Below are 125,565 nucleotides of genomic sequence, written 5' to 3'. Positions count from 1 at the left end.
TGTGGCTCCCTTTGGAGCCCGAATAGCATTTTAATTAAGTAGCATGGTATGTTTGCATTTCTTTTGTCCCTTCTACAATATGCCCTGCACATGTTCTGGGGCAAATGCACATTCCTTCCATAAAAAGAAAAGGAGGACTTGTGGCACCTTAGAGACTAACCAATTTATTAGAGCATAAGCTTTCGTGAGCTACAGCTCACTTCCTCAGATGCATATCGTGGAAACTGCAGCAGGCTTTATATATACACAGAGAATATGAAACAATACCTATTCCCACCCCACTGTCCTGCTGGTAATAGCTATAGGTATTGTTTCATATTCTCTGTGTATATATAAAGCCTGCTGCAGTTTCCACGATATGCATCTGAGGAAGTGAGCTGTAGCTCACGAAAGCTTATGCTCTAATAAATTGGTTAGTCTCTAAGGTGCCACAAGTCCTCCTTTTCTTTTTGCGAATACAGACTAACACGGCTGCTACTCTGAAACCATTCCTTCCATAGTTTAACTTCTATAACATTATCCAGATCCATTTTTACATAAGGTGTAACTATTTCTTGTGGTTTTTTTTTTTTTTTTTGCTTACAGAGTTTTCATGTACATTTATCAAAGTGACAGTCTGATTACTCAAAGCCATTTTAAGGCTCAGTGTTTCTAACATTGCTTCTTTTTGTTTTGTGCACCTCACCCCTGCTGTTGCTTCAGAGGAGCACTGTCTTTTTTAATTTTTTTTTTTACTGCAGCTCTCATCTGCTACTTTGTTACAAAAACAAACAAACAAACAAACAAAAACCAACCAACCAAACAAAAAGAATCCAGAATTTTTTTTTCTTCTATTCTCCTGATTTTGACTGTCCTGCTGCAGCCACAACTTGAAAACATTTTAAATTTTGTAAAGCATTGAGTTACCTTTTAAGGGTTAAATGCCAAATCCCAAAGCCAAACAATGCTAATTACCTGAGTCTAGCAAAAAGGTCTGTCAGTTTTGCAACTTTGAATTAAAGAGTCAAATGGATTTTTAGTGGCATTATTTAAAACAAAAACAAAACCAATTGGTCCTTAGAACTTTACATATTTACACACACACAGACAGATACATACACATTTTCTTTTCCTTAACATCCCATCCACACTGCTCTGTTTTTTACATCTTACATTCCCTTTATACATTTGAGGCAGTTAAGTTCCAGTAGAACCCCCTTATGTTCTTTTACCAAATTTGACTAAATTGTCCAGTCAAATGATTTTAATCAGATAGTTTATTTTTGCCTGGCTAATTTACAGACATTCCTTTGGAAAAGGGCCCATTTTCCCTTCAGAATGGCTGCAAAGAAATCAAGAATGCTCTTTCTCTAACAGGTTTCAGAGTAACAGCCCTGTTAGTCTGTATTCGCAATAAGAAAAGGAGGATTTGTGGCACCTTAGAGACTAACTAATTTATTTGAGCATAAGCTTTCGTGAGCATCTGATGAAGTGAGCTGTAGCTCACGAAAGCTCATGCTCAAATAAATTGGTTAGTCTCTAAGGTGCCACAAGTCCTCCTTTTCTTTCTCTAACACTTTTCCTTTTTAACATTTTCGCAAAGTTTAGCTGCTTAATTCCCTCCAGCCTCTGCAGAGTTAACCTTTTTTACTCTAAAAGAAAAGGAGGACTTGTGGCACCTTAGAGACTAACCAATTTATTTGAGCATGAGCTTTCGTGAGCTACAGCTCAGAAGTTGCGAAAGGGGAAATACTGGTAAAAAACCTCAGTTATTGTAAATATTGGTGTGCACACCGCCAGCTCTATTGAGCTAGGCATTTCTATTAGGTTAACCAGAACTGCTGGCCTCAAGGAAGGTAGCAGGAAAAAACAGGTTAACCAGACCTGCTGGCCTCCGGGAAGGTAGCAGGGAAAAGTGTATAAATCAAGCTAAGGTTACTAAAAAAAGAACAGGTTAACCAGACCTGCTGGCCTCCGAGAAGGTAGCAGGGAGAAACAGGTTAACCGGACCTGCTGGCCTCCGAGAAGGTAGCAGGGGACCTGCTGGCCTCTGGGAAGGTAGCAGGGGAAAAACGCATAGATTAAGCTACGATTACTAAACCTAAGTCGTATTGCTCACTGAGGTATCAGGGCAGCAAGAAGGCCTAGGGGCCAGGCTAAGCTACTCGCTGGAATAAGGAGTAGCAGGTTCAGAGAATCTAGGCTTGTCACTCGCTGACCTGTGCCAGGTGTGACGAGGAAATTTGATAAGCTATGATTTCAGAACCTAGGCTGTGTCATTTGCTAAGTAATACCAGGAGTGACAAAGAGATTGAAATTTCCATGTTAAGATGTTTAAAAGAAAACAGGGTAAGCCAGTACCAGAGGGAGGAATGGAGTCAGAAGGAACTCCAACCTCACCTTTTGTTAAAGAAATTACATCTTTTAAACATCCTTCAAAAATCTGGGCACAACCCTTGGACTAAACAAGCCCTAGCTGATGTCTGCACTATTTCGGACCTAGAGGATAGATGGGCTCGGTATATCCTCATAGACAAACCTTCTAGTGCTGCCAAAAGAGATGCAGCAGCAATTTGGTTGTTGTGGGAGGCATGTAAGGATTCTTACCTCTGCTTGTCTTCATGTAAAGAGGAAAAGGCACAAACGGAAAAGGGAGCAGACAATTGGAAGGTGCTGGCTACAAATACCCAAAGCCAGCTGAAAATAGTGAAAGAGGCACTCCAGGAATACAAAAAGAGTGAAAAAGTTAACTCTGCAGATGCTGGAGGGACGCAGGTAAAGGGGGAGAAGGTCCTATGTACGGCACCCCCAGGCATAATTACAAAGAGAAAAGAGAGTAAAAAAGGTTTCAGAGTAACAGCCGTGTTAATCTGTATTCACAAAAAGAAAAGGAGTACTTGTGGCACCTTAGAGACTAACCAATTTATTTGAGCATGAGCTTTTGTGAGCTCACTTCATCGGATGCATACCGTGGAAACTGTAGAAGACATTATATACACACAGAGACCATGAAACAATACCTCCTCCCACCCCACTGTCCTGCTGGTAATAGCTTATCTAAAGTGATCATCAAGTTGGGTCATTTCCAGCACAAATCCAGGTTTTCTCACCCTCCGACACACAAACTCACTCTCCTGCTGGTAATAGCCCATCCAAAGTGACCACTCTCTTCACAATGTGTATGATAATCAAGGTGGGCCATTTACTACACAAATCCAGGTTCTCTCACCCCCTCACCCCCCTCCAAAAACCACACACACAAACTCACTCTCCTGCTGGTAATAGCTTATCCAAAGTGACCACTCTCCCTACAATGTGCATGATAATCAAGGTTTCAGAGTAACAGCCGTGTTAGTCTGTATTCGCAAAAAGAAAAGGAGGACTTGTGGCACCTTAGAGACTAACCAATTTATTAGAGCATAAGCTTTCGTGAGCTACAGCTCACTTCATCAGATGCATATCGTGGAAACTGCAGCAGGCTTTATATATACACAGAGAATATGAAACAATACCTCCTCCCACCCCACTGTCCTGCTGGTAATAGTGAGTTTGTGTGTGTATGGGGGCGGGGGGGATGTGAGAAAACCTGGATTTATGCAGCAAATAGCCCAACTTGATTGTCATGCACATTGTGTAGAGAGTTGTCACTTTGGATGGGCTATCACCAGCAGGAGAGTGAATTTGTGTGGGGGGGTGGAGGGTGAGAAAACCTGGATTTGTGCTGGAAATGGCCCACCTGATGATCACTTTAGATAAGCTATTACCAGCAGGACAGTGGGGTGGGAGGAGGTATTGGTTCATATTCTCTGTGTATATATAAAGTCTGCTGCAGTTTCCACGATATGCATCTGAGGAAGTGAGCTGTAGCTCACGAAAGCTTATGCTCTAATAAATTGGTTAGTCTCTAAGGTGCCACAAGTCCTCCTTTTCTTTTTATGATAATCAAGGTGGGCCATTTGTGCTGGAATGCACAAATTTGTGCAGGCTGGAGGGTCCACGGCTGCCTATAGCTGCCGGCGCAGTTCTTACCATGGCCTGGCTGTGGCTCCAAGGCCCTGCTTTAGACACAAGATTCTGGCTGATGCATCTTTACCAATGGCCCACTAGACCCTTCCTTGCTGCTTTCAGAATTATAGGGGTAATTTCATACATTAATACATGTAATCCATGCTACATTATTAACATGCTTTTATTTTTTATTCTAAATTATACAAAATACAAACAAAATCCTGCTACTACACTGCAGCGGCACAGCCCTCAGCTGCCAGAACAGAATTTGACCAAGCTTCTGAGTGTTGTGTGTAGACCAGCCTCAGTCCTATTGACGCGGCTTGCGACATGGCAATTTCATACTGTGTCCTGCCGGGGCGGGGTGGTGGGGGGATTTCCCCTCCCCAGGGACTGCAACTCCTCAAAGCTCAGAAAATGAAGGAGCTTCAGAAAGGGAACCGCCCAGTTGCTGACCAAGGCTGAAGAGACTGTAAAGTGAAACTAACCTTTTCATTCCCCCCCCCCCCCCGCCCTGCAGTCGGTCATGGCAGCTCCTGATCCTGTGGAGTGTTTGCAAAAAGAAGTTTCTTGTTCCATCTGTCTGGATTATTTTACTGACCCGGTGTCTATCGATTGCGGGCACAACTTCTGCCGTGACTGTATCCGGCAGTGCTCGAAGAAATCGGAGGCCAAACTGTCCTGCCCTCAGTGCAGAGGCACGGCCCTGAAGAGAAAATTCAGGCCCAGCCGGGAGTTAGCAAATGTGGCTGAAATAGCCAAACGGCTGAGTTGCCAGGCTGCCCAAGGGGCAGGAAGGGAGAAGACATGTAACACCCACCAGGAGGTTCTGAAACTGTTCTGTGAGGAGGATCAAAGCCCCATCTGTCTGATCTGCAGAGAGTCCCGTGCTCACAGATTTCACACTGTGGCTCCCATAGAAGAAGCTATCCAGGATTACAAGGTAGGAAACCACTGTTGAGCGCCATTTTTGTACTAGCTTTTTTTTTTTCAATCCTTATTCTTTTCTCTATTTCAAACGACACAGAGCAGGAGTCAGATAATCTCTCACATACATGAATCTGTAGAGGGAAAGTGACCACACCTCCCTTAGATTAATAGAGGATATTGTGAAGGCCAAGACTATAACAGGATTCAAAAAAGAACTAGGTATGATCATGGAGGATAGGTCCATCAATGGCTATTAGTCAGGATGAGCAGGGATGGTGTCCCTAGCCTCTTTTTGCTAGAAGCTGGGAATGAGTGACAGGGGATGGATCACTTGACGATTACCTGTTCTGTTCATTCCCTCTGAAGTACCTGGCTGGCATTGGCCACTGTCGACCAAGACAGGATACTGGGCTCGATGGACCTTTGGTCTGACCCAGTATGGCGGTTCTTGTACAGCCAGAAGGGACCAGTATGATCTTTTTGTCTGCCTTCCCATATAAAACAGCCATAGAACTTTGCCCAGTTACCCCTGTATCGAGCCGAGCAACCTGCGATTAGCTAAAGCACAACTTCCAGAATGGCATGCAGTTTTGATCAGAAAACTTCAGGAGTTGGAGAAACTCTGCCATTTCCCTGGCTACTCACTCTCACTGTTAACATTTTGTGCCTTATTTCTCATTTGAAATGATCTGGCTTTAATTTCTAGCCATTTGTTCTTATTGCATTATCACCCAATCCACTAGATTAAAGAGTCCTTTAGTACCTGGCATTTTTTTCCCCCTTTGAAAGTATTTATGCACTAATCAAGTCACCTCTCAATAGTCATGATAAAATAATCAGATGGAAATCCTTAAATCGCTCACTGTAATGGCTGGTCTACACTGAACACTTACACTGACATAGCTACATCTCTCAGGGATGTGAAAAATCCACCTAGCCCTAGTGTAGACAGTGCTACCCCACTTCTTTGCTCAACCTAGTTACCGCCTCTTGGAGCAGTGATTAACTACAACGGCCAGAGAACCTCTCCCATGGCTGAAGTGATTGGCTATAATGAAGCACTACAGCTGCCAATGTAGTGGTTCAAGTGTAGACATAGCCCTAAGTTGTTATTTTCAGCCCTTCAGTCATTTTTGTGGCTCTTTACTGCACCCTCTCCAATTTTTCATCATTCTTTTAAAAATGTGGCCACCGGAACGGGAGGCAATATCCAGGATCAGCCTCACCATGAACATATACACAGGTCAAAAAATATACAAATTAGTCACGACTCCGTTTATATGTCCATGGATCATATCAGCCTCCGCATCGCAGTGAGAACGCATGTCGAACTCTTTGTCTACACTGACCTCTAAATACATTACAGCAGCAGTCCCCAAACTTTTGAGGGACATGCCCCCCTTACCCCTGTCTGTGCCCCCTTGCCTCCCTCCCGCAACCGGGACCAGGAGCAGGGCCATGGCTCCAGGCCGGGGAGGGAGGGTGGACAGAGGTAAGGGGACTGAGGCTGGGGCTGCAGCTGGGGGTGGGTCAGGGCCGGGCCAAGGCTGGGGCCAAGTGCGGGAGCAGACCCGCAGCCGAGCTGAGGTGGGGTCCAGCAGCCGGGCCTGCGGCCAGGTGTGGCTCCGCTCCCGGCCTTGCCCCCAGCCTCAGCAGAAGCGGAGCTGCACCGAGGCTGGGGATGGGACTAGGCGTGGGCGGGACCGAAGGGCGGGACTGGAGCAGAGCTGGAGGCAGGGAGGGGCTGGGTGGTGCTCCCTTCCTGCCCTCTGTGGGGGTTGGCCTGGGTCCCGTTGCACCCCCTCCCCGGACGTTCCTTCACAGCCCCCTAGGGGGGCATGCCCCACAGTTTGGGGACCTCTGCATTATAGGGTTACAGCTTTCCAGGATACAGTCTCCCCTTCTGTAGGTCTGGCCTGCAGTCCTCGTTCTTAGATGTATAACTTTGAATTTGATTGTAAAATACATTTAACTTATCGAATGACCCATGTATCAGTGGTACCCAAATTTTAACAATCTGTGAACCCATTTCACTAAAATGTCAAGTCTCGCGAACCCCCTCCTAAAAATGAGTATTTCCAGGGATTTTCTTCTTTACCTGAGTATAAATTATAAAAGCAGTGATCTTGGAAATATAAAATTTGTTTTTATGACATGCTTGTTACACACTATTTATTATTATTATTTATCATTACAGTATTTTTATTACATTATGAAAACGGCAACACTCTTCCAAGATCTCACTTTCGTAGCTTGTATCACTTTGATTAAGCCTGTTATAAGACAAGGCTCCTATGTTTCATCAAGGAGTATTAGATGTGAAGCAGCATGAAGGGATTTAAGAAGCCAACTCAAAGAGTTCCTCTTACACAAGCATTCAGGTCTTGAGCAGTCCAGGCAAACAACGCATGTTACAACAAAGCTTAAACTTGTTCTTCATAATAATTTTAAAAACAATACTAGTTGCCTATTTAATTTGAAAAACAGCAAAAAATAACCACCTCCCTTTCCATTTCTTATAAGGAGTCTCAAAGTTTAAACCTCCTCAGTGTGATAGATATGCTTGCTTTGATTTGCATAGCTCTTGGAAGTCCTGGGGCTCCGGGCTGCTGGCCCCGTACTCTCCAGGGTCCCTAGGGACAGCTCTGTCCACCATTAGGGAATTTTTTCCCACTAACCCCCAGGGGTTCACAGACCCCAGTTTGGGAACCACTGCTCTATATGACTGACCTATCTTCCTCATGATCTACCACTCCACCAATCTTCACATCATCCCCACATGTTGTCAGCATTGATTTTATATTCACTTCCTGATCATTGATAAAAATGTTGAATAGTTTTAGGTCTTGCACCGATCCCTGCAGAATGCCCCAATTCAGTGGTGGTTCCCTATTGAAAACTATTTTTTTGAGACAGGTCAGGCAGTCCTTAATCCCTGTAACATGGGCTTTGTTGACACTGTATAGTGCTAATTGCATTATTACCCAACATTCTGATTAAAAGTCAAATGCCTTCCAGAAGTGTAAGTACAGTACATCTGTACAGTCAACAATTAAACTTGTAATCTTATTTAAAAAAGAAATGGAATCAGGTTTGACAACCTGTTTTCTGTAAAACCATGTTGACTGGCATTAATTGTATTCACATTGAATCCCATATCAGTTTTTCCAGCATTGTGCCCAGAATTGATAGGCTAACCAGCCTAAAATTACCCAGATCATCTGATTGCCCTTTTTGATTACTCGCATAACATTAGAACACTTCCAGTCTTCTGGAATTTCCCTATTGTTCCAAGAGTTATTAAAAATTAACACCAGCCAGCTGGAGATCTCCTCAGCTAATTCCTTTGGAGTTAGTTATCTGGGAATGCTGATTTAAAAATGTTTATCCCTCCTAGACGTTTTCTAACATCCCCCTTGGTTGCGAATGGGCTGGGAAATACTCCATCATCCTCACATGTGGAATGGAGCATCCTGCTTCTTCCCAAGCTCAGACCAGAAATATTTATGGAACACGTCTGCCTTTTCTGCATTGTTCGTAGCAAGTTTATCACGATCATGATGTAGTGATGTGCCTATGCCATTGTTAGGGGGTTTGTTTGTTATTTCTGATATGCTTAAAAAACTCCTCCTTGTTGTCCTTAGCCTCGCCAGTTGTGATTTTTTCCCTCTGATGACTTTGGCCTCCCTTATCAATTTTTCACATTTCATTACTTTAAATTCATATTGATTACTGTCTACTTCCCCTTTCCCCCTTTTGTTATGTATTGTTCTAAGAAAATCAATAACAGAAGAAAATAGCCCCCCCCTCCCCCAACCCTCAGTGAAATCTCATTCAGAGCACTTTTCCCCGCCAAGGAACAAATCCAGATGCAATTGCAGACTCTGAAAGAAGAGAGAAGAAAGCTCCTGGGGTTTAAAGTAACTGGGGAGAAGAGACGCCAGGAATATCTGGTAGGTGCCCATTGTTATTACCCTGCAGGGACATGGGTGTGGGTCTCTCTCTCCCTGGGTCAGCCTCACTCTTTGACCAGTGAAAAATAAGAATCAAAAGATACTCACGTTGATAGATCAGCCCCTAAAGCAAAACACACAGGGTCACTGGGAAGAAGAAATCAAACAGCAAGAAGTTAGGCTGCTCCCGATCTTTTGCACGGAGCTATCACCCTGGCAGTTACTTCACCATAATGGCACTGTGCGAAAATAAAGCAGACTTGCTCCAAACGCAAAATCGGTGGCCACAAACTAGGGGTGGGAAGCGGGAGGTGCAAAGCACAGTCTAAAGCAGCATTTCTCAAACTGGGGCTCCCGACCCAAAAGGGGGTTGCAAGACTATTGTGGGGGAGTCGCGAGGCCGGCGGCGGCTGGCCAGGTGTCCAGCTCTGAAGGCAGCTCTGCCACCACCGGCCGCGCAGAAGTAAGGATGGCCTGGTGTGCGGGGGCTGAAATATTTTCAAAGGGGGTCCCAGCAAACAAAAGTTTGAGAACGCCTGGTCTAAACCCAGAGAGGATGGGCTGAGCAGGCAATGGGACAGAGAGAGACACTTTCTACTCCAGCAGACTAAATACAAGGAAGTGAGAGACAGATATTGCCTCAAAAGTATGAGCAACCAGAGAAGGCTTCTCAGCCAAACATGATGAGGATAAATTGTGTGTGACCCTGGGAGGAAGGGAAGAGACATCAGCGATAGCAACTGGCCACCGGGTCACGAGCTTCCTAACTCTGAAGAGCATTAAACGCTGGGAGAGGTTAACTGGGGTGGTTGTAGAATCCTTGACCTTGGAGGTTTTTAAGGACAATTAAAGTCACCCTCCTGTACATTCAGGGCCCAGGTATGTGTCCCCTCAATCACTATGTTCTTGACCTGCCTTTCCTTTCCCTTTGTTTTAATCTGTTCATTACAGGAACAGACGAAAACCCAGAGGTGCAAGATCCTGTCTGAATTTGATCAGCTGCGCCATCTACTGGAGGAACAAGAGCGGCTCCTGCTGGCCCGGCTGGGAGAGCTGGAGAAGGAGATTGTGAACCGGCAGAATGGAAGTGTTGCTAAACTCTCAGAGGAGATTTCCCATCTCAGTGAGCTGATCAGTGAGTTAGAGAAGAAGTATCAGCAGCCAGCGAGTGAATTCCTGCAGGTGAGAGCTCCATTCTAGGCAAGAACTGGAGCCTAAGAAACTCAGTGTCTGTAACTTTCGCTGTATATTATCTTTGTTTTCCAATCGTTTTTCATTGGGATTTATGGTACTTCATTCAAATATGTTGATTTTTTTACTTCACATTTTGTCATGGTGCTGAGATCCTGGGCGAACATGGGCGGCGGGGATAATAGGCCAGAGAAGGCTCTTTCTCCCCTGGCGCGGCCAGGGTTGTGGGGTTTGGCGGAAAGTTTTTGCTTTATTATGCCCCATGCAGGTTCCAGGGCAGCTAAGGAGGTGGTATGTGCTATTCAGCTTCCTGGGTTCCTCAGTAATCTCCCTGGACTCCAAAGGGTTTGTCACGCTGGCCTGGATTCACTCAGCGTTGCAACACTTGGCTTTTCAGCCCCTTGAAAATCACTGGCGTCCACAAAGCCCGGGTTAGCTGCGGTGGCTCCCTATGTAATGCACGCTCGGCGGGGAGCTGCCTTAGCAAGCCGATGGGAGATGCTGATGAGAGGGAAGTGTGCTAAGCCTGGAGTTAGAAGCCTAAACCTGGGATGTAGGGAGCCTCCTAGCTCTGCTTGGGAGCCACAAACGGGACCTGCTCTCCTCACTTAGGCATTTCTTGTGAGAAGGGCTTAGGCCAGGGGTTCTCAAACTTCATTGCACTGCAACCTCCTGCTGACAACAAAAATTACTGCATGACCCCAGGAGGCAGGACCAAAGCCCAAGCCCTGCTGTCCTGGGCGGGGGGCCTGTAACCTGAGCCCCACCGCCCAGGGCTGAAGCTGAAACCTGAGACCTACCACCCAGGGCTGAAGCCCTTGGGCTTTGGCCCTGAGCAGTGGGGCTCAGGCTTTGGCTTTGGCCCCGGGCCCCAGCAAGTCTAATGCCAGCCCTGGTGACCCCATTAAAATGGGGTTGCGACCCACAGTTTGAGAATTGCTGGCGTAGGCACCTGCTTAACGCCAGACAAAATGGCTGGGTGAGGGGATGAAGCAGGCTCTGCCCTCAGAAACCTGTAGCCTAGTGGTTAGCATACTTGCTTAGGCTGTGGGTTAGTTCATCTCCCGCCCTGATGAGCAGGGCACCTGCTACCTCTTAGGCAAGTGCCTGCCCTAGGGGATGGACTGTGGTGGGTCTTGCTGGTTGAAGCCATTGTGCTTTTATTTACATATTAATTAGGCCAGAGACAGAATGAGAATCACTCTCCAGTGCAGTGAGGCCTCTTCCCCTTCCTCCCACCCCATCTCCAAGCTCTTGTGCTTACCTGATCCGGCCATATGGGAAAGCTAGGAACGGGAGCTGCTCTGTTCCCCTGGTTCATTGATCTCACTGGGGCTTGGACGTGACGTAGGTGCCTGGACACCGGATGCTGTCTGCCAGAAGCTTGGGGGACTTTTACAGTAAAAATGTAGGTGCAGTCTGAGTTTAGAGGCTGGCATCCTCATTTCACACACGAGGCACGGCAAGATGAAGTAAAGCTTGCCAAGGCCACTGAGGAAGGAGCTGGGCCAGCAACTGAACCTGGATCTAAGTCCTGCCCCAGGCCGTGAAGCACAAGGGTAGTCAATCTGTGCTGGCCAATAAAGGTCTATCGGTTAGACAGCATGTACCAGCCGGGCACACCAGCGGCGCTGCTCCGTTCAGATCCTCATGTGGCCAGATCCCGACCCCTAGGGGCCTGCTCCAGTCTGGAATTGATTGATTATAATAACTGATTTGTTCTTAAAAGGGGCAGTGTCAAGAAGGTGCAAAATTAACAAAGCACTGGTGCTCACCAAATAGAGCAGAGGGTCATAGGGATAAAATGCATGGAGAGGTGCAAAGACCCTTCGTTGTTCATTCTGATTGTTATCGCTGTGGGACTGAGCTCTCTGTATCTCTCTCTCCCCTGTAGGACATCAGAAGCACCTTGAACAGGTACATGGCTCCTTCTCCCTCCCACTTGACTGTGTGGGAAGCTCGCCCCACAACTCAGCAGCAAAGCACATGGTCCAGGGCACAGTTCAGCTTCTCTTCTCTAGCTGGGGATGACTGACTGATTCTGATCCCCAAGGGAAGCACGATTCAATTTGACTGTATAAACTAAGGGTCCATACTGCAGTCTTGGGGTATAGTTTTCACTCCTAGCCGGCCTACAGCTCATGTACTGAGAGCAACCAACCTTCAGTGGCATGTGCTTTTGCACAGTCTGTATAAACCCGCCCAGAACCTTGGGTCGTTACTCACCTATGCTGAAGCATGTTCTGCCACGGCTTTACTGTCCAGTACCTGAGCTTGCTCAATGAAAGCTACCTCGGGTACGTTAACTGGCATTGCAATCACATCCCAGGATTGCAGTATAAGCCATTCCCTGAATAAATAAAGCCCCGTCTCCCTAGCTCAGCCTATGGGGCACAGTCACCTTTGGTATAGAAATCTCCCACTGCTGAACAAACCCCCAGGGTAGATTCCACTTCTACTAGACTATGGAATTAGCCATCCTAGGGAAGGGACTCGTCCGTCATCTGAATGTGTGTATTGAGTAACTTGGATACCTGAGGGACTGACACATCTGGCAGTGGGCTTTGGGTTTTTTCACCTCTCTGTCATGGATTAGGACCCTGGCCAGATCAGCCATGATCAAAAATCTTCCCCACCCGATTAGTCTTTGGGGAGTTGGGTTGGGATTTTCAGTCCAGTTCTTGCTGGACACATTTGGTGGCAATGATATCCAAAAGGCTGAGATGACTAAATGCCTTTCTATTTCCTTTGGGAGGATGGGAGCCACCGAGAAATTAGTTGTCCAGGCTTGTGACAGAGGTACCTTCCCAGCATGCCCCTCTGCCCCCGGTGCGGAGTGGTGATGCCTCAGTTTCTCCACATGATCTTCAGCTCACTTCCCCTGTAGAGGTGGCTTAGTCCTCCAGCCAAGACAGTTGTTCAGCTCCTTCCAGGGTAATAGAGTCCTCTGGTCAAAATCCAACAGAAATGCCAGACAAAAGAATCATCAGCCCAGCTGGGGTCTACTTCCCACCTCCTTCCTAGCAGGCAGGCTTCTATCTGCAAGGGCCTGTCTCAACACCCAGCACCATGTGCCTAGGCTTCTGTCAGACTAACAATCCAGTACAGGCCTGCCCTCCTGCTGTGGGCTCCGGCAGCTGCCATCCCCAGACAGCTCCTAGCCCGGTCAAGCTTCATGCTCCACACAGAAGCAGCCTGTCTGTTTTCCTTCCCCATCAGTCCCGCAACTGCTGGGCTTCCCGTTTTTTAAGTCCACCTTCCAGTCTTAAACCCAAGGTTAATGAAGCCCCTGGCTGGGCTTTAACCTCTTCCTGTATGATCTGGGGGTTGTACACCCCCATCACAGGAATCAAGCTCATCAAAAGTATTTAGGTACCTAATTATGCATTGATTTCAACTGGAGTTATGCACCTATCCCTAATCCTAACCCTGGCTGCTTAGTCCAGCAGCATTCACTGGCGTGAAAGTCATGTTACGAGCTGATAAAATAAAGAATGATCAATAAAAAGTCTGTCTCCCTCCAGGTGCAAGGTGGGGGACTTCCAGCAGCCACTGGAGATTTTTCCTGACGTGGAAAAGAGACTCAGCAATTTCTCTCAAAAAAATATTGTTCTGAAGGAGACACTGAGGAAATTCAAAGGTACCAAGGGGGTGGAAATCCAGATGTGTGTCTGTGACGGGGAGGATTTAGGCACTAGGCAATTGGCTGCCAAGGGAAAGCCCAGCTAAATAACTGTAAAGGAATATATCATCATCCCTGAATTAGGGGTAGGGTTTGGAGAGGTGTATATCATTGTGTTCTCATAGATGGATTTACTCATCTATCCTAATTACTGAGGAGTGCGATATACTGGGGATGACACCATTGGTACGGTAACACAAAGGGATCAAATCATATTCTTGATTCTCTTTTATTTCAAACTGCCTAGGAATCGCAGGAGGTGAAATTCACCCCTCTGCTGAGAGACAATGGCCCATCGTATTATGGAGATTCAAGAGGTGCATAGATGTTGGCCTGGCCCTCCTGTATGTAGGGGGATGAATTCATGCTTTGTCCATCTTAATTTCTCTCTGTCTGGATAGCTCTGTCCCATCCCCTCCATTTGTTTCCCATCTTTAAGGTCCTGTTAGACTGGTGAATTGCAGAAATCTTCTCCTAACGATAACACCATGACATGCCTCTCTTCTCTCTCTAGAGTCTCTGCCGTCTGAATTGGAGGTGGAATGGGGTGAGTGTCTGGAAAACAGCTGGAAAAGTGACTTGTATCAGGGATATTTCCCTATTGAGAAGAACATGAGAGTTGTGGCTTGGGCTTTGCTTGCAGAAGAAGTTTCTGAGGTCGGACAAAGTAGCCTCCTGGCAACGAAGGAGGAGCTTTACAGGAAAGGGGGAAGGCCTTTAGCACCCCAGTATTAGTAACCCTTTAACTGCTGTTATCCCATGGGAGTGAGAAGGAGCTGCCGGGCTATATGGAGACTGATCAGCTCCCATCACCACTGAAAAATGGCAAAACAGCTTTGCTAAAAATTGGAAAATTTGGAAGTTGTTTCGATTTCTCGTGTATCAAAATTCCACCCCGCCCGTGGTTTGGGAAGAGGAGTCTTGAGTTGGTGCCTTTTCCATTCCCCGTGGGCAGGAGTGACCACCTAAACTCTTTGATACAAACAAGAGGCCGCTGCTCTCATTCGGGGGCACTGATTCCAACCCTCCAGGATCATTCCATGTACACTGGGGTTTGCGTTCTCCCTTCGGCTGCCTTCCAGCTGGGTACAGGATGTCTCTGCAGCAGGCAGCATGATTCTCCTGTCTCTCTCTACTGCTGGGAGTGTCCCAGCCAGGATGGGGCTGCTGGGGAGTGTGTGAAATGGTCCCAGCCTCCCCAAGGGCTGAGCTCTGCCCCTAACATTCTGATTCTCTCTCTCCCCAGCGAATGTGACTCTGGATCCAGACACGGCGAATCCCCACCTCGTCCTGGCCGAGGATCGGAAAAGTGTGTGGTGGGAGGACACGCCTCAGGATCTGCCCGACAATCCCAAAAGATTTGATACGTACTGCTGCGTGCTGGGCCGGGAGGGATTCACCTCAGGGAGGAACGACTGGGAAGTGCACCTGGGGCAGCAGGGATTCTGGACTGTCGGGATCGCCCGAGAATCTGTGTGGAGAAAGGGATGGCTTAGTCTGGACCCCTCCCAGGGGATCTGGGCTGTGGGCCTCTGTGGGGGACAGTACCAGGCTTACACCTCCCCCGACACCCTGCTTCCTCTGAGTAGGAGGCCTGGGAGGATCCGAGTTTCTCTGGACTACGAAAGGGGGCAGGTGGCTTTTTTTGATGTTGATAACGAGGCCCCAATCTTCACTTTCCATCCTGCCTCTTTCAATGGGGAAAGAATCCTCCCTTTCTTCTGGGTCTGGGAATCCCAGCTCACGCTGTGTCCCTGAGCTATGGGCTAGTCTATCCCCATGAACCGGGCTCCTCTGGCCTCTGACAAGTCCAGCTTTATGATCCTGGAAGCTGACGTGTATTTCTGAGGTGTCAAAACAAGGAAGAAAGTGAAGCAGTCGGGCTAGAGAAGCAAACCTCATGAGCCAGCCTGTGTGTCTTCATCCTCTGTTCTTGGGGAGGATTGTAGGTGTCGGAAGGGTGAACGAATTAGAAATTCTGTAGCAAGTTGTCTGGATTCTATAGCCTCTGGGCGAAATTTCGTGGGAGCTCCAGCTAATTGTTTCCTATGGAGTATTTGACTTGAAGTGAAATGGGGTATTTATTTTGGCACTGAATTGGGTTTATTTTACTCTGTTCCCACACGGTCAGTTTCCAGGCTCCCATTCATGTGTTTATTGACATTGTTGGGAGAAGGAGAATTTGAAGGCTCTGACTGCTGGCTAGTGGGGCTTTAAGGATGTTTGGGACTGTGGATGTTTCTGCTAAAAGCGATGGGCAGTCAAAGGGTTAACAAGGTCGACGAATGAAATCGCCCTCTTTCGGTTTCAGAGTTAAAACCGATTGACTTCAGTGGTTCACTTCACATTTCTCAAGGCTGTGTGGTGAGGACGGGCAGGGGACAAGAAGATGGGTCCTGAAGGAGGTGGAGAAAATGTTATGGATTTTTACAGTGTTATTGTTTTAGCAAGTGGATTCTATGTCTTTATGATCCACCAGATGACTGTATTAAAGAGTCTTGATCGCTCCAATGGGCTCCCTTGTCTTTTCTGTTTAGTATACAATATAGTAGCACCTCAGAGGCACGAACACCAGAGTTACGAAGTGACCGGTCAACCACACACCTCATTTGGTGCTGGAAGTACGCAGCCAAGCAGCAGCAAAGCCAAAAAAAAAAAAAAAAAAAAGCAACTACAATACAGTGCTGTGTTAAACGTAAACTAGTAAAAAAAATAAAGAGAAAGCAGCATTTTTCTTCTGCTTAGTAAAGTTTCAAAGCTGTGTGAAGTCAATGTTCAGTTGTAAACTTTTGAAAGAACAACCGTATCGTTTTGTTTGGTGTTACGAACATTTCAGAGTGACGAACAACCTCCATTCCCGAGGGGTTCGGCACTGTGAGGTTCTACTGGAGAGAAATAAGCCAAGGAGCCCTCAGAACTGTCTGACGGGTGCGGTGGTTGCTCTTTACTGACATGCCCTTTGCCACGAGAGTGGGTCACTCCAGTGGAAGGCAATGTCAATGAAAAGAACTTTCTCACCTCTTTAGAAATGCCCACGCCTCTACTGGGCAGTATTCAGGTGTCTTCATGTGGTTCCTTCGGGATCTAAATGTCCGGTGATGGAGGCATGTCCGTCACTACATCTGGCTGGGGAGCTCAGCTCCGTGCACAGACACTTCTTGAAATGCCTCCTGGGCTTAAACAAGGTTCAGGGGCAGAGGTGCCGACTTTCTGAGTTCCCAGGGGGTGCTCAACCCCCACTCTTCCCCAGGCCCTGCCCCCATTCTACCCATTTCCCCAAGCCCCCACCTGCCCTGCCTCTTCCGGCCCCCACTCCTCCCTCTCCCCGCCCCCACGCCTCCTGCATGCCATTGAACAGCTGATCACTGGCGGAAAGGAGGTGCTCGGGGGAGGAGCTGATTGGCATTGCTACCAGTGGGTGCTGAGCACCCCTTTTTTTTCCCCATGAGTGCTCCAGCCCCGGAGCATGCATGGAGTCGGTGCCTATGTTCAGGGGCCTAGAGGGAAGCTCTCAGTCTGGCCTTCAGAGGTGGCGCTTCCTGTGGTGTTTATCTCGCGATGGCGTCTGTGACGACCCAGAGAGCCCTACCATGGCTGCCAGCCTGTGTCAGCCGTTCCACCGACCTGGGTTCTAGATCTGTCATAGAGTCATAGATACTAAGGCCAGAAGGGACCATTATGATCATCTAGTCCGACCTCCTGCCCAAGGCGGGCCACAGAATCTCACCCACCCACTCCTGCGAAAAACCTCTCACCTGTGTCTGAGCTACTGAAGTCCTCAAATCGCGGTTTAAAGACTTCATGGTTTAAAGTCCCTGCAGAACCCCAGAGTTAGCTTCTTTGCTTTAATTATCCATGAATGAAAAGCCCTTGGCTGACACAAGCCCTGGAGTCACACAAAGCATGCATATTATCTTATTCTGGGAGAAGGGGCGGGGTGGGGGTGGAGCCTTGGGGGTGGATGGGGTGGGGGCAGGGCCTCAGGGGGGTGGGGCAGCACAGGGGCCGGGGCCATGGTTTGGGCACTGGTTGCTTCCCCCCCCCTCACTTTTAGGGAGCTTAAGCCGCTCCTGTCCCCCACTGGAAAGGTCCATAGACAGATAGACAAAACAATCACAACAACCTGCTGACAAACAGACTAAATGTCAGGGCACCCACTTCCTGCTCTGCTTTGTCTCCTGTATCCCCTTCCCCCACCCATCGTCTGACTGGTCAACCTAAACCAAAGGGTCTTCAGGGCAGGGAAGGTTTTAAACCTCCGACCATCCCCGTCTCCTCCCACTGAGGGCAGGTCTACGCTTAAAACGGTGAAGTGGTGCCGCTGTAGCACGTCAGTGAAGACGCTACCGACGCTGGCGGGAAGACTTCTCCCGTTGTTGGCGTAGGTCCTCCACCTGCCCGAGAGATGGGAGCTATGGCGTTCTCCCGGCCACACAGTGCTCTCCACCCTGGGGGCTGGGTTGTGGTCTAGGCTGCACTAGGCTGTGTCACTCACGGGGGTGGATTTTTCACATCCCCTGAGCGATGTCGTTATACGGCCTGAATGCCCTAGTGCAGACCAGGTCTCAGTTTCTGAGTTTTGTTTTTTGTTGCTTGTTTGCCTTGCCTTTAATGGTCTGCCATGGCTGATGTACAGCCCTGTCTGCAGCATCCACTCCTTTCCCTGCTCCAGGAAATCGTGGGAATGTTAATGAATACGGAGGAAGGATTTTTCCTTTGATCCAGGTCCTGGAATGTATTTAGTCTCCTAACTTCCATTGGAGGCTAAATACCTGAGGATCTGGGCGTTTATTACAAGTCTGTCTGGCTTGCAGCACATTGAGCCTGACTGGGGCAGGTCTAGGAGCTACAGGAATATCAATAAACATAAACACAACTTGGGTGGCGCAAAGGTGGCAGATCAGCAGGGGATAAAGAAGGACAGGGACAGAGATACGCTTAGCTTGGAGCGCTTCCCTACTTGGTAATCATAGAATCATAGAACTGGAAGGGACCTTGAGAGGTCATCTAGGCCAGTCCCCTGCCCTCATGGCAGGACTAAGTATTATCTGATCATCCCTGACAGGTGTTTGTCTAACCTGCTCTTAAAAGTCTCCCGTGATGGATAATCTTTATCTGTTAGGTGAAATCTGACTCCTAACCGCCAATAACTTTTCTTACTGTGTCTGGATTTAAATAAATGATTACATTACATTCATTTATTGACATTTGGGGGCAGGATTTCACCTTTCTGCCCTTCAATAGCAGAGAGATGCATTCTCTTAATTGCGGTTTCAAAGAGTTTTTTTTTAACCTGGGAATTAAGTAGCACTGTTCCCTGCATGGGGAGGGTCACATTGCTCTCCAGTGCCTCAGGGGCTGAAACTAGATGGGGCTCATTCCAGCCCAGCAAATGAGCCGGCTCCAGAAGAAGAAATGCTGTCAGGCTGCACTCAAAGGGAAGTGATGTGAATTTAACCTGCTGTCACACTTGTCCTCATGGAGAGCCATGGCTACTGTGGAAAAACTCCAAGAGGAAGCTGCTTGTTCCATCTGCTTGGAGTATTTCCGAGACCCGGTGTCTATCCACTGCGGGCACAACTTCTGCCGGGCCTGCATCACTCAGTGCTGGGGGGAGTCGGAGCCCAACTTCTCCTGCCCCCAGTGCAGAGAAACCGCCCAGCAGAGAAACTTCAGGCCCAGCAGGGAGCTGGCGAACATGGCGGTGCTGGTGAAACAGTTGAAGTTACCAGCAGGGAAAGAGCCAGAGGGGGAGCGCGTGTGTGAGAAACACGGGGAGCCTCTGAAACTCTTCTGTGTGGAGGAACAGCAATTAATATGTTTGGTCTGCAGAGAGTCCTGGGCGCATGGAGCTCACGCTGCGGTTCCCATAGAGGAGGCTGCCCAGAAGTACAAGGTAGGAAATCTCTCTCTCCAGAGTCTCCATTGATGCCTCATTTATGTTTTTCATAGAATCATAGAATCATAGAATATCAGGGTTGGAAGGGACCCCAGAAGGTCATCTAGTCCAACCCCCTGCTCAAAGCAGGACCGATCCCCAATTAAATCATCCCAGCCAGGGCTTTGTCAAGCCTGACCTTAAAAACCTCTAAGGAAGGAGATTCCACCACCTCCCTAGGTAACGCATTCCAGTGTTTCACCACCCTCCTAGTGAAAAAGTTTTTCCTAATATCCAATCTAAACCTCCCCCACTGCAACTTGAGAAATGCTGGTTGGTTGGCTTTTCAAAATCAAAATGGCAGCAGTTCAGTAAATCCTAGTGTAATTTGGGCCCTTCGCTGGGCAATTTCTAGACTAAACGTTTGGGTTTCTTTCCAGTTTAACTTGAACTTCTCATTTCCTGCGTTATTGATGGTCTATTTATGCTCACAACAGAGTTCTTGCATGGAATTTTGGCCCAGAGCTTCAGAGGTATTTAGATTTCTGGATTCCATTGAAATCACTGGAAATTGAGAGCCTAGGTATCTTTGAGGAGCAAGGCCTTAGCCACTAATTTTTTTATCTTTGCTCCTGATAACTGTTTTTTTTTTCTAGTGGAACCTGAACACCTAACGTCTCATTCATCCATTTTGCTAACAAGCGTTCCTGCAAGGGGTTGTGTTCTTAAGTTACTGATCTGTGCACCTAACATTAAAGAAAATGTTACATAATCTGGGAATTAGACCTAAATGAGTGTGCCCTTTTGCATCGAAGGTCACAGTCTTCCAAACACTACTTAGGGCTTGTCCATCACATGGAGAAATTCCTGATCAACTCCGTGTGTGGACGCTCTTATTTTGGAGCAAGGGTGCTCTTGCTCCTGTAAAGTGGATTAAGCTGAATAGGAATACATCACTGTTGTCTTGGAGTAAAACTGTCCACACATGTACTGTGCTTTAAATTCACACCTGTAATGACTGGCAAGTCTAGATAAATACTTATGCACATGCTTAAATTTATATTACCATGTCAATGAGGCTACTTAGATTAGTAAATTAAGCATGTGTGTGCCCCAGGATCAGGGCTATTTCACCCTGAAATAACATTCCTCAGTCACTGAACCTGTTGTGAATAAAATTGACTGGAGTAATATATTACTCCTTGCTCTACGCCACTAATTTCACTCCCAAGAAGGTAATGCCTTTCTCCAATTCTTGTACACTGGGTATCCAGTTTAACACTGACTCCTAATTCCCTGGCTTTTTAATGGATGTATTTTGCTAACAACTGCATTGGTACAGCTGTGCTGCTGTGGCGATTCTAGCATAGACGAGCCCTTTAGATGTTGCAAGTTCCTTTCTGAAGCTGGTCTATTTGAAATAAAGTTGACTAAGGTCATTTTTGTCTTCTTTTGTGTCATTAATTTCATACCCAACAAAGCAATAACCCACTCCTTGCTCCCCAGACTGCCTGACTGCTAAGCAGAGCCCTTGGTTTGTTATACAGGCCAGCATTACTGACTGGGGGGGGAAACCCAGTGAATTATGCAAAAAGAAAAGGAGTACTTGTGGCACCTTAGAGACTAACCAATTTATTTGAGCATGAGCCCAGTGAATTATGGGAGGCAAACTTGGCCCCAGCCAGTCAGGGAATTTACATGCAAGTGGCATTAAGAAAGTTCTCCCCGTGAGTTAGAGTAGCTGGTAAAGAGTTTATTTAAGTGAAGTCTGAATTGGATCCACTCCTCCCCCACCCAAAAAGGAAATCCCACCAAAATCTTTTTCTCTTCTCAGGAGCGAGTCAAGGCTCGACTGCAGGCTCTGAGGGAAGAGAGAGAAAAACTCCTGGAATTTAAACTGACTGGCGAGAGGAGGAGCTGGGAGTATCTGGTAGGTGCCCAAAGCAGAGAGGGGATCTCTATCTGTGAGTGAGTATTGCTGGCTTTGTCTAGACTAGGATTTAGATATGGACTATTAGATCTTGGGGCTTGTCTACACTGAAAACACCACCACTGCACAGCTGTAGACACAAGTGTGGACACAACTTACGCTGACAGGAGGGGCTCTCCCATCAGCGTAGGTAATCCACCTCCCCGAGAGGTCGACGGAAGAATTCTTCCTAGCGCTGTGACCCCTGACTGCTGTGATTATGCTGATATAACTTTTAAGTTTCAGAGTAGCAGCCGTGTTAGTCTGTATTCGCAAAAAGAACAGGAGGACTTGTGGCACCTTAGAGACTAACCAATTTATCTGAGCATGAGCTTTCGTGAGTTATAGCTCACTTCATCGGATGCAGCTCATGAAAGCTTATGCTCAAATAAATTGGTTCGTCTCTAGGGTGCCACAAGTACTCCTTTTCTTTTTGCTATAACTTTTAAGTGGAGCTCAAGCTTAAGAGCCTGGGATGTGAATACTTGTGTCTCTCTGAGACAATAAATAAGTATGTGTCAATGTGTCTCTCACTCTATGACTTCCATGTGGGGATGGTATTTCTGTTCTTCTGTGACCACATGCTCCTGAGTGTGATGCGTGTATGATTGCATTTCCACATGCAGAGGCAACACATAGTGGGATCATCATGTGCCCCCCCAGATTTGCTGCATGGTTTGTACTGAGCATGCGCCCACGGACTGAGCATGCTCAGTTACACTGCTGAAGCCAGCTGTCCTCACTTTCCCCTCCCGCCCCCGCCACTAGTAGCAGGCGTGGGTCGTCTCTGTCCACGGGAGTGCCTATAGGAAATTTCTGGGTGTCTCTCTCTTGTGTGTTAATGAGCATTTGTCTCTGTGGTTTGTATTTGTTTTTTAAATGACTGATATGCTGATATCATGATTTTTCTCATTGGATTTTTTTGTTGGTGTCATGCTTTTAATTTCCCGCACCTCCCTTTGCCCAGAAGTCTCTGCCAGTGCAGGGGGTGTGTGTGTGCGTGAGATAGAGAGATGGGCCAGGTCTACACTAACATGTTAGTTTGACCTAGCTATGTCATTCAGGGATGTGAAAAATCCACCCTCCCCCCGAAAGACATAGTTACGCTGACCTATGCTGGTGTAGACAGTGCTGAGTCGATAGAAGAATTCTTCCATCAACCTAGCGACTGCTTCTTGGGGAGGTGGATTTAGCACAGCAATGGGAGAACCAGTGCCAAATTACCGCATGGGCCAACAGCCTGGAAAAATCTCCCCCCGCCACGGCTCCAGGGTGGGAGGAGCTCTCACCACAACCTCGGTGCACAGCTTCTCCAGTCTTGGTGCCACAGTGGGGGGAAGGAGCAAGCGGGGAAGGGGGTGCAATAGGGCTGTGGGGGAAGGAGTGGAATGGGGGCAGGACTGGATGGAACAGGGGCAGGACCATGGGGGAAGAGGCGGAACAAGAGTGGGGCCGTGGGTAGAACAAGGGGAGGGCCACGGGGGAGGGGCGGAACAAGGGTGGGCCATGTACGGGGTTGCAGGTGGAAGGGGCGGAACGGGGGTGGGGCTGCAGGCAGAAGGAGTGGGGTAGGGCCACCGTTTTGGCATCGGGGCCCCCTCACTTGCTGCGGCCCAGGACCCCAGGAGAACTTGATCTGCCTCTTGGGTGACCTCCTTCTGTTGCTGCAGTGAGTGTCTACACTGACGCCCTCAGTTGTAGCGGTTTCAGTGTAGACACAGCCAGAGAGAGAGAGAGAGAATGTTAACCTGAGACCTGCCTCCTGCTGCCCTTTCTGTTGCTAGATGAATCTGGAGTTCACTAGGCCAGTGATATGAGAACATCCTCATCATGCAGCACGGAAGCCAAAATGTGATCCTTGGATGCGTAACCATGGGACTTTCGAGTAGGGGTAGAGACGTTATTTTACCTCTGTATTTGGTCCTGGTGAAACTGCTGTTGGAATCCTGTGTCCAGTTCTGGTGTCCTCAATTCAGAAAGGATGCTGATAAACTGGAGAGGGTTCAGAGAAGAGCTACGAGACTGATCAATAGAATAGAAAACGTGCCTTCTAGTCATAGATGCAAGGAGCTCCATCTATTCAACTTAACATAAATAAGGCTTCAGAAGTGACTGGATCGCGGTGTGTAAATACCTACATGGGAAACAAATGTTTGATAATGAGCTCTTTGAAACTAGAGGACAAAAATATACCACAGTTGTCTGGCTGGAAGTTGAAGCTAGACAAATTCAGACTGTAAATAAGGTGTATATTTTTAACAGTGAGGATAATTAACCACTGGAATATTACCAAGGGTCATGGCAGATTCTCAATCACTGCCAATTTTTAAATCAAGATTGTTTTTTTTTTAAAAAAGATATGCTCTAATTAAAGAAAAAATGTTTTGGAAAATCCTATGGCCTGTGTTACACAGGTCAGACTTAGATGATCACAATGGTTTCTTCTGGCCTTGGAATCTATGAATCTATGCTAAAGATCACACACTATTAACATAAATTGGGACTGACTAAGGAAGCTTTAGGAAGATCTCTCTCTCATCCATAGGGAGTTTGTCTCAAAAAAAGTCTTGAAATGACTTTTTGGGGTAGTGAGAAATTTCCCTTTGGCAGACACATGGCTGTATGAAATACCCTGATCTCTCTGCAGGGTCTTTACCTGCCCATTCCCCATTTCTATCTGTTTGTTACAGGAAAAGATCAAAAAGGAGAGGCAGAGAATTGGGTTTGAATTTCAGCAGCTCCGCCAGTTTCTGGAGGAACAAGAGCGGCTCCTGCTGGCCCGGCTGGAAGAGTTGGACAGGATTACAAAGTGGCAAAAGGAAACGGTCACCAGATTTCCCATGGAGATTTCCCACCTTAATAGCCTGATCAGTGAGCTGGAGGGGAAGTGCCAGCAGCCAGCGAGTGATTTCCTGCAGGTGAATTTCCTTGCTGTGGGGATAGGCTCCAGCAGTGGGCAGGAGCCTTTCCCCATTGCCAGAGCCTTTCCCCACTTCTGTTAGAGACACCCAGTTGCCTCTGCACGGTATCCTGAACTATCTTCACAGGGGATGATGCACAAAATTGGGATGATGCACAGGGGATGATGCCAAAATTACCCCCAAAATTCTCTCTGATGTGGAATTGGAATTCATTTGCAAATTGGATACAATTAACTTAGGCTTGAATAGAGACTGGGAGTGGCTAAGTCATTATGCAAGGTAACCTATTTCCCCTTTGCATAATGACAGGTTTCAGAGTAACAGCCGTGTTAGTCTGTATTCACAAAAAGAAAAGGAGTACTTGTGGCACCTTAGAGACTAACCAATTTATTGATTTAACTGGGAATTGGTCCTGCTTTGAGCAGGGGGTTGGACTAGATGACCTTCTGGGGTCCCTTCCAACCCTGATATTCTATGATTCTATGATTTGGGCATAAGCTTTTGTGAGCTACAGCTCACTTCATTGGATGCATACTGTGGAAAGTGTAGAAGATCTTTTATACACACAAAGCATGAAAAAATACCTCCCCCCACCCCACTCTCCTGCTGGCAATAGCTTATCTAAAGTGATCACTCTCCTTACAATAAGAAAAGGAGTACTTGTGGCACCTTAGAGACTAACCAATTTATTTGAGCATGAGCTTTCGTGAGCTACAGCTCACTTGATGAAGTGAGCTGTAGCTCACGAAAGCTCATGCTCAAATAAATTGGTTAGTCTCTAAGGTGCCACAAGTACTCCTTTTCTTTTTGCAAATACAGACTAACACGGCTGTTACTCTGAAACCTCTCCTTACAATGTGTATGATAATCAAGTTGGGCCATTTCCAGCACAAATCCAGGTTTTCTCACCCTCCCCCACCCACCCACACACACACACAAACTCACTCTCTTGCTGGTAATAGCTTATCTAAAGTGATCACTCTCCTTACAATGTGTATGATAATCAAGGTGGGCCATTTCCAGCACAATTCCAGTGTTTAACAAGAACGTCTGAGGGGTGGGAGGGGTTAGGAAAAAACAAGGGGAAATAGGTTACCTTGCATAATGACTTAGCCACTCCCAGTCTCTATTCAAGCCTAAATTAATTGTATCCAATTTGCAAATGAATTCCAATTCAACAGTTTCTCGCTGGAGTCTGGATTTGAAGTTTTTTTGTTGAAGAATTGCAATTTTCATGTCTGTAATCACGTGACCAGAGAGATTGAAGTGTTCTCCGACTGGTTTATGAATGTTATAATTCTTGACATCTGATTTGTGTCCATTTATTCTTTTACGTAGAGACTGTCCAGTTTGACCAGTGTACATGGCAGAGGGGCATTGCTGGCACATGATGGCATATATCACATTGGTGGATGTGCAGGTGAACGAGCCTCTGATAGTGTGGCTGATGTGATTAGGCCCTGTGATGGTGTCCCCTGAATAGATATGTGGGCACAGTTGGCAACGGGCTTTGTTGCAAGGATAGGTTCCTGGGTTAGTGGTTCTGTTGTGTGGCATGTGGTTGCTGGTGAGTATTTGCTTCAGGTTGCGGGGCTGTCTGTAGGCAAGGACTGGCCTGTCTCCCAAGATTTGTGAGAGTGTTGGGCCATCCTTCAGGATAGGTTGTAGATCCTTAATAATGCGTTGGAGGGGTTTTAGTTGGGGGCTGCAGGTGACGGCTAGTGGCGTTCTGTTATTTTCTTTGTTAGGCCTGTCCTGTAGTAGGTGACTTCTGGGAACTCTTCTGGCTCTATCAATCTGTTTCTTCACTTCCGCAGGTGGGTATTGTAGTTGTAAGAATGCTTGATAGAGATCTTGTAGGTGTTTGTCTCTGTCTGAGGGGTTGGAGCAAATGCGGTTGTATCGCAGACCTTGGCTGTAGACGATGGATTGTGTGGTGTGGTCAGGGTGAAAGCTGGAGGCATGTAGGTAGGAATAGCGGTCAGTAGGTTTCCGCTATAGGGTGGTGTTTATGTGACCATTGTTTATTAGCACTGTAGTGTCCAGGAAGTGGATCTCTTGTGTGGACTGGACCAGGCTGAAGTTGATGGTGGGATGGAAATTGTTGAAATCATGGTGGAATTCCTCAAGGGCTTCTTTTCCATGGGTCCAGATGATGAAGATGTCATCAATATAGCGCAAGTAGAGTAGGGGCTTTAGGGGACGAGAGCTGAGGAAGCGTTGTTCTAAGTCAGCCATAAAAATGTTGGCATACTGCGGGGCCGTGCAGGTACCCATAGCAGTGCCGCTGATCTGAAGGTATACATTGTCCCCAAATGTAAAATAGTTATGGCTAAGGACAAAGTCACAAATCAGATGTCAAGAATTATAACATTCATAAAGACAGGTTTCAGAGTAACAGCCGTGTTAGTCTGTATTCGCAAAAAGAAAAGGAGTTCTTGTGGCACCTTAGAGACTAACCAATTTATTTGAGCATAAGCTTTTGTGAGCTTGTAGCTCACAAAAGCTTATGCTCAAATAAATTGGTTAGTCTCTAAGGTGCCACAAGTCCTCCTTTTCTTATTGTAAGGAGAGTGGTCACTTTAGATAAGCTATTACCAGCAGGAGAGTGGGTTTGTGTGTGTGTGTGGGTGGGAGGGATGAGAAAACCTGGATTTGTGCTGGAAATGGCCCAACTTGATTATCATACACATTGTAAGGAGAGTGATCACTTTAGATAAGCTATTGCCAGCAGGAGAGTGGGGTGTGGGGAGGTATTTTTTCATGCTTTGTGTGTATAAAAGATCTTCTACACTTTCCACAGTATGCATCCGATGAAGTGAGCTGTAGCTCACGAAAGCTTATGCTCAAATAAATTGGTTAGTCTCTAAGGTGCCACAAGGACTCCTTTTCTTTTTGCTATTTCCCCTTGTTTTTTCCTAACCTCCCCCCGCCCCCGCCGCTGCCCCATTTGTGCTGGAAATGGCCCACCTTGATTATCATACACATTGTAAGGAGAGTGATCACTTTACATAAGCTATTACCAGCAGGAGAGTGGTGTGGGGGGAGAGAAAACCTTTTGAAGTGAAAAACACCCATTTTTTCATGGTCTGTGTGTATAAAAACATCCTCACTGCATTTTCCACTTTTATGCATCCAATGAAGTGAGCTGTAGCTCACGAAAGCTTATGCTCAAATAAATTGTTTAGTCTCTAAGGTGCCACAAGTCCTCCTTTTCTTTTTGCGAATACAGACTAACACAGCTGCTACTCTGAAATCTGATGTGGAATATTCCTGGTATGTAGCCTGCTCTCCCAGTTCTTTGTGAGACGCTGCCTATGGCTGCCTTGTGCATGCAGAATGCTAGAGCCCTGTGGCAACTTTGCTTGCCAGAGTTCTGCACTCAGCTAGTGCCTTAGGGAAGATCAAATCCAAATAAGCCCATAAATATTTAACTTATTTGTTTGTATTGCAATAGCCTCCAGAGGCCCCAATGTGCCAGGCACAGAGAGACCCTGCAGCAGAGCCAGCAAATGAACCCCATAACCCAGCATCCAAAGTAGGAGTCTAAACATTTTGCTAAGGCAACATAACATGTGCCAAACCCAGGAATCTGCTGTGGAGATAGAGGTGGAGATTGGGGTGGGAAATGTTAATTTTCCTGATTAGCATTTGCCTTTTGAAAACACCCTGGATTGTTTCTCTGTGCCCAACAGAACGCGCTGTCTAACCCCAGGGGAAGATTTAGTAGCTGTTTTGGAAAATCCGACTCTGTGATCCAGATGCTTTAATAAATATGTAGAAGTACGTTGTGACTTTAACCTATGGAACTTGATGGGTGTTTGGTATTTCACATGTGCAATCAACTCCCTCTCTCTCTTTCTCTCCCTTCTAGGACATCAGGATCACCTTGAGCAGGTACATGGCTCCTTCTCACTCCCCCTCGCCTTTCATTCTCTTGTCATGTTAAAACCCCAGGGCACAGCAGCAAGGTGTTAAAACCCCAGGGCACAGCAGCAATAGGGGCACAGTCACAACTCTCCTGTGTTAAGTTTAATTAAGTGGTTTTAAATGTCTTCCACCCAGTGATTACTTTGTAATGAAAGAAGTGCCCAGGCTCAGGCAATTAGGAGCCATATTTTTTTACTTTCATAACTGATGCATCAAGCCCAGAGGTGCTGGGGCTGTGAACTGCCAGGCCCAGAGGTGTTGGCACTGAGCCCTGGCATGGCCTGGCACAAATTAAGCACTGCTTCCACCTCTAAGGGACTGGCTGTCTCAGGATGCTGGGGATGGATTAAGAGGCCTTTCATCTCTAGGGCCCTGGTTACAATCCAGCACTGCTGACTCTTTGGCTACGTCTACAGTACACACCACTGGTGGTGGCATATAGGGTGTGTGTAGCTACACGACCGCAATGAGAAACAGGCTCTGTCCACACTGTGCTGTGTAACTACATGCGGTGAAAGGCTCCGGCAGGGGGGAGGCAATAAGGAAAGGCCACTTTTCCCTGCGGCCTTCCCCTGCTGGAGACTTTCCCTTGCTGTGGGGACAGGTTCCTGTAGTGGGAAGCTGCAGGAGCCTTTCCCCGCTGTCTCTCCCATTGCCAGAGCCTTTCCCCACTTCTGGAGTCTTTTCTCCTGCAGCGGGGAGGGGCTCCAGCTGCAGGGAGTCAGCGGGACGCTACCCCACTGAAAACAGCACTGAGTAGATGGGGAGGCATGACTTGGGTGAGCAGAGAGCATGTGGGGTATGTTCTCGTCTACATACCCTCACCCTTCAGGAGTGTCTTTACTCACCTAAGCCATGCCTCATGGCCTGCACTGCTATTTACACCCATGCGAAGGGGGCCTCCCCGTGTACGCACTCTATACCGTGCTGAAAGAAGAGTGCAGATGTACCCTTTGTGTGGAGTGAGCTGTGTCTGGTGAGGGACTGGTCTGACTCCAGTTGCTGTTGGGCTCGAGGTCTACAATACAAAGACCGCTAGCAACGTGGGAACATCCTGGCCATCAGAGCATGAAGGACATGGACCAAAGTGGCCAGGATGCAGCTTCCTTCCTACCCATACACATAGGCCCGTATCTTCTAAGGCATTGCAACGATGAGATTTGACCATAGGTTTTCCACCTCTCAGGTGAGTGCCCTCTGGGACTGGCAAGGCATTCTCTGTCTGGCCCAAGTCATATTTAATTATGTATAAAAAGGTTGAACCACCTCAACAGGAGAGACTGAGAGACCCACTGCAGAACATCCCATACCCCAGGGGTTACCCATTTTGTGTGCCGTTAGGCATGTCTCAGCACATCTACAGGCAAGATAGGTGGAGGGACACCTCCCCGGTTTGAGAACTGCACTGCAGCATAGGCAGGAGACGCCTATGGGGAGGCAGCAGTGCCTGTGCCCAGAGGCAGAAACGTAGGTATCTAGGGCATTTTTAGAACTTAAGAGCGGCCACACGGGGTCAGACCAATGGTCCATCTAGCCCACTATCCTGTCTCCTGACAGTGTCCAATGCCAGGTGCCCCAGAGGGAATGAACAGAACAGGCAATCACCAAGTGATCCATCCCCTGTCGCCCATTCCCAGCTTCTGGCAAACAGAGGCTCAGGACACCATCCCTGCCAGCCTGGCTAATAGCCATTGATGGATCTGTCCTCCATGAATGTATCTAGTTCTTTTTCAAACCCTGTTCTAGTCTTGGCCTTCACAACATCCTCCGGCAAAGAGTTCCACAGGTTGACTGTGCGTTGTGGCTGAAAGGTAGGTGTTGAGTGTGCTTAGGCATTGTTAGGATGTAGATATTCAGGTCTGTCTGCAAAGGCCTATACTTTAAGAATTTAGGTGTATTCTTATCACTTAGCTAGTTATAGAGGTATAAAAGAAAGAATCAAAATCACTGTCTGTGGGTGTAAGGGCCTTCTCTTACTGTGACAGTCTGAGGCCCTGTTCTTAGGCTAAGGCCTCTGGCTAAGCAGCAGAGGCAGCCATAAGCTGGGAAGCGACTGGTCACCTCCTCACATTCCAACCTAGTCACATTGAAATAAGGTGCTATTGGGCTGTTAGGAATACAATCCTCTCCTGATAGTGCCTATCGCCTCCAGAAAAAGGGAAGTGCCTAGAAGATGTAAAAGAAAACTCAGTTTGATAGCATCCTGTCTGGCAAGAACCCACTTATCAATAGCTGGGATGTGAAATCCTCATTTCTTTGTTGTTCTATCACTGTAGACCCCATTTCCCTATTGTTTGTCTGTATAATCTCTGTCTGGTTCTGTGATTGTTTCTGTCTGCTGTATAATTAATTTTGCTGGGTGTAAACCAATTCAGGTGTTGGGATATAATTGGTTAGTTAATCATGTTACAATATGTTAGGATTAGTTAGTTAAATTTCAGTAAAATGATTGGTTTCAGAGTAACAGCCGTGTTAGTCTGTATTCGCAAAAAGAAAAGGAGTACTTGTGGCACCTTAGAGACTAACCAATTTATTTGAGCATGAGCTTTCGTGAGCTACAGCTCACTTCATCAGATGCATACCGTGGAAACTGCAGCAGACTTTATATACACACAGAGAATATGAAACAATACCTCCTCCCACCCCACTGTCCTGCTGGTAATAGCTTATCTAAAGTGATCATCAGGTTGGGCCATTTCCAGCACAAATCCAGGTTTTCTCACCCTCCACCCCCCCACACAAATTCACTCTCCTGCTGGTAATAGCCCATCCAAAGTGACAACTCTCTACACAATGTGCATGATAATCAAGTTGGGCCATTTCCTGCACAAATCCAGGTTCTCTCACCCCCTCACCCCCCTCCCAAAAACCACACACACAAACTCACTATCCTGCTGGTAATAGCTCATCCAAAGTGACCACTCTCCCTACAATGTGCATGATAATCAAGGTGGGCCATTTCCAGCACAAATCCAGGTTTTCTCACCCCCCCACCCCCATACACACACAAACTCACTCTCCTGCTGGTAATAGCTCATCCAAACTGACCACTCTCCAAGTTTAAATCCAAGTTAAACCAGAACATCTGGGGGGGGGGTAGGAAAAAACAAGGGGAAATAGGCTACCTTGCATAATGACTTAGCCACTCCCAGTCTCTATTTAAGCCTAAATTAAATAGTATCAAATAGTATCCAATTTGCAAATGAATTCCAATTCAGCAGTTTCTCGCTGGAGTCTGGATTTGAAGTTTTTTTGTTTTAAGATAGCGACCTTCATGTCTGTGATTGCGTGACCAGAGAGATTGAAGTGTTCTCCGACTGGTTTATGAATGTTATAATTCTTGACATCTGATTTGTGTCCATTTATTCTTTTACGTAGAGACTGTCCAGTTTGACCAATGTAAATGGCAGAGGGGCATTGCTGGCACATGATGGCATATATCATGTGTGAGCTGGGAAGGGGGACACTAAGGAAGGAAATTGGAATCATTGCTTGCTGGAAGTTCACCCCAATAAACATCGAATTGTTTGCACCTTTGGACTTTGGGTATTGTTGCTCTCTGTTCATGCGAGAAGGACCAGGGAAGTGAGCGGGTGAAGGAATAAGCCCCCTAACAGGCATCTACAGGATTAGGTGGCAGATGAAGGGGGTTTCAATGCCACCTAAATCTGGGACTTAGATGCCTAAATCCCTTTGTGGATCTGGGCCTAATAGTCTCTGTAGCCTAAGGATGGATCATGACTGTGGGGGAAGCATGCACAGCCAGTGCCTTGGTGTCACCTTCTGTGAGGGTAGGACACATGGAGGAATCCATTCTCTGTGGCCCCAGAGCAGGAGCATTGGCTGGCATGAGGTTCATATTAAAAGGCAATTAAGTAATGCATAATAAGGAGTAATTAATGTAATGAATACAATTTACTTCAGAGAGTTTTCTCTCTCCAGGTGCAAAATGTTCCAGCAGCCCATGGGGATTTCTCCTGAGCTGGAAAAGAGGCTTAGTGATTTCTCTCAACAAACTATTGCTTTAAAGGAGACCCTGAGGAAATTCAAAGGTACCAAGGCGGGAGGCAGGCGGAGGATCGAGTTGCGTCTCTGTGACTGTGAGAGGAGATGGGCGGGCCACTTAGCAGCCAATGTACAACCCAGCAAAAGAACAGTATAGGACCATTGGACGGGGCCGTGGGACTGGGAACTGTCCAGGCCAAAAGAAGTTTCGAATGAGGATTCAGAAATGAAATAACATGAATGTGGTTCAATGTTTTATTCACTTGTTTCTCCTACATCATGAGAAATTTGGGATCCAGGTGAAGGGAGCAGTGCCAGATCCAAAAGGGTCTGAATCCTGCTTATGAATAGGGCCCTACCAAATTCACAGCCATGAAAAATGCGTCACAGACTGTGAAATCTGATCTCCCGGCCAGCAGCCGCCGCTCTGCAGCTGCCCAGCTCTGAAGGCAGGCACTGCCCCCAGCAACACAGAAGTGAGGGTAGCAGTACCACAACCCCCCCCCCCCATAATAACCTTGCGACTCCCCCACAACTCCTTTTTGGGTCAGGACCCCTACAATTACAACACCATGAAATTTCAGATTTAAATAGCAAAAATCATGAAATGTATTATTTTTAAAATCCCATGACTGTGAAATTGACCAAACTGGGCCATGAATTTGGCAGGGCCCCTACTCATGAATGAACGGAGAAAGAGATCCAGTAAACAATGGTTTAATAATAGAGAAAAAGGAACAGATCCAGGAGATAGAGCTGGGGGCTGGGAGTCAGGAGACTTGGGTTTTGTTCTAGCTCTTCCACCGATTCGGTGAGTGACCCTGGAAAAATCAATTCAGTGCTATGTGCCTCAGTTTCCCCATCTTCAAAATCACGATGTTCTATTCCTCCAGCACAGCCAGCCCCTTGCACTTCATGCACAGGAAGTCCCTTCTGGCTTCCGGCAGAAAAGAAAACATGGCACATCCCTGGTAGATCACCGCTGCTGTTCTAGCACTGGCCATCTTGAAATCCGCACAGAGAAGGAAAGCCTCTTGTGTGCCCTCTCTCGGCTCCCTCCCAAGCTCTCCTGTTAGTTCTCCTAGCAAGTGACGATTTACACCAAGTCTCCCAGCTTAGCTCAGCCCAGCTCCTCACCACTAGGGAGCAACCAGTGGGGCTGATCAAAGCTCAATGGGTCAGGCCAACAGACGAGAAATGCAGTCTGCGCTGGGCTCTCTGATGTTCAATCTAGGAATGTATTGGTGTTCTGAGATCCTTCGAGAAAGCAAGTGATATAGTCACATAAAAATGCTCCTGGGATATTCTTGATTCCGTTTAAGTTACATCAGGCTTGACTAAACAAGTTTTTTCTCTCCATATCTCTGCCCCTTTCCCTATGTCTGTTTCCTTACCCTCATTAAGCGGACTTGTTTAATTCAGAGTGGAAAGCTGGGCATAAAGCTGACTCCATGACATCTCTCCTCTCTAGACACTCTGGCTCTGGGGCTAGAGACCAGTGCAGGGAGGTCTCTAGCGTGGGGCGTGGACACCACAGGAAGAAAGGGTGAGTTTTTACAGAGATATTTCCTGGTTTGCATTTGTAGCTCCAGCTTGAATGGCAGAAGACCCTCCGAGATCAAACAAAACAGCCTCCTGCCAACAGAGAGAGAGAGGGCGACAGGAAAAGGGATGGGGACTTAAACATCCTACGATATTGACCCCTTAACTGCTGTTCCCACATGACAAGCGCGGCATGGGAGTGAGATGGGGGGTGGCAGTGCAATCCACTGACTGACTGGGACTCAGTGCTGTTGGCTTGATCCTCCCCCAGTGTCCCCCCGGGGCACTTGCTTCTCTCCCTCAGTCACCTGGATCTCCCATTTTCTCTTCCCACTGGGCTGCGGGGTGTCCATTTATGATCCTCCCTTCACCCTGGCTCTTTAGGACCTCTCCACTATTGCCTGACCCTTTGGAAGGTTAATCATGTTTGGATTGGTGTGTGGTAAGGTTCTTCCCCCAGAATCAGACCTAACACGATGGTGGTTGAATTCTTGTGGGGAGGCTCAGGTTGGATGACAAGGACACATACCCTGAGGGCAAAGTAAAACCTTGGATACCTTTATGAAAATAATGAAGAAAGCTAGGAAAGACCCAAGCCACATAACAAGGTAGAGATCATACAGTACCAGGGTTATCCTAGAATTGCATACTCACAGCCTTGGTTGAGGACCTGGTGGTAAGAGACAACAGGACCAGCCCCGTCTCTGGCATCTATAGGTTAACACAGTGGTTCTCAAACTTTAGCAACCTGAGGACCCCCATTTTGATTTAAATTTTTTCACGGACCCCCCCAATCCCGCTGCTCAGCCCCAGGCCCCGCCCCACTCCACCCTTCCCCAATGCCCCACCCCTGCCCCATCTCTTCCCACCCCTGCTCCACCCCTGCCCCTCCTTTTCCCCGCCTTCTTCCCCGAGCACGCCATGTCCCTGCTCCTCCCCCTCCCTCCCAGGGCCTCCTGCACGCCGCTGAACAGCTGTTCCCCGGTGTGCAGGAGGCTCTGAGAGGGAGGGGGAGACGTTGAGGGAGGGAGGGGGAGGAGTTGATCAGTGGGGCCGGCAGACCCCCTGGAATACCCTCGCGGAACCCCCGTTTGAGAAATGCTGGGTTAACATGTAACAGCCATTTCAGCCTATGATCATACCATCGCCCCTTGCTCCAGCGGATTTGTGATTATTCCTTCTGATGTTCCTTGCAGTAGTACTCACTGGAACATTGTAATTCGTACCACTGAGCAAGCTCTCCTTATTTCCCAATATCAAAATGTAACCGTTAGGCCATTTATCTATTCAAGGGTTACCACCTGCTTAACCACACTTATGCTAATTTATACTTCAGCTAATCCTGCAGTGGTTCTCAAACTGGGGGTCGTGACCTCAAAGTGTATCGTCATGATCCCGTTTTAATGGGATCACCAGGGCTGGCGTCAGACTTGCTGGGGCCCAGAGCCAAAGCCGAAGCTCCAGCCCCACTGCCCGGGGCTGAAGCCAAAGCCTGAGGGCTTCAGCCCTGGGTGATGGGGCTCAGGGTTACAGGCCCCTCACCTGGGCTGAAGCCCTTAGGCTTTGGCCCCCCTGACTGGGGCAGGAGGGCTCAGGCTTCGGTCCCCCCCTCCTGGTGTCATATAGTAATTTTTGTTGTTGGAACAGGGTCGTGGTACAATGAAGTTTGAGAACCCCTGATTTACGGTACACATGTCTGTAGGTTTCTTGCATTACAGCTAAATATAATGAAGGCAAGACAGTGAATACAGGCAAGCTTGCCCTATGGCAGAGGTGAGCAAACTACGGCCTGCAGGCCACATCTGGCCTGCTGGACCCTCCTGCCTGGCCCCTGAACTCCTGCCCCGGGAGGCTCACCCCCAGCCCCTCCCCTGCTGTTCCCCCGCAGCCTCAGCTCACTGCACCGCGGGCGCAATGCTCGGGGCGGTGGGGCTGCGAGCCCCTGGGGCCTGTGCTGCGCGGTGTGTGGCTGGCTCCAGCCGGGCGGCACGGCTGTAGAGCTGCCAGCCACTGGTGCTCCAGGCAGCGCAGTAAGGGGGCAGGGGTGTTGGATAGAGGGCAGGGGAGTTCAAGGGGGTGGTGTGGAGGCGGTGGTGTGGATGGGGGTGGGGCGGTCAGAGGGCAGGGAACAGAGGGGGTTGAATGGGGGCAGGGGTCCCGGGGGGGCAGTCAGGAATGAGAGGAGGGGTTGGATGGGGCACTCAGAGGCCGGGGGGGGAACAGGGGGTGGTGGATGAGGTAGGAGACCCGGGGGGGCCATCAGGGCACAGGGAACAGGGGCGGTTGGATGGGGGGCAATCAGAGGGCAAGAAGCAGGGGGGCTCGGATAGGGGGCAGGCACAGCCTCCCCTAACCGGCCCTCCATACAATTTTGGAAACCCGATGTGGCCCTCAGGCCAAAAAGTTGCCCGCCCCTGCCCTGTGGGCTACACCACTGGGTGCCTCCTCTTCCCCTCTGCCCCGTGGGCTGAGAGACAGCTCTCCATTGTTTGGCATCCCCTATTTCTCTTCCATTCCACAGTGGGCTGGGTGCTCTTCCTCAGGGTTGTGCCCCCCCCCCCCCCGGCCACACAGGAGTCTGGGCTGTGGTCTGGGCTGCCTCCTCCTTCCTCCTTGCTAGCTGGGGCTGGGGTGTCTCTCCTTAACGGGCACAACTGGTGACTCCCAGGTTCTGCTGCCTCCCCTGCTCTGTCCCTGCTGCTGGCAGTGGGGCAGCCCCCAAAGGGAGACGCAGCAGGGGAGGAGGCAGAGAGAAGCAGTCACAGCAGCAGACATTGCAGCATCCGTAGAACCTGGGAGAGGACAGAGAGCCGGGACAGAGAGGCAGAAAATCAGGGAGTGACCCAGATGGGACCGGGCTGCTGGGGAGTGCGAGAAAAGGTCCCCTCCTTCGCCAGGGCTGAGCTCTGCCCCTAATGCTCTGATTCTCTCTCCCCAGCAAATGTGACTCTGGATCCAGATACGGCTCATCCCCAGCTCGTCCTGTCTGCGGACGGGAAAGGCGTGAGACGGGGACACGAGCAGCGGGATCTGCCCGACAATCCCGAGCGATTCGATTCCGTTCTCTCCGTGCTGGGCCGTGAGGGGTTCGCCTCGGGCAGATGCTACTGGGAGGTGGAGGTGGGCGTTGGAGGAATCTGGTCAGTGGGGGTGGCCAGGGAGTCTGTAAGGAGGAAGGGACGGATGAGCAATTACCCTGAGCAGGAGATCTGGGCTGTGGGTCACTGGGGCAGTCAGTACCGGGCTTACACCTCCTGTGAGACCATTCTACCCCTGCCTACAATCCCCAGGAGAATCCGGGTGGCTCTGGACTATGAAGGGGGGCGGGTGGCATTTTTTGATGTTGACAACAAGTTCCTGATCTTCATTTTCCCACCAGCCTCTTTCACTGGGGAGAGACTCTTCCCTTTCTTTTTGGCGGGATCCCCACTCCGGCTGTGTCCCTGAGATAGGGGCGAAGGGGAATGGTCCCATGGGATTGTAAGGTGCTAACTCCTGGGGTGTTCTAGGGATGGACCACCCCTGGGAAAAAAATAGTGGGAGCTCAGCACCCACCAGCCATAGCTGTTCAGCGGTGTGGCCAATCAGCTGTTTGGCAATGCCCCGATCAGCTAATTGGGGGGCACCGCTAAACAGCTGATGGTGGCATCAACAAACAGCTATTTGGTGGCTCAGGGCGGGGTTTGGAGGAGGGCAGAGAACAGTGAGTGGTGGGCAGGCAGGGGCTTCCGGGAGTGGGCGGAGTGGGGGTGGGAAGAGGCAGAGCAAGGGTGGGGCTTTGGGGGAAGGGGCAGAATGGGGGCAGGGCCTCGGGGTGGAGTGGGGGTGGAACACCCCCAGGGAAAAATAAAAGTCAGAGCCTATTCATGTGACCACCATAAAATAGGTTTCTCTAACATCTGACTCCACGACCCTGAGGCTAGAGCGTATTTCTGGCCAGTCAAAAGGGCATAGAGATGGACGTGAAGGCGAAGCAAATGGCATTTTTCTGTCAATTCTTTATGATTCCGGAGGCCCAGGGATTTTGCAAGGTCAGGGAATAAGAAATGCTGCCCGTAGCCACCTGTGATTCTGCAGCCTCTAGGGGAGATTTTGCAGCAACGTCAGAGACAATTTTAAAGGGCATTTTAAAATAGATTTAAATGGTGCAATTAGTGCAGCAAGATATTTGATTGCATTTATTTTGCACTATTCCCAGGTGATCAGTTTCCAATATCCCAACATCTTTGTGCTGAGCATGCGTAGCTGCGGGAGAGATTCTTTTAAAGGGGAGCTGGAGGTTTTAGTTCCTCGATGGGGGACATTTGGGGATTTTGGCACAGGACCTTAAAGGTATATACGAGAGTATTTCAATGGGAATTAGACACCGAAATACCTTTGAGGATCTGGGCTGTTGGCACCTGGGGTGGGATGAGAGGCTGTTTGGTATTGAGGGATTGGCATGTGTCTGGAGGTTTCGGTGAAAAAGATCAGCAGTGAAAGAATTGACAATGCCCAATGTAGTAGGAAGAGAGCCTAAGATATAAGCCCTTGTATCAGAGGCCTCGTATGAGGCTTGAGCTAAAGTAGTGGGCAAGCTTTGCTGACATAAAGCAAAGTTAGCAAACGCCAGGCCCCGCCTGCTTGCAAGCTCACACCATCTGGCAAGAACAGGGCTGATATTGCAGAAGCACAGATTCCTAAGAAGTGCGAGAGGTGCAGAGCACTCATCCAAACACGTTCCAAAAGGGTGGTACCAGAACACCCCAATATCAAGGATGGTACAAAAGCATTCCCCAGCGATAACAGGAACACATTGACCCCTCCTAAAAGACAAGGTCAGGATGACAGTGTAATAAATAAAGATGTTTTAATCAAACCAATATGTACAAGGAAATGGGTAATAACTAGCTAAGTCAGAGGGCAGTAACTAACTATGTCAGAGGGACAATACGTAATTTGTTTGTTATAAAGATGTATCTCTGAGAGACTGTCTTGGTCCTGCCGAGGGGGGAATGGAAAGTCCTGCCATTCACTGAACTGCGTCCATTGTCATGGGCATACATGTCTTCGTATCCTCGTAAAGTCTGCCAGGTGCTATAACTGTGCTGACGACAATAAACCTGACCTTGTGCCTTCGTACCTTAATGGATCTTGTGGTCATTCGCTCAAGGTCTGCTTGGCTGGCTATTTGCACAGAGCTGGGGCAGCATGCAGGGAGAACACACACATGCAGCTGAACATCTAACCACACCCATCTTTAAGTTTGAATTAAAAACCCATTGAACTCCATGGGGGAGTCCATATTTCTCAGAGCAATTGGAGGTGGGGGAAGGGAGGGGAGAAGACCAAAGCAGGGGGAACCTGAAGAGAAGGGAGAAAACAAATCATTTCCAAGTTTGAAGTTTTACAGTTTTTTTAAGGAAATAGGTTTGACCTTTTCAAGATTCACAAAATTCATTGTGTTAAAATATCTTGATAGCTCAAAAAGGCTCTTTTGGGGTTTGGGGGGGTTTATTGATTTGTTTGTCATTTTTCTCTTGGTTGAAAGAATTTATGGTGCCATCATTAGGTTTCAGAGTACCCCTTTGATATCAGTGGTACAAGCCACATTTCTCCGAGCTATGGGATTGTGGTTGGGGACCCCATGGAGAGGGAAAGGAGAGGAGATAGTGGGACTGGAGTGGCAACCTGAAGATGGTGGAGAAAATTATTAATCTCCCTATCTGAAGAGTATTTCACAAGGTTCTATATAGAGAGACAAGGTAGGGGAGGGGATATCTTTCACTGGACTAACTTCTGTCGGTGAGAGAGACAAGCTTTGGAGCTTGCACAGAGCTCTTCTTCAGGTCATTTTATTTCAGGATTTCATTTCTTTATTAAGGAAATGGATTTGACATATTTATGATCGACCCCGACCCCAGGAATGGCTTTGTGTGTGTGTGATGTACAGGAGCTCTCAAATCCCTTTTATAAATTGTGAATGCTTTTTTTGCCAGCGTGTTCATTGCCACTGAGATGAGTTACAATGAATGGGAAGTTTCAGAGTAGCAGCCATGTTAGTCCGTATCCGCAAAAAGAAAAGGAGGATTTGTGGCACCTTAGAGACGAACAAATTTATTTGAGCATAAGCTTTCGTGAGCTACAGGTGACTTCATCGGATGCATGCAGTGGAAAATACAGTGGGGAGATTTATATACACAGAACATGAAACAATGGGTGTTACCATACACACTGTAATGAGAGTGATCAGGTGAGCTATTACCTAGCAGGAGAGCGGGGGTGGGGTGGGGGGGCTATTGTAGTGATAATCAAGGTGGGCCATTTCCAGCAGTTGACAAGAATGTCTGAGGAACAGCGGGGGGGGGGGGGGGGGAGAGGGGATAGTTTTACTTTGTGTAAAGAAAAAATAAAAGGAGGACTTGTGGCACCTTAGAAACTAACCAATTTATTAGAGCATAAGCTTTCGTGAGCTACAGCTCACTTCATCAGATGCATATCGTGGAAACTGCAGCAGACTTTATATATACACAGAGAATATGAACCAATACCTCCTCCCACCCCACTGTCCTGCTGGTAATAGCTTATCTAAAGTGATCATCAGGTGGGTCATGGTGGGAGGAGGTATTGGTTCATATTCTCTGTGTATATATAAAGTCTGCTGCAGTTTCCACGATATGCATCTGATGAAGTGAGCTGTAGCTCACGAAAGCTTATGCTCAAATAAATTGGTTAGTCTCTAAGGTGCCACAAGTACTCCTTTTCTTTTTGCGAATACAGACTAACACGGCTGTTACTCTGAAACCTGTTACTTTGTGTAATGACCCATCCACTCCCAGTCTCTATTCAAGCCTAAATTAATTGTATCCAGTTTGCAAATTAATTCCAATTCAGCAGTCTCTCGCTGGAGTCTGTTTTTGAAGTTTTTTTGTTGAAGAATTGCAACTTTTAGGTCTGTAATTGAGTGACCAGAGAGATTGAAGTGTTCTCCAACTGGTTTATGAATGTTATTATTCTTGACATCTGATTTGTGTCCATTTATTCTTTTACGTAGAGACTGTCCAGTTTGACCAATGTACATGGCAGAGGGGCATTGCTGGCACATGATGGCACATATCACATTGGTAGATGCGCAGGTGAACGAGCCTCTGATAGTGTAGCTGATGTGATTGGGCCCTATGATGGTGTCCCCTGAATAGATATGTGGACAGAGTTGGCAACGGGCTTTGTTGCAAGTATAGGTTCCTGGGTTAGTGTTTTTGTTGTGTGGTATGTGGTTGCTGGTGAGTATTTGTTTCAGGTTGGGGGGCTGTTTGTAAGCAAGGACTGGCCTGTCTCCCAAGATCTGTGAGAGTGATGGGTCGTCCTTCAGGATAGATTGTAGATCCTTGATGATGCGTTGGAGAAGTTTTTGTTGGGGGCTGAAGGCGATGGCTAGTGGCCTTCTGTTATTTTCTTTGTTGGGCCTGTCCTGTAGTAGGTAACTTCTGGGAACTCTTCTGGTTCTGTCAATCTGTTTCTTCACTTCAGCAGGTGGGTATTGCAGTTGTAAGAACGCTTGATAGAGATCTTGTAGGTGTTTGTCTGAGGGGTTGGAGCAAATGCGGTTGTATCGCAGAGCTTGGCTGTAGACAATGGATCGTGTGGTGTAGTCTGGATGAAAGCTGGAGGCATATAGGTAGGAATAGCGGTCAGTAGGTTTCCGATATAGGGTGGTGTTTATGTGACCATCGCTTATTAGCACCGTAGTGTCCAGGAAGTGGATCTCTTGTGTGGACTGGTCCAGGCTGAGGTTGATGGTGGGTGGAAATTGTTGAAATCCTGGTGGAATTCCTCAAGGACCTCCTTCCCATGGGTCCAGATGATGAAGATGTCCTCAACGTAGCACAAGCGGAGTAGGAGCGTAATACAGCTACCACTCTGAAACCTTTAAAAATGCTGTTTCTTTCGAGGTGCAAGAATGGGGACGTTACAGGGGGACAAGTTTTCTCCTGAAGAGTCTCAAGTCTTCTCTCTGACATACATCTTTCTGAAAGAGACTCTGAGATCTGACAAGGGATCTAGGAGGGGAAAGTAAGCAGCAGGGAGGAGGGGAAGGTAAGCAGCAGAATACGGACCCTGGACTTCAGAAAAGCAGACTTTGACTCCCTCAGGGAACTGATGGGCAAGATCCCCTGGGAGAATAACATGAGGGGGAAAGGAGTCCAGGAGAGCTGGCTGTATTTTAAAGAATCCTTATTGAGGTTACAGGGACAAACCATCCCGATGTGTAGAAAGAATAGTAAATATGGCAGGTGACCAGCCTGGCTTAACAATGAAATCCTTGCTGATCTTAAACACAAAAAAGAGGCTTACAAGAAGTGGAAGATTGGACAAATGACCAGGGATGAGTATATAAATATTGCTCGGGCATGTAGGAATGGAATCAGGAAGGCTAAAACACATCTGGAGTTGCAGCTAGCGAGGGATGTTAAGAGTAACAAGAAGGGTTTCTTCAGGTATGTTAGCAATAAGAAGAAAGCCAAGGAAAGTGTGGGCCCCTTACTAAATGAGGGAGGCAACCTAGTGACAGAGGATGTGGAAAAAGCTAATGTACTCAATGCTTTTTTTGCCTCTGTCTTCACAAACAAGGTCAGCTCCCAGACTACTGCACTGGGCAGCACAGCATGGGGAGGAGGTGATCATCCCTCTGTGGAGAAAGAAGTGGTTCGGGACTATTTAGAAAAACTGGATGTGCACAAGTCCATGGGGCCGGATGCGTTGCATCCGAGATGGCTAAAGGAATTGGCAGATGTGATTGCAGAGCCATTGGCCATTATCTTTGAAAACTCATGGCGATCGGGGGAAGTCCCAGAAGATTGGAAAAAGGCTAATGTAGTGCCCATCTTTAAAAAAGGGAAGATGGATGATCCTGGGAACTACAGGCTGGTCAGCATCACCTCAGTCCCCGGAAAAATCATAGAGCATGTCCTCAAGGAATCAATTCTGAAGCACTTAGACGAAAGGAAAGTGATCAGGAACAGTCAGCATGGATTCACCAAGGGAAAGTCATGCCTGACTAATCTAATTGCCCTCTATGATGAGATAACTGGTTCTGTGGATGAAGGGAAAGCAGTGGACGTGTTATTCCTGATTTTAGCAAAGCTTTTGACACGGTCTCCCACAGTATTCTTGTCAGCAAGTTAAAGAAGTATGGGCTGGATGAATGCACTACAAGGTGGGTAGAAAGTTGGCTAGATTGTCGGGCTCAGCGGGTAGTGATCAATGGCTCCATGTCTAGTTGGCAGCCGGTATCTAGCGGAGTGCCCCAAGGATCGGTCCTGGGGCCGGTTTTGTTCAATATCTTCATTAATGATCTGGAGGATGGTGTGGATTGCACCCTCAGCAAGTTTGCAGTTGACACTAAACTGGGAGGAGTGGTAGATACGCTGGAGGGTAGGGATAGGATACAGAGGGACCTAGACAAATTGGAGGATTGGGCCAAAAGAAATCTGATGAGATTCAACAAGGACAAGTGCAGAGTCCTGCACTTAGGATGGAAAAATCCCATGCACCGCTACAGACTAGGGACCGAATGGCTAGGCAGCAGTTCTGCAGAGAAGGACCTAGGGGTGACAGTGGACGAGAAGCTGGATATGAGTCAACAGTGTGCCCTTGTTGCCAAGAAGGCCAATGGCATTTTGGGGTGTATAAGTAGGGGCATTGCCAGCAGATCGAGGGACGTGATCGTTCCCCTCTATTCGACATTGATGAGGCCTCATCTGGAGTACTGTGTCCAGTTTTGGGCCCCACACTACAAGAAGGATGTGGAGAAATTGGAGAGAGTTCAGCGAAGAGCAACAAAAATGATTAGGGGTCTGGAACACATGAGTTATGAGGAGAGGCTGAGGGAACTGGGATTGTTTAGTCTGCAGAAGAGAAGAATGAGGGGGGATTTGATAGCTGCTTTTAACTACCTGAAAGGTGGATCCAAAGAGGATGGATCTAGGCTATTCTCAGTGCTAGCAGATGACAGGACAAGGAGTAATGGTCTCAAGTTGCAGTGGGGGAGGTTTAGGTTGGATATTAGGAAAAACTTTTTCGCTAGGAGGGTGGTGAAACACTGGAATGCGTTACCTAGGGAGGTGGTGGAATCTCCTTCCTTCGAAGTTCTTAAGGTCAGGCTTGACAAAGCCCTGGCTGGGATGATTTAGTTGGGATTGGTCCTGCTCTGGGCAGGGGGTTGGACTAGATGGCCTCCAGAGGTCCCTTCCAACTCTGTTATTCTATGATTCTAAGTGAGTTGTGTTTCTGTGTGGGTCTGTTTTGACTGTAATCCTGGGTTGTGAACGCATTATGTGTAGACATATCTGAGCTAGCTTTAATTTAGCCAGCTTGGGTCCAGGAGCAGTCACGCCGTAGCAGCCCGAGGGGTACAAGCGCACTCCAAACCCTGGATAACTAGTTGCAGGAATAGCCCATGCTGAAGAGCGTGCTACTGCAGTGTCATAATGCTTTGAGATACCGGAGATAGCTAGCTAAGGGCACGTCTACACTTGCAAAGTTACAGCGCGCTCAGAGAGCGCAGAAGGAAAACCGCTGTTGTGTGTTCACACTGACAGCTGCCTGCGCAATAGCGTGTTCACACTTGCGGTGCTTGCAGCGCTATTCGGAGTGGTGCACTCTGGGCAGTTATCCCACAGAGCACCTCTTTCTCTTTTGCCGCTAAGACTTGTGGGAAGGCAGAGGGGGTCGCGGGGCATCCTGGGTCCAGGCCCAATGCCCCGTGATGCATTGCTTCGCATCCCAGCAATCCCTGTGCTTCCGTCCACATTTGGCACCATCTTTCAATGGTTTGTGTACTGCCCTGCCTCTTTCAAGCTGCAGGAATGGATCCCGAACTGCTGACCAGTATGCTGCTCGCTCTGACCAACACATCACGAGTGGCAGTGGAGTTATTCCTTAAACTACAAGGAGAAGAGGAGTGCAACACTGATCTCGCCACTCGTAATAGCTACGACTCGAGATTGCTTGTGGCATTCATGGAGGTGCTGACCATCGTGGAACACTGCTTTTGGCTCAGGAAACAAGCAGTGAGTGGTGAGATCACATTGTGATGCACGTCTGGGATGACGAGCAGTGGCTGCAGAACTTTTGCAAGAGGAAAGCTGTAGAACTGATCAATGAAATTGTTTTTAATTGTTCATTTTATTAATATAACTTCATAAGCAAAGTTTTATGAATGAAACAACATTCATTCATAAAACCAGCTACCCCAATAACTGGCTAATTGAGTTTCACTTTCAATCCAATTGCTGCTTAAATCACTGAAACTTACACTGTTTCAACATTGACAGGTTTCAGAGTAGCAGCCGTGTTAATCTGTATTCGCAAAAAGAAAAGGAGTACTTGTGGCACCTTAGAGACTAACCAATTTATTTGAGCATAAGCTTTCGTGAGCTACAGCTCACTTCATCAGGTGCATTCAGTGGAAAATACAGTGAGGAGATTTATATACACACAGAACATGAAAAAATGGGTGTTATCTTACACACTGTAAGGAGAGTGATCACTTAAGATGAGCTACTACCAGCAGGAGAGCGGGGTGGGGAGGAGGGGGAAAAGAAAACCTTTTGTAGTGATAATCAAGGTCGGCCATTTGCAGCAGTTAACAAGAACGTCTGAGGAACAGTGGGGGGGGGAATAGTTTTACTTTGTGTAATGACTCATTCATTCCCAGTCTCTATTCAAGCCTAAATTAATTGTATCCAGTTTGCAAATTAATTCCAATTCAGCAGTCTCTCGTTGGAGTCTGTTTTTGAAGTCTTTTTGTTGTAATATAGCGACTTTTAGGTCAGAGATTGAGTGACCAGAGAGATTGAAGTGTTTTCCGACTGGTTTATGAATGCTATAATTCTTGACATCTGGTTTGTGTCCATTTATTCTTTTATGTAGAGACTGTCCAGTTTGACCAGTGTACGTGGCAGAGGGGCATTGCTGGCACATGATGGCATATATCATATGAATCTTGCCCATATGCTCAGGGTTTAGCTGATCGCCATATTTGGGGTCGGGAAGGAATTTTCCTCCAGGGCAGATTGGAAGAGGCCCTGGAGGTTTTTCGCCTTCCTCTGTAGCATGGGGCACGGGTCACTTGCTGGAGGATTCTCTGCTCCTTTAAGTCTTTAAACTACGATTTGAGGACTTCAATAGCACAGATATAGGTGTGAGGGGTTTTTTTTGTAGGAGTGGTGGGAGAAATTCTGTGGCCTGCGTTGTGTAGGAGGAGGTCAGACTAGATGATCATAATGGTCCCTTCTGACCTAAATATCTATGAAGCTATGAATCACATTGGTAGATGTGCAGGTGAACGAGCCTCTGATAGTGTGGCTGATGTAAGCAATATAAAAAACTTTCCCTCCAAACTGCCACATGAGGCTGAGCCAAAACCTTTCTGCCCTCAGGAGCCTGAAAGTCAGCCAGAGGAGCAGCAGGGCGCAAGGAGAGCTGAGCTCCACCACACAGGCACCGCTGCTCCTGTGATCCTGCTGTGGTTATGTCTGGGTGGGGCTGCTTAGCACAGTGGGGGCAGGGGAGTGGCCCTCTCAGTGACAAGGCTGTGAGAATGCAATCTCTCATTATGTAGCCCATGCTGCATTAACCAGTTGGGACCCCTGACAGCTTCTCATGAACTCTTCCCTTACCCCTCACATGTGCCCTACTGGGAAGGCCAGATACAGATGAACAAGGAGAGTGTGGCTTTTTTGCGAAGCAAATGCCTCACATCCAGAGGCTGCGATTATTTTCTAACCTCCAGGGTTTACCCACTTGCCCAGGGACAGCAGGTCTGACCAGCGCTAATGGGTCTCTCAAAATTGCTGAGGATGTTTTTGGTGGAAGCTCTTCAGTTTTGAAGAGTCTGGCTGCTGTAGGTAGCCCCTGCTCGGTCAGGAGCAATCAGCAGCCCAGCCATTGGCTTGGGCATTGGAGCCCATGGGCACCAGCATCCCTTTCCTCAGACCCCATCTCAGGCTTTGCTCTCTATCCTCAAATTCCCAGTTATCTGCAGGGTTCCTCTGGCTCAGAGCCACACTCCAGGCCAGTGGAGTCCAGGGCTCCATGGCTCACCCTCAGTGACATTTCCTCTCAAGCAGCCCAGAACCACACCAGCATTGAAACAGACTCCAACGAGAGACTGCTGAATTGGAATTAATTTGCAAACTGGATACAATTAATTTAGGCTTGAATAGAGACTGGGAGTGGACGGGTCATTACACAAAGTAAAACTATTTCCCCATGTTTATCCCCCTCCCCCCCACTGTTCCTCAGACGTTCCTGTCAACTGCTGGAAGTGGCCCACCTTTATTATCACTACAAAAGGTTTTCTCCCCCCCCTCACCTCCTGCTGGTAATAGCTCATCTTAAGTGAGTGTGTATGATAACACCCATTTTTTCATGTTCTTTGTGTATATAAATCTCCTCACTGTATTTTCCACTGAATGCATCCGATGAAGTGAGCTGTAGCTCACGAAAGCTTATGCTCAAATAAATTGGTTAGTCTCTAAGGTGCCACAAGTCCTCCTTTTCTTGTTTCAACATTGTAACTTCTGCTCACTGTTTGTCATTCATTATACTTGTCTATATTGTAACTTCTGTTCACTGTTTGACATTCCTTACATTTGTCCATATTGTAACTCAAACTCCATTTTAACTTGTCCCAAACTCCATTTTAAAATGCTCACTCCATTTTGTAAAAGCTTGCTGCAACCTTCATTTTTGCAAAACCCTGCTGTAATCTTATTAGTTTAGTTTAGATGTATGAATGAGGTATGTATAGGTGATGGAATCAACTTCCAGCCCCAGCCTGCCCTGATGAAATAAAGTGAAAACACCAAGGGCCGAAGATGCAGACAACAGCCCCGACAAAGCAAGAAGAGTCCACCCTAAAAAGAAAAGAACAAAAGTACAATTGAAGAAACATCAAAGCCAGGTCCTAGGCTGAAAGTCTGCAATTGACGGATGATCAATCACACGGAACCCAGAGGCAGCGTGACACAGCAAGACCTATAGACTCTGGATTCAAACTAAAGCCTACAAAAAGGATGGATGAGATGGAAGACTTTGGAGGGTAACATTCTGCTGCCAACATGGAAGGGCATCAGTGCATCACCAACAGAGACCCAGCCCTTTCTTGTGCCCGGCTTTCTTGGCCAGTTAGCCTCCACAAGCTACGAACCCAAGCCACAAACTCAAGTTACATTCAGGACTGGTAACGATACATCAGCTGCAGAACATTTGTGTGTGTGTGTACATAGGTATCAGATATTAGTTATTGGTCATAAATCAAATTGTGTTATAATAAACGTCACATCTTGTCTTGTCCCCTGAAACGATCCTGTGTAGTTTTGTCTGCATAACAAAGCCACATTCATGGGACTGTGTGATGAGCTCGCCCCAGCCCTGTGGCCAGCGGCGTTTTAATGCCTAGGCCTAGAGTGGCAAATTTGCAGGGGCGGCAAATTTATAATAGCAGCAAGAGGCTGCTTCCCCCGCCGCCCACCCTGGTGCTGGTTCGCACCCTCCACCCCTGGCACCGCCCCAACTCCACCCCTTCCCGCACCATTCCCCGCCCTCATTGGTCCCCTTCCCCAAATCCCTACCCCGGCCCCACCTCCTCTCCTGAGCGCGCCGCTTTCCCCCCCTTTCCCCCTCCTTTGCGAAGCTGTTTCGTGCACAAGCACTGGCAGGGAGCAGGGAGAAGCAGGACCCGGCAGCACGCTCAGGGGAGAAGGCGGAGGCGGAGCGGAGGTGAGCTGGGGTGGGGAGCTGCTGGGGGGGGGGAATTATTTCTTGGCCTAGGGGCGGCAAAATCATTAATCCATCGCTGCGTCCGGCGCAAGGACATGAGAATGAGAGCTGCCCTGTCACTGGAGAAGCGCGTGGCAATTGCACTGTGGAAGCTGGCTACTCCAGACTGCTACTGATCAGTTGCTAACCAGTTCGGAGTGGGAAAGTCGACTGTTGGACTCGTGTTGATGGAAGTGTGCAGGGCCATTAATCGCATTCTGCTCCAAAAGACCTGGCTTTTGTCTCCTGTTCAGTGCTTCGAGTGTAAGCTCTTTGGGGAAAGGCACTGCCTTCTGTTTGTTCTGTATACTGATCCATGACATGGGTGCTTTGGTACAATGGTATTACAAATAATCAATCGTTATGATCTGACCTGTAAACAATCCAACATCTCACTGGCCTTAGAAACAGTGCCCACCCCGAACAGCACAAGGCTGCCCAAGACAGCGAGGGCAGGAGATGCTGATTTGTAATAGTGCATCCCAGTCTGTTTCCAACGTATTCACACTGAAGGGATGTACCATTCCATCCAGGTGCAGAGCAGCCAGTGCAACTGGCTGCATCTGCAGAAGCATCTCCAGCCAGCACTGCCTTCCCCCTGCAGCTGAATTCCCTTTCCTGGCCCCTGTTTAAACACCACACCCACTCTCCAGTCTGGCACCAAATCTCCCTCTCAAGGGGGGAGGGATAGCTCAGTGGTTTGAGCATTGGCCTGCTAAACCCAGGAACATGAGTTCAATCCTTGAGGGGGCCATTTAGCAATCTGGGGCAAAAATTGGGGATTGGTCCTGCTTTGAGCAGGGGGTTGGACTAGATGACCTCCTGAGGTCCCTTCCCACCCTGAGATTCTATGATTCCTGGAGTCTGCTCTGAGTACCCAGACTCAGAGACTCAAAGTTTCAATGTCTCTGCTGCGCAAAAGGAACAAAATTCTGGGGTACCTCTGAGTCTCCCGCAAATAGTTCCCCCACTCTCTGCAATAAGAAACCCAGTGTAGTCTCAGACACGGTCCACGGCAGGAAGCCCTGCACTGGATTGGACATTTGCTAGACGCGGCCCTTGGAATTAAGGTTCTAAATCAGCATCCTCAGACTGAAGCAAGCTGCCAAGCCGCTGCATTTAAAATAAACCCCGGCAGTAAACCCGTAAGGGAATCAGAGGCGTGTACTCTAGTCTGCACAATGCTCCGCTGCAGCCCATGGTCGATCCAGCTGCTGCCCGGTCTGTCTGGGCCTCCAACAGAAGGGCACAGCCCTGCCTGGGAGAGCAACCCAACACTGAGAAATCAGATCTGCTGCAGTGAACAAAGCCCTGTCCAACCAGGGGGTGTGTGGATTTGGGAGTCAAATAATAGAATTCAAGTCAACTCTTCACTTTTTCGAAAAGAGTGACATTCTCCCTAACCTGACCCTGTGCACTCTTCCCAGCAGAGAGAGGGTCACGTTTCTCATCAGAGCCCCCAGGGATGGGGAGAACTCACAGCCCCAGCTGATTCTAGCTCCACCAATGAGACAGAGCCAGGAAGGGAAACACCCAATTCCTGTCCCAGACGCTGGAAATTCAAACGAGCTTTGTGTTCCCCTTCCCGCCGGGAGCCATGGCTGGAGAGAGCAAGGCAGAAAGTCTCTGGGATGAACTTTCTTGTCCCATCTGCCTGGAGTATTTCCAAGAGCCTGTGTCTATCCACTGCGGGCACAACTTCTGCAGAGACTGCATCAGCCAGTGCTGGGGGGAGTCGGAGCCCAACTTCTCCTGCCCCCAGTGCAGAGAAACCGCCCAGCAGAGAAACTTCAGGCCCAGCAGGGAACTGGCGAGAGTTATCGAAATAGCCAGAGGGCTGAGTTTCCAGGCAGCCAAAGGCTCAAGAGGCGAGCGAGTGTGTGAGAGGCACCAGGAGGCCCTGAAACTGTTCTGCGAGGAGGATGAAACCCCCATCTGCCTGGTGTGTGATAAATCCAAGGCTCACAGATCTCACACGGTGGTTCCCATAGAGGAGGCTGCCCAGGAGTACAAGGTAGGAAATCTCCGCCCGGCGTCAGTGTTTGTACCTATGGGGTTTTTTCAGATATATTTCCAGGCCCAGAGTAGAGCTGCTCATGCAGAGGTCACGTAGCCTGCGGCCATAACTGGGGGTCCCCAGGCTTTCCAATGTTTGGGTTTCCTTCTAGTGTCACCTGAACTCTAGTGTCATTTCCTGCTGTCACAAAGGATGTTTTTTTGCTAACTACAGTGTTGTGATAAAGATTTTGAACCTTACACATGGATCTCTGCTCTGACTTGAGGACCAATTTCCAGGAGTGGGTGGGGAAAAATATTCATTATCTTGTGATGCCCTTTTCCTCGGTGAATATTTCTGTTCCAACACACGTTCCTGCTGAGCGGGACACACCGGAACCAGCACTGCCAGCCCCCACCGTTCTTAAATCCTGCGATCTTTGGAAAGATTCAGTCAGACTGCGGGAATTTATCCTCCCACGCTCTGCTTCATTCATTTCAAACCAACAGAGAAATAACTTGCTTCTTGGTCCCCAAAAGATGCTGGTGGAGGCGAGGTGAGGCAGGGGTGCAGTCAGAGCTCCTGACTGGAGGACAGATGAGGAATTTTTGGAGCAAACCTGGCACCATCTGTTTTACTAGGATCAGCAATCTGAGAACAGAGTTGTAGGAAAGAGATCTTCACTGAACACACCGAGAGGCCAGTGCTGCAGGGGCCGGCAAACTTTTTGGTCTGAGGGCCACATCAGGTTTCCAAAATTGTATGGTTGGCTGGTTAGGGGAGGCTGTGCTTCCCCAAAGAGCCAGGCATGGCCTGGCCCTTGCCCCCTGATGAACCCCCCCGAGACCTCTGCCCCATCTATCCCTCCCAGTCCCCTGACTGCCACCGGACTCCCCACCCCTGAGTGCCCCCCGCTGCCCCATCGAACCCTCCCTCTCTTTCCTGACTGCCTCCCACGGGGATCCCTGCCCCCATTCAACCCCCCCTATTCCCCGCCCTCTGACCGCCCTGACCCCTATCCACATCCCTGTCCCCTGACCACCACCTCGAACTCCCCTGCCCTCTAGCCCACCCCCCTTCCCCCTTACCGCGCTGCCTGGAGCCCCGGTGGCTGGCAACGCAACAGCCGCACCGCCGAGAGCACCAAGACAGGCAGCCGGGGCGCCCGGCTGGAGCCAGCCACGCCACCGCGCAACACAGAGCCCCGGGTCAGGCCGCGGCCCTGCAGCTGCGCTGCCCGGCAAGAGCGCGCAGCCCCACCGCCCAGAGCCTTGTGCTGGCTGCGCAGTGAGCTGAGGCTGCGGGGGAGGGGCCGGGGACTAGCCTCCTGGGCCAGGAGCTCAAGGGCCGGGCAGGAGGGTCCTGTGGGCCAGATGTGGCCTGCAGGCTGTAGTTGGCCCACCTCTGCACTAGAGTTTGTGCACTGGCTGCCTGGATCCAGTTTGTGCTCCTAGCCCCCAGGTGTCAGAGTGAACTAGTTCTCCTCTGCTGCTTGCTGCTTGCCCCCAGTTCCTGCAGCGTCCCTAGCCTGGCCTGTGCATTGCCCTGTGGGTGCCCTCCCGGTCTGCTGCTGGGTTAAGTAAACTGGAAAGCTACATCCATGCACTGGTGTTATTGCCGGGGGATACGGGGTGGGGGGAAGTGAAATTTCAAAAGAAAATTGCTCCTCAAGTTCCAAAAGAAAAAAAATGACTCCCTCCGCCCCCTGCATTTCTCTTTGCCCAGGAACAGTTCCAGACCCGACTGCAGGCTCTGAAGGAAGAGAGAGAAAAGCTCCTGGGATGGAAACTGACTGGAGAGAAGAGAAGCTCTGAGTACCTGGTAGGTGCCCAATGGTGTTACCCAGCAGGGCCCTGGGGATGAAGGGCAGTGTGGGACATTTGTGTGTCTCTCTGGGTCCCTGTGCTGCTGGTTTGGGATTCTGCATGTCTGTCTCTGGGTCCGTCTTCACTACCCTCTGGATTCGCTACTCCCTAGTCTAGACACGATAAATTGACCCCCGAGTGCTCTCCTGTATTCCAGCGCCAGGAGAGGCGCTGGCGGAGTCGATGGGGGAGCGGCAGCAGACGACTCACCGCGGTGAAGTCGATCTAAGTACGTCAACTTCAGCTACATTATTCAAGTAGCTGAAGTTGTGTAACTTAGATTGATACCCCCGCCCCCCTCAATGTAGACCAGGGCTCTGTTCCCCTCTGTGGGCTGGGGTGGGACTGGGACTGGGACTCCTTGCCTGGCTCTGAGGCAGATTCCCCAGGAGCAATGGGCAGCCCTGGGGCAGGGCAGACGCTGATCGAATCCAGCAGCAGGTGCAGCCTGTGCTCCCCTCTGCCCGGGATGGACGGGATGTGGGGTCATGGCCCGACCTCCTCCCTTCAGTTCTGGTAGTGCCAAGGCTGTGTTAATGGTCCATCCCCAGATGTCAGAGAGGCCTGCTGGGCTCGGCTTCAGGCTTGATCTTTGTCTGTGTCTGCAAAACACTGTCTTTTTCACCCTGGGCAGTGCAGTTGTAGCCATGTCGGTCCCGGGATATTGGAGAGACAAGAGGGGGAGGTTAGATCTTTGCACCAACTTCTGTTGGTGAAAGAGACAAGCTTGTACGCTACCCAAAGCTGTACGCTACCCAAAGCTTGAGGTCTGGGCTGGAGAGCTCTGGGTGGCTCGAAAGCTTCTCTCTCTCTCTCTCTCTGACGGAAGATGCTCCAATCAAAGAGATCACCTCAACCCCTCGTCTCTCTCTTATAGATGAGCACTAGAGAGTCAATAGCTGAGCGACAGCCAAGCTCTCATGCTAAGCGCTGATGTTTTCACAGTGCTCTAAAACCCACCTGCATCCTGACCTTGTCTTGGAAAATCACGGTGCCCCATCCAGGCCTGAGACAGAGTTATTGGACTGAATCAGGAGTCAAGTGGCCAAGGGGCTGCAGAGGTGAAGGGCTCAGACAAAAATAACCTGACATTCAATTTGTTTCCCATTCTCATAACTTTTCTGTGCCCACCTATGGCTCAGATCATAGCACCGATCAGCCCCAAACTGAGCTGGGTCTGAATGGATTTCACCTTGGCTGGCGACCGGCTCCAGGGCCACACCAGGGAAGCAGCATCTTAGAAGTTATAAGAGGTTCTTTCAGGCTCTGTAAATACTCATACATCTTGGATATACACATGGGAAAGTGATGTGAGCATGCTCCAGGAGACAGGTGCACCTCAAGCCAGGGTGCGGAGTGGTAGCCAGCAGCTGCAGAAATGGGACAGAGTTAAGGTTGGGTGGCAGTGTGCATGGGAGGCGTGACCTTAACTCTGCATTCCCTTGATTTCAGAGCTGTGTTTGTCTTTGCTTCACTCTTGATTTCATGGTATAAATTTATGGACTGGGGCTGCACTAGAGATCCTGATTTCTGCACTAACACAGTTAGTCTCTTCAGAGGGGTGGCTGAGCATCCTCCAGGGCATGTGAATATCTGGAGCTTCCTAAGTGAAACTTAGGAGTTTTAGTTTGTTTTCTTATTTTGTGTTTTCTTTACCCCGTTCAGTCTCTCTCAGGAAGTCTCTGCTCACGTACCTCTGAATCCTGCCCTTTCTACTGTTCGAAGGACTGAGATTGTCACAGGTCACTGATCACAAGAGAAACAAGCCATGTGAGATGGGAAGGGAATTTAGGGCGAGGTGGGACTTTCTAGGAAAATGTCTCTGGTCACATGGGGAAAGTTTCTGTCTGCTTTTGAGGTGCTGAATATTTAGAAATCCCCCCTCCTGCTGACACAGGGCTCTGTGAAATCTCCCCTGCCTCTCGGTGTGTCCTTGATGTGCCTTTTCCCTGTTTGTGCCTCCTCTTTACAGGGAAAGACAGATGCTGAGAGAGAGAAAATTGTGTCTCAATTTAAGCAGCTGCACCAGTTTCTGGAGGAAGAAGAGCGACTCTTGCTGGCCCGGCTGGGAGAGCTGGAGAAGGAGATTGTGAAGCTGCAGGATGAAAATATCACCAAACTCTCCGCGGAGATTTCCCGTCTCAGTGAGCTGATCAGCGAGATGGAGGGGAAGTGCCAACAGCCAGCGAGTGAATTCCTGCAGGTGAGACCTCAGAGCCTTGGGGATATTTGGGAAATGGATGAACAGGGAGACCCATGTGGCTTGGAGTGCAGGATCCTAACACTACAGTGGAACTCACTATTTCTAGTTTTTTCATAGGAATCCTCTCTCTCGCTCTCTCTTTAATGGTACCTCATTTAATTGTTAGGAACTACTGTTAAAATGTGAATTCGCTGGTTTACAATCACTTCCACTTGCTTCTGTTTTATTATTCTCTTTTATATTATTAGTAAGTTGATGAGGGGTCTGGAACAGCTTCCATCTGAGCAGAGATTAAAAAGACTGGAACTGTTCAGCTTAGAAAAGAGGTGACTAAGAGGGGATATGGTGGAGGTCTATAAACTTATTCCGGTACGGAGAAAGTGAACGGGGTCACCCAATGAAATTTAATAGGCAGCAGGTTCAAAACACACATAAGGAAGTGCTTCTTCATAGACCTCACAGTCAACCTGTGGACCTCGTTGTCCTGGGATGGTGTGAAGGCCAAAAGTATAAGTGGAGTAAAAAAAGAATTAGATCAGTTCATGGAAGACAGGTCCATAAATGGCTGTTAGCCAAGATGGTCAGGGACACAACCCCATGCTCTGGGTGGCCCTAAAGCTCTAACTCCCAGATGCTGGGACTGGGGATGGATCACTTGAGTTTGCTCTTTTTTGTTCATTCCCTCTGAAGCATCTGTCAGAAAACAGGACACGGGGCAGATGGGCCATCAGTCTTGTGTTGTTAGGATTGAGGGATCCCGGGAGAGGGGCCCCTTTGTAGGGTTTAGATTTTAATGGTCTTTTTTTATAGTGTTCTGGGTCCACTTAAGGCCCACATCACTGGGGGAGCGGAGCCCGTTAATAACACACATGACTTCATCTACTGCTCATGAGGCAGGGAAATATTATTTAAATAATGTGATCCCCATTTCACGGAGAGAAAGGGGGACTTTGTTTTGGAAATCATCCCAGGCCAGCTGCCGCTCTCCCCATGACACCACCAAGACCCCTGAACCAGGATCACAGTGTGGCCCACTCCACTCTCTTTTCCATTGGCCGACGTCCTTCTCTTGGTTATCAATCGTAACTGAGCTCTTTGTTCTCTCTCCCCCCTCCCCCCCCAGGACATCAGAAGCACCTTGAGCAGGTACGTGGCTCTGTCTCACTCTCAGGGACACGTCACTGAGCGTGGCAGGGGCTTGAGCGCCATGCGACGCCCTCATCTCCTCAGGGCACCATGGCCAGCTGTGCGGGGCAGGGTCACCCCTCAGATCCAAATCTCCCCTCTGCTGACGTTACTCCTGGGATTGATGCTCTTTATCTGAGATGCTGAGATGATGAAGCATGAGGGCAAGTTAATAGACCCGAATAGATTCATGAAATCTCTTGTGTCCCAGGGAACGGGAATATGGACCCTTCCAGAGCAGCGGTGTTCTAATATGTTCAGCTTATGTCCGTTTGGCGCCCTGCATGAGGTGATTTGGGGTTAGTGGTCTCCATCCATTTCTGACTGAGCAGGTGTCCACACCACAAAGCTTAGCAGAGTCAATGCAGCTTGTTGGCCCATCTCCCTGCTCCACTTCCCCTCGATGTCGTTTCTCTCCGGGTCATGCTGGAAACAAACTGGGCCGCTGTGGGTGAAGCTTGTGCTGCCATTGCCTGAGCGGTACCTGCTCTCAGGCCGGGATACATAGAACAGTCCAGCCTCCAGGCCCTGCAGTCCAGCAGCTTTCGCTGGCATGAAATTCATCTGAGATGCGTATAAAATCGTGATTTACAATCAGTTAATTAGAGAATTCTGTTTCTCTCCAGGTGCGAGCAGGGGAAGTTCCAGCAGCCAGTGGAGATTTCTCCTGATTTGGCAAAGAGACTTGGTGATTTTACCCAAGAAAACATTGTGGTAAAGGAGACTCTGAAGAAATTCCAAGGTAGTGAGCAGGGATTGAAAAAGGAAAATGGAGACTGGTCTCTGTGAAGGTTGGAGGAAACGGGCTCTGTCCAATTAGCTGTGAATGTAAATTCAATTTAAGAACATGGAAGAAATATAAACAAAGTTTTGAATTTATTAAGACATTTTTTCCCTAGATATACGATATTTATGGAGGAACAACAGTAGTCTGAATGTGATTCGTTGTCACTTTGTTTGCCCTAATTCTTGAGGACTGCAAAATACTTGGTTGAGTGAAACTGTGTGCTAATGCAGAGGGCTCTATCTACTCTTCCTGAGTCTGTTTCGCTCCAGTCTGAGCTGTCTAGGAATTTTCTCTTGTAGAAAGATGAGATACACTAAATGCCACATAAGCCATGTTTATAACCATGTTATTAGTGCAGAAAGGGGTCCATAAGCTTGAGAGTGGCCCGTGTCCATATGGGCGAATTTTACACTATGTCTCTCTCTCTATCTCTCTCTCTGGGTCTCCCTGCCTTTTCCCTTCTGTTCGTGGCTCAGAACTAAAGCACAGTTATTGTGATTAATTGTAGAAATCCTGCATGAAACATAATTTTGATACCATGAAATCTCTTTCTCTCCCTCTCCTCCCAAGATGCTCTGGTGTTTAAACTGCAGACAGCAAGTAAGTGGATCTCTGGCAAAAGGGGGTAGTGTTATGAGTCGGGTTTTAGATGGATTGAGAGAAAAAGACAGTTTGTGTTTGTGGCACTGGATTCATTTGAGGAACAAGCTTCTGAGATCGAACAAAAGAGAGTCCCCCATCCATAGAGAGTGAGCATTGCAGGGGAGGGGGCTGGCCTTGAGCACTCCGATATATTATTAACCCCTTAATTGTTGTGCAGTGTACTGACTGAATGAGGGCACTGTCTCCTCTGTTATGCTGAGTGGGGGTGGGGGCCTGGTCTGACCCTCTCTCGGAGTGTCCATAGGACATCGCCCCCTTCCCTGTCTCTCCCTGTGGGTCCCACCTCTCTCTTCCCCCCTGGACTCTTGGGTTGCCAACTAGGCCTCTCCATCCTCTCTGTCTTTGTGTGGTCTTCTGTTCACAATGCCTCTTCCTCTTCCCTTCCCCATGGGCTGGGGGCCCTGCCCTGGCATACCCACCAACTCCCTCCTGCCTCCTTCCACCCAGGGCTACTGCCTCCTTCCCTTGTCCCAGCTGCACTGGGGTTTGCGCTCCCCTCTCTGCTGGCTCCTTGATTCCCTCTGACTGGGGGTGTCTCCCCAAGAGGCGGCTGAGGCTGATGCCTCTTCGGTCTCACCCCAGGCTCTGCTGCCTGCCCTGCCCAGTCCCTGCGGCTGGGAGTGGGGAGCCACAGCATGGGGAGCAGGGTAGAAGATTGAGATCATAGAATATCAGGGTTGGAAGGGACCTCAGGAGGTCATCTAGTCTAACCCCCTGCAGGGCCAATCCCCAATTTCTGCCCTAGATCCCTAAATAGCTCCCTTAAGGATTGAACTCACAACCCTGGGTTTAGCAGGCCAATGCTCAAACCACTGAGCTATCCCTCCCCCAGGTCTGCAGCTATAACTGGCCCTGGGAGGTGGGAGCCACGGTGAAATCCCTGCTCAGCCCCAGCACAGAGGCAGCTCCCTGAGACCCGGGACAGAGAGGCAGGAAATCAGGGAGGGTCCCAGCCAGGATGGGGCTGCTGGGGAGTGTGAGAAATGGTCCCATCCTCCCCCAGGGTTGAGCTCTGCCCCTCACGCTCTGATTCTCTCTCCCCCCAGTGACTCTGGACCCAGACACGGCTCATCCCCAACTTGTCCTGTCCACAGATCGGAAAAGTGTGAGATGCGGGGAGACACGGCAGCGACTCCCCGACAACCCTGAGAGATTTGACTGGAATCGCTGCGTGCTGGCCTGTGAGGGGTTCACCTCGGGGAGACATTGCTGGGAGGTGGAGGTGGGGGATGGGCGATGCTGGGCTGTGGGGGTGGCCAGAGAGTCTGTGAGGAGGAAGGGGTGGTTCAGTTTTAACCCTGAGGAGGGGGTCTGGGCTGTGCAGTGGCTGCAGGGGGATCAATACAAGGCTCGCACCTCCCCTGAGACCACAGTGTCCCTGGGTCAGGTCCCCAGCAGGATCCGGGTTTGTCTGGACTGTGACGAGGGGCAGGTGGCATTTTTCAGTGCTGACGACAAGGTCCTGATCTTCACTTTCCCACCAGCGTCTTTCAATGGGGAGAGAATCTGCCCTTGGTTCTGTTTCTGGGACAGCAAAACCCAGTTGAGACTCTGTTCCTGATACACAAGATTATCTATCCCCCTGCAGGCCATGAAATGGGCTTCTCTCACCTCTGACACCCTCATTTCTACACTCTGGAATCTAAAGTGGGCTGGTGACCTGTTCTCCCCGCTCCAAAAAAAACCAACGAAACAAAACCACTCAACCGTCAGGGACATTGTCCAGCCTGTTTGTCGCTGTTCTCTATGATCGCAGAGGACTCTAGCAACCTGGTCAGAGAGCAAGAGGAGGAGTCCTGGGTGAGGGAGAACAGTACAGGTGGCAAATCTTTGGGGCAGGGGAGTGGCAAGAGAAAATGGTTAATCATCACTTTTGATGAGGGTTTTCTAGAATTTAACAAAGCTATTTTTATATCAAGCCCATGGAGGTTGTGTTTTATGGTTCCCATAAATCATTGACTGCTGCCGGCTTTTTTGTTTTTTCACCAAGTGGATTCTGTATCTTCATAGCTGTAAAGATGCTGAAATTTTTGTGTCTCACAATGATTTCTCTTGTCTCCTGCGGGGGAAAATATAGCAATAAACCAGGAGCCATCAGAACTACTTGATTTACCAGTGTTGGGTTTGTTTGCTTTTTACTGACATGCACGGTGGGGTCGAGGTGGGTTACAGGCCATTAGAATTGCAACAAAAGCAACCCTTCTGGAATTGCAACAATAGTAATGATCATGTCTCTGCTAGGCCACATTCAGGTGCTTTCATCCATTGTCTGTTGGATCCGAATTTCCCAGCCCAGGTGCATCAAGCATTCAGACAGTACAGTGACATGTAGCCAGTTACTGGTCCAAACTTCTCATAGACCAGGGTCACATGCGTAGTTGTTCGGTACCTCTACTGGCCACATTCAGAAACAAAAGAGCATCATCGTCTGTTTGATGAGACCTTGCACATATGGTGTGTGCTCTATAAAATGGCCTCCTGACACACACATGTCACAGTTACCAGTGGGGATCTAAAGCGTGAATTTCAGCCCTGAAATCACAAGCCCAGACCCCTTGCCTTAAAGCAGTAACTCGTTTGAGCTGCGAGCCATGAGTTGGTTGTTCGTGACTGGGGCTGGCCACTAGAGGGACAAGATCTCTTGCACTAAGCCAACGTATGAAATAACCACATAAAGCCAATGAGAGGGGGTGTGTCCTAACACTGCCCTTGTCTCCTCCAGCTTTGCTTTTCCGTGTTGTTGCCCTGAGGTTTCTCCTCTGCAATTCTTTCAATAGGATTCATAGAGAGCCAGCTTGCTGCAGGTTTGTGAGCTAGTGGCCATGGGGCGAGCCCCTAGGATGAGCAGGCAGGAGATGGGGAAGGTGAGGCTGGAGGAGAGAGAAGTCCTATCAGACTCCAGTCTCCTGCTGTTCAGATCAATCAGCAAATGGCTATGAAAGCCTGTGGGATTTGGGCAAAGACAGGTGGTGGAATGAAAAAAACAACACACAAACTAGGGGCAAGCGATCATGTCTCAGACATTCTGAATGAAGCCAAGACATATGGGCCAGCCTGTCCACGGGTAGCTGTAGCCATTTCTGTTTAAGGGCAATGGACCAAATTCATCCCTGCCACTAAAGTGTGTACTCATCTCATTCAATGAAGAGGGCCAGATCTCCCTCTGGTGCACATCGGTGTTGCTCCATTGGAGTGAATGGGCAAGAGCTCCAGGGGGAGTAAATCAGTGTAGCTTCATTGACTTAAATGGACCTCTGTCAGTGTACAGTCGTGGTCACGAGTTAATCACTTGCTTTCTTTCTTGCTTGCTTGCTTGCTTGCTTGTAGATGCTCTTAAATTAAAAGAAGAGAAAAGGAAGGCAGGTTTTTAACTCAGCTTATTTTTGAGATGAGCACTCTTCCCAGCAGAGAGAGGGTCACGTTTCTCATCAGAGCCCCCAGGGATGGGGAGAACTCACAGCCCCAGCTGATTCTAGCTCCGCCAATGAGACAGAGCCAGGAAGGGAAACACCCAATTCCTGTCCCAGACGCTGGAAATTCAAACGAGCTTTGTGTTCCCCTTCCCGCCGGGAGCCATGGCTGGAGAGAGCAAGGCAGAAAGTCTCTGGCATGAACTTTCTTGTCCCATCTGCCTGGAGTATTTCCAAGAGCCGGTGTCTATCCACTGCGGGCACAACTTCTGCAGAGACTGCATCAGCCAGTGCTGGGGGGAGTCGGAGCCCAACTTCTCCTGCCCCCAGTGCAGAGAAACCGCCCAGCAGAGAAACTTCAGGCCCAGCAGGGAACTGGCGAGAGTTATCGAAATAGCCAGAGGGCTGAGTTTCCAGGCAGCCAAAGGCTCAGGAGGCGAGCGAGTGTGTGAGAGGCACCAGGAGGCCCTGAAACTGTTCTGCGAGGAGGATGAAACCCCCATCTGCCTGGTGTGTGATAAATCCAAGGCTCACAGATCTCACACGGTGGTTCCCATAGAGGAGGCTGCCCAGGAGTACAAGGTAGGAAATCTCCGCCCGGCGTCAGTGTTTGTACCTATGGGGTTTTTTCAGATATATTTCCAGGCCCAGAGTAGAGCTGCTCATGCAGAGGTCACGTAGCCTGTGGCCATAACTGGGGGTCCCCAGGCTTTCCAATGTTTGGGTTTCCTTCTAGTGTCACCTGAACTCTAGTGTCATTTCCTGCTGTCACAAAGGATGTTTTTTTGCTAACTACAGTGTTGTGATAAAGATTTTGAACCTTACACATGGATCTCTGCTCTGACTTGAGGACCAATTTCCAGGAGTGGGTGGGGAAAAATATTCATTATCTTGTGATGCCCTTTTCCTCGGTGAATATTTCTGTTCCAACACACGTTCCTGCTGAGCGGGACACACCGGAACCAGCACTGCCAGCCCCCACCGTTCTTAAATCCTGCGATCTTTGGAAAGATTCAGTCAGACTGCGGGAATTTATCCTCCCACGCTCTGCTTCATTCATTTCAAACCAACAGAGAAATAACTTGCTTCTTGGTCCCCAAAAGATGCTGGTGGAGGCGAGGTGAGGCAGGGGTGCAGTCAGAGCTCCTGACTGGAGGACAGATGAGGAATTTTTGGAGCAAACCTGGCACCATCTGTTTTACTAGGATCAGCAATCTGAGAACAGAGTTGTAGGAAAGAGATCTTCACTGAACACACCGAGAGGCCAGTGCTACAGGGGCCGGCAAACTTTTTGGCCTGAGGGCCACATCAGGTTTCCAAAATTGTATGGTTGGCTGGTTAGGGGAGGCTGTGCTTCCCCAAAGAGCCAGGCATGGCCTGGCCCTTGCCCCCTGATGAACCCCCCCGAGACCCCTGCCCCATCCATCCCTCCCAGTCCCCTGACTGCCACCGGACTCCCCACCCCTGAGTGCCCCCCGCTGCCCCATCGAACCCTCCCTCTCTTTCCTGACTGCCTCCCACGGGGATCCCTGCCCCCATTCAACCCCCCCTATTCCCCGCCCTCTGACCGCCCTGACCCCTATCCACATCCCTGTCCCCTGACCACCACCTCGAACTCCCCTGCCCTCTAGCCCACCCCCCTTCCCCCTTACCGCGCTGCCTGGAGCCCCGGTGGCTGGCAACGCAACAGCCGCACCGCCGAGAGCACCAAGACAGGCAGCTGGGGCGCCCGGCTGGAGCCAGCCACGCCACCGCGCAACACAGAGCCCCGGGTCAGGCCGCGGCCCTGCAGCTGCGCTGCCCGGCAAGAGCGCGCAGCCCCACCGCCCAGAGCCTTGTGCTGGCTGCGCAGTGAGCTGAGGCTGCGGGGGAGGGGCCGGGGACTAGCCTCCTGGGCCAGGAGCTCAAGGGCCGGGCAGGAGGGTCCTGTGGGCCAGATGTGGCCTGCAGGCTGTAGTTGGCCCACCTCTGCACTAGAGTTTGTGCACTGGCTGCCTGGATCCAGTTTGTGCTCCTAGCCCCCAGGTGTCAGAGTGAACTAGTTCTCCTCTGCTGCTTGCTGCTTGCCCCCAGTTCCTGCAGCGTCCCTAGCCTGGCCTGTGCATTGCCCTGTGGGTGCCCTCCCGGTCTGCTGCTGGGTTAAGTAAACTGGAAAGCTACATCCATGCACTGGTGTTATTGCCGGGGGATACGGGGTGGGGGGAAGTGAAATTTCAAAAGAAAATTGCTCCTCAAGTTCCAAAAGAAAAAAAATGACTCCCTCCGCCCCCTGCATTTCTCTTTGCCCAGGAACAGGTCCAGACCCGACTGCAGGCTCTGAAGGAAGAGAGAGAAAAGCTCCTGGGATGGAAACTGACTGGAGAGAAGAGAAGCTCTGAGTACCTGGTAGGTGCCCAATGGTGTTACCCAGCAGGGCCCTGGGGATGAAGGGCAGTGTGGGACATTTGTGTGTCTCTCTGGGTCCCTGTGCTGCTGGTTTGGGATTCTGCATGTCTGTCTCTGGGTCCGTCTTCACTACCCTCTGGATTCGCTACTCCCTAGTCTAGACACGATAAATTGACCCCCGAGTGCTCTCCTGTATTCCAGCGCCAGGAGAGGCGCTGGCGGAGTCGATGGGGGAGCGGCAGCAAACGACTCACCGCGGTGAAGTCGATCTAAGTACGTCAACTTCAGCTACATTATTCAAGTAGCTGAAGTTGTGTAACTTAGATTGATACCCCCGCCCCCCTCAATGTAGACCAGGGCTCTGTTCCCCTCTGTGGGCTGGGGTGGGACTGGGACTGGGACTTCTTGCCTGGCTCTGAGGCAGATTCCCCAGGAGCAATGGGCAGCCCTGGGGCAGGGCAGACGCTGATCGAATCCAGCAGCAGGTGCAGCCTGTGCTCCCCTCTGCCCGGGATGGACGGGATGTGGGGTCATGGCCCGACCTCCTCCCTTCAGTTCTGGTAGTGCCAAGGCTGTGTTAATGGTCCATCCCCAGATGTCAGAGAGGCCTGCTGGGCTCGGCTTCAGGCTTGATCTTTGTCTGTGTCTGCAAAACACTGTCTTTTTCACCCTGGGCAGTGCAGTTGTAGCCATGTCGGTCCCGGGATATTGGAGAGACAAGAGGGGGAGGTTAGATCTTTGCACCAACTTCTGTTGGTGAAAGAGACAAGCTTGTACGCTACCCAAAGCTGTACGCTACCCAAAGCTTGAGGTCTGGGCTGGAGAGCTCTGGGTGGCTCGAAAGCTTCTCTCTCTCTCTCTCTCTGACGGAAGATGCTCCAATCAAAGAGATCACCTCAACCCCTCGTCTCTCTCTTATAGATGAGCACTAGAGAGTCAATAGCTGAGCGACAGCCAAGCTCTCATGCTAAGCGCTGATGTTTTCACAGTGCTCTAAAACCCACCTGCATCCTGACCTTGTCTTGGAAAATCACGGTGCCCCATCCAGGCCTGAGACAGAGTTATTGGACTGAATCAGGAGTCAAGTGGCCAAGGGGCTGCAGAGGTGAAGGGCTCAGACAAAAATAACCTGACATTCAATTTGTTTCCCATTCTCATAACTTTTCTGTGCCCACCTATGGCTCAGATCATAGCACCGATAAGCCCCAAACTGAGCTGGGTCTGAATGGATTTCACCTTGGCTGGCGACCAGCTCCAGGGCCACACCAGGGAAGCAGCATCTTAGAAGTTATAAGAGGTTCTTTCAGGCTCTGTAAATACTCATACATCTTGGATATACACATGGGAAAGTGATGTGAGCATGCTCCAGGAGACAGGTGCACCTCAAGCCAGGGTGCGGAGTGGTAGCCAGCAGCTGCAGAAATGGGACAGAGTTAAGGTTGGGTGGCAGTGTGCATGGGAGGCGTGACCTTAACTCTGCATTCCCTTGATTTCAGAGCTGTGTTTGTCTTTGCTTCACTCTTGATTTCATGGTATAAATTTATGGACTGGGGCTGCACTAGAGATCCTGATTTCTGCACTAACACAGTTAGTCTCTTCAGAGGGGTGGCTGAGCATCCTCCAGGGCATGTGAATATCTGGAGCTTCCTAAGTGAAACTTAGGAGTTTTAGTTTGTTTTCTTATTTTGTGTTTTCTTTACCCCGTTCAGTCTCTCTCAGGAAGTCTCTGCTCACGTACCTCTGAATCCTGCCCTTTCTACTGTTCGAAGGACTGAGATTGTCACAGGTCACTGATCACAAGAGAAACAAGCCATGTGAGATGGGAAGGGAATTTAGGGCGAGGTGGGACTTTCTAGGAAAATGTCTCTGGTCACATGGGGAAAGTTTCTGTCTGCTTTTGAGGTGCTGAATATTTAGAAATCCCCCCTCCTGCTGACACAGGGCTCTGTGAAATCTCCCCTGCCTCTCGGTGTGTCCTTGATGTGCCTTTTCCCTGTTTGTGCCTCTTCTTTACAGGGAAAGACAGATGCTGAGAGAGAGAAAATTGTGTCTCAATTTAAGCAGCTGCACCAGTTTCTGGAGGAAGAAGAGCGACTCTTGCTGGCCCGGCTGGGAGAGCTGGAGAAGGAGATTGTGAAGCTGCAGGATGAAAATATCACCAAACTCTCCGCGGAGATTTCCCGTCTCAGTGAGCTGATCAGCGAGATGGAGGGGAAGTGCCAACAGCCAGCGAGTGAATTCCTGCAGGTGAGACCTCAGAGCCTTGGGGATATTTGGGAAATGGATGAACAGGGAGACCCATGTGGCTTGGAGTGCAGGATCCTAACACTACAGTGGAACTCACTATTTCTAGTTTTTTCATAGGAATCCTCTCTCTTGCTCTCTCTTTAATGGTACCTCATTTAATTGTTAGGAACTACTGTTAAAATGTGAATTCGCTGGTTTACAATCACTTCCACTTGCTTCTGTTTTATTATTCTCTTTTATATTATTAGTAAGTTGATGAGGGGTCTGGAACAGCTTCCATCTGAGCAGAGATTAAAAAGACTGGAACTGTTCAGCTTAGAAAAGAGGTGACTAAGAGGGGATATGGTGGAGGTCTATAAACTTATTCCGGTGCGGAGAAAGTGAACGGGGTCACCCAATGAAATTTAATAGGCAGCAGGTTCAAAACACACATAAGGAAGTGCTTCTTCATAGACCTCACAGTCAACCTGTGGACCTCGTTGTCCTGGGATGGTGTGAAGGCCAAAAGTATAAGTGGAGTAAAAAAAGAATTAGATCAGTTCATGGAAGACAGGTCCATAAATGGCTGTTAGCCAAGATGGTCAGGGACACAACCCCATGCTCTGGGTGGCCCTAAAGCTCTAACTCCCAGATGCTGGGACTGGGGATGGATCACTTGAGTTTGCTCTTTTTTGTTCATTCCCTCTGAAGCATCTGTCAGAAAACAGGACACGGGGCAGATGGGCCATCAGTCTTGTGTTGTTAGGATTGAGGGATCCCGGGAGAGGGGCCCCTTTGTAGGGTTTAGATTTTAATGGTCTTTTTTTATAGTGTTCTGGGTCCACTTAAGGCCCACATCACTGGGGGAGCGGAGCCCGTTAATAACACACATGACTTCATCTACTGCTCATGAGGCAGGGAAATATTATTTAAATAATGTGATCCCCATTTCACGGAGAGAAAGGGGGACTTTGTTTTGGAAATCATCCCAGGCCAGCTGCCGCTCTCCCCATGACACCACCAAGACCCCTGAACCAGGATCACAGTGTGGCCCACTCCACTCTCTTTTCCATTGGCCGACGTCCTTCTCTTGGTTATCAATCGTAACTGAGCTCTTTGTTCTCTCTCCCCCCTCCCCCCCCAGGACATCAGAAGCACCTTGAGCAGGTACGTGGCTCTGTCTCACTCTCAGGGACACGTCACTGAGCGTGGCAGGGGCTTGAGCGCCATGCGACGCCCTCATCTCCTCAGGGCACCATGGCCAGCTGTGCGGGGCAGGGTCACCCCTCAGATCCAAATCTCCCCTCTGCTGACGTTACTCCTGGGATTGATGCTCTTTATCTGAGATGCTGAGATGATGAAGCATGAGGGCAAGTTAATAGACCTGAATAGATTCATGAAATCTCTTGTGTCCCAGGGAACGGGAATATGGACCCTTCCAGAGCAGCGGTGTTCTAATATGTTCAGCTTATGTCCGTTTGGCGCCCTGCATGAGGTGATTTGGGGTTAGTGGTCTCCATCCATTTCTGACTGAGCAGGTGTCCACACCACAAAGCTTAGCAGAGTCAATGCAGCTTGTTGGCCCATCTCCCTGCTCCACTTCCCCTCGATGTCGTTTCTCTCCGGGTCATGCTGGAAACAAACTGGGCCGCTGTGGGTGAAGCTTGTGCTGCCATTGCCTGAGCGGTACCTGCTCTCAGGCCGGGATACATAGAACAGTCCAGCCTCCAGGCCCTGCAGTCCAGCAGCTTTCGCTGGCATGAAATTCATCTGAGATGCGTATAAAATCGTGATTTACAATCAGTTAATTAGAGAATTCTGTTTCTCTCCAGGTGCGAGCAGGGGAAGTTCCAGCAGCCAGTGGAGATTTCTCCTGATTTGGCAAAGAGACTTGGTGATTTTACCCAAGAAAACATTGTGGTAAAGGAGACTCTGAAGAAATTCCAAGGTAGTGAGCAGGGATTGAAAAAGGAAAATGGAGACTGGTCTCTGTGAAGGTTGGAGGAAACGGGCTGTGTCCAATTAGCTGTGAATGTAAAATTCAATTTAAGAACATGGAAGAAATATAAACAAAGTTTTGAATTTATTAAGACATTTTTTCCCTAGATATACGATATTTATGGAGGAACAACAGTAGTCTGAATGTGATTCGTTGTCACTTTGTTTGCCCTAATTCTTGAGGACTGCAAAATACTTGGTTGAGTGAAACTGTGTGCTAATGCAGAGGGCTCCATCTACTCTTCCTGAGTCTGTTTCGCTCCAGTCTGAGCTGTCTAGGAATTTTCTCTTGTAGAAAGATGAGATACACTAAATGCCACATAAGCCATGTTTATAACCATGTTATTAGTGCAGAAAGGGGTCCATAAGCTTGAGAGTGGCCCGTGTCCATATGGGCGAATTTTACACTATGTCTCTCTCTCTATCTCTCTCTCTGGGTCTCCCTGCCTTTTCCCTTCTGTTCGTGGCTCAGAACTAAAGCACAGTTATTGTGATTAATTGTAGAAATCCTGCATGAAACATAATTTTGATACCATGAAATCTCTTTCTCTCCCTCTCCTCCCAAGATGCTCTGGTGTTTAAACTGCAGACAGCAAGTAAGTGGATCTCTGGCAAAAGGGGGTAGTGTTATGAGTCGGGTTTTAGATGGATTGAGAGAAAAAGACAGTTTGTGTTTGTGGCACTGGATTCATTTGAGGAACAAGCTTCTGAGATCGAACAAAAGAGAGTCCCCCATCCATAGAGAGTGAGCATTGCAGGGGAGGGGGCTGGCCTTGAGCACTCCGATATATTATTAACCCCTTAATTGTTGTGCAGTGTACTGACTGAATGAGGGCACTGTCTCCTCTGTTATGCTGAGTGGGGGTGGGGGCCTGGTCTGACCCTCTCTCGGAGTGTCCATAGGACATCGCCCCCTTCCCTGTCTCTCCCTGTGGGTCCCACCTCTCTCTTCCCCCCTGGACTCTTGGGTTGCCAACTAGGCCTCTCCATCCTCTCTGTCTTTGTGTGGTCTTCTGTTCACAATGCCTCTTCCTCTTCCCTTCCCCATGGGCTGGGGGCCCTGCCCTGGCATACCCACCAACTCCCTCCTGCCTCCTTCCACCCAGGGCTACTGCCTCCTTCCCTTGTCCCAGCTGCACTGGGGTTTGCGCTCCCCTCTCTGCTGGCTCCTTGATTCCCTCTGACTGGGGGTGTCTCCCCAAGAGGCGGCTGAGGCTGATGCCCCTTCGGTCCCACCCCAGGCTCTGCTGCCTGCCCTGCCCAGTCCCTGCGGCTGGCAGTGGGGAGCCACAGCATGGGGAGCAGGGAGATGCAGCAGGGGAGGAGATGGAGATGCAGAATCTGAAGCTATAACAGCCCCTCTAGGCCCTGGGAGGTGGGAGCTGCGGTGAAATTCCTGCTCAGCCCCAGCACAGAGGCAGCTCCCTGAGACTCAGGACGGAGAGGCAGGAACTCAGGGAGGGTCCCAGCCCGGATGGGACTGCTGAGGAGTATGAGAAATGGTCCCATCCTGCCCCAGGGCCGAGCTCTGCCCCTCACGCTCCGATTCTCTCTCCCCCCAGCGAATGTGACTCTGGATCCAGATACGGCTCATCCCTGATGTAACAGGCCTGCTGATTGGCTACATGTGAAACGGAGAAAGACACGGAAGCAAGTGCCCAACAACCCTGGAAGCGATTTCCCAACGTTTCTGGGAGGTGGGGATGGGTGATGCTGGGCTGTGGGGGTGGCCAGAGAGTCTGTGACCAGGAATGCGGGATTCAGTTTTAACCCAAAGGAGGGGCTCTGGGCTGTGCAGTGGCTGCAGCGGGATCAATATAAGGCTCGCACCTCCCCTGAGACCACAGTGTCCCTGGGCCAGATCCCCACCAGGATTCGGGTTTGTCTGGACTATGACGAGGTGCAGCTGGCATTTTTCAGTGCGGACAGCATGGCCCCGATCTTCACTTTCCCACCATCATCTTTCAATGGGGAGAGAGTCCACTCTTGGTTCTGTTTCTGGGACAGCGAAACCCAGTTTAGGCTCTGTCCCTGATCCACAGGGTAAAATATCCTACTGCAGGCCATGAAATAGGCTTCTCTAGCAGCTGACATCCTCATTTCTACAACCCTGGAAGCTAAAGCGGGCTGGTGACCAGTGTTCCCTCTCCCGTGTGCGCAAAAAATTTTCCTCTGTGCAAATTGTTGTGCTTCTGTACAAATTTTTGTGTGTGCGGTGTTTTGCCGTGTGCACAGGGTTTAGGATCTGTGTGCGCCCGCACACGCGCACAGCTTAGAGGGAACACTGCTGGTGACCTGTTTTCCACCCAAAAACCAACCAACTGAACTCTCAGGGACACTGATGAGCCTGATTTTCACTGTTTTCTATGATCCCGGAGGACTCTAACAGTCTGCGTAGTCAGAGACTAAGAGGAAGGTCCTGAGTGAGGGAGGCGAGTCCACAGTTGGGGAACCTTTGGGACAAGGGGAGGGGCAGAAGACAATTGATAATCTTCACTTTTGATGAGTGTTGTCTAGAATTTAACAAAGGTACTTTTATATCAAGCCCATGGAGGTTTGTTTTATGGTTCCCACAATCCTTGGCTGCTGCAGGCGTTTTTGTTTTTTCATCGAGTGGATTGTGCCTTCACAGCTGTAAAGATGCTGAAATTTTTATTGCCTCACAATAATTTCTCTTGTCTCCTGCTGGGTAGAATATAGCAATAAACCCAGGAGCCATCAGAACTACTTGATTCACCAGTGTAGGGTTTGTTTGCATTTTACTGACATGCTCAGTGGGCTCGAGGTGGGTTACAGGTCATTGGAATTGCAACCGTAGTAATGATCATGTCTCTGCTAGGCCATATGCAGATGCTTTCACCCAGTGTTTGTTGGATCCAAATTTCCCAGCCTAGGCGCATCGAGCATTCAGACAAACAGTGACATGCAGCTAGTTATTGGTCCAAACTTTTCATAGACCAGGGTTGTTGTGTAAAGCCTCCGCCCACTCCAGTAGAATATGATTGTCATATTTGTAACTTTTCAGTCATTGCTAGTATGATCATTGAGTTCTGTAACCTTTTGCAAAACTTTGTTACTTTTAGTCATTGTTAGCATGACCTTTTAAATTTTGTAACTTTTGCAAGCTTTGTAGTCCTTTCACTTACCACTTGTATAACTTCCAAGCTTTGCAATATTCCATCACACCATCACGGAGAATGTGAACAAGGGAGTGTATGTGGGACTGGGCGGAGAGGAACTGCAAGGAGAAAAGAGCCCGGAGACAGGTGTGTCTGATGTAATCTGCCCGGAGAAGGCAATCATAGGGTGCTGTAAAGAAAAGAAGAACCTGGTATGAGTGAAAGGAACAAGGTCTGGGAATGTTTCTCTGTGACGGACACATAAGGAAAATTCAGTGTATGTGACAGGAGCTGCCCAGTTCCAATAAAAGGAAGAAAGCATGCTCACAAGCCCTTCTTCTTTTTGACCTGCTTGCTGGCCTGGATCCGTGACCGCAGGCGGACACACCAGATCTACTATGCTTTGGCTTCTTGGCTTCCTATGCTGTCTCCGGTAACTCTCTGCCTGCATGAGCGTGTGGGTACATGAGGGTATGAATGCGGTGAATGTGTGCGTGCATGAATAAGCGCCATCCCTTTTCTGTTTGATCCAATAGCGGCATTTAATAAAACCAATATAAGTGTAACCCTGGGTTGGTTTCTAGTGAAATTGAGGTAACGTTAGAGGTGGAGAATGCAGGCAACCACCAATAGGGTACACTAGTGGAAAGGGGTGACATGGAGTAGAGAGTGCATATGGGTAGCCTAGGAGCCGCGGTGCACCTGCTCCCCCTTCCTGATTTTGGGCACGATGCCACTGTTTAGAAAGGGGAAAAGCCCCCCCGAATCCACAATGGAGGGGAAGGGGGCAAAATTTCCTTATCTCTTCCTCTGGGCCCACTCCAAGGGTGTTGACCGCTGGGTCCCAGGGACAGTTTCGTCAGGGGACACCATGGTGGATGTAGAAACTACATACCAGAAATATTGTGAGTTTTATCATCCGGATTCAAAGACTAAGGATAGGGTTGTTGTGGCAAACTTGTTGTGCTTGGCAAACTGCTAAAGGTGATTATAATTCTGAAACTGTGCAAGTGAAGCGGGAGTTGGAACGAGTAAGGGCGGGAAGGGATATGTGGAAGGCACAAGCGGCAGGGGCAAGTTGTCAGCAGCTAGCAATCTCCGCCATCAGGGTGACCGAGAGAGCTGAACAGGCCGAGGAAGAGGGGGAACAATCTAAGGAGCTGGAGGTCCAGGTGGAGTGTTTGCGGGGATTGGTGTGAGAGCAGGGGACCTGTCCAGGCGGGAGAGCAGCAGGACCCCTGGGATCGGGGACAAAGGCGCTTCTCCTATATGACCCCAGAGACTGGAACGGGGACATATGGTATGACCCTGACCCGGGATGGCTGCCAGATGGGCCAGGAGCTCGGCTAGCCCCGGGGGCAGCTGTGCAATGGTTAACTTTCCAGCATGCCCCCCCCACAGCCCAGGGAGGGAGCCTGAGACCTGTAACTGGGGTAACTATGCAGGAAATAGCCTTGACCCCTGTGGAGATAACTTCTCTGGCTCAGGGGTTAGGGCCAGCCAAGACAAGCACATTGTCGGAATGGGCGTGTCAGTTTCTAGGGGGTTAAACCCAGAGGAGGTTAGGAAGGGGTTAAAGCCAGGGGAGGTTAGGAAGCTGTGGAGGACGGCATCCACCATACCGGCATGCGATATGGGTATCGCACTGTGGACGCAGGCAGCTGGACAGTGGCAGTCCCTGTTCGTGCTTTTCGCAACTTGGCTCAAGGAGAGGCACTGCAGGAGGTCAGCCCCCAGTATGCAGCAGGCTCCCCGGCTCTGGGGGAGGCCCCTGACGTCTTTGTGGAGAGAATGGTATTAGCGGGATTGTTAACTGGGCGGTGTCCGGCCCGTGCCCTGGGGAGAGCGATCCCCAGGACCCTGTCCGAGATTGTGGTTCCAACGGCCGAATTAAGGCTTAGTGCAGCAATGTTGCCTGACGATGTTCAGATGGCTATGGGAGTGTGGAGGCAGGGAGAGCCCCTAGACATATCACACCTTAAGGAAGCGGCGCGCCAGGCCACCAGAGCAGTTGGTCAGCTAGGAGCTGGGATTCCTGCTCCCATTGCTGCGGCTGTACCCCCAGCGCCTCAACACAGGCGCCCCCCATGGGACACCAGTCAGCTCCGCATACAGTTGTGGATGGCCTTAAAGGACCAGGGGGAACCCATGGGCCAATGGGACGGGAAACCCACGGCGTCCCTAGGACTCCACTGTATTCAGCTGGAGTTGAAGCTCCCAGAGCCAGGAGGCGATATTTGGGCCAAAAAAGCAACCTCAAATTAGGGGAGCCCCGACTCTCTGAGCTCCCAATAACTGGGAGAGGAAAGCACCCAGGGATGGACCTGGGTGGGACCTCTCCAGGTGGACTCGGCAGGAAAGTTGCAGTCGCACCTTTGGGTGGGGGCACCATATGAGCACCCTGAGACATCTGAACTAGATTTTCTGGCGCTGGTGGACACCGGCATGGCTGTCTCACTGCTTCCCTGCCCTGTGCCGGGAGTGCCAATCCAGGGAACCATTGAGATCCAGGGATTTGATGTCCCTGCACCAAGGTGCCAAGTGTTGGGATGACTGGTCATCCGGGTGGGGAATCATACCCGAAGATGGCCCTGGATTTATAGCCCCGCAACTACAGAACCAGTTTTGGGCATAGATTGCTTGCGGGAGGGAGGAATAGTGGTTGATTGTGCTAACAAAGGTTTATAGAGGACCCCAAAGAAAGACTGGACCCCTGAAGTAGGGAAGGGAGATACCGGATTGTTGACGGTAGTATGTTGGGAGTGGCGGCAGTGACCGGGGATAGCAAGGAGGAATGGAGGAAGCATTTTCCCCAGGCATGGGTGGCTCACAAGCTGGACTGTGGTAAATGGACTGGGGAACCAGTGAAAATAGAAGGACCAGCGGTCCCCCCACAGAAACAATGTCCTATCCCCACTGTGGCACGCCAGGCAGTAGCAGAGATAGTTAGAGAGCTGGAAGGGCAGGGAGTAGTGAAAAGAATGACTTTCCCCTTTAACTTCCCCATATGGCCTGTGAGGAAAGCTGATGTCTCACGGAGACTGACTGTCAACTATCGGAGAGTCAATGCAGTGACCCCCCAGTGGGCACCAGTAGTCGCAGACATGACCCAGGTGTTGCAAGACATACCAAGGGAAGTGATAGTGTTCCAAATTGACCAAAGCCCCCATAGGAAGTGGGTCCATTGGGGACAGCTCAAGCATGAAGGGGGAACCACCCTGACTCCATGTTCCTCTCTACGGTTTACAATGTTTAAGTCTTTTTCGCAGCTTCTGTTTTTCAGAGCACCGGAGAGAGCTGGTACCAGCTGAAGGACAATTGGAACATACCATGGTGCATTGTGGCGACAAACTTCTATGTTGTCTTATGTTCTGTGTTTCGTGTTTCGTGTTTCATATCTCATGTTTGTCTTGTAGCGCTTGTCTCATTGCTAGCATTACGGTGTATGGTGTTTGGGGAAAGGGGGGATATTGCATTAGGCAACAAACCATACGCACAGCCCTTTGTAACTCTAATCAGACCCCTCCCTCTCCCTACCCCTCCGCCTCCTGCCAAATTGTCAATCACACACCTATCCCCCTGGTGGCCACCTCTGTCCAAAAGCCTGTGATACATCAAGATTATTACTGCCTCTTTACCGATTGTTTCACCTCCCCACCGAATGCTCTTATTTTCATCTCAATGTAGTACATGAGAATGGCTGTTTGACACTCATTACATCCGCCGGTCAATATTTTGATATGTATTTTTGTTACTGTGGACATGCTACGTGTAATGAAAATCTGGAATTGCTCCGGCAATCAAAGCACTGGCATGGATGAGCGGCGGCACGCCATCCCCCTTTGGATGATCACCACAGTTTGGGTGACCAAGGGGTGGGAAATGTTTTGTGTAAAGCCTCCGCTCAATCCAGTAGAATGTGATTGTCAGATCTGTAACTTTTCAGTCATTGCTAGTATGATCATTGAGTTCTGTAACCTTTTGCAAACTTTGTAACTTTAGTTATTGTTAGCATAGCCCTTTAAGTTTTGTAACTTGTGCAAGCTTTGTAACCTTTTCAGTTACCACTTTGTATAACCTCCAAGCTTTGCAATGTTCCATCAGGCGATCAGAGAGAGTGTGAACAAGGGAGTATGTGTGGGAGATAAGGGAGTGTGAACCAGGGAGTGTATGTGGGACTGAGTGGAGAGGAACTGCAAGGAGAAAAGAGCCAGGAGCCAGGTTTGTCTGATGTAATCTGCCCTGAGAAGGTGATCACGGAGTCCTGTAAAGAAAAGAAGAACCTGGTATGCATGAAAGGAACAAGGTCTGGGAATGCTTCTCTGTGATGGACACAGAAGGAAAAACTCAGTGTATGTGACAGGAGCCACCCAGTTCCAGCAAAAGGAAGGCACGCACACAAGCCTCCTGCTTCTTGACTTGCTCACTGGCCCGGATCCGTGACCGCAGGCGGACACACCAGATCTACTATGCTTCGGCTTCTCGGGTTCCTCTGCCGTCTCCGGTAACTCTCCACCTGTGGGGGTGCATGAGGGTATGAATGCGGGGAATGTGTGCGTGCATGAATAATCTCCATCCCTTTTCTGTTTGATCCAATAGTGGCATTTAATAAAACCAATATAAGTGTAATCCTGGGTTGGTTTCTAGGGAAACTGAGGTAACAAACAAGTCACTGTATGAAATTTTAGTTTGCACTGACTTCGCTAGTGCTTTTTATGTAACCTGTTGTAAACCGAGGCAAATATCTAGAGGAGTTGGTGTGCCCCCTGGAAGACCTGAGTTCCCCCAGGGGTACACGTACCCCTGATTGAGAACCCCTGGGCTGAAGGACCAGAGAGCTGTATTCTCCTCTCTAGGACTCAACGGGGTTGTCCACCAGCACAATCACACAGCTCCCAGCACAGCCAGGGTCAATGAGAGGGATCCAGGAGCTCAGCCAATGAGAGGGATCCAGGAAATGAAACCTGCAGCTGGGCTGTACCAGAGAAGTGAAACTAACTTGGTCCCCCACATCTGCAGTGCAGGGAGCCATGGCTGCTGTGCAAAAACTCCAGGATGAAGCCACTTGTTCCATCTGTCTGGAGTATTTCCAAGCCCCGGTGTCTATCCACTGCGGGCACAACTTCTGCCGGGCCTGCATCAGCCAGTGCTGGGGGGAGTCGGAGCCCAACTTCTCCTGCCCCCAGTGCAGAGAAACCGCCCAGCAGAGAAACTTCAGGCCCAACAGGGAGCTGGCGAACATGGCGGTGCTGGTGAAACAGTTGAAGTTACAAGCAGGGAAAGAGCCAGAGGGGGAGCGCGTGTGTGAGAAACACGGGGAGCCTCTGAAACTCTTCTGTGTGGAGGATCAAAGCCCCATCTGCGTGGTGTGTGACAGATCCAAGGCTCATAGAGACCACCCTGTGATACCAATCGAAGAGGCTGCCCAGGAGTACAAGGTAGGAAAACACCATCAATGATTCGAAACCCAGCTGGCAGGAATTGGATAAAGTCTGACCTTGGAATTACTAATCTGTGTTCTTTACTTTAAAGGATTTGGGGGTCTGTTAGGGTGATCAGATGTCAAGTGTGAAAAATCAGGGTGGGAGTTAATAGAGTCCTATGTAAGACAAAGCCCCTGATATCAGGACAGTCCCTATAAAATGGGGACATCTGGTCACCCTAGGGTCTGTGAATTAGACCTAAGTCATGCTGCCTTTTGCCTGTTTAACAACTCTCTTTGTAACCAGGTTCTGTAGGAGCAGGACAGATTAAAAAATGTATTAAAGCTAAGGTTAAAAAAATTACATAGTACACAGGTTAAGAAAAGAGTGTCTGTACATCTGGGTATAGTGCTTAGATTATCCACAAATACAGGGTTTGTTTTAAAAGTCATAAGATACATAGCACATAATCAGCAATAAACCAAATTTAGGTGAATACATTTAACAATACAGTTTAGATATTAGCATCCAAGTTTTTGGGTACATCACTCATGAAAAGATATACAGAGAGTGGGTTGTGGAAAGCAAATATATCAAAGAGTGAAGACTGTCCCTCAATAATTGAAAATTTGGGGTAGGTTGTCCATTAGAAAATACAACCATCAGGGTAGTATTTCAGTCACACCCAAGGAAATGAAGAATGAATCTCTCATCTGCTATAGCGGCTCAGCTGCGGGTAGCCTCTCACTGGAAAAAGAAAAACAGCCCAACCAGAGAGAAATTTATTCTGCCTCTGTCTGTGCCAGTCATTTCAGTCTCCTAAGAGTAACAATTCAATTCTTCCTTCCAAAACATCCTGGCCAGTCATAAACCAGCACAGTGGACTATTCAGAGCCTCTGGGTTACATGGATTATCCAGACCAGGGTTATAATATTGCTAACCAATAAAACAATCCAGTAAATTGTGAGATGCAAATCTGGTTACATTCAAAAGCTCTAGGAAGTGAGTTTTCCTACAAACAGCACCAGCAACTCCTGTAAAGTTGAATACATTGTGTAAATTCTTTCTAAAGTCTGAATCGGATCCATAGGTTTTGTTTATTTAAATTGTTTTCTGTGAAGAAGACAGCCAGGATGCCCCTCCCAGCAGAACAGATCACATGCCGTGTTTCTTTGCTCAGGAACGAATCTGGACACAACTGCAGACCCTGAAGGAAGAGAGAGAAAAACTCCTCAAATACAGACAGGCCAAGGAGGGGAAAAGCCAGGAATACCTGGTAGGTTCCTGTTATGAATCTGTAGGTTGGTGGTGGGGGGGAATAACACGACTACTGCTTACTGACTAAGGGTGTCTCTGAAGGCCGACCCCCCCCCCTCCATTTTTCCCTCTCTTCAGGATCCTTTAAGAACTCTCAGAGGCTTTCTCTGGTAAACGGTACCCGTTCTGGTTCATACCAGAACCAGTTTACAACAAGCCAAAGTCCATTCCAAGAACACAAAGAAAAAGTCCATATTTAGCTCTAGAGAGAGAGAGAGAGAGAGAAGGTGGGTGAGGTAATATCTTTTATTGGACCAACTTCTGTTGGTGCAACGTACAAGCTTTTGAGATGCTGGTCCGCTAAAAGATGTCACCTCACCTACCGTGTCTGTCTAATATCCTGACCAGCTATGGAAGATATTTAGCTCGGGCACTTTCTCTCTCCCTCCCCTGCCCCCCCGGGCTCTTCTTCCATTCTGGTTTGATCTCCCAAATGTTCCCCCTCACTGGAGCTCCGACACCCACTCCCAAACACAGTCAGGGTTTCCCAGCGCCCGGAGCCTCCTGCTCACTGGGCTTTACCCTCCTAGCTTCCTGGTGTCATGGTCCTGCCGGAGCCTTCCTCTGCAGCTACGTATACACTGCTGCCTAGGTCAGCAAAACTTCTGTCGCTCGGGGGGGTGAATATTCCACCCCCCCCCCGCCCCCCGAGCGACGTCAGTTACACCGACATGTTCACAGTGCTTCTCCCACCGACATAAGTTATGCTGCTCCCGGGTGATTTTTTTTATGGCAATCGGAGAACATAGAGCGTTGTACGTGTAGACATTGCCTTCCTCTTTGCACTAGCCATTCCCTGAGGACAGCCACCTCTATCTGCTCTTTGCCGGCAATTGCCTGATTCCCCTCAGCTGGGGCTTTGTCCAAAATCTGGATTGGTTTCACCCAGTGGTCCCAAAACGTTTGAAGGTCGCACCCCCCTCCATCCCTGTCCAAGCCTGCTCCTGCTGGGAGTGGGGCCATGGCTCCGGATGGGGGGAGAGGCTGGGGCCATAGCTGGGGCTGGAGCCACAGCCAGGGCCTGGGGGGCAGGGCTGGAAGCAGAGCTGCGCTGAGGGGCCAGGTGCGGGGTTGGGAGCTGAGGCTGTGGCTGCAGGTGGGACTGAAGCAGAGCTGGGGACGGGGAGGGGCTGGGCGGCGCTCCCTCCCTGCCCCCTGTGGGGGCTGGCTCAGGCCCCGCTGCACCCCCTGAAGGGGGGAGCGCCCCACAGTTTGGGGACCTCTGGCTTAGCCCCACACTCTTCAGCTCCTGGGGCAAGGGGCCCTGTTCCAGGGTGTGTCTTGGGTTTGCACAGCTCCTCTGTTCCTCTCGCTCTTTGCATGCATGTTTGCAGCCGTGTGTGCATCACAGTTGCCCACTTTCACGCAGTAAATAAGCACCCTGACTTTCACAATAAGCCAAAAATCTAGCTAATCCCATTTCAAAACAAGGCCAAAACAAGCCAATCCCTAAGAACGCCAACACTCTGTGAGACTAGATCCCCCTGGAGTGCAGTCTGGGACTGTGGTGGGCCCACTGTGCACCCCTGACTCTCTCCTCCCCTTGCCCTGTGTGCTCCCCCTTGCCCCTGCTTGCTGGGAGCCAATCAAAAAAAAGAAGCAACAAGCCAAACAAGCAACAAGCCACAAGCCCCAAACTAGCCAATAAGCAACACATAAGCCAATTAAGCCAAAACCAAGTCCAATGTCTGCATTTTTTTCCTCGGGTTTGGCATGTCTGGTGTGTGTCTTTCTTTTGTCTCTGCATGAGCATCGTGATTCTCCTAAATTGTTTGTTTTGATCTATACTGATTTTCACCCCTTCCTTCGGCTTCTGTCCCAATAAACCGCTGCCCTTGTCGCTCTGAAACCTGCTCTTGGAAGAATCTGGTTTGTTGGAGCCCATTGATCAGATGATACATGAAGAGGCAGCAGAAAGACAAATTAGGGCCAACACAGCATTAAGAGACATTATGACCAAAGTGGGAAGCTTTAGGGGAAAACACTGATCTACTGGCGTGGGGGGAGTTTCTATCAAAAGGCCCTGTTGACATTTCACAAGTGGCAATGAAATTCTCTTGAATGTGCACACCTGGCCATGGGGGGGGGGGGGGGGGGGGGTCAATGAAAATATGTTACTTTTAGGGCTGTCAATTAATTGCACTTAACTCAAGTGATTAATTTGTTTTTAGTTACCTCAATTAAAAAAAATTAATCACGATTAATTGCAGTTTTAATCTCACTGTTAAACAATAATACCAATTTAAATGTATTATAAATATTTTTGGATGTTTCCTACATTTTCAAATATATTGATTTCAATTACAACACAGAATACAAAGTGTACAGTGCTCACTTTATATTATAATTTTTGATTACAAATATTTGCACTGTAAAAAGGATAAAGAAATCGTATTTCAATTTACTTTATACAAGTACTGTAGTGCAATCTCTTTAACATGAAAGTGCAACTTACAAATGTAGAATTGTTTTTTACATATCTGCACTCAAGTATAAAACAATGTAAAACTTTAGAGCCTACAAGTCCACTCAGTCCTACTTCTTGTTCAGCCAATCACTAAGACAAATTTGTTTATCTTTTTGGGAGATAATGCTGCTTGCTTCTTATTTTGTAGCCAGCGTTGCAAGGTATTTACGTGTCAGATAGGCTAAACATTTGTATGCCCCTTCATGCTTTGACTTCTAGATTGCATCTTTTGTTTATCTTTTTTTACAGTGCAAATATTTGTAATAAAAAAAAAACAATGTAAAGTGAGCCCTGTACACTTTGTATTCTGTGTTGTAATTGAAATCAACATCCAAAAATATTTATAATAAATTTAAATTGGTATTCTATTATTGTTTAACAGTGTGATCTAAACTGATTATTATTTTTAATCTTGCAGTTGATTTTTTGAATCGTTTGACAGCCCTAGTTAATTTACATCTGGTGCAAGGTATGCCACGACATGTCCCCTGCCCTACCTTTTCCTTATTTGTGTCTGCCCGTTACAGGAGAAGACGGATGATGAGAGACGGAAAATCATGTCTGACATTCTGCAATTGCGCCAGCTGTTGGAGGAACAAGAGCGACTCCTGCTGGCCCAATTGGGAGGCCTGGAAAAGGAGATTGGGAAGATGCAGAATGAAAATGTCACCAAACTCTCAGCGGAGATTTCCCGTCTCAGTGAGTTGATCAGTGAGATGGAGGGGAAGTGCCAGCAGCCCGCGAGTGAATTCCTGCAGGTGAGACCCCTGATTCTTGCAAGGCATTTGGGGAAGGGGGAGAGGATAAAACTCACGAGTCATGGAGTGCAAAATTCAGACCTCAGTATAGAGCTCACAGTGTGTAGTTTTTAAACAAATTATGTTGCTATTAATGAATTTTCCTCCTCCCTGTGAGTAGGAAACTGAGACCCAGCGAGATTAAGGGAACGTCTCCGCTGCAAGCAGGAGTGTGACTGCAGCTCATGTAGACATGCCTGAGTCAGCGTTGATCTAGCTCGCTCCAATAACAATTGCTGGGAAGCCAGGGCAGTGCAGGTGGCACCATGGACTCACTGCTCAAGTACATACCCAGGGTCCCAGCTGGGGTGTATAATCCATGCTGCTGCAGCAGCTTCACTGCTATTTTGATTGGAGCTAGCTCACGTACGTCCCCACATGCTGCACGTGCAGTCATGCCTCGGATGGCAGTGTAGCCGTGCCTTAAGTGAGTGCCACTCTGTCTCTGCCCAAGAGCTGAATGGAGTTTTCCTGCACCTCAATCAAGTGCTTGGCCACAAAGCCAAACGTCCTCTCCTACAGATATCATTGCCCTCTGCTGGCTGGGTAAAGAACCCAGGAGAAGGGCTTAGAAGGCAGATATGCTAACCACTTAAACACCAACTCAGCAGCATTGGGATGGTGTGTAGCCAAATACCGAGGCCCATGTGGCTACTTCATTCAAACACAGATCTGGAAATGAGGATGATAATTATTAATTACTGTTACACTTATTTGTGGTCCAAAGTGATTGTGACAGGGAAGTACAGTTAACTAAGCAGTTAGGTACAGAGGATATCCCTGAGATTACACTGTTAAAGAGAATCATAGAAAGTAGGACCGGAGGGGATCTCGAGAGGTCATGTAGTCCTGTCCCCTGCATGGAGGCAGGGTCTCTAGGCCATCCCTGACAGGTGTTTGTCTAAACTGTCCTTAAAAACCTCCAGTGACTGAGATTCCACAACCTTCCTATGTAATTTGTTCCAGAGCTTAACCACCCTGCCAGTTAGGAAGCTTTTCCTAATGTCCAACCGAAACCTCCCTTGCTGCAATGTAAGCCCATTGCTTCCTGTCCTGTCCTCGGTGGTTAAGAACAATTTATCACCCTTCTCTTCATAACAACCTTTTACATACTTAAAGATGGTTATCATGTCCCCCTTCAGTCTTCTCTTTTCCAGACTAAACAACCCCAATTTTTTTCAATCTTCCCTCATAGGTCATGTTTTCTAGACCTTTACTCATTCTTGTTGCTCTTCTCTGGACTTTCTCCAATTTGTCCACCTCTTTCCTGAAGTGTGGTGTCCAGAACTGGACACAATACTCCAGTTGGGGCCTAATCAGCACAGAGTAGAGTGGAAGAATAACTTCTTGTGTCTTGCTTACAACACTCCTGCTAATTCATCCCAGAATGATGTTTGCTTTTTTTGCAACAGTGGTTACACTGTTGACTCATAATTAGCTTGTGGTCCACTATGACCCCCAGATCCCTTTCCGCAGTACTCCTTCCTAGGCAGTCATTTCCCATTTTGTATGTGTGCAACAGATTGTTCCTTCCTAAATGGAGCACTTTGCATTTGTCCTTTTTGAATTTCATCCTATTTAATTCAGACCATTTCTCCAGTTTGTCCAGATCATTTTGAATTCTAATCCTGTTCTCCAAAGTACTTGCAGCCCCTCCCAGCTTGCTTTCGTCCACAAACTTTATAAGTGTACTCTTTCTGCCATTGTCCAAATAATTTATGAAGATATTGACTAGAACTGGATTCAGGAGAGATCCCTGTGGGTCCCCATTTGATATGCCCTTCCAGCTCGATTATGAACTATTGATAACGCTTCTCTGAGTACGGTTTTTCAAACCTTAGAGCAGGTATGTCGAGGCTTCTATTGCTCTAGTTTACATGTGAGATAAATAAAAAAATTAAAGGGCACCAAGATAATTTGTCAGCTCTGATTCATGTCCCTGTGATACGGAGCTCCTTTTCTCTCTCTCTCTCCCTCCTCTAGGATATCAGAAGCATCTTGAGCAGGTACGTGGCTCCTCACTTCCTCTGATCCCTCACGGTGCTGGGAAAGGGCTTGCATATGCATCTTCCCAGCCACTAATCTTCCCTGCTTAAAGACATGCTGGGTAGAGTTGATTGGGAGACAGGGGATGAGTCACTGGATGGTCCCCTGTTCTGTTTGGTCCCTCTGGGGCACCTGGCCTTGGCCACTGTCGGCAGACAGGACACTGGGCTAGATGGACCTTTGGTCTGACCCTGTCTGGCCGTTCTTATGTTTTTATGATTAACCCCCCCTCCCCCCCCCCCCCCCCAAAAAAAACCCCACGGGGAAAGAAATACAAACACGGCAAAGTCATTTTTATTCCACAAGCTTCAAAAAGCAGCGTTTCCTTTTCCTTAATGTACCTATTTTCATTTATTTACTTGGGTTTTAAGAAAGTATTTTCTTTTTTTTCCAATTTAAAAAAAAACCCACTGAAAACAAAAGATTGATAACACAGTTTTCAAAAGTGCCTGAGTGACTTAAGAGCCTGAACAGCACCAGACTTAGACTCCTGGGGCCCGGAACCTCAAAGGTATTTAGGCCCTTCACTCCCATTGATTTCAGTGGAAGATAGGCACCTAAATATGTCTGGCAGTCTGGGCCTAACCCTTCCCCCCCCTCAGTTGGAGGGAGTACTTGAACTGGGGGTTTCCAATGTCCACGGTGACTACTGGAATCCCTGGGCTAGAAGTTCTGAAGGAGTCTCTTGTCCCCCCAGCCATTTTGTGTAAGTTCTCCAGTAAGCATGGGTGGCGCGTATAAAAGGCCAGGGAAGGCTGAGCCTCCTGAAAAGGCCGGCCATGCAGGGGGGAAATGCCGCAGATACAGCACGGGTCACCTGTCTGGAGGCGTGCTGGCCAGCCACTGCCTTTGGAGAACCAGAAGCAAAGCTCCATGGAAGTGGGAAGGTCCCCCACTGGTGCCTGGACCATGGCCTTGCCTTCGCTCCGCCCTACCCCCACTCGACCTCTTCCCCCATGGCCCTGCCTGCCTCTTTCCACCCATGCTGTGTTTCTCTTCCCCCGAGGCCACTCCCTGCCCACCCCTTGCTCCTCTCCATCCCTCCCCGCCGCCCCCGGGTTGCTTGCATAAGGCAGGAAAAAGTGATGGGGCCAGGGCTGGGCCTCCAGGGGAAGAGGCCAAATAGGGGCGGGGTCTCAGGGGCATGGTCTCTAGGGTGGGGCCATGGTCCAGCCACCAGTGGCCCCCGCCTCACTTCTAGGGAGCTTCCAGCGTGTGAATCTCCCCAAATGGAAGACTCATGTGCCACCTATGCCAATAGGGACCCAATCCAGCAGAGGTGATGTCTGAGCATGGTTACCAAATTGGGCTGCACGGGAGGCTTAGGCAGAGGAATGCCTCTCTTCCCCCAGTTAGTGGATTGTTCTGGGGCTTGGGCATCCGGACATCTGGTGAGAAGCAAGAACGTAGGCACCTAGGGCACTTGCACTGTGAAAATGTCAATGCTGAGCAAATTTAGGTGCCTTTAGGGTTTGGCAGCAGCTGGAGCACATGGATTGTGGCACCTAAAATCGGGACATTGGCACCCAAATCTGAGGTTTTGTTGCCCAAGTAACTTTGTGGAGCTGGGCCTACCTGCCCCGAGTAGAGCAAGTTATCCAGCAGGCTGCTCCACTTCACAGCTTTCACTTCCAAGATGATCAGAACATAATGAATGCATAATTACACAGCAAACTGCGATTCCTTAGCAAAGCCTGTTTCTCTCTAGGTGTGAGAAAGGGAAGGCCCAGGTGGCGGTGGAAAGTCCTTCTGAGCTGGAAAAGAGAATCTGTGATTTCTCCCAGAAAAGGATCATTCTGGAGAAGTTTCTGAGGGAATTCAAAGGTATCAAGAAGTGCAAATCAAAATGTCACTGTGGGAAGACATGGGCTCTGGATAAACAGTGTTGATGTCAAGCCCAACTCAATAATAGTAAAAAAATAGGTTATACATTCCCGGGAAGGGCCAAGGGAAGAGAAAATGTTATATCATAAAAATAAGACCAATAGGATCTTGTAAAGGGGATAAGGCAAAATGCCCCATTTATTGTAAATATAATACAAAGATAAAAACACACAATTCTATGTTAGGTTTCAGAGTAACAGCCCTGTTAGTCTGTATTCGCAAAAAGAAAAGGAGGACTTGTGGCACCTTAGAGACTAACCAATTTATTAGAGCATAAGCTTTCGTGAGCTACAGCTCACTTCATCAGATGCATATCGTGGAAACTGCAGCAGACTTTATATATACACAGAGAATATGAAACAATACCTCCTCCCACCCCACTGTCCTGCTGGTAATAGCTTATCTAAAGTGATCATCAGGTGGGCCATTTCCAGCACAAATCCAGGTTTTCTCACCCTCCACCCCCCCACACAAATTCACTCTCCTGCTGGTGATAGCCCATCCAAAGTGACAACTCTTTACACAATGTGCATGACAATCAAGTTGGGCTATTTCCTGCACAAATCCAGGTTTTCTCACATCCCCCCCACCCCCATACACACACACAAACTCACTCTCCTGCTGGTAATAGCTCATCCAAACTGACCACTCTTCAAGTTTAAATCCAAGTTAAACCAGAACATCTGGGGGGGGGGGGTAGGAAAAAACAAGAGTACCAACGTACATGGCAGAGGGGCACACTATGCTTCTCTACAAAAGAAAAAGGACACTAAACTTTCTAAACTACTACATGCTACAAGGGGCCACAGCAATGGTTCCCTCAACCCACCTAGCAATATTGTTAACCTATCCAACTATACTCTCAGCCCAGCAGAAGCAGCTGTTCTATCTCGGGGCCTCTCCTTCTGCCCCTCCACCCCCACGAACATGACACAGTTCTGTGGTGACCTAGAATCCTATTTTCGACGTCTCCGACTCAAGGAATATTTCCAAAATACCTCTGAACAGCATACTAATCCACAGAGGTCTCCCTACCAACACTACAGAAAGAGGGATTCTAGGTGGACTCCTCCTGAAGGTCGAAACAGCAGACTGGACTTCTACATAGAGTGCTTCCGCTGATGTGCACGGGCTGAAATTGTGGAAAAGCAGCATCACTTGCCCCATAACCTCAGCCATGCGGAACGCAATGCCATCCACAGCCTCAGAAACAACTCTGACATCATAATCAAAAAGGCTGACAAATGAGGTGCTGTTGTCATCATGAATAGGTCGGAATATGAACAAGAGGCTGCTCGGCAGCTCTCCAACACGAGTTTCTACAAGCCATTACCCTCTGATCCCACTGAGAGTTACCAAAAGCAACTACAGCATTTGCTCAAGAAACTTCCTGAAAAAGCACAAGATCAAATCCGCACAGACACACCCCTGGAACCCCGACCTGGGATATTCTATCTACTACCCAAGATCCATAAACCTGGAAATCCTGGGCGCCCCATCATCTCAGGCGTTGGCACCCTGACAGCAGGATTGTCTGGCTATGTAGACTCCCTCCTCAGGCCCTACGCTACCAGCACTCCCAGCTACCTTCGAGACACCACTGACTTCCTGAGGAAACTTCAATCCATCGGTGATCTTCCTGATAACACCATCCTGGCCACTATGGATGTAGAAGCCCTCTACACCAACATTCCACACAAAGATGGACTACAAGCCGTCAAGAACACTATCCCCGATAATGTCACGGCTAACCTGGTGGCTGAACTTTGTGACTTTGTCCTTACCCATAACTACTTCACATTTGGGGACAATGTATACCTTCAGATCAGCGGCACTGCTATGGGTACCCGCATGGCCCCACAGTATGCCAACATTTTTATGGCTGATTTAGAACAACGCTTCCTCAGCTCTCGTCACCTAAAGCCCCTACTCTACTTGCGCTATATTGATGACATCTTCATCATCTGGACCCATGGAAAAGAAGCCCTTGAGGAATTCCACCATGATTTCAACAATTTCCATCCCACCACCAACCTCAGCCTGGTCCAGTCCACACAAGAGATCCACTTCCTGGACACTACAGTGCTAATAAACAATGGTCACATAAACACCACCCTATACCGGAAACCTACTGACCGCTATTCCTACCTGCATGCCTCCAGCTTTCACCCTGACCACACCACACGATCCATCGTCTACAGCCAAGCTCTGCGATACAACCGCATTTGCTCCAACCCCTCAGACAGAGACAAACACCTACAAGATCTCTATCAAGCATTCTTACAACTACAATACCCACCTGCAGAAGTGAAGAAACAGATTGATAGAGCCAGAAGAGTTCCCAGAAGTCACCTACTACAGGACAGGCCTAACAAAGAAAATAACAGAACGCCACTAGCCATCACCTTCAGCCCCCAACTAAAACCCCTCCAACGCATTATTAAGGATCTACAACCTATCCTAAAGGATGACCCAACACTCTCACAAATCTTGGGAGACAGGCCAGTCCTTGCCTACAGACAGCCCCGCAACCTGAAGCAAATACTCACCAACAACCACATACCACACAACAGAACCACTAACCCAGGAACTTATCCTTGCAACAAAGCCCGTTGCCAATTGTGCCCACATATCTATTCAGGGGACACCATCACAGGGCCTAATAACATCAGCCACACTATCAGAGGCTCGTTCACCTGCACATCCACCAATGTGATATATGCCATCATGTGCCAGCAATGCCCCTCTGCCATGCACATTGGTCAAACTGGACAGTCTCTACGTAAAAGAATAAATGGACACAAATCAGATGTCAAGAATTATAACATTCATAAACCAGTCGGAGAACACTTCAATCTCTCTGGTCACGCAATCACAGACATGAAGGTCGCTATCTTAAAACAAAAAAACTTCAAATCCAGACTCCAGCGAGAAACTGCTGAATTGGAATTCATTTGCAAATTGGATACTATTAATTTAGGCTTAAATAGAGACTGGGAGTGGCTAAGTCATTATGCAAGGTAGCCTGTTTCCTCTTGTTTTTTCCTACCCCCCCCCCCCGATGTTCTGGTTTAACTTGGATTTAAACTTGAAGAGTGGTCAGTTTGGATGAGCTATTACCAGCAGGAGAGTGAGTTTGTGTGTGTATGGGGGTGGGGGGGATGTGAGAAAACCTGGATTTGTGCAGGAAATAGCCCAACTTGATTGTCATGCACATTGTGTAAAGAGTTGTCACTTTGGATGGGCTATCACCAGCAGGAGAGTGAATTTGTGTGTGGGGGGGTGGAGGGTGAGAAAACCTGGATTTGTGCTGGAAATGGCCCACCTGATGATCACTTTAGATAAGCTATTACCAGCAGGACAGTGGGGTGGGAGGAGGTATTGTTTCATATTCTCTGTGTATATATAAAGTCTGCTGCAGTTTCCACGATATGCATCTGATGAAGTGAGCTGTAGCTCACGAAAGCTTATGCTCTAATAAATTGGTTAGTCTCTAAGGTGCCACAAGTACTCCTTTTCTTTTTACACAATTCTATGTCACTACAATTCCTTACTTATACCTTATTTATACACACATCCATTCATACATTCATTCTGCTTAGTTGTTATAGTTAACCAGCCTAGAAGTTGCCCGTGACAGAGTACTGGCCAGGTAGCCTGTTCACAAGAGTGGAGTCAAGTCCGTGTCAGATGCACATCCGATGCTCCTGGAGGGTGGCAGCAGAACCAGACTCAAAGTTCTCACTTTCTAGAGTCCATTTTTATAGGAATTTATTCCTATGCCAGTCCATGGGAATTGCTTCATCATGTTGTTGCTGAATCAATCAGCAGATGGCACATTCCTGACGGCTGCGTGCTGCCAGATGTTATCTTGTTCTTCGGTTCTTCCATCCTTGAGGCTGTTGGGTGGATTCCAGTCTGCCCTCTGGGGGTCATCTGATTGTCTCCACTCTGCACATTCTTCGGCCCATTGATACTGAATTCCTAGGCTGGCACCTTCCGAACCATTCATTCATTACCATTATTCATCTGAACCAATCATTCATTCACATACGTTCTTTATCTTAATCACAGTTATTCTACTGTCTTTTTAACTTTTGGGGTGTTGCTAATTCATTTGAAACTCCCTGTCTTTTAATATGTAAAGTGAGATAAAACTACAGAGGGTGGGAGTGTCTGTGTCATTTCTAAGAACAGTTGTTGTCACAAAATGTCAACATCAATTACAAAGGTTTCAGAGTAACAGCCGTGTTAGTCTGTATTCGCAAAAAGAAAAGGAGGACTTGTGGCACCTTAGAGACTAACCAATTTATTAGAGCATAAGCTTTCGTGAGCTACAGCTCACTTCTTCAGATGCATATCGTGGAAACTGCAGCAGGCTTTATATATACACAGAGAATATGAAACAATACCTATTCCCACCCCACTGTCCTGCTGGTAATAGCTTATCTAAAGTGATTTCCAGCACAAATCCAGGTTTTCTCACCCTCCACCCCCCCACACAAATTCACTCTCCTGCTGGTGATAGCCCATCCAAAGTGATAACTCTTTACACAATGTGCATGACAATTAAGCTGGGCTATTTCCTGCATAAATCCAGGTTCTCACATCCCCCCCACCCCCCCCCCCACACACAAACTCACTCTCCTGCTGGTAATAGCTCATCCAAACTGACCACTCTTCAAGTTTAAATCCAAGTTAAACCAGAACATCTGGGGGGGGGGGTAGGAGACTAACCAATTTATTAGAGCATAAGCTTTCGTGAGCTACAGCTCACTTCTTCAGATGCATATCGTGGAAACTGCAGCAGGCTTTATATATACACAGAGAATATGAAACAATACCTATTCCCACCCCACTGTCCTGCTGGAGACTAACCAATTTATTAGAGCATAAGCTTTCGTGAGCTACAGCTCACTTCTTCAGATGCATATCGTGGAAACTGCAGCAGGCTTTAAGGTGTTAGTCTCTAAGGTGCCACAAGTCCTCCTTTTCTTTTATCAATTACAAAGTATCACTTAGAGCAATTGAGTGGTTTACAAGCTTTATGCAGACACCATCAGCAGCTTGCAAGTGAACAAGAGACCCGAAAGATCTTTTAATTGGTAGTGCCCTGTACTTTAAATTGTGGGGGACTAATCATGGAGAATCACAAATATAATTATGGGGAATCACAAAATATGCCTACAAAAATACAATAGAGAACCAACAACAACAAGAGTGAATTTTATTATTTATGCTCTCTTCCTTTGTTTCTCTCTCTGGGTATCTGAGCTCCCTTCCCCTGAGTTTGTGTCACAGAAATAAAGCATGTCAGTTGTAGGAAACCTTATCATAAATATGAGTGTATGAAAATGCATCTCTTCTCCCCCTGTCTTCTCTCTAGACATCCTGGTATTTGAGCTGGAGGTGGAAGGGAGTCAATTTTTGGCAAAGGAGATGGAAAACGTAGGTGAAAAGGGTAAGTTTTCCCCGGGGATATTGTAACAATGAGAAGAACCGAAGAGGAGACGGGTTTGCGGATCTGGATTCACTTGCAGAAGAAAAGTCTGGGATCAAACAGAGCCAGTTTCCTACCTCATGGTAGTTTCCCGCCTCCGGAGACTTGTAGGAAAAGGGCTTGGTGGAGAGGCCATTACTGCTCTAAGCATACGACTGAGAAGAGGTGATATACAGATGGGCTGGGAGTCAGTGGTGTGATGTCTCCATCCCCCAGTGTCTCCTTGGAGCATGACTCCCATCATTCTCTCTCCTCCAGCCCCATTGCTTTCTTGTCTTTTCCTCCTGGACTCTGATGCCATATTCCCACACTTCCTGCCCTTCCATGGGTTGGGTGCCCTTGCACGGGTTGGGTGCCCTTCCACAGGGTTCCCACTGTCTTCCTTCCCCATAGGTGGTGGGTCTCTCCTTCCACCCAGTGTCACTTCCATTTCCCCATGCTGTCCCCTCCTCTCCCCTTCTCTCTGGGCTAGCCAGAGGGTTTCCCCAGTGGACAGCTGAAAATGCTCCCTCTTTCACTCAACTTTGCCCCCACTCCCACCCTAGCTGTGGGGGTACAGCAGCCCCGGTAGGAGCAGATGCAGAGTCAGTTCTTACAGTGCCTCCTAGTGCCTGGCAGAAGGGAGCTGACGTGAAATGGCTGCTCAGCCCCCTGCAGGGGCAGCTCCCTGGGACCTGAGACAGGCAGGAAATCAGGGAGGGTCCCAGCCTCTCCCGGGGCTGAGCTCTGCCCCTAACACTCAGATTCTCTCTCTCCCCAGTGAATGTGACTCTGGATCCAGACACGGCTCATCCCAAACTCATCCTGTCTGAGGATCGGCAACATGTGAAATATGGAGATGCCTGGCAGGATCTGCCCCACAATCCCAAGAGATTTGATTCTTCTCTCTGTGTGCTGGGCTGTGAGGGATTCACCTCAGGGAGACATTACTGGGAGCTGGAGGTGGGCGAAGGGGGAGGCTGGGCCGTGGGGGTAGCCAGAGAGTCGGTGAAGAGGAAGGGACCGGTCAAATATAGCCCTGAGGGAGGGATCTTCTCTGTAGCTCTGCGCAGAGGTGAGTACTGGGCACTCACCTCATCTGAAGAAATCCCCCTGTCTCTGAGCTGGGTCCCCCAGAGGATCCGGGTTTCTTTGGACTATGAAGGGGGGCAGGTGGCACTTTTCGATGCTGATCGCAAGTCCCTCATCTTCTGCTACCTGAGGGCCTCTTTCACTGGGGAGAGAGTCCTCCCTTTCTTCTGGGTGGTGGGAAAGGTGTCCTGGCTCAGACTGGCTCCTTCAGAAATGAGGTTTCAAATCCACATCTCCAACAGTCATTTTCCCCAAAAAGGTCACCATCGTGTCTGCTTCGCACCCCCAGGCTTTCTCCAATATCCAGAAAGAATGAGCAGCACTGAATTAAACCTAGCCACTGCCTCAGCAGAGCACGCAACCCCTGTCTCACACAACTCTCGGCTCAGTACCTTCCAACAAGGGAAACTGAGGCCAAACACTTGTCACCCCCGCAGGCCGATCCACCGCTATCCAGCCCATGCCACCTACCCTATAAGGGGAACAGAGCCCCATTCAGCCCAGGCAGCCACCCCCCAGCCCACAAAAAGGAAAAGTTTTTATTCCCTGTCCGACTTTCTGAAAAGTAAATAGTTTCCAGCTGCCTTGCTCCTCACTGCCCCTGTGCCCCCAGGTAACAATCTCCAGTCCACGGCCGCTCTGCTCCCCTTCACCCGCTAGAAACTGTTTCCCAGTGAGAGAGCCCAGAATGAGCCACTTTCTCTCTCCCTGGAGAGAAGCTGGGAGCTGCGGAGGGATCTAGGCCCCTGTGGGCCCTGATGGCTGGGGATGGCCAGCCAGGGAGGAGCTGGAATTCTGTTCCTCACCTTCCAGCTAAAGAACTAGCCTCTCCCCTGCTGCCCTAGTCACTCCTTGGGTTACGGAGGTGGTCAATAGCGCTGGGCAGGCTGGGAAGTTGTTTGACTGGAGGGGAGCAGAGAGGGCAGAGCCCCTTGGAGAGGGAGGCTTTGGAGTATCAGTCACTTTGTGAACGGGGCTGAGGTTTCTGTACTGTACTGATTAATCTGCTTATTTTAGGAGCAAGGGGCCAGGTTGCGGCTGTGCAATGGCTGCTTATTGCGATTCCTGTGCCAGGCTGATTCCTGAGTCCGTCCTCCTTTGTTTGTGTCCGCCTGCTTTCTCTCCTCATCTACACAGATTGTGAACTCTTAAGGGCAGGGGATGTCTTGAAATACAGCACCATTGGCCCCAGAGCCCAGACGTGTACCGGCACATGCTAACAGAGTTCCAGTACTACCCAATAACATCAGTGAACGACTTACCCCTGGAAGCATGTCCCTTTCTTTACAGCACCGCTTTGTATTTTTACAGGATAATTGGAAATTAAGATTCCCCAGCTGCAAAGAGGGTTTGGTGGACATTAGGCAGTGTTATTTGAGCAAATTCTCTCTTTTTTTAAATGATTCACATAATCTGGGCCCAAAGTGTTTTTAGAACAGGGTCTCTAGAGGATGCTAAAGGGTCCTCTTGTCTGGGCCATTTGGCATTAAATACAGAAATAAACTCAGAAGTGATCAGAAAAAGGGTTGCTGTTTCTTTGTTTGCCCCCCCCCCCCTTGAAATGTTCTGTGCCCTCAAGATGGGTTACAGGGAATGGTAGCCGCAGCCAGATGAACAGCGCCCCCCCCTTTGTCAGTTTAGAAATGGGGCAGATGTGGACAAACCCTCTTTAAGTGGAAAATGCGGCAAACACCTGTATGTGACTGGTCACCAGGCCCAAATGATAGAGCACGTCATATCTGAATGTCCCCTTTGTTCTTTTGCCGGGGACCTGAAGGACGTTCATCAGCTCACTGCTGCGGCAATGTGCTGGCTATTAAACTTAGATTTACCTTTGTAGGTGTTGCTATCTACCCAAGCCATAAGAAAGAAGAAGTAGTAGTTTAGGAAGTATCCTGCCCCATTGCACTCTGTTTAGCTTGCTGGATCCAAATCTTGACGCCTCGATGGAGCTTACATAGTCAAGGCCCCGTGTACAGGCCTCGGGACAGACATCACAGTTATTAATAGGGATCCAAACTAGGACCTTCAGCCCCCAAATGACTTGCTCCTACCCTTGGGGATAAAGGAGTTAGGCTCAGATCCTCAAAGGTGCCTAAATCCCTTTGGTTTCAATGGGAGTTAGGTGCTTGAATACCTTGTGGGCCTTACTCCTTTATGGGTATGTTTGTGTCTCCCTTACCCTAAATCTGAGCAGGTGGAGGAGAGAGGAAGATGTGTCGAGATTCTCCCTTCAGGGATAGAGAGGAGAGGGGCTGGGGTCTCTCCCACAGGATACCTTCATCCTCTACAGCTCTCCCATCTCCTCCACTGTGACCACAGGACTAGCTGGGAGCTTGCTGCAATCACTCAGGTTGTCTCACAGCTCCAGCTCCAGCATCCTCAAAGATGCTTAGGTGCCTAAATCACATATGAGCTAGGCACCTAAATATCTTGGGCCCTGTAGTCTTTCTATAGGCCTCAGCTGGCTGTGGCTCAGATCCCCAGACTGCCCAGGAGTGGGGAAGGTGACTGTCTTGAAGTGAAAAATCTTATTTGAATGTCAGAGATTAGGAGATATCTTATCGCACTCTGATTTGCCTTCAGCAGATCTTGCTTCTGGTGTTTTTTACTGTCAAGATACTTTGCTTTAACCATATTGATCCAAAGCGCTGGTTGAGCAGAGGTCCCACTTCCACAGTGGATTACAAGTTCCCTCATCAGTTGGGGAAGTGACCGTGTGTTGTGCAGAGCCAAGGATATGCTCCAAGCTCAAGGAGAAATAACAATGAATCATCAGGGCATTTCCCAGGTTGTATTTTCAGCTACAGATTAACAGGATGTTGCCCGATTTTATGGGTGATTAATAGATAATATGGGTTATAGGCTCGCCAGTTCATCTGATCAGAAGATAATAAGGTTCTTAGCCCAGAATCAGGCTACATAGAATTTGCAAGGACCTTCTATAATAAACCTATTGTAATAACAAAGAACATACTTTTAATGTAACAAATGATCAAACTTGTAAGAAAAGATATATGGGCAAGCAATCAGAATAGCCCTATAGGCCACAAGCCTGAACGGGATTAATTATATAACTCAGTAAAGCATTCCTGAACGGGAAATGTGCTAGAAATGAAGACACTTTGGTTTATTTTTGAGGGAAATCTCCAAGATTTCCTAGGATTGGGTAGCAGTACCAGGAAATGCTGCTAAAGACTGACCATCCCAGAGGGGGATTTAGTCCTGTAGGGACCAGATCCTCAAAGGTACCTAAATCCCTTGATCTGGGCCTAAAGGGAATGCTTAGATCCTGTCTTTCCCATAAGCTGACTCCACCCTCACCAGCCAGGCCCATTCTATTCTATTTATTTAATTTGGTTGAGTGAATTTCCTGGTAGCGAAAGGCTGTCAGACTCTGGGAACCACAATCCTTATTGGTCTATACCACAGACCCAACACAGGCAGCTCTATACTCAGCACCTCTTTCAAACTGCGGGCTTTTTGTTGTAGTGTAGACGTAACCTCAGAGTTTTGCAGCTAAATACAAGGTGGAACAGATAAGGAGTTAACACATGTTGCAAGGTGAAGTGAGCAGTTAACCCCTCTCCGGCTCAGGACAGAGAAGGTTAGTGGGTTACAGATTGGTGTAATGAGCCATAAATCCAGTGTTTTTTATTAAGCCCATCATTTTTGGTATCTAGCAGAAGGCAGAGAGAACAGAAACCCAGAGATCCAAGGAGACATGACCTCAGTGACTCCTGCACAGGAAATCCAAGAGGAAACCAAATGCTCCATCTGCCTGGATTATATGAAAGAGCTGGTGAACGCAGAGTATGGCCACAACTTCTGCTGAGTCTACATCACTAACTACTGCGAGGCTGGGGGAAAGGGGGATTTCGAACCTTTGTGCTGCCCAAACTGCCGAGCTCGGATCCAGAAAAGGACTCTCCAGCCCAACTGGGAACTGGTGAATAGCACTGAAACCATCAAACTCCTGGAAAGGAAGGGACAGGAGAAGCTGTGCGTAAGACACCAGGAGAAACTCAACCTGTTCTGTGAAGAGGACGGGGAAGTCGTGTGTGTGGCATGTTGGGAATCGGCAGAGCACAGATCTCACAAAGTGCTTTTCGCTGAGGAGGCTGCCCAGAAATACTAGGTAAAGTAGGAAACACTCTGCATCCCGGCCAATTCAATCCTTCCCTTTTCAGACTAATATATGCATGAACGGTGGGTATAATAGGCCAGGGGAGGCTAAGCCTCCCCTAACCCAGGCTGTGGCCCCACCCATGCTCCGCCCTTGCTTCCCCTCTCCCCCGAAGCTGGCGGGGGCTCAGCACTGCTGCTTTCCCCGAAGCCCCACCCCTGTGCTGCCCCTTCCCCCTGAGCCCCTTCCCCCAAGGCCCTGCCCCTTCCCCCCCACCAAGGCCCTGCCTTGGAACCGCTTCTTCCTCCCAAGGCCCTGCCCCCACCCTGCCCCTTCATGCCGCTCCTTCCCCCAAGGCCCTGCTGCTGCGCCATCTCTTCCCCCGAGTCTCTGCTTTGGTGCCACCCCTTCCTCCTAAGGCCCTTCCCCCACCCTGCCCCTTTCCCCCCCGAGGTCCCACCCTCATGCCACGCCCCTTCTCCCCAAGCCCTGCCCTCATGCTGTCCCTTCTCCCAGAGCCCCCCAAGCCCCTACCCTCGCACTGCCCCTTCCCCCCGAGGCCCTACCCCTGCGCCGCCCCTTCCCCCTGAGCTCCTGCCCTCACGCCACCCCTTCTCCTGAGGTTGCCTCTTCCCCCTAAGACTCCGCCCTCTGCTCACTCTTCTCCCTCCACCCCTCATTTGCCCTTACAGCCAGTAAAATGTGGGAGGGCTATGGCCCCCTGGACCCCCCCGTTCCAGCACCCCTGCTTCACAGTCACGATGAACACAGCAACCCTATCTATCCTTCAGGGAGCATTTACAGGGCTGGATTAAGGCACGGGATCTATGGACCCCTGCCTACGGCCCCCTGCTCTTGGAGTCTCCTTCTTGCATCCGATGAAGTGAGCTGTAGCTCACGAAAGCTCATGCTCAAATAAATTGGTTAGTCTCTAAGGTGCCACAAGTCCTCTTCTTCTTGCATTGGAACCCCAATTCTGCCACCCCTCCTTTTTGTAAAGTACACTTTTAGCCTTCCTGTCTGCAGAGAAAAGCTTGAAAATGAAAATCAAGCATAGGTGACCCAGTGACATCAGCCTGAGTTTGCAAAGAGCCTGAGAAAGTAGCTGGAATCCCCAGCACAGGCCTAAGGGCACGTCTACACTTAACACGCCTACGCTACTATGCCAACGCAGCTGTGCCACTATAGTGCTTTGGTGAAGATGCTCTATGCTGACGGGAGAGAGCTCTCCCACTGGCGTAGTTAATCCACCTCCCTGAGAGGCGATGCCTATGTTGGTGGGAGAAGTTCTCCTGTCAACATAGCACTGTCTACACAGGGGGTTAGGTTGGTATAACTACGTCGCTCAGGGCCCAGGGTGTGGATTTTTCACACCTCTGAGTGATGCACTTGTTTCACTATAGGTCTGTAGTGTAGACCAGACCTAAGTGAGGCAGGAGGGGAAGTGTGCATTGTGATCAACCAGGACTCCCAAGTGGACACACCATAGTCGTGAACTAATTAATGGGGGGGCCCTACTGCCTCCCCATCTCCTCCTGAGTATAGGGGTCCCCTGGTAGCTAATCCTGGTGGGGAAGGATGGACCCTGCCACCAGCATCCCCAGTGGTGGGTGGAAGGAATGGGGCCATGAGGGCGGAGTCACGGGAGTGGGAGGGTGGGCATACCTTGGTGTGTCCAGAACTCCAGATTGATTTAATCTGGCTGGCCCTGGGAAAGGTTCCCAGCTCATTCATTAGGGTTATTACACATTGCGTTGTTACCCACATTTCATTATTCACGTACAGAGCAGCCAAATGGGTGCTGGTGTCGGACATGTAAACAGGTCCCTGACCCCAAGGGCTTGCAGTCTATAAAGATGGATGCAAACCAAAGAGGAGGTAGGAAGCCAGCCGGGAGTGGCACGTCCCACCCACTCTCTCTGGAACATGCTCTGCCCGGATCCACACACACTGTGCGTTAAAAAGACCAGAGTCATTTACTCTCCCTCCCGGCCGAGTGGAGCTCAGTGCAGGATCAGAGAGGGAGGGCAGAGGTGGCTGTATGACAACTTTCCACCTCGTTATAGTATCCGCTTCTCAGGGGGGCCGCCTGGACCCCCAGCCCCAGGGACTGCTCTAGCTTACAGTCTGCTGCCATGGCCTGCAAACAGCCAGAGTGCAGTGCGGTCCGGTCACCCCAACAGCTGGCCCCTATGAAGGAGGTTGGGAAGAGGATGGCAAATGGTCATACTGCTGGTCCCGTGTGGCCAGGGATTCCCTCTTATGCCAGGGGATTCCCTCATGGGCAGGTCCAACATGTTTCTACCTCTTTTATACCACACAGAGGCTGGGATTGAACCCAGAACTGGCCGCTTTTGTCAGTGTTACTCACTTCCACCCCAACAAGTGTAAACTCATTTCTGGGGATCAAACTATCCAGATCGCTCAGAGCCAGGGCAGCGCTGGGTGCAGGGCCCCTTGCTGCTGTGCACTGGGCAGCCCGAAACGATGGCTGTCAATATTACTGCCTGGTGAGAGGATCTAGGGGAATCGCTGGAGAGAAACCTCCCACCCAGCACCTCCGGCCAGTGGGTTTTCAGACAACTGGCATCACTTCCTCCTGCCAATGCAGATGCTATAAAAAGAGTTTAATCGAAGGCTAGATTATCTCCATGCCTCCTGGCCCCACTGTTCCAGCGCCCCTGCCCAGGTGGCAGGGTTCGGGTTCAGCCCCAGGTGGCAGGGTTCGGGTTCAGCCCCAGGTGGCAGGGCTCTGGCTTAATTTCTGTGATTTATTGCTTGTTGCTCGTGTCCTGTCCGTGACTTTTAATAAAAATACCCTTGCCAAAATTGTACCCTTACCCATAACTCTTCATGAGTTTGTGCCTTCTCTGTCTCTCTGTGCACTTTATCTGTTTGTGGGCCAGGAACTGTTGTCAGAATAGCATGATTTTCAGTGCTGCATCCTGCCTCCTGCTGCCCTTTCTGCTGTTAGCCCTGGATAGCCACAGGCCAGTGATAACAGATTATCCTAATGCCAGAGATCCCACGTTATACACAGAATGTTGGGCCTCCAAGAGAGCATTAGAAAAATCTGCTCTCTATCATCCATTGTGAATATTCCTTACTAAACATTTTACGGTTGCCCCTTTGGCCCAGGAGGTTAGCCAGAACGGGGCCCTGCACAGGGAGAAATCAGTGATAACAGTCAGCTGTATTCTTTAGTGTAATCTTGTTCATTTGGGGTGGGAAAATGCATCAAGTCCTGTTTCCCTGAACACAGTACAAACAAACAGCAGCAGGCGCTTTTCTCACTCAGAATTCCCCTCGTCTGCCACTCCAGTGAGCTCTGTGCCCAAAAAACTGTCTCAACTTTCTCGCAGGTTCATATACATGATGTCTGTTTGCCTCTAACACGCAAAAACTGGAAAACATGGGTGGGGGGTATCATAGACCAGAGGAGGCTAAGCCTCCCCTAACCCAGGCCTGTGGCCCCCACCCACGTTCCCTCTCTCCCCTAAAGCTGGCAGGGGCTCTGCTCCAGCTGGTGGTTAGGGGCTGGGCGGCTCGGGCTCAGCATGAAATGTCCCCATTAACTTCATTTACTCACAGGAGTAAAGTTAAACCCCTGTGAGCAAGCGTCTGCAGGATTGGGCCCTTAGAGAGCTGCTGGCAAGGGGCAGTAAGGCCCAGAGCCCCAACAGTATTTAGGCACCTAACCCATGGGAGTTAGGTGCCTAAATACTTAGGCGAATCTGGGGCCGAAGTGCACTCCTTCCTCTCCCCTCCCCATTACACAATACCAGAGGGGAGCAGGGCAGGAATTGTCTCTCTCAGAGGACCTGTCCCCACAATCACACCCCCCTCCCAGACCTGCTCCAGATGTGGGCCAGATCACGCGCCAACTGACGCTTAGGTGGGAGAGACACAGCGATGCGGAATTGGGGTTCCCGCCTCGGAGATACAACCCAACCCCCACCCCGGGGTATCGAGGATGCTCCTGAGCCCATAACACTGGACAGCTGGCAGCATACAATGGGCAGCCTTACGGAGTGCTCAGGGCAGCGCCCTCAAAAGAGGGACGACCCCGGGAAAGCCTGGAGAACTGGCAACCCCGTTCAGAGCAGTCACAGGCACAACGAGCGAGGACCTGGCAGCGCCTGTCCCTCTGCGGCTGCTGCAGCTGGCATCAGTCACTGGCACAGCTACTCCTCCACTGTCTCCCCAGCACTGAGATCCAGTGCACTTCTCCTTGGAGCTCGGCCTGGGGGGGACCCAGGGGCGGCGCTCGGCTCCTGGCTTCCGCCAGCCGCCAGTGAGTGCCCTGGGCCTGGCACAGCTGTGGTCAGGCTCCAGCCATGCCCGCCTGTTTGGGGGTTGTTGCAGGAGGAGGCCCACAGGGATGTCTGTCTGCCTAAGTTGGCCTAGCGCAGGGGTCGGCAACCTTTCAGAGGTGGTGGGCCGAGTCTTCATTTATTCACTTTAATTTAAGGTTTCGCATGCCAGTAATGCATTTTAACGTTTTCAGAAGGTCTCTCGCTATGTCTATATATTATATAACTAAACTATTGTCGTGTGTACAGTAAGCAAGGTTTTCAAAATGTTTAAGAAGCTTCATTTAAAATTAAATTAAAATGCTGATCTTATGCTGCCGGCCCGCTCAGCCCGTTGCCGGCCTGGGGTTCCGTTCACCGAGGCCGGCAGCGGGCTGAATGGGGCCTGTGGCCGGGACCCCGGGTGGCAAGGGGCCAGCAGCCAGAACCCCAGACCAGCAGGGGGATAAGCGGGGCCGGCAGCCGGGACCCCAGACCAGCCATGGGCTGAGTGGCTCAGCCTGCTGCCGGTTTGGGGTTCCGTCCGCCGGCTCCTGTCAGCCAGGATCCCGGCTGCCGGCCCCGCTCAGCCCGCTGCCGGTCTGGGGTCCCGGCCCTGTCCACATAGAGTAGGTACCTACCTTCTCCCCGGTTCTAGCCAGTCTCTTTCTCTCTCTGCACTGAGAGGAGGGTGGGAGTGTGCTGAGAACAGGGCTGGGGGTGAAGGAGCAGGCTGGGGGTTGGGGCAGGAGGTTTGGGTGTGGAGTGCTTACCTGGGCAGCTCCCATTTGGTGCGAGGGGTGCAGGTGGGAATGTGGGCATGTGTGTGTGTGCAGGAGCTCCTCTTTGGTGCTCAGGGTGCGGGTGGGAATGTGGGGGGTTCAAGAGTCAGGGCATGGGGTGTGGGGAGCTGGGTATGTGAGGAGGGTGCAGGAGTCAGGGCAGGGGGCTGGGGGTGTGGGCTGGGGTCGTGGGAGTGCTCCCAGCCCCCTGCCCTGAGCGGCTCATGGCAGGGGGCTGGAGGGGATATGCCCTGATTCCACTCTGCTTTTCCCTCTCCCCCTCCGTAGCAAGGGCCTATCGGCAGCAGGGAGGGAGAGAAGGAGGGGCAGGAACCCAGCACGCTGGGGGAAGAGGCGGGTGGAGAGGGAAGCTTGCCTGCCCTGCAAGGAGAGAGCGGGGGGCCGGGGGCGGAAAAGAGCAGGCCGGGCAGGATTTTTAATGGCACGCTGCTGTCTGCCGGGGTCCGGCAGACAGCAGCGTGCCATTAAAAATTGGCTTGCATGCCATCTTTGGCACATGTTCCATAGGTTGCCGATCCCTGCCCTAACGCCTGCATGGGGCTCACTCCCAGCTTCAGCTGCACTTTGACCTGGATCAGAATGTTGGGAACCATTAGGAAAGGGATAGATAAGAAAATATCATATTGCCGCTATATAAATCTATCACACACCCATGTCTTGAATTAGGAGGTTGGACTAGAGGTCTCTTCCAACCCTGATATTCTGTGATACTGCGTGCAGATGTAGTCACCCCATCTCAGAAGACAGGTTTCAGAGTAACAGCCGTGTTAGTCTGTATTCGCAAAAAGAAAAGGAGTACTTGTGGCACCTTAGAGACTAACCAATTTATTAGAGCATAAGCTTTCGTGAGCTACAGCTCACTTCATCAGATGCATATCGTGGAAACTGCAGCAGACTTTATATATACACAGAGAATATGAACCAATACCTCCTCCCACCCCACTGTCCTGCTGGTAATAGCTTATCTAAAGTGATCATCAGGTGGGCCATTTCCAGCACAAATCCAGGTTTTCTCACCCTCCACCCCCCCACACAAATTCACTCTCCTGCTGGTGATAGCCCATCCAAAGTGACAACTCTTTACACAATGTGCATGACAATCAAGTTGGGCTATTTGCTGCATAAATCCAGGTTTTCTCACATCCCCCCCACCCCCATACACACACAAACTCACTCTCCTGCTGGTAATAGCTCATCCAAACTGACCACTCTTCAAGTTTAAATCCAAGTTAAACCAGAACATCTGGGGGGGGGGGGGGATTGTCATGCACATTGTGTAAAGAGTTGTCACTTTGGATCGGCTATCACCAGCAGGAGAGTGAATTTGTGTGGGGGGGTGGAGGGTGAGAAAACCTGGATTTGTGCTGGAAATGGCCCACCTGATGATCACTTTAGATAAGCTATTACCAGCAGGACAGTGGGGTGGGAGGAGGTATTGGTTCATATTCTCTGTGTATATATAAAGTCTGCTGCAGTTTCCACGATATGCATCTGATGAAGTGAGCTGTAGCTCACGAAAGCTTATGCTCTAATAAATTGGTTAGTCTCTAAGGTGCCACAAGTACTCCTTTTCTTTTTGCATCTCAGAAGAGTTATATTAGAATTGGAAAAAGGTTCAGAAAAGGGCAACAAAAATTAGTAGGGGGGAACAGCTTCCATATGAGGAGAGATTAATGAGACTGGGACTTTTCAGCTTGGAAAAGAGATGACTAAGTGGGGGATATGATAGAGGTCTATAAAATCATGACTGTGTGGAGAAAGTAAATAAGGAAGTGTTATTTATTCCTTCTCATAACACAAGAACTAGGAGTCATCAAATGAAATTAACAGGCAGTAGGTTTAAAACAAACAAAAAGAAGTATTTTTTCACACAATGCACAGTCAACCTGTGGAACTCTTTGCCGGAGGATGTTGTGAAGGCCAAGACTATAACACGGTTCACAAAAGAACTAGATAAGTTCATGGAGCATAGGTCCATCAGTGGCTATTAGCCAGGATGGGCAGGGATCGTGCCCGTAGCCTCTGTTTGCCAGAAGCTGGGAATGGGCGACAGGGGATGGATCACTTGACGATTGCCTGTCTTGTTCATTCCCTCTGGGACACCTGGCATCGGCCACTGTCGGAAGACAGGATACTGGGCTAGATGCACCATTCGTGTGACTCAATATTGATGTTCTTATTAAACTCCCCCTCTCTGCCCCCCTAAAACACCAGACAGAGATTGATTTGTTTCCCTGAGCACCAACGCTGGGAATTTGACGTGGCTCCCTGCCCACAGAGAGAGTCACATTTCTCCCCAGTCTGGAGCCCTTCCTAGACTGAAACTGTCAGCCACAGCTCACAGGAACAGCAGCAAATCAGCCAGATCTAAGGGGAACGCCCCATAGGCTGAGCAGAGGCTGAACACAGGGAAATGAAACTAACCCTGTCACGCTGCCATGGCCGCAGACAGCCCTGTACTAAGTCTCCAGGATGAACTCTCTTGTTCCATCTGCCTGGAGTATTTCAAAGAGCCGGTGTCTATCCACTGCGGGCACAACTACTGCAGGGCCTGCATCAGCCAGTTCTGGGGGGAGATGGATACAAACTTCTCCTGCCCCCAGTGCAGAGAAACCGCCCAGCAGAAGCTTTTCAGGCCCAACAGGGAGCTGGGGAAAGTTGTAGAAATAGCCAGGCAGCTGAGTTTCCAGGTCGCAGTGACGGCCCCCGGAGGGGAGCAAGGGTGTGAGACACACCGGGAGGCCCTGAAACTCTTTTGTGACACGGATCACCAACTAATCTGTGTGATCTGCAGAGAGTCGCAGGTTCACAGAGCTCACACGGTGTTCCCAGTGGAGGAGGCGGCCCAGGAGTACAAGGTAAGGCCTTCCACGGTAAACATCTGATGAAGTGAGCTGTAGCTCACGAAAGCTCATGCTCAAATAAATTGGTTAGTCTCTAAGGTGCCACAAGTACTCCTTTTCTTTTTGCGAATACAGACTAACACGGCTGTTCCTCTGAAAGGTAAGGCCTGGGTGTCTTGTGTTTCAGAGTAGCAGCCGTGTTAGTTTGTATCTGCAAAAAGAACAGGCGTACGTGTGGCACCTTAGAGACTAACAAATTTATTTGAGCATAAGCTTTCGTGAGCTACAGCTCACTTCGTCGGATGCATAGAATGAAAAATACAGTGGGGAGATTTTATATACAGAGAGAACATGAAACAATGGGTGTTACCATACACACTGTAACGAGAGTGATCAGGAAAGGTGAGCTATTACCAGTTTTGTTTTGTTTTGATGATAGTTATTTTCTATATTTTGGCTGGCGTAATGCCCCAGTGAAAGTCCCCAGAGCAGGGGGCAGCTGGCCCGCGCCGGACGCTTGGAGAGAAGTGAAAAAACCAGTGGTATAGTGACTGAACCGTGACAGCATCACTTTGGCTGAAGACAGGTTCTAGGTAATGCATAGTCATGGATCCCGAGGACAGCTAGCAGACTAGCATTGGTGGCGTAGCAGTTAGCATGGCTGCTTTCCAAGCAGTCTGTCTGGGTTCAGTGCCAAACAAACATGATGTTTTCCTCAGCTCTTCCCCTGCTTTTACCCCAGCAAAGCAGTGTTGCCAAGCAGAGAGAGGAGAGGCGCTCCCTTGCCATACCGAGGGCTCTGTGTGGCACAATGGATAGCGTGTTGGACTGCTAGGGAGCAGTGCCTGGCCTGCCTGCATGACGACAGTCATTCAAAGGCTGTGTGTTCAGATCCCACCGGAGTCACTTTAGCTGCTTTCCTGGCTACCATTGTGGCTTGTACGCAATAGGTAGGGCCCTACCAAATTCACGGGCCATCTTGGTCAATTTCACAGTCATAGGATTTTAAAAATCGTAAGTGTCATGATTTCAGCTATTTAAATCAGGAATTTCACGGTGTTGTAACTGTAGGGGTCCTGACCCAAAAAGGAGTTGGTGGAGGGGGTTGGAGTGCTCTTGTTGCTGGCGGCGGTGCTGCCTTCAGAGCTGGGCCGCTGGAGAGTGCTGGCCGCGGGCCAGGAGCCCAGCTCTGAAGGCAGAGCCGCCGCCCGCAGCGGCGCAGAAGTAAGGATGGCCTGGTGTGGGATGGCCACCCTTACTTCTGCGCTGCTGCCTGCAGAGCTGGGCCCTCAGTCAGCAGCTGCCGCTCTCCGGCCGCCCAGCTCTGAACTCAGTGCAGGAGTAAGGGTGGCAATACTGGTACCCCCTTAAATAACCTTGCAACCCCCCTGCCACACCATTTTGGGTCAGGACCCCCAATTTGAGAAATGCTGGTCTCCCCCTGTGAAATCTGTATAGTATAGGGCAAAAGCTCACGAAAGACCAGATTTCACAGGGGAAGACCAGATTTCACCGTCTGTGATGCATTTTAGTGGCCGTGAATTTGGTAGGGTCCTAGCAATAGTCAGCCACTTGAGTGCAGCCAAATGGGGCCAAGACAAGGGCCGAAAGGCGCGCCTGGCTACCAGTAGGTAGAAGCCTCTACCTGTGTCTCCGCTCAGCAGGGAGACGTATTTAACCCCCTAGAGAATTAAGGAAAAAATGGGAAGGAGAAAAAGAAACCAAAGCCTCTTCCAATGGCTGAGGCCTGGTACAAGCCTTCTGCGGCTGCTCCTTTCAGGCCTATCTGGGTGCCCCCTTCTGGCCGTACCAGGGTTGGGGCACTGCCACTGAGCAGTGGGCAGCTGGGGTCCAGCAATCCCTGGCCTCACACTGAAGAGCCCAACTTTTAAGCCTCTCCACTAACTTAGGTGTCGACTCTTAAGCCACCCCACCTTGTGCTGCAGTATTTAGCCTTCTTGTGTGGGTTCTCTTGCCGGGGAGAACGGGCCCTGCTGGGCTCCATTGGAGGAGGAAACCTGGGCTGGAAAGGATTGTGGTCAGCTGGTCAAGCTCGTGCCCCAGCAGCTCAGGCCAGTGCTCTGACGAGTGTGGGAGGCAGCTGAGGAGGGTGGCAGGCCCGTGGCCTTGGGCCCCAGAGAGGGGAAGAGAGGAGGTGGCCAGACACTCGTCCTGGCAGGCTCGCCCTGCTCTCCTTCTCCTCTCAGATGTGCCTTCCTCCCCTCAGAGTGGCCATTCCCGCCTCTGGCACCTGGATTCTCCCCACATCCCGAGCAGGGAAGCCCCCTGCGCCAGGTGTTGCGGGGCCCTTTCCCAATTTGCTGGAGGGCTCCGCCCTGGAGTGTAGGTCTTGGGGGAAAAGGCAAAGGCTTGTCTCAAAGGCTGATTTTCCAGAGATGGCAGCCAGGGAGCTGCTCTGCTTTGCACCTAGGCTCTGCTTTCACCCTCTCTACTGAGAGTGAAGATGAAGATTAAACCACCTTTAGCCCTTCAGCTCCACGGAAGGTTTCTGTCCACCCTGAGCTGGCTGTAAGACACCTGGGCTAGGATGTGGCCGGTGTAGCACCCCGTGAATGTCCCCACCAGAGACTGTCCCTGGAGCAGGTGGCAGCTGGTCTGTGCCAGACTTTGGGAGCCAGCCACCAGAACCCCTCAGGGCTCAGGAGGGAAGTGAAGAAAACAGCAGTATAGATAATTGAACTCCGCCAGTGTCACTTTGGCTGCAATCTGGCTGAAAACAGGTTCTAGGTAATGCATAGTCATGGATCTTGACAGCTCCCAGTAAGGCAGCATTGGTTGTGTAGTGGTTGGCATGGCTGCTTTCCAAGCAATTCGTTCGGGTTCAATTCCCAGCCAGCTCAGTGTTTTCCTCACATCTTCACCTGCTTTTACCACAGCAATTGCAGTGTTGCAAAGTAGAGAGAAGAGATGAGGTGCCCAACCCATCCATCGCGCAATGGAAAGTGTTTTGGACTTCTAAGGAACAGCACCTAGTATGGTTTGGTTTGACAGTCATTCAAAGGTTGTGGGTTCAAATCCTCCCAGAGTCACTGTAGCTGTCTGCCATTCTGGCTGTTACAGAATAGACAGCCACTTGAGGACAGAAAGGCGCACCGGGCTACTTGGCCATGCTGAGGGGAGGAGGGTCCAGGCCAGCTGGTGCCAGAGGGAGGCCCTCTCTTGTGCACAGGGCTTGGTAGGGAGGACAGACTCCCTGATTCCTGCTGAGGAAACTGTCCACAAACACACACAAAAAGTTAGTTCCAGCCATGTTATTTTTCTTCGCTCAGAAACAAATCCAGACCCGGCTGCAGACTCTGAAGGAAGAGAGAGAAAAACTCCTAGGGTTGAAAGTGTCAGCAGAAGGGAGAAGCCGGGAGTATCTGGTATGTGTGTCCAGTGTTATCACTCAGCAGAAACATGGTGTGGGAGTCTGTCTCCCTGGATGAGTGTGGGGATGGGGGTGTGTGTGTCTCTGACCACGTCTGGTGGGATCACGGGGAACCAATATTCCAGTCAGTTCCTGCCTGGGGATGGTCTCACATGGCTTAAACTGACCTTTGCCCTCCCTGAATTCTGGGCCCTCCAGGCAAGTTAGAGCAGCCTCGGGGTTGCACAAGCTGACTTTGGCTCCCCAAGGGACCCGAGTAGCAGAGACCAGCTGGGATACAGTGGGCTTTTTCCACGCTGCTGTTGTACCTCTTATTCCATAGGCTGGGAGCAGGACTACTGTCGAACATAAATGCCATTCTACCCTGGTCGGGGCAACCCGCAGCACAGGGTTATTCTCAGTGCAATTTAAAAAGGCCTGAAAATTGGGCTTCCCGTGTCTGTGCATGTTGCCCTTTGGGCATATCCCTGTCTCTCCATGGGCTGGATTGTGCCAGCGATTTCTACCCTTCAGTGAGGCTGGACCAGATCCCGAGGATCTCAGAACAGCCCTGAGGGAGCTCAGCAGCTGCTACAGCCATGGTAGGGATGCAATTGCTACTCTGGCCAGTGCAGGCTGTGGGGCCATGGCCCTGCCTCCTCCCTTCCCAGACATCAGAGAAAGTAGGACCAAGATGGATGTTCTTGGCAAAATCTTCTCTCTGACAACTCGGAGAAAGTTCCTCTCTAAATGGCAAGTTCTGAAGTTTGGATCTGCAATGAAATTTGCCCCATTGCACAGTCAGGGCCCAGGGAAATATCCCCTGACCCTCTCCACATCCCTGACCTGCCTTTTCCCTCTTTCTGTCTGTTCATGGCAGGAGGAGACAGACGCCCAGAGGCAGAAGATCATGTCTGAATTTGAGCAGCTGCGGCAGTTCCTGGAGGAACAAGAGCGACTCCTGCTGGCCCGGCTGGCAGAGCTAGAGAAGGGAATGACAAAAATGAGGGATGAAAATGTCACCAAACTCTGCAAGGAGATTTCCCATCTCAACGAGCTGATCCATGAGATGGAGGGGAAGTGCCGGCAGCCAGCAAGTGAATTCCTACAGGTGAGATCTTGGCTCCTAGTATAGACTTGGCAAGCTGGGAAATATTATGTGAATCACACTATTGCACCCATTATAAAGCTGGAGGAACGGTGGCACAGCCAGATGATGTAACTTACCCAAGTCACTAAGGGTGTCCAGGGCAGTTCAAGGAACAGAGCCCAGATCTCCTGCGTCCAAGGTCAGTGCTTTAACCACAAGGCTGCCGGCTGGAACAGGAGCCTGGGCTCTGTCTTTGCAATGCGACGGTGCTAACCGTGACGCTGCCGAACGCACCTCCCTGGGAATGAGGCGTGTGCCCCCTTCATCCGTGGGACATAGAAACAGGTTCAGTGACCACGCGTTCTTTGTTATCACTGTGAGACTGAGCTTCCTTTCTTCTCTCTAGGACGTCAGAAGCACCCTGAGCAGGTATGTGGCATCTTCTCAGTCCCCTCTCTCGCTTCACTGTGCTTGGGCCCATGTCCAATCCTCATCTCCTTCACAGACAACAGCAAAGCATGCAGGGCAGGGTATTCAGGCATTTGCCCCCCTCTGGTGAAGCAAAACTTGGGCTGGATGCTCTTTAATTATTAACCTGAATATAGGAACTTGCTATAAAAACTCCATGGCCCACCTGTGCCACAACAACTGGCACTGTCTACACCAGGGGTTAGGTCAGTAAAACTGTATTGCTCAGGGGTGTGGATTTTTCACACCCCTGAGTGACAGCGTTATACCGATGTAAGTTTGTAGTGTAGACCTGGAATTAATCCAAAGAGTGACAGAGCTGTAGTGATCTGCCAGTTCAAAGTGTCTGTCAGGGTGGACCCAAAGTGTGTTTCAGGATTCTGGCCCTGTCAGATATCAAGCAGCAAAGAGATGGAAAATTTTCCTGTGACTTTGCTTTATTTCCATCATTCAGCTTCCAAGCTCACAGGAATGAGCTTTCTTGCAGGTAGCATTTCCAAGGTGCAATAGGGCCATTAACCAATCCTTTGTATTGTGATGTTTCTTGATGGCCCATCTGATTTTGACAGTCCTTTTGGGTGGGCTGGGGGGACAGTTCCCATGCGTGGGTTCCCAAATTCACAGCAAACATTCTCAAAGTTATAGAGTGTACATATACATATTTTTTATAGCATGGAATATCGGCATTACAAGTGAGATTAGTGTGGGCAGCAATTTACAAGCATTTTACAGGTTTCAGAGTAACAGCCGTGTTAGTCTGTATTCGCAAAAAGAAAAGGAGTACTTGTGGCACCTTAGAGCATTTCACAGAATCTCAATACTAAATACATTCTTATAAGACTAATAGCTATTCTGAGCAAAACTAACACACAAGTGAACCAGTCTGGTCTCAAGCTATGAGTTTTCCAGTTCTTCGCTAATGCCTGCAGCCCAGGCAAGAGCTGGCATCTGGCCTGCCAGCGTCACAGGGGTCACTATAAGAGAGACTTGCTCCGCCATTGGTTGGGCTGGACCTGTTCTGAGGCTGGGTTACACAGGGAAATGTGCTCAACTTAACAGCTTTCACAGCCCATCTGCTTCCACTGACATGTGACTGATATTAAATGATGAATGCCAAAATAATGGAGAATAACGATGAAGTAATCAAATGATGAATCAGAACAGCCTGTCTCCTAGGTGCGAGAAGGGGCAATTCCAGCAGCCAGTGGAGATTTCTCCTGAGCTGGAGAAGAGACTCAGCGATTTCTCTCCGAAAATCCTTGTTCTAAAGGAGACTCTGAAGAAATTGAAAGGTACAACCAGGAAGGGATCTAGAAAGGGAAATAAAAAGTTGTCTCCAGAATTGTGGGATTTGCTGACCAATCAACTGCTAATTTAAAACTAACGGAAAAGAGATAGATCAATATTCTTGAATGAGGGGACTGGGCTGGTGAATTTTCTAGGGCAAATGAAATTTTGATTTCGAAACAACTATGATATGAATGTGAATCATTGTCACCTTAATTTGTTTGCCTGAATTATAGAGGAATGTAATCTCTTTGGAGGAAGCAAGCGTTACGGCCATACAGAGTGCTCTGATCTTATTTCTGCCTGGGTTGAATTTCAGTCTGGCCTCAGTAGAAATTCCCTGGGCATAAATAAAGTTCATGACTGATCAGAGAGGACAACACAAGTCTGATGCATGAAGTCCTCCTTACACCGTATTAAGTGGACTTAAGTCATGCACAGGTTGATCATTCTACATGGGGGAGGGGAGACATTTCACATTCACTCTTAGGCCTTGTCTACACGGCCGCTTTACAGCGCTGCAACTTTCTTGCTCAGGGGCGTTAACCTCCCCCCCCCGCAAGTGCTGCAAGTTTCAGCGCTGTAAAGTGGCAGTGTAGACAGTGCACCAGCGCTGGGAGCTACTCCCCTTGTGGAGGTGGGTTTTTACAGCTCTGGGAGAGCTCACTCCCAGTGCTGGCATGCCCTTAGGGCTTGTCTACACTTCCATTTTAAAGCGCTCTAACTTGCTGGCTCGGGGGGGGGGTGAGAAATCACCCCCCTGAGTGCAGCAAGTCTGGGCCGCGCTCCCAGTGCTCGGAGCTAACCCCCTCGTGGAGGTGGATTACCAGGAGCACTGGGAGACCTCTCTCCCAGCGCCTGCGCGGGACCACACTCGCACTTCAAAGCGGTGCCGCGGGACAGTAGCGTAGCTAGGGGGGAAGCGGGGCAGCGGCTGCTCCCCCACCGAGCAGAAGTGACGCTTCTTTAATTACTTGGCGCCTTTACAATTTTTACTCACCCGGCGGCGCTCCGGGTCTTCGGCGGCGGGTTCGGGGGGGACCAGAGATGAAAAAAGGCACCACTCCCTGATACTCACCCGGCGGCTCCCTGGGTCTTCAGCAGCACTTTGGCGTCGGGTCCTTCACTCGCTCCGGTCTTTGGTGGCATTGGCCTTCAGTGCCGAAGACCAGAGCGAGTGAAGGACCCGACGCCGAAGCGCTGCTGAAGACCTAGAGCGCTGCCGGGTGAGTACAAGCGGGTGGCCTTTCTTAATCTCCCCTCCCCCTGTTTTTTCCACCTGGCTATGCCACTGCCATGGGAGCGCTCCCGCGGCAGAGCTTTGAAGTTTCCAGTGTAGCCATGCCCTTAATTTCTCTTTCTGTCTGGGTATCTCTGACCCTTTCCTTCTGCGTTTGGCCCAGCCGGCAAGCACATGTATCCTGATTATCTGTAAAACTGGGCCTTCAGTATTAAAGCTGGTCAAAACGTTTCATTCAAAAAAAGTTTGGTAGAAATTCCCATCCCCCCTGAAAAAAACACTTCCAAAACCACAAAGAAAACAAACAGAAACAAACAAACAAACCCCCCCTGATTTTGTTTTTATTTTTTTCCCCCAAAAATTCTCTAAATTTTGATTTTCCAGGTCGTCATCCCCCTCCCCATTCTTTTTTGGCACCAAATACAAGTGGGGTATTTTTGTTTTGTTTTTTCACTTTTACATTTTTCTTTCTCTTTTGCCACCGTGTAATATTTAAACACTTCTTCTTGTTATGTCCCCAAATTCATCCCAGCTCTGGTTATGGACGGCAGAAATCCCACCATAACGTGACAGCATGACATCTTATCTTTCTCCTCTCTCTCTAGACACCCTGCCCTCCGAACTGGAGAGAGAATGGGGTGAGTACCTCTGGGAAAGGTGGGGCCGGGGAAGAAGGCTGCAAATGGGAAGAGATCATAACAGTTTGTGTTGGTGACCCTGGATTCACTTGCTGAAGAAGCTTCTGAGATCAACAAAACCAAAGCTGCTATGACTAGAGAATGGGCATTCCAGAGAGGGGGATGGCTTTAAACACTCCAGCATATTAACCCCTTAACTGGTTGGACCGAGCCTCTTGCTGTCTCCGGTCATCCTCTTCGATCTCTCTCTCTTGCCGGGTTGGGGGGTCTCCCTTCACCCTGTCCTTGGGGACTCTCTCCTGGGTGCTCCATCTTGTCCACCCAGGTGGGGAGGAGACCCTCTCCTGCTGGTGCCTCCTTCTCTTCCTCCCCTTGTGGGCTGGGGGCCCTTTCTTGTCCTTGCCATCCATCCCCCGTTTGCTGGGGCAGGGGAGTGTCTCATCACCCCTCCTCCACCTTCCACGTGCTGCTGACCCATCCCTCTGCCCCACACCCAGTGTCAATCCCCAGCCCCTTCCTTTTGAAGTGGGGTTTGCACAATGTCCCTCCTGTGTACGGTCCTACCAATTTCACGGCTTTGAAAAACGCGTCACAGACTGTGAAATCTGATCTCCCCTGTGAAATCTGGCTATGACGGGGGAGGGACATGGCTGGGGGTGCCCCAGCCTTGGGCTCCCACTGTGGGCTGGGCTCCAGCTGCTAGTCCCAGTCCAGGCTAGGGAGGGACAGGACTTCCTCTTCTCCTGCAGGGGCTGCTCTGAGAGGCAGGTCAGACTCACCTCCCCCCAGGCGCAGGAAGCTCTGCAGATGCTGGCTGGGACAGCTCCTGATCCCCCCATACCCTGCGACCCTCACTTCTGCGCTGCTGCTGCTGCTGCAGGCTTTAGAGCCTGGCGCCCAGCCAGCAGCCGCTGCTCTCCGGCTGCCCAGCTCTGAAGGCAGAGCCCCCACCACCAGCAGCGCAGAAGTAAGGGTGGCAATCCCACAACCCCCCTACAATAGCCTTGTGACCCCCCCCCATGGCCTCCTTTTGGGTTGGGACCCCCACGGTTACAACACTGTCAAATTTCAGATGTAAACACCTGAGACCGTGAAAATCCCATGACTGTGACACTGACCAGAGTAGGTCCCTACCAAATTTATGGTCCATTTATTTGCCATCTCCTGCTTCCTCCCTCCTGGCTGGCAGGGCTGGGGAGGCATCTCCCCAGCAGCCCTCCCTATAGGCGCCGACTCCATGGGTGCTCGGGGGCTGGAGCACCCACAGGGAAAAAAATGGTGGGAGCTGAGAACCCACCGGCAGCCCCCCATCAGTTCCCCCTCTGCCCCCAGTGTTTGCTGTCCGCTGGCAGGCCCCACTCATCAGCACCTCCCCCACCCTCCTGCAGCCTCCTGCCCACTGGGAGGGGGAGGAGCGAGGGCACCCGTGCTGGGGGGAGGGGTGGAACTGAGCGGAAAGAGGCGGGGTGGGGTGGAGTGGGGGCGGGGAGAGGAGGGATGGGGTGGGGCCTTGGAGGAAAGGGTGGAGTAGGGGCGGGGCCTGGGGGCAGAGCACCCCCCCCCCCCCCGCACATTAGAAAGTTGGTGCCTGTGGCCTCCCTCCCCTGCTCTCTCCCTGCTGCCGGGAGCAGGGCAGCCCCTGCAGGGGGACCAGGGAGATGCCACTGGGGAGGAGGCAGAATCTGCAGCCAAAAACGTCAGCTATAACAGCACCTCTAGGGCCTGGGAGGAAGGCCACCGAGAAATCCCTGCTCAGCCCCAGCACAGAGGCAGCTCCCTGCTGGGGCAAGGCAGGAAATTGGGAAGGGTCCCAGCCGGCTGGGGAGTGTGAGAAATGGTCCCAGCCTCCCCCAGGGCCGAGCTCTGCCCCTAACGCTCGGATTCTCTCCCCCCAGCGAGTGTGACTCTGGATCTAGACACGGCTCATCCCGAACTCGTCCTGTCTGAGGATCGGAAAGGCGTGAGGAGGGGACACAAGCGGCAGCTTCTTCCTGACAATCCGGAGAGATTTGACGCTGAGCTCTGCGTGCTGGGCTGTGAGGGGTTCACCTCTGGACGACATTTTTGGGAGGTGGAGGTGGGGGATGGAGGAGGCTGGGCCGTGGGAGTGGCCAGAGAGTCTGTGAGGAGGAAGGGAGAGTTTATTTTTCGACCTGAGAAGGGGATCTGGGCTGTGGGACTGTGGAAGGGTCGGTACTTGGTTATCACCTCTCCTGCGACCCCTCTGTCTCTGAGCTGGGTGCCCAGGAAGATCCGGGTGTCTCTGGACTATACACAGGGGCAGGTGGCATTTTTTGATGCGGATAGTGAAGCCCCGATCTTCACTTTCCCACCGGCCTCATTCATGGGGGAGCGAGTCCACCCCTGGCTCTGGGTGGAGATGGGATGCCAGCTCAGGCTGTGCCCCTGAGACGTGGGGTGAAATTCACCGCTGCACCTTTCCTCCAGGCAGAGGCTCCCCCGGCACCTGGACTCCCCGTTTCTGGGACTCTGGCCAAGTGCAGGAAGCCTCTGAACTGACACAACCTCAGGTTGCTGGATGTGATTAGGGCAGAGAGCCCAATCCCATTGCCCAGTCTAGCCCTAGCCACTCTGATTCTGGAGCGCTCTGGCAGTCTGCAGGTCCGATGGAGGGAGAGGGAGCCACAGGGTAGGGACAAAGGTGGGGACTGGAGAGCAGTTTTACTCCAGTGACTTCACTCCTGATTTACACCAGGGTAGGTGAGAGGGGAATCAGACCCAGTGACTCCCAAGGGGTCACTCCTGATTCACACTGGAGTGAGTGAGGCCAGGAGGAAATCACCTCCAATGGGAGTGACTCCTGATTGACACTGGTGTGCATGAGAGGGGAATTAGCTCCAATTATTCCAATGGGAGACATGGCTAGAAAGGGTTAAACATCCTGCAAAATAAATAACCCTCAAAAGACATGTAGGGAGATAATGTTTGTGTTTTTGTGTATTTACATATGTATGAGTAGGGTCTACAATGTAATCAACAGTCCCTGTCTATGCTGTATTCTGATAATTCAGAGGTCAAAAGAAGAGCCTATCATTTAAATGAATTCTAAACATGGGATATCTCGGTATTCATCTCTCTTTGAAATGTACTTTGAATGGTGGAGGAACAAGCAAATGGCCTTATGTTAATTCGTATAGCTAAGTATTGGTGATGTACCTCCTTCAAAGTCACCTAATTACCTTTTGTTCCCTGAGTAACTCCAACTTGTCAAAAGACATGAAATTGTATAAAAGATCCTTGGATCCTGATTCTGTCATCTTAGATTTGCTTAAGCGTCATCAGGGAAAGTTTGAGTCGCAAGACTGAGGTCCCACTTATGCTGGTACTCACTGAAGGTGATATTGGACATTGGACTATAATCTAGGAAGACAGGTTTCAGAGTAGCAGCCGTGTTAGTCTGTATTCGCAAAAAGAAAAGGAGGACTTGTGGCACCTTAGAGACTAACCAATTTATTTGAGCACAAGCTTTCGTGAGCTACAGCTCACTTCACTGGATGCAAGTGAGCTGTAGCTCACAGAAGTTTATGCTCAACTAAATTGGTTAGTCTCTAAGGTGCCACAAGTCCTCCTTTTCTTTTTATAATCTATGAAGTATTTCTGAAAGAACTCTTTGCAACCACAAAGCTCAGCATCTGTGCTATGAATCTGCACCTCAATAAATTGAACTCATGTCTGTATGTATATTGATCTTTTAACCATACTCTCTGTCTTTTGTTTTTAAATAAATTTTAATTTAGTTAATAAGAATTGGCTGTAGTGTGTATTTGGGTAAGATCTGGAATATTATTAGCCTGGGAGGTAATGTGTCCAATCTTTTGGGATTGGTAGAACCTTTTGTTTTATATGATGAAGTAAGATTTACAGAAATTTTCAACATATTTGATGTGGGTACCTGGATGGAGGCCGGAGGCTGGATCACTTCAAGGGAACTGTGTTGTTTGGACTTCTGAGTAACCAGTGAGGTAATAAAGAATCTGTTTTATGCTGGCGTGGTAAATCTAAGTATTGGAATATCCACCAGCTTTATGGGGATTGTCTGCCCCATTCTTTGCAGTTCACCCTGATTGAGTGACCATAGCTGGCCCGCACTAGGACCCCGGTCACAGTACTCCTGATTGACACTGGTGTGAATGAGAGAGGAATCAGCGCCAGTGACTCCAATGGGAGTGACTCCTGATTGACACTGGTGTGAGTGAGAGTGGAATCAGGCCATGTATCTTGTATCCCAAATAAGTTACTGGGCATCACTTCGTGCAAAGTCAATAAATAGATGCTAGCACCTGTGAGTTCAATGGCAGATGCACTCATTGTATGCCAGAGCTGCTCCTGGTCCTAGGCAAGGGTGACTACAGCTGTGGAGTGGGAGAGAGTGGCCCAGGTTGTCTTGGCCGGGTTGGTGCGATCCAAGTCGAGGGCACTGAACAGGATTCCCCTTTCTGTGCCTGTGTGTTTCTGTGGTGCCGGCTGCCTCTGTCCCAAACCCACACGGGCTGTAGCCGCTTTGAACCCTGCAACAGCTGCCATGATGATCTTTATTTGGTCATGTCTGCGCAAGGGCTGAGGCTGGCTCCAGCTCTGCAGGTGGCCTGACTCCAACGTGACCCCACAGGGGTGCGCACTGTGAGACGTCTACAGTGAATGAAGGCATCCCAGCTCAGGGCAGGCTCCCGCAGTGAGCGGGCTTCCAATCAGGGGCACTGGAACAGGGGCGCCAGGGGCCATGGCCCCATCACTTTTAAAAGTGGAGGGGGTCTGTGGGGACTAGAACCACGAGTGCCGGAAGCTCCCTAGAAGTGGGATGACCATCGATGCCCGGACTGCCCCTCCCCCTGTGGCCCCGCCCTCGGTCCTCCCCCATTCTGCCGCAAGTCCTCGCCCCACCTCTTCCCCCAAGGCCCCGCCCTTGCTCCGCCTCCTCCTGCCCCTGTTCCGCCTCTTCCGCTGAGGTCCTGCCCTCGTTCTGCCTCTTCCTGCTCCTGTTCCCCCGAGGCCCCGCCCACCAGCCCACCACTCACTCCTCTCCGCCTCCTCCCTCCGTCACCCGGGTCTGTGGGCTGGCCGGCCTCTCTGCACCTCTACGATAGGGCTGTGTGCGTGATCCCATGAACCCTGTGGAGAGAAACACCACAGAACGTACCACCTGGGAAAGTCAGACTGACAGCTTCCCTTGTGGCCCCGGTGACCTATGTAAGCCCAGGAGGAGTTCCAGGAACTGGCAGCACAACAAGCAGGACTTCCCTGCCAGCCGTAGTGATGGACCTGCCTCTTGGCCTGCTCTTGGACGCCTGTCCTTGGCTCTGACGCCTGGTCCCTGACTTTGGCTCTGACCCTTTGCTCTGCCTCTGGCTCTGACCTTTGGTGCCGTTCTTGGCCTCTGACTGCCACTGCTGTCACTGCTAGGTCTGACTGCCACTGCTCTGACCATTAGGCTATGAGCCCCCAAGCCCTGGTCATGAGACTAGCTCCTGCCTCTCGGAGAGGTGCCTAACCTACAGTGACAGAAAACTCCCTTCCATCGCTGTAGGAATCATCTGCATGACAACACTACAGGGGCCCAGCTATGGCCCTGTAGCTGCACCACTGTGGTACCAGCAGTGTAGACGTGGCCAGTCTCCTGGGGGATAGACCACTAGCAGCTACAGCAGTAAAACCCAGAGCAACTCAGTCAGATTGTTTCTGGAGGTGGGGCAGAGGGGTGACACTGAGGTCCAGCAGCATTTAGTGGGTCTGCGGCCTGCCCACAACTAAGCTCCACCCCAGAGAACGAGGCCGTACTTTTCTACCTTCTCCTGTTCGCCCCTCCCCTCCCCCTACCTTTGTGGTCATTTGTCTAGCTTTGTGCGATGAGTGAGAGAAAAAGGGATGAAGCAGCGGGGAAAGATGAGAGTTTCTTTGATTTTCCTCTTAGTTGGAAATGTCTGCTTGATGAACATGCCAGGCAGGTGGGCCTTTGGTTTGCACAAGCAGAGGCCACATCTACACTACAAAATTAAGTTGATCTAATTCATGTTGGCGTACAGCCCCCACACAGCAATTACACTGCACTTTGCTCCTTGAGTCAGCACTGCATGGCCTCACCGGGAGCAGTTGTACCGATTGTACTGTCAGCACAGGGCATTGTGAGATAGCTCCTGGAGGCCGGTAGCAGTTGACGGAAGCAATGCTGGGTCTACACTGACACTGCATTGAGTTAACTACATCGGCCAGGACTCTACGCTGCCCATGGAGATGGAGTTATTAAGTTGCCGTAGCAGGGCAGTTTCATCAGTGGGAGTGAAATTTTAGTGTAGACACTGCCATGGTTAGCCTTACATAAACTGCCTAACTCTGTAGTGTAGACCAGACCAGAGAGTGCATACTGCCAGCATCCAGGTACCATGCTGGGGGTTGAAAGCAAAGAAACAACCATCTCCTTTTGTTTCTGGTTCCTCCTGTGTTGAGAGAAAAAGGACTTTGTTCGCCCCTTGTCAATAAACAAAAATACATCAGCGAAAATACCGGACTCCATTGTTAATGTGTACTCCCATCTGGAACCTCCAGAGGCCCTAAACTTCGACTGTGGCCGGTTACCAGCTGTGTCCACCCAGACCCACAGGGCCCCAATCTGACCCTGATCTGTTCACATATTGCAAACCTTCCCCACTCTGGCCTAGGGTTACCACCTTTGAAATGGAAAAAACCCAGCACCCGTCCCCACACAAGGCAAACCCATGGCAACCTCAACCCCTAACCACAAGGAAACCTCGCACCCCCCCTTCAACAGCCACTTATAGTATCTAGAGAGAGAACACATATAGATAAGATTGGTAACATCACTGATAACAAACAGGCCTTTGTTTTATCAGCACATTTTGCCAGCCAGTCTTTGTAGTCTGTTTCGTTTAGGCAGTTGTCATTGAATGTGCTGTTTCTGATGCCAGCTTTTTCTTTTTGCCTGGCTCCTTGCTCTCGCGTGACACAAACCCCTGTGTTGGTGGGCAGACAGCTGCTGTGTTGATCCATTGTCTCTTAAATTATGGCAGTGGGAACACTGCAGCATCTTTAGCTGGGCATGGAACTTTTAACATTAGACATCTGATGAAGTGAACTGTAGCTCACGAAAGCTTATGCTCAAATAAATTGGTTAGTCTCTAAGGTGCCACAAGTACTCATTAGACAGCCAGTGTATTGTGAGAATAATGCAAAGCTTTAGACGCACGTAAAAGAAACCCAGCAGATTAGATTATTTTTTCTGGCAACCAGCAAATGCATAAAAAAAATGCCCAGGCCGGCATAGGCACAGGAACTAGAGGTGCGGGGGGGGGCTGCAGCACCCCCAGGTTTTACGTGGGGCTTGGCTGCCGGCCCTGCACCTAGGCTCCGTACCTGGCCCCGCAAACATGGTCCTGGCCCCGCACCGGACGCTCCACTTCTGGCCCCCCACGTGGGGTCCCGGCTCCTGGCCCCACTCCTGGGGCTCTGCTGCCAACCCCGCGCCCAGGGTCTCGGCCCTGCGCCCGAGGGTCTTGGCTGCCGCGCCGGCCCTGCTCTAGGGGTCCCAGCTGCCAGTCTCCGCTCCCTTACCCCTGTCCGGGTGCCCCGCTCCTGAAGACAGGGCCCAGCTCTCGGCCCAAGCTCGGGGGCGGGGTGCGTGTGTGTGCAGACGGGGTAAGGGAGCTGGCTTTCAGCACCCCACTATTAAACATGTTCCAGCGCCATTGCAGGCCGGTCAAATACAGGCCAAGTGGTAACCCCACTCTGCCCCCTGCCCCCCGACAAAACACCAGATTTATTCTCTTCCTCCCACAGTCACCCCCAGGGATTTAAGATGATAAGGTTCCCAGTATAGAGAGGGGTCACATGTCTTTCCACCGCCCCTGGGGCTGGAACTGCTATTCAGGACCCATTACAGCCCAGCCAGCCAGGGCTGGCCCAGGCATGGAAACACCCCTTTCCTGCAACAGGCAGAACACATGAAAATTTCACCAACAATTCCCCCTGCTAGCTAGATTTGCTGCTTCCTGGAGGAGCCCTCAGCCATGGCCACTGTAGAGCATCTCCAAAGAGAGCTGACTTGTTCCATCTGTCTGGATTATTCCATATACTGAGGGCACAATTTCTGCTGAGCCTGCATCAGCCTGTGCTGGGAGGGATCAGGTAGAAACTTCTCCTGCCCACAGTGCAGAAAAACAGCCCAGAGAAGAAACTTCAGGCGCACCAGGGAGCTAGGGAATGTTGTCAAAATAGCCAAAGGGCTGAGTTTCCAGACAGCCAGAAGCAGAGGGAGGATGTGAGCAACACCAGGAGGCCCTGAAACTCTTCTGTGAGGAGGATCAAACTCCCAGCTGTCTGGTTTGCAGAGCATCCTGGGCTCACAGAGCCCATGTGGTGGCTCCCACGGAGGAGGCCATCCGGGGTTAAAAGGTAAGAACTTAAGAACGGCCGGACTGGGTCAAACCAAAGGTTCATCTAGCCCAGTATCCTGTCTTCCAACAGTGGCCAATGTCAGGTGCCCCAGAGAGAATGAACAGAACAGGTGATCATAGAACACCAGAGTTGGAAGGAACCTGAAGAGGTCCATCTAGTCCAACTCCCTGCTGAAAGCAGGACCAACCCCTAATTTTTGCCCTAGATCCCAAATGGCCCCCTCAAGGATTGAACTCACAACCCTGGGTTTAGGAGGCCAATGCTCAAACCACTGAGCTATCCCTCCAACCCAGATCATCAAGTGAGCCATCCCCTGTCACCCATTCCTGTACCCAGAAAAGGTAAGACCCTTTTCTGCAGCTACAGAACTTGTACCACTGCCAGTTTAGGTTTGATCAGTATTGCGTTCTCTAGTATTTCAGAGAGCAGGAGTCATCCCTGATGCACAGGACTCACAAGAGAAAGAGACCAACTTCCTCCGCCCCATGAAAAAATCTCCAAACTAAACTTGAGTGCATGTCGCACATCCATCAACTGAACCCCGCCGCCCCCAAATCACTTTCTCTTTGCTCAGGGCGAAATCAAGGCCCTTTTGGAGGCTCTGAAGGAAGAGAGGGATGAGCTGGAGGAATGTAAAGATATGGAAGAGGGTAGAAGCGAGGAATACCTGGTAGGTGCCCATTGTTGTGAGCCAACAGGGACATGGGTGCTGGGGGCTCTCCCCCTGTGTGAGTGTCACCCTCAGACTGTCAGGGGATTGTGTGTGTGTCTCTGTGAGCACGTGTCACCTGTTGGGATTGTGCATATGGGAGTATGGCCCTCTGTAGGCTGTCCCTGCCCCTGCACTGGGGCTAGGTCCGATCTCCAGCAGCCATGGGCAGCTAGCTACAGCACCAAGGGGGGTGTGGTGAACTCCCCTCTGGGCAGTCCAGGGTGTAGGGCCTTTGTTTTGCCTCCCTCCCCATGGGCGGGGGGGGGGAGTATTAGTCTGGAGCAGTGGTTCTCAACCTTTCCAGACTACCGTACCCTTTTCAGGAGTCTGATTTGTCTTGCCCATCCCCAAGTTTCACCTCCCTGAAAAACAACTAGCTTACTAAATCAGACATAAAAATACAAAAGTGTCACAGCACGCTTGTACCGGAAAATTGCTTCCTTTCTCATATTTACTTATATAATTATAAAATAAATGGTGACCCCAGGTTAAGGAACACTGATGTAACATATAGAGCAGTATAAACAAGTCATTGTTGGAATGAACTTTTAGTTTGTATTGACTTTGCTAGTGCTTTTTATGTAGCCTGTTCATAGAATATCAGGGTTGGAAGGGACTTCAGGGGGTCATCTAGTCCAACCCCCTATTCAAAGCAAGATCAATCCCCAATTTTTGCCCTAGAAGATCCCTAAATGGCCTCTCAAGGATTGAACTCACAACCCTGGGTTTAGCAGGCCAATGTGCAAACCACTGAGCTATCCCTCTTCAACCTTGTTGCAAAACTAAGGCAAATATCTAGATGAGTTGACATATCCCCTGGAAGACCTTTGCGCACCCCCAGGGGTACGTGTACCCCTGATAGAAAACCGTTGGTCTGGAGTCATTGTGTGTGTTGGCCAGTCCCAGGATAATAGCAACCACTCAGCTGTATTATAGGCAACCTGGAGTCTGGAGAAGCTAATAGTCTTTTCTATGGGCTCTGAAACCTGTCCGCTTCCTCCGACTGTGCTGAAATTTGGTGTGTCTCATATAGGGTGGATTGATTCAAATCACCAAGTGGGAAGCTTGGCTTTAAACCATCCCTTTGAATCAACTTTTCCTTTAGTACTTTATTTTTGGAAGAAAGAGGCATTCTTACTGGTTGAGATTACCACTAAAACATGTAGATTTATAGCTCAGTGGAGCCTTTGCACTAGATTTGGTACCTTTTTTTGCTACCTAAGAGGGAGCACTCTTTGTCCATTCATTTATGCAATTGCATAGCTCAGTATTTTCAGATTCTTATGAATTGTACATTTTTAGAGTGTGTTAGAAAATGGGGACTGATATATTGTTTATTTACTAACTAATTAACTTTTTGTTCACATGTTGTTTGTCAAGCTTTATTAGGAAGGTAACTGGAATTTAGTTAAACACACAAAAGAATTTATTTCTATTAAAACAAAACAACCTTACATAAACGTCTCTTATTGACACTCGTTTCACATTTACAACTAAATTATAATAAGTTTAGGCCTTAATATATTTTGTATTAAATACAGATTTCTTTAAAAAAATATTATACTTAAACTAACAAAATAAAAAAAATCCAGTTTAAATTAAAATCCATTTTTCCTCTTTATTAAAAAAAATAATTGATTTTTATCCATTCTGGTCTCATGGGGCTGCAGGACAGGGGCCGTAGTCCATATGTAAGGTTACTTCTGCCGGTTCCCCAGATACAGCACCCCTAACAAAACGGCATTGCTTAAGGTTGACAGATTCGACGAGGAAATTATTATTTTATTTTACAATCATCAGGCTGTGGCTTGGCAAACCTAATCTTCAAACGGGGGATATTGGATTTTAATATTAAATTTATAATAAAATGTTGTGGCTTCTGTCCGAAGCTCATGGCACACAGCAGAGGTTCCTTGCATCTCTCCACCCCCACTCCCCAGGGGCCACTCTCCTGTCCCCCTCTATTTCAGGGACTCCCTGCAACTCCCCCAATCTCCCCCATGCCAGCAGCTCTGGGTGCACCCCCATTCACCCTTCCAATGTCAGGGTCCCCTAAACCCCTGCCCCCTCCACCAGGAGTTCTGGCTGCACCCCTCCCCACACACCAGGGTCCCCATTCTCTCCACCATGTGCTCTTTCTTCTTCTGCCCCAAAGTACCTTTCTTCCCCTCCCCCTGCATGGGAAGGGAGGGAGAGAGACAACTGGTGCCTCTCTCCCTCACCTGGGAGGAGAAGTGTAGCTTCCTCTGCTTGCTTTAGCTTTGTTGCCTGTAGGCATTTCAATCCCCTGGAAGGTGGTGTTTGCTGGTTGTAAACTTGCTTATCCAGTTTGTGGTTGAGTTTGTTGCTCTTCCTGTAAGGATGTTAAGGAGGCCCTGGGCTCCGTGTTGTGTTAACTGTGAAATGCCCTTCCAGGAAAAACCTCTCTCTAAAATCTGAAACTCTAGGAACAATTTGGAAGCTAAACAAAGAGGCCCAACACATGATCATTAGCAATTTAACAGGTTTAAATGGGAAGAAGGGAAAGAACCAGCAACTGCAACATAAAAAATCATGTGAAATCATTTTTTTAATGACAATTTTCATGCACCCTGTCTTTCTGAACTGTCCTTTTGCCTGTTTTTGCTCCTCTTTGCTACAAGGAACAGATCGAGGCCGAGAGACAGCTGATTGTGGCTCTGTTTCAGAACAGGCACCACTTTCTTGAGGAACAAGAGCGACCCCTGCTGGCCCAGCCGGCGGAGCTGAAGGAGGCAATCGCCTAAAGAGACAGGAAGAAAATATCACCACGCTCTCGGAGGAGATTTCCCATCCCAGTGAGTCGATCAGCGAGATGGACGGGAAGTGCCGGTAGCCAGGGAGTTTGTTCCTGCAGGCGAGACCTCAGATCTTTGCAGGGAAATATAGAGAAGGGGTAGAAGGTTAGAGCCAGGAGCCACATAGGACTGAAATTTCATAGATCTCACCTATAGGTGGTTAAATATAAACTCTCCCTTGTTTTCCATGGCTTTATAGGATCATTATTTTCGTTCATTTTCCAGCTGCAATTTGTCAGGGTGGCAAGGTCCTAGGAGAGGGGTATGATTATGGATATTTTAAATTCTTTGCTTTGAAGCCTTCCTCTCCCACTCTGGGTTGGACACAAAAAGAACTCCGGGCATGGGCACCAACTCCATGGGTGCTCTGGGGATGGAGTACCCAGGGAAAAAAAAGGTGGGTGGGCAGCACCCACTGGTGAGCCCCACCAATTAGCTTGTCCCCCTCCCCCCTGCCCAGGGCCTCCTGCCCGTCATTGATTAGATGTGTTAGTGATTAGCTGTTCCACAGCGTGCAGGAGACTGGGGGGGTGGGGGGTACAGGAAAAGGCGGGGTGCATTCAGGGGGAGGGGGCAGAACAGGGTGGGAAGAGGTGGGGCGGGAAGAGGTGAGGCGGGACGGAGCCGTGGGTGAAGGGGTGGGGCCTGCAGCAGATTGGGGGTCGAACATCCCTGGGGAAACGCATCTGTGAGTCAGGGCATTGCTTGAAGGCAGATGTGCCAACCCTGACGCCACCGGCATGCCTATGTTGGCATTGTAGTGCAGGCCAATGGCTCGCCCTTTGTGTACATGCACCGCTGCAAAACAGAGGTGGTGTTACTGTATAGCCACCGAGTTGTGCTTCAAAGGGACAAGCTGGCTGCAGCTCAGTGAACATCCCGGTGGTTGCGTGGTGCCCTGTGTAAATGGTCACCGTTTGTTCACTTTTATCAGCTTGGGGATGAGCTTCCTTTTCTCTTCCTCCCTCTTAGGACACTGGAAGCGCCTTGAGCAGGCACGTGGCTCCTTCCGACTCTCCCCCCTGCCCCCCGCCGGCACCGTGCTGGGAAGGGGCACGGGCATCAGCCTTGGTGGCACAAAATCCTGCAGTTGAGGCCCTTTATTTAAGGCCCTGTGATCCATCTTCCTAAAGCGGTGGACCCCAAACTTTTACACTTGCGCCCCCCATATCTGGTCCGAGCCCCGCCTGGAGCTGGGGTGTGGGGGGGTGATGGGGCAGGATGGGGGAGGGGGAGCTCCATTCCAGGGGTTGGGGGGTGACTGGGACAGGGAGGGGGAGCTATGCTCAGGGCAGGATGAGGGAGCCTCCAGCTGTCTCTGTGTGCTCCTCCAGGCTTCAGCAGCAGCTGCTGGTCTTCCCACCCCCTGGTGGCAGAGGCCGGTTAGTAAGCGGACTTTTAGTGTCTGGGTGGCAGGGACTGGGGGGCCCGGGCCGGAGCGGAACTGGGGGGCAGAGCAGGGCTGGGTGGCTCTGTGCTTCCTGGGCTCATGGGCTCCCTGTTGGCCCATGCAGTGACCAGCCCCTGGGTCAGGGACTGCCCGCTTTAAGGCCCCTTCACACTGCCAGAGGGATGAAGTTGAAAAGAGGCCTTAGTGAACAAAAAGCTCGGCCCATCTGGCTTGTTTCATGCAGGGGTTTCACAGGAACACTCTCACCAGCCCATCAGCTGTGCAGAAGGCACCAAGAAGCACCGAGGACCAGAGTGCAGACTGAAGCTCTACAGTGAGTCAGCAACGATGCCCTGAGGAGAGGCAGGCTGGCGATGGGCTGCAGAGATGGGAAGGTCCCGTGAGTGGAGGCCAGGCAAAGCCCCCCACATTTGCCCGGGCAGCAGAAGAGGCAAACTGGCGGGCAGAGGCTCTGAGTGGCGGGAAGTGATTTTGGAACAAAGCAGCCGGTTCGGAGGCCAGCGAATTCGCCCAGTGGGGCGAAATGGCTGCAACGTGGTATTATCCAGCTGGCCGCGGCGGGTGGGGGGACGGTGCATGGATCTGTTGAAGGGCTGCAGCAGTTTCCCCCCCCACAGCGGGCAGAGGGGGTGTGTGCGCAACACATCCCCCAATAACACCCCACCCAGGGCCGCTCCTGGCTGGGGGCAGTTCACACAACGGCCTGGGCTCAGGATGGGGACTCCCCGCTCCAGCTGTAAAATCCACCCAGTGCCAGGAGCCAGCGGCAGGGCCTCGCCCATCACCTAATGGGAAAGCAGCATCTCCCCCCCACCCCGAGCACCGTGACAGGGAGCTATTGCCCCCCACCAGCAGCCAGTGACTGCCCTGCCCACGGTCACAGCTCTGCTTGGTGTCAGTAGCAGA

The 125,565-nt window shown here is 49.8% G+C and overlaps 5 protein-coding genes across 10 annotated transcripts; all 5 read left to right on the top strand.

The window, feature by feature from the left end:
- Positions 1-4,496: 4,496 nt before the first annotated feature.
- Positions 4,497-16,375, top strand: LOC140897639 (zinc finger protein RFP). 2 transcript variants are annotated; one of them, XM_073310501.1, is made up of 7 exons: positions 4,497-4,930; positions 8,775-8,870; positions 9,822-10,052; positions 11,956-11,978; positions 13,586-13,701; positions 14,258-14,290; positions 14,990-16,375. In XM_073310501.1, the coding sequence occupies exons 1-7, from the start codon at positions 4,514-4,516 to the stop codon at positions 15,499-15,501; spliced, it is 1,428 nt and encodes a 475-aa protein (XP_073166602.1). In that variant the 5' UTR covers positions 4,497-4,513; the 3' UTR covers positions 15,502-16,375. The 2 variants fall into 2 exon arrangements, with proteins under 2 accessions (XP_073166602.1, XP_073166603.1); XM_073310502.1 differs by lacking the exon at positions 8,775-8,870.
- A 2,856-nt stretch (positions 16,376-19,231) lies between these two features.
- Positions 19,232-37,435, top strand: LOC140897774 (zinc finger protein RFP). Its single transcript, XM_073310800.1, has 6 exons — positions 19,232-19,639; positions 21,456-21,551; positions 24,281-24,508; positions 28,386-28,408; positions 32,384-32,493; positions 36,927-37,435. Exons 1-6 carry the CDS (start codon positions 19,232-19,234, stop codon positions 37,433-37,435), a joined length of 1,374 nt encoding a protein of 457 aa, XP_073166901.1.
- Positions 37,436-50,390: 12,955 nt separating this feature from the next.
- On the top strand, positions 50,391-69,614 carry LOC140897817 (zinc finger protein RFP). 4 transcript variants are annotated; one of them, XR_012154819.2, is made up of 9 exons: positions 50,391-50,807; positions 52,515-52,610; positions 54,627-54,857; positions 55,981-56,003; positions 56,669-56,784; positions 57,400-57,429; positions 58,539-58,673; positions 59,081-59,292; positions 60,820-61,063. XR_012154819.2 is itself a non-coding variant. In XM_073310925.2 (8 exons), exons 1-8 carry the CDS (start codon positions 50,391-50,393, stop codon positions 59,107-59,109), a joined length of 1,077 nt encoding a protein of 358 aa, XP_073167026.2. In that variant the 3' UTR covers positions 59,110-59,580. The 4 variants fall into 4 exon arrangements, 2 of the variants coding, with proteins under 2 accessions (XP_073167026.2, XP_078704602.1); XM_073310925.2 differs by lacking the exon at positions 60,820-61,063 and having other exon boundaries at positions 59,081-59,580; XM_078848476.1 differs by lacking the exons at positions 50,391-50,807; positions 52,515-52,610; positions 54,627-54,857; ... (2 more) ...; positions 57,400-57,429; positions 58,539-58,673 and adding exons at positions 63,192-63,287; positions 65,304-65,534; positions 66,658-66,680; ... (1 more) ...; positions 68,078-68,107; positions 69,074-69,614 and having other exon boundaries at positions 58,757-59,292; positions 60,820-61,484.
- A 6,003-nt stretch (positions 69,615-75,617) lies between these two features.
- LOC140897812 (E3 ubiquitin-protein ligase TRIM7) lies at positions 75,618-92,241 on the top strand. Its single transcript, XM_073310908.2, has 7 exons — positions 75,618-76,068; positions 77,235-77,330; positions 80,366-80,596; positions 82,619-82,641; positions 84,390-84,505; positions 89,952-90,026; positions 90,826-92,241. Exons 1-7 carry the CDS (start codon positions 75,661-75,663, stop codon positions 91,707-91,709), a joined length of 1,833 nt encoding a protein of 610 aa, XP_073167009.1. The 5' UTR covers positions 75,618-75,660; the 3' UTR covers positions 91,710-92,241.
- A 10,155-nt stretch (positions 92,242-102,396) lies between these two features.
- Positions 102,397-114,710, top strand: LOC140897813 (E3 ubiquitin-protein ligase TRIM39). Of its 2 annotated transcripts, none has more exons than XM_073310910.2 (7): positions 102,397-103,215; positions 106,491-106,586; positions 107,451-107,681; positions 108,067-108,089; positions 109,293-109,420; positions 111,261-111,293; positions 113,189-114,710. In XM_073310910.2, exons 1-7 carry the CDS (start codon positions 102,796-102,798, stop codon positions 113,701-113,703), a joined length of 1,446 nt encoding a protein of 481 aa, XP_073167011.2. In that variant the 5' UTR covers positions 102,397-102,795; the 3' UTR covers positions 113,704-114,710. The 2 variants fall into 2 exon arrangements, with proteins under 2 accessions (XP_073167011.2, XP_073167012.2); XM_073310911.2 differs by having other exon boundaries at positions 102,401-103,215; positions 109,305-109,420.
- The last annotated feature ends 10,855 nt before the right edge of the window (positions 114,711-125,565 follow it).

This window comes from Lepidochelys kempii, chromosome 14, assembly GCF_965140285.1.
Source record: "Lepidochelys kempii isolate rLepKem1 chromosome 14, rLepKem1.hap1, whole genome shotgun sequence".
NCBI classification, from domain to species: Eukaryota; Metazoa; Chordata; order Testudines; family Cheloniidae; genus Lepidochelys; species Lepidochelys kempii.
The sequence above is the reverse complement of the archived record's forward strand: the minus strand, read 5'-3'. Positions and strand labels throughout refer to the sequence as shown.

What these genes read in the sequence shown, in the direction of transcription:
- LOC140897817 (XM_073310925.2), top strand. Translation starts at nt 50,391, where the DNA reads ATGGCTGGAGAGAGCAAGGCAGAAAGTCTCTGGGATGAACTTTCTTGT. An exon ending in AGGCTGCCCAGGAGTACAAG is followed by an intron (nt 50,808 to 52,514) that starts GTAGGAAATCTC and finishes CTCTTTGCCCAG; the next exon opens with GAACAGTTCCAGACCCGACT. An exon ending in ATCAGAAGCACCTTGAGCAG is followed by an intron (nt 56,004 to 56,668) that starts GTACGTGGCTCT and finishes GTTTCTCTCCAG; the next exon opens with GTGCGAGCAGGGGAAGTTCC.
- LOC140897774 (XM_073310800.1), top strand. Translation starts at nt 19,232, where the DNA reads ATGGCTACTGTGGAAAAACTCCAAGAGGAAGCTGCTTGTTCCATCTGC. An exon ending in CAGCGAGTGATTTCCTGCAG is followed by an intron (nt 24,509 to 28,385) that starts GTGAATTTCCTT and finishes TCTCCCTTCTAG; the next exon opens with GACATCAGGATCACCTTGAG. An exon ending in GACCCTGAGGAAATTCAAAG is followed by an intron (nt 32,494 to 36,926) that starts GTACCAAGGCGG and finishes CTCTCTCCCCAG; the next exon opens with CAAATGTGACTCTGGATCCA.
- LOC140897813 (XM_073310910.2), top strand. Translation starts at nt 102,796, where the DNA reads ATGGCCGCAGACAGCCCTGTACTAAGTCTCCAGGATGAACTCTCTTGT. An exon ending in AGGCGGCCCAGGAGTACAAG is followed by an intron (nt 103,216 to 106,490) that starts GTAAGGCCTTCC and finishes TTCTTCGCTCAG; the next exon opens with AAACAAATCCAGACCCGGCT. An exon ending in CGAACTGGAGAGAGAATGGG is followed by an intron (nt 111,294 to 113,188) that starts GTGAGTACCTCT and finishes CTCTCCCCCCAG; the next exon opens with CGAGTGTGACTCTGGATCTA.
- LOC140897639 (XM_073310501.1), top strand. Translation starts at nt 4,514, where the DNA reads ATGGCAGCTCCTGATCCTGTGGAGTGTTTGCAAAAAGAAGTTTCTTGT. An exon ending in CAGCGAGTGAATTCCTGCAG is followed by an intron (nt 10,053 to 11,955) that starts GTGAGAGCTCCA and finishes TCTCCCCTGTAG; the next exon opens with GACATCAGAAGCACCTTGAA. An exon ending in ATCAGAAGCACCTTGAACAG is followed by an intron (nt 11,979 to 13,585) that starts GTACATGGCTCC and finishes GTCTCCCTCCAG; the next exon opens with GTGCAAGGTGGGGGACTTCC.
- LOC140897812 (XM_073310908.2), top strand. Translation starts at nt 75,661, where the DNA reads ATGGCTGCTGTGCAAAAACTCCAGGATGAAGCCACTTGTTCCATCTGT. An exon ending in GTTTCTGAGGGAATTCAAAG is followed by an intron (nt 84,506 to 89,951) that starts GTATCAAGAAGT and finishes TCTTCTCTCTAG; the next exon opens with ACATCCTGGTATTTGAGCTG. An exon ending in GGAAAACGTAGGTGAAAAGG is followed by an intron (nt 90,027 to 90,825) that starts GTAAGTTTTCCC and finishes CTCTCTCCCCAG; the next exon opens with TGAATGTGACTCTGGATCCA.